This window comes from Mesoplodon bidens, assembly GCF_964165515.1.
Source record: "Mesoplodon bidens genome assembly, contig: HAP1_SCAFFOLD_158, whole genome shotgun sequence".
Lineage (NCBI taxonomy): Eukaryota > Metazoa > Chordata > Mammalia > Artiodactyla > Ziphiidae > Mesoplodon > Mesoplodon bidens.
This window is the reverse complement of record NW_027671699.1, coordinates 874,460-1,018,638: the sequence shown is the minus strand read 5'-3', so window position 1 is coordinate 1,018,638 and position 144,179 is coordinate 874,460. Positions and strand designations below refer to the sequence as shown.

The following is a 144,179-nucleotide window of genomic DNA, read 5'->3' as shown; positions in this document are numbered from 1 at the left end:
GCTCCAATCCCTTGTCATCACAATGTTCCATTACCTTTGTCATCACAATCCTCCATTACTCTTGGCATCACAATGCTCCATGCCATTGTCATCACAATGGACCATGACATATATCATCACAATGCTCCATGACAACTGTCTTAACAAAACTCCATGCACTTCTCATCACAATGCTCCAGGACCTTGTCGTCACAATGCTCCATGCCCTTGTCATAACAATGTTCCATGACCTTATTTATGAAAATTCTCCGTGACTCCAGTTATCACAATGCTTCATGACATTTGTCATCACAATTGTCCATGTCCTCGTCATCACAAGACTCTGTGACTTATGTCACCACAATGCTCCTTGAAATTCTCATCACAATGCTCTCTGACCCTTGTCATCACAATGCTCCATGATCCTTTTCATCATTGTTGTCTTTGCACTTGTCAGCACAATGCTCCATGGCCCATGTAATCACCATATGCCATGCTTTTGTCATCATAATGCTTCACAACATTGTCATCCCTATGCTCCATGCACTTTTCATCAAAATGCTCTCTCACCACTGATATCACAGTGTTCCATAACTAGTCATCACTGTACTCCCTCACCCCTGTCATCACAATGTTCCATGACCCCTGTCATCGCAATGCTACATGACCTTATCTTCAAAATGCTCCATGACCCCCGACATCACAATGTTCCATAACCCCTGTCATCAAAATGCTCCATGACCCCTTTCATCTCAATGCTCCATGAACTCTGTCATCACAATGCAAAATGCCCATCATCATAATGCTTCATGCTATTTTCATCACAATGAAATCAGAATGCTCCATGACCTCTGTCATCAAAATGCTCCAAACCCTTGTGATCACAATGTTCCATAACCCTTGTCTTCACAACGCCCCATGACACTCGTCATAACAATTATCCATGTTCTTCTCATCACAATGCTTCATGAACTTTGTCATCACAATATTCAATATACTTGTCATCACAATGCTCCCCGACACTTTTCCTCAGTATGCTCCTTGAACCCGTTCATGATAAGGCTCTATGTATTTTTCATCACAGTGATCAATACCGTTTTCTTCAAATTGCTCCATGACACCTGTAATCACAATGCTCCATGACCCGTTTCATCAGAATGCTCCATGAGACTTGTCATCACAAGGCTCCAAGGTCTTCTCATCACAATTCTCCAGGAACTTTTCATCACAATCTCCATTGACTTGTCATAAAAAAAGCTCCATGACCATGTCATCAAAATACTCCATGAACATTTTGAGCCCAATGCTCCATGACCTTCTCATCACAATGCTCCATGACACCTGTCATCACAATGCTCCATGACGCCTGTCATCAAAATGCTCCATGACCCTTGCCATCACAATAATCCATTCCCTTGTCATCTCATTGCTCCATGACCACTGTAATCACAATGCTCCATGACGCTTGTCATCACAGTGCTCCATGACACTTGTCATCCAAATGCTCCAAGCCTTCATCAGCAAAATGCTACATGACCTTGTCATCACGATGCTCCATGCGATTGTCATCACAATACTCCATTCCCATTGTGACCACAATCCTCCATGAAACTTGGGATCACATTGCTTTCTACCATTGTCATCACAATGCTCCATGCTCCTTGAAATCAAAATGATCCATGACTTCTGTCATCACAATGCTCCACACACTTGTGATCACATTGTTCCATAAAACTGGTCATCATAGCACTCCATCATGCCTGTCATCACAATATCTCATGCCCTTGTCATCACAATGCTCCATGACATTTGTCATCAAAATTCTCAATACACTTGTCATCACAATGCTCGCTGACAATTGTCAGAAGTCTCCTTGAAGTCAGTCATGAAATAGCTCCATGCCTTTTTCATCACAATTCTCCATGCCATTGTCATCACAATGCTCCATGCCCCTTGTCATAACAATGCTCCATGATGCCTGTCATCACAATATCCCATGCCCTTCTCATCACAATGCTCTATGGCATGTGTCATCACAATGCTCAAAACACTTGTCATCCAAATGCTCCCTGTCACTTGTCAGAAGACTCCTTGTAATCTGTCATGAAATAGCTCCATGCCTTTTTCATCACAATGCTCCATTCCCTTATCATCACAATGCTCCATGCCCTTGCCATCACAATGCTCCAAGCCCTTGTCATCACAATGGACCATGATACATGTCATCACAATGCTCACTGATAACTCTCTAATCAATACTTCATGACCTTATCTTCACAGTTCTCCATGTCCTAGTCATCACAATGTGTCATTCCCACTGTCCTCACAATATTCCATGAAACTTCTCAGTCTAATGCTACATTCCCCTGTCATCACAATGTTCTATGCCTTTGACATCACAATGCTCCAAGACCTTGTCATCACAATGCTCCATTATCTTTGTCATCACAATCCTCCATGTCACCTGGCATCACAATGGATCATGATATATGTCTTCACAATGCTCCCTGACACCTCTCTACACAATATTCCTTAACCTTGTCATCACAGTGCACCATGCCCTTGTCATCACCATGTGCCACCCACACTCTCATCACAATAATCCATGAAAATTGTCAGACCAATGCTCCATGCCCGTGTCATCACAATACTCCATTCCCTTGTCATCACAATGCTCCATGATCTCTTTTATGAAAATTCTCTTTGTCTCCTGTCATCACAATGCTTCATGACATTTGTCATCACAATTGTCCATGCCCTCGTCATCACAAGGCTCTGTGACTTTTGTCACCAACATGCTCCATGAACTTCTCATCTCAATGCTCCCTGATCATTGTCATAACAATGCTCCATGACTTTGTCAGCACAATAATCCATGACACTTTTCGTCACAATTGTCTATGCACTTGTCATCACAATGCTCCATGAACCATGTCATCAAAACGTGCCATGCGTCTGTCATCATAATGCTGAACAACCCTGTCATCACAATGTTCCTTAAAACTTGTCATCACAATGCTCCCTGCCATTCTCATCACAATGTACCATGCCCTTGTCATCAAAATGCTCCAACATTTGTCATCACAAAGCTCCATGACACTTGGCATCACTATGCTCGATGTCATTGTCATCGCAATGCTCCATGGAACGTCTCATCCCATTGTTCTATGCCCTTGTCATCACAAAGCTCCATGACGCTTGTCATCACAATCCTGGATGCCCTTGTCTTCACACTGATCGATGCACTTTTAATTACAATCCTCCATGACCCACGTATCACAGTGTTCCGTGCCTTTTTCATTACAATACTCGAGGCCTACTCTCTTTATAATAATCCATTAAAATTTTCAGACCAGTGTTGCATACCCAGGTCATCACAATGCTCCAAGACATTGTCATCACAATGCTCCATTAACTTTTCATCACAATCCTCCATGACACTTGGCATCACAATGCTCCATGCCACTGTCATCACAATTGACCATGACATATGGCATCACAATGCTCCCTGATACCTTCTTTCACAATACTCCAAGACCTTGTGATCACAATGCTCCAAAATCTTGTGATCACAATGTTCCGTAACACTTGTCATCACAACGCCCCATGACGCTCATCGTCACAATTATCCATGGTCTTCTACTCACAATGTTCCATTAATTTTGTCATCACAATACTCCCTGATACTTGTCATCTTTAAGCTCCTTGAAACCAGTCATGACAAGGCTCCATGCCTTTTTCATCACAATGATCCATGCCCTTGTCATCACAAAGCTCCATGACGCATATCATCAGAGTGATTCATGGCATTCTCAACACAATGCTCCATGCCCTTGTCATCACAATGCTCCAACCCCTGTAATCACAATGCTCCATGCCCCTTTTCATCAAAGAGCTCCATGAGACATCTCATCACAAGGCTCAACGGTCCTCTCATCACGATGCTCCAGGACATTGTCATCACAATGCTTAATTCCATTTTCATCACAATGCTCCATGACAATTGTCATCACAATGTTACAGGCTCTTGTCATCACAATTATCCATGCACTTCTCATCGCAATGCTCGATGACCCCTGTCATAGCAAGCTCCAAGCACTTTGTCATCACAATGCTTCACGACGTTGTCATTAAAATGTTCATTGGCCCTTGTCATCACAATGCTCCATGCACTTGCAATCAAAATGCTCCATGAACCTTGTCATCACAATGCTCCAAGCCCTTCTCAACACAATGCTCCATTACCTTTGTCATCACAATCCCTCATGACACTTGGTATCACAATTATCCATGCCTTTGTCATCACAATGGACCATGACTTATGTCATCACAATGCTCCCTGACACCTGTCTTCACAGTAGTCCATCACCCTCTCATCACCATGAACCATGTCGACTGTCATCACAATAATCCATGAAACATGTCAGACCAATGCTCCATGACCCTGTCATTACAATGCTCCATGCGTTTGTCATCACACTCCTCCAAGCCATTTTCATCACAATGCTCCATTACCTTTGCCATCACAATCCTCCATGACTCTTGGCCTCACAATGCTCCATGACATTGTCATCACAATGGGCCATGTTATGTCATCACGGTGCTCCCTGACACCTCTCTACACAATACTCCATGACCTTGTCATCACAGTGCTCAATTCCCTTGAAATCAGAATGTGCCATGCGCACTGTCATCACAATAATCCATGAAACTTGTCAGACCAATGCTCCATGACTCTGTAATCACAATGCTCTATGCCGTTGTCAGCACAATGCTCCAAGCCCTTGTCATCACAATGCTCCATTACCTTTGTCATCATAATTCTTCATGACCCTTGGCATCACAATGCTCCATGCCATTGTCATCACAATGGACGGACATATGTCATCACAATGCTTCATGACACATGACATCAGAATGCTCCAGGGGATTCTCAACAAAATGTTCCATGCCATTGTCATTACAATGCTCCATGACCCTGGTCATCACAACGCTCCATGATGCCTTTCATTACAATATTCCATGTCCTTGTCATCACAATGTTCCATGACCATTGTCATCACAATGCTCAAGACACTTGTCATCACAATGATCCATGACTCTTATCGTCAAAATGCTCCTTGAACCGTGTCATGAAAAGGATCCATGCCTTTTTCATCACAATGCTCCATGCCCTTTTTATCACAATGCTCCATGCCATTGTCATCACAATACTCGACAAGCTTGTCATCAGAATGCTCCATGACACTTGTCATCACAATTCTCCATGACCCCTGTCATCACCATGGTCCATGACCCCTGTCCTCACAATGCTCAATGCCCCTTGTCATTACAGTGCTCCATGACGCTCATCATCACAATTATCCATGGTCTGCTCATCACCATTCTCCACTGTCTTGCCATCACAATGCTCCATGCCCTGGTCATCACAATGCTCCAAGCCATTGTCATTACAATCCTCCATGACACCTGGCATCACAATGCTCCATGCAATTGTCATCACAATGGACCATGAAACATGTCATCACAATGCTAACTGACACATGTCTTCACAGTACTCCATGCCCTTGTAATCCCAAAGTGCCATGCCCACTGTCATCACAATAATCCATGAAACATGTCAGACCAATGCAACATGGCCCTGTCATCACAATGCTCCATGCCCTTCACATCAAAAAGCTCCATGACACCTCTCATCACAATGCTCCCTGACTCCAGTCATTACAATGCTTCATGACCTTTGTCATCACAATGGTCCATGCTTTTGTCATCAGAAGGCTCTGTGACATTTGTCACCACAATGTTCCATGAACTTTTCATCACAATGCTCCGTGACCCCTGTCAACACAATGCTCCATGACTCCAGTCTTCACAATGCTTCCTGAATTTTGTCATCACAATGGTCCATGCCCCCGTCATCACAAGGCTTTGTGAACTTTGTCACCACAATGCTCCATGAACTTTTCATCAGAATGCTCCATGACCCCAGTCATCACAATGCTCCATGCCTTTGTCAGCACAATGCTCCATGCGATACTCATCACAATACTCCATTACCATTGTCATCACAATAGTCCATTACCATTGTCATCACAATCCTCCATGAACCTCCGAATCACATTGCTTCATGCCCTTGTCATCACAATGCTCCATGCTCCTTGAAATCAAAATGATCCTTTACCTCTGTCATCACAATGCTCCATAAACCTTGTCATCACAATGCACCATGCACTTCTCTTCAAAATGCTCTCTCACCTCTGATATCACAATGTTCCATCAGTAGTCATCACAATACTTCCTCCCCACTGTCATCACAATGTTCCATGATCCCAGTCATCTCAATGCTACATGCACTTATCATCACAATGCACCATGACCCATGACATCACAATATTCCATAACCGTCATCAAAATACTCCATGACCCTTTTCATCACAATTCTGCATGACCACTGACATCAAAAATGTTCCATAACCACTGTCATCAAAATGTTCCATGACCCTTTTCATCAACTTTCTCCATGACCCTGTGACCAAAATACTCCCTGCCCTACTCGTCACATGCACCATGCCCCTGTCATCAAAATGCTCCATGACATTTGTCATCACAAAGCTCCATGACCTTTGGCATCACAATGATCCATGCCAGTGTCATAAGAGTGTTCCATGAATCCTCTCATCACATTGCTCCATGCCCTTGTCATCACAAGGCTTCATAGTCTTGTCATAACAATGTTCCATTCCCTTGGCTTCACAATGCTCCATGACAACTGTCATCACAATACTCAATGAACAGTTTCAGCCCAATGCTCCATGACCTTCTCATCATAATGCTCCATGACACATGTCGTGACAATGCTCCATAACCACTGTCATCACAACGCCCCATGACCCCTGACAACACAATGATCCGGACTCTTTTCATCAAAATGCTCCATGACCATTGTCATCACAATTATCCTTGCACTTGTCAGTCCAATGCTCCATGAGCCCTGTAATCACAAAGCTCCGTGATGCTTTTCATCACAGTGCTCCGTGACCATTGTCATCACACTTCTCCATGAATTTGTCATCAAAATGCTACATGACCTTGTCATCACAATGCTCCATGTGCTTCTCCTCACAATGCTCCAAGCCTTTGTCATCACAATACTCCATGACCCATGGCATCACAATGCTCCATGCAATTGTCATCATAGTGCACCTTGACATATATCATCACAATGCTAACTGACACCTGTCTTCACCATACTCCATGACCTTGTCATCACAATGATCCATGCCCTTGTCATCAAAATGAGCCATGCCCAATGCCATCAAATAATCCATGAAACTTGTCAGACCAATGTTCCATATCCCAGTCATCACAATGCTCCATACACTTGTCATCACAATGCTTCATGTCCTTTGTCATCACAATGCTCAATACAGTTCTCAACACAGTGCTCCATGACACTTGTCGTCAGAATGCTCCTTGAACCCTATCATGAAAAGGCTCCATGCCTTTTTCTTCAAAATGCTCCATACAATTTTCATCACAATTCTCCATGCCATTGTCATCACAATACTCCACAAGCTTGTCATCAGAATGCTCCATGACCTTTGTCATCACAATGCTACATGACACCAGTCTTGACAATTCTACATGACCACTGTCATCACAACGCTTCATGACCCCTGACAACAGAATGATCTGGGACTCTGGTCATCAAAATGCTCCATGACCCTTGTCATCACAATGATCCATGCCCTTGTCAACCCAATGCTCCATGACACCTGTAATCACAATGAACCGTGATGCCTCTCGTCACAGTGTTCCATGACACTTGTCATCACGATGCTCCATGCGATTTTCATCACAATGCTCCATTATCATTGTCATCAAAATATTCCATTACCATTGTCATCACAATCCTTCATGAAACTTGGGATCACATTGCTTCATGCCCTTATCATCACAGTACTCCATGCTCCTTGAAACCAAAATCATCCATGACCTCTGTCATCACAATGCTCCAAACCATTGATTGCAATGTTCCATAACTCTTGTCATCACAATGCTCAATGATGCCTGTCATCACAATACTCCATGCACTTGTCATCAAAATGCTCCATGACTTTGTCATCACAATGCTCAATACACCTGTCAGCAGAATGCTCCCAGACACTTGTCCTCAGAATGCTCCTTGAAACCTGTCATGAAATGCTTCCATGCTTTTTTCATCACAATGCTCCATGCCGTTATCATCACAATGCTCCATGCCATTGTCATACAATCCTCCATCAACCTTGGGATCACATTGCTTCATGCCCTTGTCTTCACAATGCTCCATGCTCCTTGAAGTCTAAACGATCCATGACCTCTGTCTTCACAATGCTCCAAACCATTGATCACAATGTTCCATAACACTTGTCATCACAATGCTCAATGATGCCTGTCATCACAATACTCCATGCTCTTTTCCTCACAATGATCCATGACCTTAGTCATCACAATGCTCAATACACTTGTCATCACAATGCTCCCTGACACTTGCCGTCAAAATGCTCCATGAACCCTGTCATGAAAAGGCTCCATGCCTTTTTCATCACAATGCTCCATGCCATTGTCATCACAATACTCCACAAGCTTGTCATCAGAATATTCCATGAACCTTGTCATCACAATGCTCCATTACCCCTGTCATCACAGTGCTCCATGACACCTGTCATCACAATGCTCCATGTCCTTGTCATTACAGTTCTCCATGAGGCTCGTCATCACAATCATCCATTGTTTTTCATCACCATGCTCCACGGTATTGCCATCACAGTGCTTCATGCCCTGGTCATCACAATGCTCCAAGTCCCTTGTCATCACAATGTTCCATAACCACTGTTATCAAAATGTTCCATGGCCCTTTTCATCAAATTACTCCGTGACACTGTCATCACAATGATCCCTGCATTTCTCATCACATTGCACAATGCCCTTGTCATCAAAATGCTCCATTATTTTCTCATCACAAAACTCCATGACCGTTTGCATCACAATACTCCATGCCATTTTCATCACAATGCTCCATGAAACCTGCCATCATATTGCTCCATGCCTTTGTCATCACAATGCTCCATTCCCTTGTCATCAAAATGCTCCATGAACACTGTCATAACAATACACCATGAATATTTTCAAACCAATGCTCCATGACCTTCTCATCATAATGCACCATGAACCTTGTTGTCACAATGCTCCATAACAACAGTCATCTCATTGCTCCATGACCCCTGACAACACATTGATCAGGGACTCTTGTCATCAAAATGCTCCATGACACTTGTCATCACAATGATCTGGCCCTTCTCAGCCCAATGCTCCATCACCCATATAATCACAATGCTCCGTGATGCTTGTCATCACAGTGATCCATGATATTTTTCATCACAATGCTCCATGCCTTTGTCAGCAAAATGCTACATGACCTTTCCATCACAATATTCCATGCGCTTGTCATCACGATCCTCCATTACCATTGTCATCACAATCCTCCTTGAACCTTGGGATCACATTGCTTCATGCCCTTGTCATCACAATGCTCCATGCTCCTTGAAATCAAAATGATCCATGACCTCTGTCATCACCATGCTCCAAACCATTGTGATCACAATGTTCCATACACTTGTCATCATGAGGCTCCATAATGCCTGTCATCACAATACTCCATGAACTTTTCTTCACAATGCTCCATGACATTTATCATTACAATGCTCAATACACTTGTCATCACAATGCTCCTTGACACATTTCATCAGAATGCTCCATAAACCCTGTCAAGAAAAGGCTCCATGCCATTTTCTTCACAATGCTCCATGCACTGTTCATCACAATGCTCCATGCCATTGTCATCACAATAGTCCACAAGCTTCTCATTACAATGCTCCATGCCACCTGTCATCACAATGCTCCTTTCCCCTTGTCATTACAGGGCTCCATAATGCTCGTCAAAACAATTATCCATGATCATCTCATCAACATGCTCCACGGTCATGCCATCACAATGCTTCATGCCCTGGTCATCACAAAGCTCCAAGCCCTTGTCATCACAGTCCTATCTGCCACTTGGCATCACAATGCTCCATGCAATTGTCATCACAATGGACCATGAAATATGTCATCACAATGCTAACTGAAACCTGTCTTCACAGTACTCCATGCCCTTGTAATCCCAATGTGCCATGCCCACTGTCATCACAATAATCCATGAAACTTGTTAGAACAATGCTCCATGCCCCTGTCATCACAATGCTCCATGCGATTGTCATCACAATCCTCCATTACCATTGTCATCACAATTCTCCATGAACCTTGGGATTACATTGCTTCATGCCCTTGTCATCACAATGCTCCATGCTCCTTGAAATCAAAATGATCCTTTACCTCTGTCATCACAATGCTCCATAAAACTTGTCACCACAATGCTCCATGCACTTCTCATCAAAATGCTCTCTCACCACTGATATCACAATATTCCATCACTAGTCATCACAATACTCCCTCATCACTGTCATCACAATATTCCATGACCCCAGTCATCACAATGCTACATGCACTTATCATCACAATACTCCATGACCCATGACATCAAAATGTTCCATTATCCTGTCATCAAAATGTTCCATGACCCTTTGCATCACAATTCTGCATGACCCCTGACATCACAATGTTCCATAACCACTGTCATCAAAATGTTCCATGACACTTTTCATCAAATTGCTCCATGACACTGTGACCACAATACTCCCTGCCCTACTCATCACAATGCACCACGCCCCTGTCATCAAAATGCTCCATGACCTTTTTCATCACAAAGCTCCATGACTCCTGTCAACAAAATGCTCCGTGACTCCAGTCATCAAACGCTTCATGAACTTTGTCATCACAGTGGTCCATGCCCCCGTCATCACAAGGTTTTGTGATCTTTGTCACCACAATGCTCCATGAAATTTTCATCACAATGCTCCATGACCACTGTCATCACAAAGCTCCATGCCTTTGTCAGCAAAATGCTCCATGAGCTTGTCATCACAACACTCCATTACCATTGCCATCACAATCCTACATTACCATTGTCATCACAATCCTCCATGAGCCTTGGAATCACATTGTTTCATGCCCTTGTCATCACAATGCTCCATGCTCCTTGTAATCAAAATGATCCACAACCTCTATCATCACAATGCTCCAAACCCTTGTCATCACAATGTTCCATAACACTTGTCATCACAAAGCTCCATGATGCCTGTCATCACAATACTCCATGACCTCGTCATCAAAATGTTCCATGACACTTATCATCACAATGCTCAATACACTTGTCATCACAAGGCTCCTTGACACTTGTCGTCAGTATGCTCCATGAACCCTGTCATGAAAGACTCCATGCCTTTTCCAATACAAGGCTGCATGCACTTTTCATCACAATGCTCCTTGCCACCTGTCATCACAATGCTCCTTTCCCCTTGTCATTACAGTGCTCCATGATGCTCGTCATCACAATTTTCCATGGTATACTCATCAACATGCTCCACGGTTTGGCCATCACAATGTTCCATGCCATGGTCATCACAATGCTCCAAGCCCTTCTCATCACAATCCTCCATGACCCCTGACATCACAATGCTCCATGCAATTGTCATCGCAATGGACCATGAAATATGTCATCACAATGCTTAATGACACATGTCTTCACAGTACTCCATGCCCTGGTAATCCCAATGTGCCATGTCCACTGTCATCACAATAATCCATGAAACTTGTCAGACCAATGCTCCATGCCCCACTCATCACAATGCTCGATGCCCTTGTCAACAAAATGCTCCATGACCCTTGTCATCACAATGCTCCCTGACTCCAGTCATCACAATGCTTCATGACCTTTGTCATCACAAGGGTCCCTGCCTTCGTCATCACAAGGCTCTGTGACCTGTGTCACCACAATGCTCCATGAAATTTTCATCACATGCTCCATGACCCCTGTCATCACAATGATCCGTGACTCCAGTCATCACAATGCTTCATGACACTTGCCATCACAATGCTCCATGCCATTGTCAGCACAATCCTCCATGACCCTAGTCATCACAAAGCTCCATGAGCTTGTCAGCACAATGCTCCATGACATATGTCATCACAATGCACCATGTGGTTGTCATCACCATGCTCCACAAACTTGTCATCACAATGTTCCATGAACCTTTTCATCACAATGCTGCATGCACTTCTCATCAAAATGCTCTCTCACCACAGATCTCACGATGTTCCATGACTCGTCATCACAATACTCCCTCATCCCTGTCATTACAATGTTCTATGACCACTGTCATCACAATGCTACATGGCCTTATCATCACAATGCTCCATGTCCCCTGACATCACAATGTTCCATAACCCCTGTCATCAAAATGTTCCATGACCTATTTCATCTCAATTCTCCATGTCCCCTGACATCACAATGTTCCATAACCACTGTCATCAAAATATTCCATGACCCTTTTTATCAAATTGCTCCATGGCCCTGTCACAATGCTCCCTGTCCTTCTCATAACAATGCACCATGCCCTTGTCATCAAAATGCTCCATGACCTTTGTCATCACAAAGCTCCCTAGCCTTTGGCATCACAATGCTCCAGGCCATTGTCATCTCAATGCTCCATGAACACTCTAATCACATTGTTCCATGCCCTTGTCATCACAAAGCTTCATGGTCTTCTCACCACAATTCTCCAGGCCCTTGTCATCAACATGTTCCATTCCATTGTATTCACAATGCTCCATGACACCTGTCATCACAATACTGCATGAATATTTTCAGCTCAATGTTCCATGACCTTCTCATCATAAATCTTCATGACCCCTGTCGTGACAATGATCCATAACTACTGTCATCACAACGCTCCATGGCCCTTGACAACACAATGATCCGAGACTCTTTTTATCAGAAAGTTCCATGACCCTTGTCATCACAATTATCCTTGCCCTAGTCAGCCCAATGCGCCATGAGCCCTGTAATCACAAAGCTCCGTGACGCTTGTCATCAGAGTGCACCGTGACCCTTGTAATCACCATTCTTCATTCTTTTGTCAGCAAAATGCTACATGAACATGTCATCACAATGCTCCCTGTGCTTGTCATCACAATGCTCCAAGCCTTTGTCATCACAATACTCCATGACACCTGTCATCACAATGCTTCATGCAATTGTCATCACAATGGACCATTACATATGTCATCACAATGCTAAATGACACCTGTCTTCACAATAGTCCATGACCTTGTCATCACAATGCTCCATGCCCTTGTCATCAAAATGAGCCATGCCCACTGTCATCACAATAATCCATGAAACTTGTCAGAACAATGCTCCATGTCCCAGTCATCACAATGTTCCATGCATTTGTCATCACAATGCTTCCTGACTTTTATCATCACAAGGCTCAATACAGTTGTCATCACAATGCTCCCTGACTCTTGTCATCACAATGATCCTTGAACACTGTCCCGAAAAGGTTCCACGCATTTTTCTTCACAATGCTCTATACAGTTTCCATCACAATGCTCCTTTCCATTGCCATCACAATACTCCACAAGCTTGTCATCAGGATGCTCCATGACCCTTGTCATCACAATGCTACATGACCCCAGGCTTCACAATTCTACATGACCACAGTCATCACAATGCTTCATGACCCCTGACAACACAATGATTCAGGACTCCTGTCATCAAATGATCCATGCCCTTGTCATCCCAATGCTCCATGACACCTGTAATCACAATGTTCCGTGATGCATGTCATCACAGTGTTCCATGACACATGTCATCACGATGTTCCATGCTTTTTTCAGCAAAATGCTACATGACCTTGTCATCACAATGCTCCATTACCATTGTCATCACAATCCTCCATGAAACTTGGTATCACATTGCTTCATCCCCTTGTCATCACAATGCTCCATGCACCTGAAATCGAAATGATCCATGACCTCTGTCATCACAATGCTCCAAAGCCTTGATCACAGTGTTCCATAACACTTGTCATCACAATGTTCCATGATGTCTGTCATCACAATACTCCATGCCCTTGTCATCAAAGTGCTCCATGACTTTGTCATCACAATGCTCAATACACTGCCATCACAATGCTCCCTGACACTTGTCTTCAGAATGCTCCTTGAATCTTGTCATGAAAAGGCTCCATGCCTTTTTCATCACAATACTCCATGCCCTTTTCATCACAATGCTCCATGCCATTGTCAAACAATCCCCCATGAACCTTGGGATCACATTGCTTTATACCCTTGTCATCACAATTCTCATTGTGATTGTCATCTCAATGCTCCATTATCATTGTCATTAAAATACTCCATTACCATTGTCATCACAATCCTCCATGAAACTTGGGATCACATTGCTTCATGCCCTTGTCATCACAATGCTCCATGTTCCTTGAACTCAAAATCATCCATGACCTCTCTCATCCAATGATCCAAACCGTTGATCACAATGTTCCTTAACACTTGTCATCACAACACTCCATGATGCCTGTCATCACAATACTCCATGCCCTGGTCATCAAAATGCTCCATGACTTTTTCATCACAATGATCCCTGACATTTGTCGTCAGAGTGCTCCTTGCATCCTCTCATGAAAAGCCTTCATGCCTTTTTCATTACAATGCTCCATGCTCTTTTCATCACAATGCTCCATATCCTTGACATCACAATACTCCAAAAGCTTGACATCAGAAAGCTACATGACTCCTGTCATCACAATTCTCCATGACACATGTCATCACAATGTTCCATGCCCTTGTCAGTACAGTGCTCCATGAGTCTAATCATCACCATCATCCATGGTTTCTCATCACCATGTTCCACAGTATTGCCATCACAGTGCTCCATGCCCTGGTCATCACAATGCTCCAAGTCCTTTGTCATCACAAATCTCCAGGTCCTTGTCATCACAATGCTCCATGACACTTACTATCACAACGTTACATGCTTTTGTCATAACTATTCTCCATGCTCTTGTCATCGCAATACTCCATGACACTTCTCATAGCAAACTCCATACGACTGACATCACAATGCTTCACGACCTTGTCATCAAATTCTCAATGTCCCTTATGGTCACAATGCTCCATGCCATTGTCATCACAATGCTCCAAGCACTTGTCATCACAATCCTCCACGACACCTGGCATCACAATGTTTCATGCAATTGTCATCACAATGGACCATGACATATGTCAAAACAATGCTAACTAACACCTGTCTTCAGAATACTCCATGAACTTGTCATCACAATGCTCCATGAACCCTCTCATCACATTGCTCCATGCCCTTCTCATCACAATGCTCCATTCCCTTGTCATCACAATGCTCCAAGAAACCTGTTATCACAATACTCCATGAATATTTTCAGCCCAATGCTCCATCACCTTCTCATCATAATGCTCGTGACTCTTGTCGTCACAATGTTCCATAACCAATGTCATCACATCGCTCCATGACCCCTGACAACACAATGATCCAGGACGATTTTCATCAAAATGTTCCAGGACCCTTGTCATCACCATGATCTTGCCCTTTTCAGCCCCATGATCCATGACCCATGTATTCACAATGCCCCGTGTCGCTTGTCATCACAGTGCTCCGTGACCCTTGTCATCACAATTCTCCATTCCTTTGTCAGGAAAATGCTACATGACCTTGTCATCACAATTCTCCATGTGCTTTTCATCATAATGCTCTATGTTCCTTGGAATCAATATGATTCATGACCTCTGTCATCACAATGCTCCAAACCCTTGTGATCACAATGTTCAATAACACTTGTCATCACAATGCTGCATGAGGCCTGTCATCACCATACTCCATGACCTTATCATCACAATGCTTCATGACCTTTTTCATCTCAATGCTCAGTACACTTGTCATCACAATTCTCACTGACACTTGTCGTCAGAATGCTCCTTGAAAACTTTCACGAAAAGTCTCCATGCCAGTTTCTTCACAATGCTCCATTCCCTCTTCTTCACAATGCTCCATGTCATTGTCATAACAATACTCCACAAGCTTGACATCAGAATGCTCCATTACCTTTGTCATCACAATGCTCCATGCTCCTTGAAATCAAAATGATCCATGACCTCTGTCATCACAATGCTCCAAACCCTTGTGATCACAATGTTCCATAACACTTGTCATCACAATGCTCCATGATGCTTGTCATCACAATACAGCATTAGTATTGTCATCACAAACCTCCATTACCATTGTTATCACAATCCTCCATGAATCTTGGGATCACATTTCTTCATGCACTTGTCATCACAATGCTCTCTGAACTTTGTCATCACAATGCACAATACACTTGTCATCACAATGTTCCATGACACTTTTTGTCCGAATGCTCCTTGAGCCCTGTCATGACAAGGCACCATGCCTGTTTCATCACATTGATCAATGCCCTTGTCATCAAAATGCTCCATGCCATTCTCATAACAATGCTCCATGACCACTCTCATCACATTGTTCCATGCCATTGTCATCACAAAGCTCCATGACTCTTATCACCACAATGCTCAATGCCCTCATCACAATGCTCCATGACCTGTCATTACAATGTTCCATGAACCATGTGTCAAAATGTTCCGTGCCATTCTCATCACAATGCTCCATGACCCTTTTCATCAAAATGCTCCAAGAACACTGTAATCACGATGCTCCATGTCCATCATCATAATGCTTCATGTCATTGTCATCACAATGTTCATTGCCCCTTATCATCAAAATGGTCCTCCACACCACTGTATTCACAATGTTCCAGGACACTTGTCATCACAGTTTTCCACGCCCATGTCATCACAAGGCTCCATAATCTTTGTCATCACAGTGCTCAAAGAACCCTGTATTTACAATGCTCCAATCCCTTGTCATCACAAAGCTCCATGACACATGTCATCAGAATGATCCATGGCATTCTCAACACAATGCTCCATGTCCTTGTCATCGCAATGCTCCAAGACACCTGTAATCACAATGCTCCATGCCCTTGTCATCACAAAGCTCCTTGACGCATGTCATCAGAATGATCCATCGCCTTCTCATCACAATGCTGCATGCAATTGTCATCACAATGGACCATGAAATATGTCATCAAAATGCTAACTGACACCTGTATTCACAGTACTGCATGCCCTTGTAATCCCAATGTGCCATGCCCACTGTCATCACAATAATCCATGAAACTTTTCAGAACAATGCTCCATGCCCCTGACATCACAATGCTCCATGCCCTTGTCCTCAAAATGCTCCATGACCACTGTCATCACAATGCTCCGTGACTTCAGGCATCACAATGCTTCATGACCATTGTCATCACAATGGTCCATGCCTTCGTCATCACAAGGCACTGACATTTGTCACCAAAATGCTCCATGAACTTTTCATCACAATGCTCCATGACCCTAGTCTTCACAATGCTCCATGCCTTTGTCAGCACAATGCTCGTTGCACTTCTCATCACAATACTCCATTACCATTGTCATCACAATCCTCCATTACCATTGTCATAACAATGCTCCATGCTCCTTGAAATCAAAATCATCCATGACTTCTGTCATCACAATGCTGCAAACCCTGGTGATCACAGTGTTCCATCACACTTGTCATCACAATGCTCCATGATGCTTGTTATCACAATACCCCATGCCCTTGTCATCACAATGCTCCTTAACCTTTATCATCACAATGCTCAATGCACTTGTCATCACAATACTCTTTAACCCTTGTAATCAGAATGCTCCATGAACCCTGTTATGAAAAGGCTCTGTGACTTTTTCATCACAATGCTCCATGCACTTTTCATCACACTGATCCATGCCATTATCATCACAATACTCCACAAGCTTGTAATCAGAATACTCCATGAACCTTATCATCACAATGCTCTATGACTCCTGTCATCACAAGACTCCATGACACCTGTCATCACAATGCTCCTTGCCCCTTGTCATTACAGTGCTCCATAACGCTTGTTATCACAATTTTCCATGGTATTCTCATCACCATGCTCCACGGCCTTGCCATGACAATGCTCCATGCCCTGGTCATCACAATGCTCCAAGCCCTTGTCATCACAGTCCTCCATGACACCTGACATCACAATGCTCCATGCAATTGTCATGACAATGGACCATGAAATATGTCATCACAATGGTAACTGACACCTGTCTTCACAGTAATCCATGCCCTTGTAATCCCAATGTGCCATACCCACTGTCATCACAATAATCCATGAAACTTGTCAGACCAATGCTCCCTGTACCTGTCATCACGATGTTCCATGCCCTTGTCATCACAATGCTTCCTGACCTTTGTCATCACAATGTTCAATACAGTTGTCATCACAATGCTCCATGACACTTGTCATCAGAATGCTCCTAGAAACCTGGCATGAAAAGGCTCCATGCCTTTTTCATCACAATGCTCTATGCTCTTTTCATCAAAATGCTCCATGCCATTGTCATCACAACACTCCACAAGCTAGTCATCAGAATTTTCATGACCCTTGTCATCACAATGCTACATGACACCTGTCTTCACAATGCTACATGACCACTGTAATCACAACGCTTTGTGACCCCTGACAACACAATGATATGGGAATCTAGTCATCAAAATGCTCCATCACCCTTTTCATCACAATGATCCATGACCTTGTCATCCCAATGCACCATGACATCTGTAATCACAATGTTCCGTGACACCTGTCATCACAGTGCGGCATGACATTTGTCATCACGATGCTCCATGCCTTTTTCAACAAAACGCTACATGACCTTGTCATCACAATGCTCCCTGCAATTGTCATCACATTGCTCCATTATCATTGTCATCAAAATACTCCATTACCAATGTCATCACTATCTTCCATGAAACTTGGGATCACATTGCTTCATGACCCTCTCATCACAATGCTCCATGCTCCTTGAAATCAAAATCATCCATGACCTCTGTCATCACAATGCTCCAAACCGTTGATCAAAATGTTTGATAACACTTGCCATCACAATGCTCCATGATGCCTGTCATCACAATAATCCACGCAATTGTCATCAAAATGCTCCATGACTTTGTCATCACACTGCTCAATACACTTGTCATCACAATGCTCCCTGACACTTGTCGTCAGAATGCTCCTTGAATCCTGTAATGAATAGGCTCCATGCCTTTTTCATCACAATGCTCCATGCCGTTATCATCACAATGCTCCATGCCATTGTCATACAATCCTCCATGAAATTTAGGATCACATTGCTTCATGCCCTTGTCATAACAATGTTCCATGCTCCTTGAAATCAAAATCATCCATGACCTCTGTCATCACAATGCTTCAAACCCTTGTGATCACAATGTTCCATAACACTTGTCATCACAACGCTCCGTGATGCCTGTCATCACAGTAATCCATCCCCTTGTCATCACAATTCTCCATGACCATTGTAATCACAATGCTCAATACACTTGTCATCAGAATATTCCCTGACATTTGTCGTCAGAATGCTCCATGAAACCTGTCAGAAAAGGCTCCATGCTTTTTTCATTACAATGCTCCATGCTCTTTTCATCAAAATGCTCCATGCCATTTTCATCTCAATACTCCACAAGCTTTTCATCAGAATTCTCCATGTCCCTTGTCATCACAATGCTCCATGAACCCTGTCATCACAATGCTCCATGACACCTGTCATCACAAAGCTCCATGACCCTTGTCATAACAGCGCTCCATGATGTTCCTCATCACAATCATCCAGGGTTTCTCATCACCATGCTCCACGGTATTGCCATCACAATGCTCCATTCCCTGGTCATCACAATGCTCCAAGTCCCTTGTCATCACAATTCTCCAGGTCCTTCTCATCACAATTCTCCATGACACTTCTCAACACAATGTTACATGCTCTTGTCATCACAACCTTCATGCATTTGTCATTGCAATGCCCCATGACCCTTTTCATAGCAAGCTCCATGCGCTTGGCAACAAAATGCTTCACGAGCTTGTCATCAAAATTCTCAATGGCCCTTGTCATCACAATGCCCCATGCCCTTGTCATCAAAATGCTCCTAGCCCTTGTCATCACAATACACCATGACACCTGGCATCACAATGCTCCTTCCAATTGTCATCACAATGGACCATGACATATGTCAAAACAATGCTAAATGACACATGTCTTCACAATACTCCATGACCTTGTCATCACAATGCTCCATGCCATTGTCATCACAATGTGCCATGCCCACTCTCATCACAATAATCCATGAAACTTCTCAGACCAATGCTCCATGCCCTTAACATCAAAATGCTCCATGCCTTTGTCATCAAAATGTTCCATGTACCCGGTCATCACATTGCTCCGTGACTCCAGTCATCACAATGATTTATGTCCTTTGTCATCCCAATGGTCCATGCCCTCGTCATCACAAGACTCTGTGACAGTTGTCACCACAATGCTGCATGAACTTTTCGTCACAATTCTTCATGACCACTATCATCACAATGCTCTGTGACTCCAGTCAACACAATGCTTCATCACCTTTGTCATGACAATGGTCCATGCCCTCATCATCACAAAGCTCTGTGACCTTTGTCATCACAATGCTCCATAAACTTTTCATCACAATGCTCTCTGACCCAAGTCATCACAATGCTCCATGAACCGTGTCATCACAATACTCCATGAATATTTACCGCCCAATGCTCCTTGACCTTCTCATCATGATGCTCCATGACTCCTGTCATCACAATGCTCCGTAAACAATATCACCGCATCACTCCATGACCCCTGACAACACAATGATCCGGGACGCTTCTCATCAAAATGCTCCAGGACCATTGTCAGCACAATGATCTTGCCCTTGTCAGCCCAATGCTCCATGTTCCCTGTAATCACAATGTTCCGTGTCGCTTGTCATCACAGTGTTCCGTGACACTTGTCATCCCAATGCTCCATGCCTTTGTCAGGAAAATGCTACATGACCTTGTCATCACAATGTTCTAGGCACTTGTCATCACAATACTCCATTACCATTGTCAGCACAATCCTCCATGAACCTTGGGATCACATTGTTTCATGCCCTTGTCATCACAATGCTCCATGGTCCTTGAAATCAAAATGATCCATGACCTCTGTCATCACAATGCTCCAAACCCTTGTGATCACAATGTTCAATAACACTGTCATCACAACGCTGCATGATGCCTGTCATCACCATACTCCATGACCTTGTCATCACAATCCTTCAGGACCTTTGTCATTACAATTCTCAATACACTTGTCACCACATTGCTCACAGACACTTGTCATCCGAATGCTCCTTGAACCCTCTCATGAAATGTCTCCATGCCTTTTTCTTCACAATGCTCCATTCCCTTTTCATCACAATGCTCCATGCCATTGTCATAACAATACTCCCCCAGCTAGTCATCAGAATGCTCGATTAAGGTTGTCATCACAATGATCCATGACCCCTGTCATCACAATGCTCCATGACACCTGTCATCACAATGCTCCATACCCTTTGTCATTACAGTGCTCCATGACTCTCGTCATCACAATTATTCGTGGTCTCTCATCACAATGTTCCACGGTCTTGCCATCACAATGCTCCATGTCCCTTGACATCAAAATTCTCTATATCCTTGTCATCACAATGTTTCATGACACTTTTCATCACAATGTTACATGCATTTGTCATCGCAATTCTCCATTCATTTGTAATTGCAATGCTCCATGACACCTGTCATAGCAAGCTCCATGCAATTGTCATCACAATGCTTCACGACATTGTCATCAAAATTCTCAATGGACCTTGTCATCACAATGCTCCATGCCCTTGTCATCACAATGCTCCCAGCCCTTGTCATCACAATGTTCCATTACCTTTGTCATCAAAATCCTTTATGACACTTGGCATCACAATGCTCCATGTCATTGCCATCACAATGGACCTTGACAAATGTCATCACAATGCTCCCTGACATCTGTCTTCACAATAAACCATGACATTGTCATCACAATCCTCCATGGCCTTGTCATCACAATGATCCAAGACCCCTGTCATCGCAATGCTCTGTGACACCAGTCATCACAATGCTTCATGACCTTTGACATCACAATGGTCCATTCCCTCGTCATCACAAGGCTCTGTGATCTTTGTCACCACAATGCTCCATGAACATTTCGTCACAAAGCTCTGTGACCCTTGTCATCACAATGCTCCATGCCTTTGTCAACACAATGCTCCATGACCCTTGTCCTCACAATGCTCCATGCGCTTGTCAGCACAATGCTCCATGACACATGTAATCACAATGTGCCATGCGATTCTCATCACAATCTCCACAAATTTGCCATCACAATGCTCCATAAATTTTGTCATCACAATCTCCATGCACTTCTCATCAAAATGCTCTATCACCACTGATATCACAATGTTCCATCAATAGTCATCACAATACTCCCTCACCCCTGACATCACAATGATCCATAACCACTGTCATCAAAATGTTCCATGACTCTTTGCATCAAATTGCTCCAAGACCCTGTCATCACAATGCTCCTTGCCATTCTCATCACAATGCGCCACACACTTGTCATGTAAATGCTCCATTACTTTTGTCATCAAAACCCTCCATGTCCCTTGGCAGCAAAATGTTCCATGCCATTGTCATCACAATGCTCCATGTAAACTCTCATCACATTACTCCATGCCCTTGTCATAACAAAGCTCCATGACGCTTGTCATCGCAATGATCGATGCCCTTCTGATTAAAATGCTCCATGCCCTTGTCATTGCAATCGTCCATAACCCTTGTATCACAGTGTTCCTTGCCCTAGTCATCACAATGCTCCATGCACACTCTCATCTCAGTAATCCATGATATATTTCCAAACAATGCTCCATGTCCTTGTCATCACAATGCTCCATTATCCCTGTCATAAAAATGCTCCATGACCCCAGCCATCACAATATTCCACGGCCTTGTCATCAAAAGGCTCCATGACACTTCTCATCACAATGTTCCAAGACACTTGTAATCACAATGCTCCATGCCCCATTTCATCTCAATGCTCCATGAACCCTGTCATCACAATGCATAATGACCATTATAAAAATGCTTTATGCTATTGTCATACAATGAAATCAAAATGCTCCATGACCTCTGTCATCACAATGCTCCAAACCCTTGTGATCACAATGTTCCATAACCCTTGTCATCACAACGCTCTATGATGCTCGTCCTCACAATTATCCATGGTCTTCTTATCACAATGCTCCATAAACTTTGTCATCACAAAGCTCAATACACTTGTCGTCACAATGCTCCCTCACACTTGTCATCAGTATGCTCCTTGAACCCTGTCATGACAAGGTTCCATGCAGTTTTCGTCACAATCATCCATGCCCTTTTCATCACAATGCTCCAATACACCTCTAATCACAATGCTCCATGCCCATGTCATCACAGAGCTCCATGATGCATGTCGTCTGAATGCTCCATGGCATTTTCATCCAAATGCTCCATGCCCTTGTCATCACAATGCTCCAAGACCCCTGTAATCACAATGCTTCATGCCCCTTTTCATCAGATTTCTCCATGAGACTTGTCATCACAAGGCTCCATGGTATTCTCATCACAATGCTCCAGGACCTTGTCATCACATTGCCCCTTTCCCTTGTCATCACAGTGCTCCATGACCACAGTCATCAAAATACTCCGTGAACATTTTCAGCTCAATGATCCATGACCTTCTCATCACAATGCTCCATGACCCCTGTCATCAGAATGCTCCATGACCACTGTTTTCACAACGCTCCATGACCCCTGAAAACACAATGATCCGGGACTATTGTCATCAAAAGGCTTCATGACAATTGTCATCCCAATGATCCACTCCCTTGTCATCCCAATGTTCCATGACACCTGTAATCACAATGCTACATAAAGCATGTCATCACAGTGCTCCATGACCCTTGTCATCACAATGCTCCATGCCTTTGTCAACAAAATGCTCCATTCACTTGTCATCACAATCCTCCATGAAACTTCTGATCACATCGCTTCATGCTCTTGTGATCAAAATGTTCAATGCTCCTTGATATCAAAATACTCCATGACCTCTGTCATCACAATGCTCCAAAGCCTTGTGATCACAGTGTTCCATAACACTTGTCATGACAACGCTCCATGATGCCTGTCATCACAATACTCCATGCCTTTTTCATCACAATGCTCCATGCGCTTTTCTTCACAATGTTCCATGCCATTGTCATCACAGTGTTCCATGACCCCGGTCATCACAATGTTCCATGACACCTGTCATCACAATGCTCCATGCCCCTTGTCATTACAGTGCTCCATGACGCTCGTCATCACAATACTCCATGAATATTTTCAGCCCAATGATCCATGACCTTCGTATCACAATGTTCCATGACCCCTATCATCACAATGCTCCATGACCCCTGTCATCACAACGCTCCATGAACCCTGAAAACAAAATGATCTTTGACTCTTGTAATTAAAATGCTCCATGACACTTCTCATCACAATGATCCATGCATTTGTAATCCCAATGTTCCATGACCCCTGTAATCACAATGCTCTGTGATGCTTGTCATCACAGTGCTCCATGACATTTGTCATCACAATGCTCCATGCCTTTGTCAGCAAAATTCTACATGACCTTGTCATTACAATGCTCCATGCACTGGTCATCACAATTCTCCATTACCATTGTCATCACATTCCACCATGAACCTTGGGATCACATTTCTTCATGCCCTTGTCATTACAATGTTCCATGCTCCTTGAAGTCAAAATGATACATGACTTCTGTCATCATAATGCTCCTAAACTTTGTAATCACAGCCTTCCATAACACGTGTCATCGCAACGCTCCATGTTGACTCTCTTCACAATGCTCCATGAGCTTTGTCATAACAATGTTAAATACACTTGTCATCACAAAGCTCCGTGACGCTTGTCATCAGAATACTCCTTGAAACCTTTCATGAAAATGCTCCATGCCTTTTTCATCACAATGATCGTTGCCCTTTTCATCACAATGCTCCAAGCCATTGTCATCACAATACTCCACAAACTTGTCATCAGAATGCTCCATGACCCTTGTCATCACAATGCTCCATGACCCCTGTCATCACAATGCTCCTTGACACCTGTCCTCACAATGCTCAATGCCCCTTTTCATTACAGTGGTCCATGACGCTCGTCATCACAATTATCCATGGTCTTCTCATCACAATGCTCCACGGTCTTGCCATCGCAATGATCCATGCCCTAGTCATCCCAATGCTGCATGTCCCTTGTCATCACATTGTTCCATGACACTTCTAATCACAATTTACATCCTCTTGTCATCACATTTCTCCATGCACTTGTCATCGCAATGCTCCTTGACAACTGTCGTAGCAAGCTCCATGTGCTTGTCATCACAATGCTTCACGAACCTGTCATTAAAATTCTCAATGGCCCTTGTCATCATAATGCTCCATGACCCTTGTCATCACAATGCTCCAAGCCCTTGTCACGACAATGGTCCATTACCTTTGTGTTTTGTGTTTTGTGCCCTTGTCATAGTGTTTTGTGCCCTTGTCATCACAATGCTCCATGCCCACTCGCATCTCAATAATCCATGAAATTTTTCAGACCAATGCTCCATGTCCATGTCATTACAATGCTCCATTACCACTGTCATAACAATGCTCCATGACCCCTACCATCACAATATTCCACGGCCTTGTCATCACAAGGCTCAATGACCCTTGTCATCACAATGCTCCCAGACCCATGTAATCATAATGCTACATGCCCTTGTCATCATAATCCTGTAAAACCCCTGTAATCACAATACTCCATGCCCCTTTTCTTCTCAATGCTACATGGATCCTGTCGTCACAATGCACCATGCCCATCATTATAACGCTTCATGCTATTGTCATCACAAGGAAATCAAAATGATCCATGACCACTGTCAACACAATCCTCTAAACCCTTGAGATCACAATGTTCCATAACCCTTGTCATCACAACGTCCCTTGACAATAATCATCACAATTTTCCATGGTCTTCTCATCACAATGCTCCATGACGTTTGTCATTACAATGCTCAATGCACTTGTTATCACAATGCTCCCTGACACTTGTAATCAGTATGCTCCTTGAACCCAGTCATGACAAGGCTCCATGCCTTTTTCATCACAATGATCCATGCACTTTTCATCACAATTCTCCAAGATCCCTGTAATCACAATGCTCCATGCCTTTGTCATCACAAAACTTCATGACACATGTCATTAGAATGCTCCGTGGCCTTCTCATCACAATGCTCATTGCCCTCGTCTTCACAGTGCTCCAAGACTCCTGTAATCACAATGATCCATTCCCCTTTTCACCTCAATGCTCCATGAGAATTGTCATCACAAGGCTCCATGGTATCCTCATCACAATGCCCCAGGACCTTGTCATCACAATGCTCCATTCCCATGTCATAACGATGCTCCATGACCCCTCTCATCACAATACTCCATGAACATTTTCTGCCCAATGCTCCCTGACCTTTCAGTCACAATGCTCCATGACACCTATAATCGCAATGCTCCATGACCACTGTCAACACAGTGCTCCATACCCCATAACAACACAATGATCAGGAACCCTCGTCATCAAAATGTTCCATGACCCCTATCATCACAATGATCCATGCCCTTGTCATTCCAATGCTCCATGACTTTTATCATCACAGTGCTCCATGACAATTGTTATTACCATTCTCTAAGCCTTTGTCAGCAAAATGCTACATGACCTTGTGATCACAATGCTCCATACGCTTGTCCTCACAATACTCCAATACCATTATCATCACAATCCTCCATGAACATCAGGATCACACTGCTTCATGTCCTTGTCATCATAATGCTCCATGTTCCTTGAAGTCAAAATGATCCATGACCTCTGTCATCACAATGTTCCAAAATCTTGTGATCACAATGTCCCATAAGACTTTTCATCACAATGCCCAAAGACGCTCGTCATCACAATTATCCATGGTCTTATCATCAAATTGTTCCATGACCTTTGTCATCACAATGCTCAATAAACTTGTCATCACAATGCTCCGTGACACTTGTCATCAGAATGCTCCTTGAACCCTGTCATGAAAAGGACCCATGCCTTTTTCATCAGAAATCTCCTTGCCTTTTTCATCACAATGCTCCATGCCATTGTCATCACAGTACTCCACAAGTTGTCATGAGAATGCTCCATCACCCTTGTCATCACAATGCTCCATGACCCCTGCCCTCACAATGCTACATGCCCCTTGTCATTACAGTGCTCCATGACGCATGTCATCACAATTATCCATGGTTTTCTCTTCACAATGCTCCATGGTCTTGCCATCACAACGGTCCATGCCCTGTTCATCAAAATGATCCATGTCAATTGTCATCACAATTCTCCACGTCCTTGTCATCACAATGCTCCTGGAAACTTCTCATCACACTGTTACATGATATTGTCATCACAATTGTCCATGCACTTGTCATCACATTGCTCCATGACTGCTGTCATAGAAAGCTCCATGCGCTTGACATCACAATGCTCCATTACCCCTGTCATAACAACGCTCCATAACACCTGCCATCACAATTTTCCACGGCCTTGTCATCACAAGGCTCCATGACCCTTGTCATAACAATGCTCCAAGCACCCTGTAATCACAATGCTCCATGCCCTTGTCATCACAAAGTTCCATGATGCATGTCATGAGAATGCTCCATGGCCTTCTCATCACAATGCCCCATGCCCTTGTCAACACAATGCTCCAAAACCCATGTAATCACAATGTTCCATGCCCCTTTTCAGCTCAATGCTCCATGAAGCCTGTCATCAAAATGCACCATGACCATCATCATAATGCTTCATACTATTGTCACCACAATGAAATCAAAATCCTCCATGACTTCTGTCATCACAATGCTCCAAACCCTTGTGATCACAATGTTCCATAACACTTGTCATCACAATGCCCAATGACGCTCGTCATCAGAATTATCCATGGTCTTATCATCACAATGCTCCATGACTTTTGTCATCCAATGCTCAATACAGCTGTCATCCGAATGCTCCATGACACTTGTCGTCACTATGCTCCTTGAACCCTGTCATGACACGGCTCCATGCCTTTTTCATCACAATGATCCATGCCCTTTCCATCACAATGCTCCAAGAACCCTGTAATCGCAATGCTCCATGCCCTTGTCATCACAAAGCTCCATGACGCATGTCATCAGAATGCTCCATGGACTTCTCATCACAATGCTCCATGCCTTTGTCATTACGATGCTCCAAGACCCCTGTAATCACAATGCTCCATGCCCGGTTTCATCAGAATGCTCCATGGCACTTGTCATCACAAGGCTCCGTGGACTTCTCAACACAATGCTCCAGGAACTAGTCATCACAATGCTCTATTCACTTGTCATCACAATGTTCCATTACCCCTCTCATCACAATACTCCATGAATATATTAAGCCCAATGCTCCATGACCTTCCTATTACAATGCTCCATGACACCTGTCATCACAATGCTCCAGGACCATGGTCATCACAACGCTCGATGAACCCTAACAACACAATGATCCGGGACTCTTGTCATCAAAATGCTCCATGACACTTGGCATCACAATGATCCATGCCCTTGTCATCCCACTACTCCATGACCCCTATAATCACAATGCTTTGTGACGCTTGTCATCACAGTGCTCCATGCTTTTTTTATCACAATGTTCCACACACTTATGATCACAATTTTCCATAACTCTTGTCATCACAACGCTCCATGATGCATGTCATCACAATACTCCATGCCATTGTCATCACAATGCTCCATGACACTTATCACCACAATGCTCCAAGCCCTTGTCATCACAATGCTCCATTATCTTTGTCATCACAATCCTCCATGACACTTGGCATCACAATGCTCCATGCCATTTTCATCACAATAAACCATGACATATGTCATCACAATTATCCCTGACAACTCTCTTCACAATAATCCATGACATTTCATCACAATGCTCAATGCCCTTTTCATCACAATGCTCCTTCACCCATGTCATCACAATGCGCCATGTGCTTGTCCTCACAATGCTCCACAAGCTTGTCATCACAATGCTCCATAAACTTTGTCATCACAATGCTCCATGCACTTCCCATCAAAATACACTCTCACCACTGATATCACAATGTTCCATCACTAGTCATCACAACATTCCCTCACCCCTGTCATCAAAATGTTCCATGACCCCTGCCATCACAATGCTACATGCCCTTATCATCACAATGCTACATGACCCCTGACATCACAATGTTCCATAAACCCTGTAATCAAAATGCTCCGTAACCCATTTCATCACAATGCTCCATGATGCTTGACCTCACAATGTTCCATTAAAACTGTCATCAAATGATCCATGACAATTTTCATCAAATTGCTCCATGACCCTCTCATCACAATGCTCCATGACACTTCTCATCACACTGTTACATGCTCTTGTCATCACAATTCTCCATGCACTTGTTATCGCAATGCTCCATGACACCTGTCATAGCAAACTCCATCCGCTTTTCATCACAATGCTTCACGACATTCTCATCAAAATTCTCAATGGCCCTCGTCATCACAATGTTCCATGCTCTTGTCATCACAATGCTACATTACCATTGTCATCAAAATCCTCCATGACAATTGGCATCACAGTGATCCATGCCATTGTCATCCCAATGAACCATGATATGTGTCATCAAAATGCTCCTTGACCAATGTGTTCACAATAATCCATGAGCTTGTCATCACAATGTTCCATGCCCTTGTCATAACAATGTGCCATGCCCATGTCATCACAATAATCCATGAAACATGTCAGACCAATGCTCCATGCAGCTGTCATCGCAATGCTACATAACATTGTCATCACAATGCTCCATGACCTCTGTCATAACAATGCTCCGTGACTCCAGTCATCACAATGTTTCATGACCTTTGTCATCACAGTGGTCCATGCCCTCGTCATCACAAGACTCTGTGACTCTTGTCACCACAATTCTCCATGTAATTTCCATCACAAAGCTCTGTGAACCTGCTCATCACAATGCTCCATGCTTTTGTCAACACAATGCCCCATGACCCTTGTAATCAAAATGCTCCATGCGCTTGTCAGCACAATGTTCCATGATCCATTTCACAACAATGCTCCATGCGCTTGTCTTCACAATGTTCCACAAATTTGTCATCACAATGCTCCATAAAACTCGTCATCACAGTGCTCCATGCACACCTCATCAAAATGCTCTCTCACCACTGATATCACAATGTTTCATTACTAGTCATCACAATACACCCCCACCCCTGTCATCAAAATTTTCCATGACCCCTGTCATCACAATGCTACATACACTTATCATCACAATGCTCCATGACGCTTGACATCACAATGTCCCATAACCCCTCTCATCAAAATGCTCCATGACTCTTTTCATCACAATGCTCCATGACACCTGACATCACAATTTTCCATAAACCCTTTCATCAAAATGTTCCATGACGTTTTTCATCAAATTGCTCCATGAAACTGTCATTGCAATGCTCCCTGCCCTTCTCATCACAAAGCAGCACGTCCTTGTCAACAAAATGCTCCATGACCTTTGTTATCACAATGCACCATGCCATTGTCATCCCAATGCTCCATGAAAACTCTCATCACATTGCTCCATGCCCTTGTCATCAAAAAGATCCATGACACTTGTCATCACAATGCTCAATGCCCTTCTCATCACAATGCTCCATGACCTTGTGATTACAATCCTACATGACCCATGTATCACAGTGTACCGTGTACTTGTCATCACAATGCTCCATGCCCACTCTCATCCCAATAATCCATGAAACTTTTCACACCAGTGCTCCATGCCCTTGTCATCACAATGTTCCATGATACCTGTCATTACAGTGCTCCATGACGCTCATCATCACAATTATTCATGGGCTTCTCATCACAATGCTCCATGACCCATGTCATCACAATTCTCCATTACCCCTGTTATCGCAACGCTCCATGATGCCTGTTATCACAATAATCCATGCCCTTGTCATCAGAATGCTCCAAGACACCTGTAATCACAATGGTCCATGCCACTTTTCATCAGAATGCTCCATGAAACTTGTCATCAAAAGGCTCCCTGGTCTTCTCTTCTAAATGTTCCAGGACATTGTCATCACTATGCTCCATTTCCTTCTCATCACAATGCTCCATGACCACTGTCATTACAATACTCCATGAACATGTTCAGCCCTATGATTCATGACCTTCTCATCAAAATGCTCCATGAGGCTGTCATCACAATGATCCATGACCACTGTCATCACAACGCTCCATGACCCCTGACAACAAAATGATCCTGGACTCTTCTCATCAAAATGCTCCATGACACTTTTCATCAAAATGATCCATGCGCTTGTCATCCCAATGTTCCATGACCTCTGTAATCACAATGCTCCTTGATGCTTGTCATCACAGTGCACCATGACCCTTGTCATCACAATGCTCCATGCCTTTGTCAGCAAAATGCTCCATGACTATGTCAACAAAATCCTCCATGAGCTTATCATCACAATCCTCCATGACCTCTGTAATCACAAAGCTCCTTGATGCTTGTCATCACAGTGCACCATGACCCTTGTCATCACAATGCTCCATGCCTTTGTCAGCAAAATGCTCCATGACTATGTCAACAAAATGCTCCATGAGCTTTTCATCACAATCCTCCATGAAACTTGGGATCACATTGCTTCATGCCCTTTTCATCACAATGCTCCATCCTACTTGAAATCAAAATGCTCCATGCCCTCTTTCATCACAATGCTCCAAACCCTTGAGATCACAATGTTCCATAACAGTTGTCATCACAATGCCCCATGACGGTTGTCATCACAATTAAACATGGTCTTCTCATCACAATGCTCCATGACCTTTTTCATCACAATGTTCAATACACTTGTCATCACAATGCTCCCTGACACTTTTCGTCAGTATGCTCCTTGAACACTTGCATGACAAAGCTCCATGCCTTTTTCATCACAATGATACATGCCCTTTTCATCACAATGCTCCAAGCCCCCTGTAATCAAAATGCTCCATGCCCTTGTCATCACCAAGCTCCATGACACATGTCATCAGGATGCTCCATGGCCTTATCATCACAATGTTCCATGCCCTTGTAATCAAAATGCTCCAAGAACCCTGTAATCACAATGATCCATGCCCCTTTTCATCAGAATGCTCCATGAGACTTGTCATCACAAGGCTCCATGGTCTTCTCATCAAAATGCTCCAAGACCTTGTCAACACAATGTTCCATGACCCCTGTCATCACAATACTCCATGAACATGTTCAGCCCAATGATCCATGAAATTCTCATCACAATGCTCCATTACACTTGTCATCACAATGCTCCATGACCCCTGACAACACAATCATCCCAGACTCTTGGCATCAAAAACCTCCATGTCCCTTGTCATCCAAATGATCCATGCCCTTTTCATCCCAATGCTCCGTGACCTCTGTAATCACAATGCTCCGTGAGCTTGTCATCACAGTGCTCCATGACGCTTGTCATCAAAATGCTCCATGCGTTTTTCAGAAAAATGCTACATGACCGTGTCATCACAATACTCCATGTGCTTGTCATCACAATACTCCATTACCATTGTCTTCAAAATCCTCCATGACCCTTGGGATCAAAATGCTCCATGCCCTTTTCATCAAAATGCTCCATGATCCTTGAAATCAAAATGATCCACGAAATCTGTCATCACCATGCTCCAAACCCTTGTGATCACAATGTTCCATAACACTTGATATCACAATACTCCAGGATGCCTGCCATCACAATGCTCCATGACCTTTGTCATCACAATGCTCAATACACTTGTCATCTCAATGCTCCCTGACACTTGTCGTCACAAAGCTCCTTGAACCCTGTCATGAAAAGGCTCCATGCCTTTTTCATGACAATGCTCCATGCCCTTTTCATCACAATGCTCCATGCCATTGTCATCACAAAACTCCACAAGCTTGTCATCAGAATGCTCCAAGACCCTTGTCATCACAATTCTCCATGACACTTGTCATCACTATGTTCCAAGACAACTGTCATCACAATGCTCCATTCCCCTTGTCATTACAGTGCTCCATGAGGTTTGTCATCACAATTATCCATGGTCTTCTTATCACAATACTCCACGGTCTTGCGATCACAATGCTCCATGCAATGGTCATCACAATGCTCCATGTCCCTTGTCCTCACAATTCTCCCCGTCCTTGTCATCACAATGCTCCATGACACTTTTCATAACAATGTTACATGCTCTTGACATCACAATTCTCCATGCACTTGTCATCACAATTCTCCATCACCACTGTCATAGAAAATTCCATGCGCTGGTCATCACAATGCTTCATGACATTGTCATCAAAATTCTCAAAAGCCTTTGTCATCAGAATGCTCCATGCACTTGTCATCACAATGCTCCAAGCCCTTGTCATCACAATACCCCATTACCTTTGTCATCATAATCCTTCGTGAAACTTGGCATCACAATGCTCCATGCCATTGCCATCACAAAGGACCATGACATATCTCCTCTCAATGTTCCATGCCCTTTTCATCACAATGCACCATGCCCCTTGTCATCCCAATAATCCATGAAACTTGTCAGACCAATGTTCCATGCCCCTGTCATCAAAATTCTCCATGCCCTTGTCATCACAATGCTCCTTGACTCCAGTCATCACCATGCTTCATGACATTTGTCATCACACTGCTCCATGCCCTTGTCATCACAAGGCTCTGTGACCTTTGTCACCACAATGCTCCATGAACTTTTCATCACAATGCCCTGTGACCATTGTAATCACAATGCTCCGTGCCTTTGTCAGCACTATGCTCCGAGTTCCTTGTCATCACAATACTCCATGCGATGATCACCACATTGATCCATGACCTTGTCATCACAATGCGCCATGTGCTTGTCATCACAGGGCTCCACTACCTTTTCAACACCATGCTCAATAAACCTTGTCTTCTCAATGCTCCAAGCACTTCTTATCAAAATGCTCTCTCACCACTGATATCACAATGTTCCATCACTAGTCATCACAATACTCCCTCACCTCTGTCATCACTATGTTCCATGACCCCGGTCATCACAATGCTACATGCCTTATCATCACAATGCTCCATGACCCCTGACATCACAATGTTCCATAACAACTCTCATCAAAATGTTCCATGACACTTTTCATCAAATTGCTCCATGACCCTGCCGTCACAATGCTCCCTGCCCTTCTCCTTACAATGCACCACACCCTTCTCATCAAAATGCTCCATGACACTCTCATCACAAAGCTCCATGACCCTTGGCATCACAGTGCTCCATGCCATTGTCCTCACAATGCTCCATGAAAACTCTCATCACATTGCTCCATGCCCTTGTCATTCCGAAGTTCCAGGACACTTGTCATCACAATGTTCAATGCACTTCTCATCACATTGCTCCATGCCCTTGTCATTACAATCCTCCATAAACCATGCATCAGTGTTCCTTTCCCTTGTGATCACAATGCTCCATGCCCACCCTCATCACAATAATCCATGAACTTGTTCAGACCAATGCTCCATGCCCTTGTCATAACAATGCTCCTTTACCCCTGTCATAACAATGCTCCATGACCCCTGATATCACAATGTTCTAAGGCCTTATCATCACAAAACTCCATGACGCATGTCATCAGAATGCTCCATGGACTTCTCATCACAATGCTCCATGCCCTTTTCATCACAATGCTCCAAGACCACTGTAAGAACAATGTTCCATGCCACTTTTCATCTCAATGCTGCATGAACCCTGTCATCACAATGCACCATGCCCATCATCATAATGCTTCATGCTATGTCATCACAATGAAATTAGAATGCTCCATGACTTCTGTCATCACAATGCTCCAAACCTTTCTGATCAAAATGTTCCATAACACTTTTCATCACAACGTCCCATGATGCTCGTCATCACAATTATCCATGGCCTTCTCATCACAATGCTCCATGTCCTTTGTTATCACAATGCTCAATACACTTGTCATCACAATGCTCCCTGACAATTGTCATCAGTATGCTCCTTGAACCCTGTCACGACAAGGCTCCATGCCTTTTTCATCACAATGATACGAGCCCTTTTCATCACAATGCTCCAAGACCACTGAAATCACAATGCTCCATTCACTTGTCATCACAAAGCTCCAAGACGCATGTCATCAGAATGCTCCATGGTCTTCTCATCAAAATGTTCGAGGCCCTTGTCATCACAATGCTCCAAGACCCCTGTAATCACAATGGTCCATGCCGCTTTTCATCAGAATTCTCCATGAGACTTGTCATCTCAAGGCTCCATGGTCTTCTCATCAAAATGGTACAGGACCTTGTCATCACAATGCTCCATTTTGTTGTCATCACTATACTCCATGATAGCTGTCATCACAATAGTCCATGAACATGTTCAGCACTATGTTCCGTGACCTTCTCATCACAATGCTCCATTACCCCTCTCATCACAATGCTCCATGACCAGAGTCATAACAATGCTCCATGACCCCTGACAGCACAATGATCCGGGACTCGTCTCATCAAAATGCTCCATGACACTTGTCATCACAATGACCCATGCACTTGTCATCCCAATGCTCCATGACCCCTGTAATCACAATTCTCCGTAACGCTAGCCATCACAGTGCTCCATGTCCCTTGTCATCAAAATACTCCATGCCTTTGTCAGCAAAATGCTACATGACCTCGTCATCACAATGCTCCATGTGCTTGTCATCACAATCCTCCATTACCCTTGTCATCACAATCCTCAATGAACCTTGGGATTCCATTGCTTCATGCCAATGTCATCACATTTATCCATGCTCCTTGAAATCAAAATGCTCCATGCACTCTATCATCACAATGCTCCAAACCCTTGTGATCACAATGTTCCATAAGACTTCTCATCACAATGCTTCATGAAGCCTGTCATCGCAATACTCAATGCCCTAGTCATCACAATGCTCCATGAACTTTTTCATCACAATGCTCAAAACACTTGTCATCACAATGCTCCCTGACACTTGTCATCAAAATGCTCCTTGACATTGTCATGGAAAGGCTCCATGCCTTTTTTTTATCATAATGCTCCATGTACTTTTCATCACAATGCTCCATGCCATTGTCAGCACAATACTCCACAAGCTTGTCATCAGAATGCTCCATGACCCTTGGCATCACAAAGCTCCATGACCTCTGTCATCACAATGCTCCATGACACCTGTCATCAAAATGCTCCATGCCCCTTGTCATTACAGTGCTCCATGACGCTCCTCATCACAATTATCCATGATCTTCTCATCACAATGCTCCACTGTCTTGCCATCACCATGTTCCATGCCCTGGTCATCACAATGCTCCATGTCCCTTGTCATCTTAGTTCTCCAGGTCCTGGTCATCACAATGCTCCATGACACTTCTCATCACAACGTTACATGCTCTTGTCATCATATTTCTTCATTCACTTGTCATCGCAGTGCTCCAGGACCACTGTCAAAGGAACCTCCATGCGCTTGTCATGACAATGCTTCACGACCTTGTCATCCAAATTCTCAATGGCCCTTTTCATCACAATTCACCATGCCCTTGTCATCTCAATGCTCTATGACCCTTGTCATCACAATGCTCCAAGCACTTGTCATCACAATTATCCATTACTTTTTTAATCACAATACTCCATGACATTTGGCATCACAATGCTCCACGTCACTGTCATCAAAATGGACCATGATATATGTCATCACAATGCTCCCTGACACTTGTCTTTACAAACTCCAAGACCTTGTCATCACAATGCCCCATGACCTTGACATCACAATGTGCCATGCCCATTGTCATCCCAATAATCCATGAAACTTGTCAGAACTATGCTCCATGCCCCTGTGATCACAATGCTCCTGTCCCTTGTCATCACAATGCTCCATGACCCCTGTCATCACAATGCTCCGTGACTCCAGTCATCACAATGCTTCGTGATATTTGTCACCACGAAATCCATGAACTTTAATCACAATGCTCTTTGACCCTTGTCATCACAATGCTCCATGCACTTGTTAGCACAATGCTCCATGACCCATGTCATCACAATGTGCCATGATCTTGTCATCACAATGCTCCACAACTTTGTCATCACAATGCTCCATAAACCTTGTCATCACAATGCTCCATGCACTTCTCATCAAAATGCTCTCTCACCAATGATATCAAAATGTTCCATCACTAGTCTTCACAATTCTCCCTCACCCCTGTCATCACTATGTTCCATGACCCCTCTCATCACGATGTTACCTACCCTTATCATCACAATGCTCCATGACCCCTGACATCACAATGTTCCATAACCCCTGTCTTCAATATGTTCCTTGACCCTTTTCTTCAAATTGCTCCATGACCCTGTCATCACAATGCCCCCTGCCTTGCTCATCACAATGCACCATGCCCTTCTCATCAAAATGCTCCATAACATTTGTCATCACTTAGCCACATGACCCTTGGTATCACAATGCTCCATGCTTTTGTCATCACAATGCTCCATGAACCCTATCATCACATTGCTCCATGCCATTGTCTTCACATAGTTCCATGACGCTTGTCATCACAATGCTCGATGCCCTTCTCATCACAACATTCCATGACCTTGTCATTACAATCCTCCATGACACATGTATGAGAGTGTTCCGTACCCTTTTCCTCACATGGCTCCATGACCCTTGTCATAACAATGCTCCAAGACCCACAGTGACAGTAATCAATGAGAAAGTTCCCATGTGTTAGTTCTCATAATGATAGTTCTTGTAAGAGTGCTCATGTTGGCAGTGCTAGTGGTGACAGTGTTCTTGGTGACAGTGCTCATGGTGGCAGTGCCCATGGTGGGACTACCAATGGTGACACTCTCCATGGTGACAGTGCACATGGTCATGGTGCATCTGGTGGTAATGCAATATAGTGACAGTCCTCATTGTGAGATTGCTCATGGTGATAGTGCCCATGGTGTGTTCCCATGGTTACAGTGCTCATGGTGACAGTGCCCATGGTGACAGTGAACACTGTGTTACTGCCCTTTGTGGTTAGGCCCTTGGTGATACTTCTTATCATGATAGTGCTCAAGGTACCGGTTTCATGTTAATAGTGCTCATGGTAGCATTGCCCACAATGAGAGTGCCAAGGGTGTGAATACAGACTTTGACAGTGCCCATGGTGACTTTTTACTCTGTGACAGTGCCCTTGGGAAAGTGAGCACGGTGAGATTTCTCAAGGTGATAGTGCCCATTGTATCAGTTTTCATAGTGACAAGATCCATGGCGTCAGTGTCCATCATGGCATTGCTCACAGTAATAGTTTTCACGGTGAGAGTGTCCATGGTGATATTACCCACGGTTACAGTAATCAGTGATAAAATGCTCATGGTGACAGTGCCCATGGCGATAGTGCCCATGGTGAGAGTCTGCACATTGATAGTGCCCATGGTGGCAGTTCCTATTGTGAAAGTGCTCATGATGACATTGTCCATGTTGGTAGTTACCATGGTGACAGTGCTCATGGTGATAGTAACCATGGTCACAGTGCACATGGTGGACGTGCCCATGGTGACAGTGCCCATGATGACAGTACTCATGGTGATAGTTCTCATGTTGAAAGTGCCCATGGTGACATTTCACATGGTGGCAGTGAAAAATGGTAACAGTGCCCATGTTGACTCTTCTCATTGTGAAAGTGCTCATGGTGAAATCCCATGCAGACAGTACTAACGGTGACAGTTCTCATGGGTGCAGTGCCCATGGTGACAGTGCTCACAGTGATAATGCCCATGGTCGCAGTGCCCATGGTGACACTGCCCATGATGACAGTTCCTATGGGGACAGTGCCCATGGCATCATTGCTTATGGTGACAGTGCTCATGGTAACAGTGCCCATGGTGTCAGTGACCACGGTGAGAGTGCTCACAGTGAAAGTGCCCATGGTGAGAGAGCTCATGGTGCCAGTCCGCATTGTGCCAGTACCCATGGCGACAGTGCTCATGGAGACAGTGAGCACCGTGAGAGTGCTCACGGTGATAGAGCTCATGGTAATAATGCAAATGGTGATAGTGCAAATGTTGACAATACCCATGGTGACAGTACTAATGTTGAAAATACCCATGGTGGCAGTTCTCATAGCGACAGTTCTCATGGTGACAGTGCTCATAATAGCAGTGCCTAAGGTGGTGACAGTGCTAATGGTGACACTGCTCTTGGTGGCAGTTCCCATGGGGACAGTACTGATGGTGACACTGTGCATAATTACACTGCCCATGGTAACCGTGCTCACGTTGATAGTGCACATCGTGACAGTGCTCATGGTGGTAGTTCACCTGGTGACAGTGCTAAATAGTGACAGTGCACATGCTGACAGTGTTCATGGTGATAATGCCCATGGTGACAGTGCACAGGGTGATAATGGGCACTATTACAGTGTCCATGGTGACAGTGCTCACAATGACATTGCCCATGCTGACAGTGCCGACAGTAACAGTGCCCATGGTGACACTTCTCACGGTGACAGTGCCCATGGGGACAGTTAGCATGGTGAGACTTCTCACGGTGATAGTGCCTGTTGTGACAGTGCTAACAGTGACAATGCCCATTGTGCCAGTGCCCATAGAGACATTCCGCACGGTCATATTTTGCATGGTGATAGTGCCTATGGTGATATTACCCATGGTGACACTGCACATGGTTGCAGTGCAAAATGATGACAGTGCCCATGGTGACATTGCTCATGGTGACTTTGCTTACTGTGATAATCCTTACGCTGAAAGTGCCCATGATGACACTGCACATAGTGTCATTGTTCATGGTAACAGTGTTCACGGTGATAGTTCCAATGGTGAGAGTGGCCATGGTGACAGTGCCCATAGTCACAATTCTCATGGTGTAGTGCTCATAGTGACACTGCCCATGGTGAAGTTATGCAGGGTGACAGTAATCATGGTGACAGTGCTCATGGTGATAGTGCCCATGGTGACAGTGCCAATGTTCCCAATTCTCACAGTGATAATGGCTATGGTGAGAGTGCCTAGGGTGACAATGCCCATGGTGACAGTGCCCAAGGGGCCATGCCCATGGTGACAGTGCTCATCGTGACAGTGCTCACGTTGGCAGTGCCACTAATAAACGTGCTCATTGTGGCAGTGCTCATGGTGACAATGCTCATGGTGACAGTGCCCATGTTTTCAGTGTTTATTGTGATAGATGTCACGGTGTCAGTACCCACAAGGACAATGCCCATGCTGACAAAGCCCATGGTGATACTTCCCATTGTAAAAGTGCCCATGGTGACAGCGCCCATTGAGACAAGTCCCATGGTGACACTGCTCATGGTGACAGTGCCATTGGTGAGAGTGCCAAGAGTGACAGTGCTCATGGTGAAACTGCCCATGGACACATTGTCTATGGTGATAGTGCTCATGGTGACAACCACACGGTGACAGTGCCAATGGTGATAATCCCAGTGGTGACAGTTCTTATGTTGAATGTGACCATGGTGAGATTTCTCATGGTGACAGTGCCTATGGTGAAAATTCTCATAGTGACAGTGCTCATGGTAACAGTGCTCATGGTGATATTACCCATGGTGACAGTACTCATGGTAAAAGTGCCCATGGTGACACTGCACATTGTGGCCATGCAAAATGGTGACAGTGCCCATGGTGATATTGATCATGATGACATTGCGTACGGGGAGAGTCCTTACGGTGATAGTGTGTATGGTGAAACTGCACACAGTTACAGTGCTCATGGTGACAGTGTTCATAGTGAGAGTGCCGATGGTGAATGTGTCCATGGTGACAGTGTCCATAGTCACAATTCTCATGGTGTAGTGCTCACGGTGACAGTGCCCATGGGGAAAAAACAGAGTGTGACAGTATTCATGGGGACATTGCTCATGGTGATAGTGCCCATAGTGAAAGTGACCATGTTCACAGCTCTCACGGTGATAGTGCCCATGGTGACAATACCCAGGGTGACAGAGCACATGGTAAAAGTGTTCACGTTGACAGTGCCCATGGTGACATTACCTAAGGTGAAAATTCCCATGCTAAGAGTGCTCATGGTAACAGTGCCCATTGTGACAAAACCCAGGGTGTCCTGCCTATGTTGACAGTGATCATGGTGACATTGCTCATATGGACAGTGCTATAAGTGACAGTGCTCATGGTGGCAGTGCTCATGGTGACTGTGCTCATGGTGACTGTGCCCATGGTTACAGTGTTTATGGTGATTGATGTCACGGTGGCTGTGCCGATGGGGACAGTGCCCACAATGACAAAGCCCATTTTGATACTTCCCATTGTGACAGTGCCCACGGTGACAGAGCAAATGGCGACAGTGCCCGAGATAAGAGTGCCCATGGTGAGAGTGATAACAGTGACTGTGCCCATGGTGACAGCAACCAGTGTGACAACTCCCATTGTTACAGTGCTCATGGTGGCCATGCCGATGCTGACAGTGCCGATGGTGATAGTGCCAATAGTGAGACTGCTCATGGTGAAACTGCCAATGGAGATACTGCCCATGGTGATAGTGCTCATCGTGACAACCCCTCGGAGGCAGTGCCAATGGTGAGAGTTCTCGTGGTGACATTTCGCACTGTGAAAGTGACCCTGTTGAAATTGCTCATGGTGACATTATGCATGGTGACAGTGCTCAAGGTGATACTCTCCATTTTGACAGTGCCCATGGTGACTGTTCTCATGGTGGCAGAGCCTATGTTGATAATGCTCTTAGTGACAGTGCTCACGGTGACAGTGCCCATGGTAGACAGTGACCACGGTGACTGTTCTCACTGTGATAGTGCCCATGGTGACAGTGTTCACGGTGACACTCTGCATTGAGGTTGTGTCCGTGGTGACAGTGTTCAGGGTGATAATGCTCACAGTGATATTGCTCACGTTGACAGTGCCCAAGGTCACAATACTGATGGTGACAGTAATCATGGTGAAAGTGCCCATGGTGGCAGCTCTCATAGTGACAGTTCTTGTGACAGTGCTCTTGTTGGCAGTGACTATGGTGAGACTACCGATGGTGACACTGCCCATGGTGACAGTGCACATGGTCATGCTGCATCTGGTGGCAGTGCAAAATAGTGACAGTGCCCATGGTGATATTGCTTATGGTGATAGTGCCCATGGTGAGAGTGCCCATGTTTACAGTGCTCATGGTGACAGTGCCCATCCTGACAGTGCCCCTGGTGACAGTGCAGACCGTGAGAGTGCTCATGGTGGCCGTGCCCATGGTGACAGTTCTTATCATGATAATGCTCACGGTAGCAGTGTTCATGGTAATAGTGCTCACGGTGGCAGAGCCCACAATGAGAGTGCCAAACGGGAGAATACTGACTGTGACAGTCCACATGGTGACATTTCTCTCTGTGACAGTGCCCTTGGGGACAGTTAGCATGGTGAGCTTTCTCATGATAAGATCTGTCACCATGGGCACGTCCACCAAGCGCACTCTCACGGTGTGCACTGTCACCAGGGGCACTGTCACTATGGGCACTGTCACCATGAGCATTGTAACCATGGGCCCTTTACCATGGGCATTATAACTATGAGCAATATCACCATGGGCACTGTCACTATTTTGCACTGCCACCAGATGCACCATGACTATGTGCACTGTCACCATGGGCAGTGTCACCATCGGTAGTCTCACCATGGACACTACCACCATGAGCACTGTCAGCCACAGCACTGTCACCACGAGCACTGCCACCATGAGCACTTTCACCATGATTACTGTCACTTTGGGCACTGTCAACTTGAGTACTATCACCGTGAACACTATCACCCTGAGCACTGTCACCACGGGCACAGTCTCAATGAGGACTGTCAACATGAAGAGTCACAATGGACACTATCACGGTGAGAACAGTCAACGTGGTTACTGGCACCAAGGGCACTGTCACTGTGAGCACTGTCAATAAGAGCATTATCACCATAGGCACTGTCACCGTGAGAACAGTCACCATGTGCAGTGTTAACATGGAGACTATCACCTTGAACACTGTCACTATGAGCAGTGTCACCATGAGCAATTACAACAGGGTCACTTTCACCGTGAGAACTGTCATCACCGGTACTGTCACTATTGGCACTGCCTCGGAAGGGTTGTCACGATGAGCACTATCACCATGGGCAGTGTCTCCATGGGCAGTTTCACCATGAGCACCCTCACTATTGGCACTATCACCATTGGAACTGTCAACATCGGCACGGTCACTGTGAGCACTCTCACAATGGGTGCTGTCACACTGGTCGCTGTCACCATAGGCACAGTCACCATTGGCAGTTTCACCATGGACACCGTGATCTTGGGCAATGTCACCATGGGCTCTGTCACCGGGGCACTCTCACAATGGGAAATATCATTATGGGCTATGTCAGCCTGGGCACTGTCACCGTGGGCCATGCAACCCTGACATCTATCACCATAAGCTCTGTAAACATGGGCACTAACACCATGGGCACTGTCACCATGAGCACTACACCATGAGAATTGTGACTATGGGCACTGTCACCATGGGCACATTCACCATCGGCACTCTAGCCGTGAACACCGTCACCATGAGCACTGTCACTGTCTGCAGTTTCACCATACACACGATCACTGTAAGTACTATCACCATAAGCAATGTCAACATGAGCAATATCACCATGGACACTGTCACCATTTTGCACTGCAACCATGTGCAGTGTCACCATGGGCACTTTTACCATGAGTACTGTCACCATGGGTAATATCACCATGGGCACAGTCATTGTGAGCACTGTTACTATGATAATTTTCACCATAGGCACTGTCACCGTGAGAACAGTCACCATGGGCACTGTCAACATGGAGACCATCACCTTGAGCAAAGTCACCATGAGCACTGTCACCATGAGAAATGTCACCATGGTTTCATTCAACATAAGAACTGTCACCACGGGGACTATTACCATTGGCACTGTCTCCATGGGGTTGTCACCATGAACACTATCACCATGGGCAATGTCACAGAGGTGTTGTCACCATGAGCACTATCACCATGCGAAACGCCTCCATGGACAGTTTCACCATGAACACTGTCACCGTGAACACTGTCACCATGGGCCTTGTCACACTGTGTGCTGTCACCATGGGCACTGTCACCGTGGGCACTGTCACAAAGGGAAGTATCACAATGGGCTTTGTCAGCGTGGGCACTGTCCCCGTGGACAACTGACACCTTGACATATATCACAATAAACACTGTAAACATGGTCACTGTCACCATGAGCACAGTCACCATGAGCACTGCCACAATGAGCAATGTTATTTATGGCACTGTCAACATGAGCACTGTTACCATGGGCATGACACCATGGGCTCTGTCACCATGGGCATTGTCACCCTATGTACTCTCACCATAGGCATTAGCACTGTGAGAATTGTGAACATGGGCACTGTTCCCATAGGCATTATCACAATGAGCACAGTCACCATGAGTAGTGTCACCCTGGGTATTCACACCATGGGAACTGTCACTGTGAGCACTACACCATGAGAATTGTGACTATGGGCACTGTCACCATGGACACTCTCACCATGGGAACTACCACCGTGAACACTGTAACCATGAACAATGTCACTCTGTGCAGTGTCAACATGCGCACTGTCACCGTAAGGACTATCATGGTAAGCAAATTCACCATGAGGAATGTCACCATGGGCAATGTCACCATTTTGCACTCCAACCATGTGCATTGTCACCATGGGTAATATCACAATAGACACTTTCACCGTGAAATATGTGATCATGCAGAATGTTTCTATGGACACTGGCACCATGGGCATTGTCACTGTGAGAACTGTCACAATGGGCACTATAACCATGACAAATTTCACCATGCTAAATATCCCTATGGGCATTCTCACTGTGAGAAGGGTCACCATGGGCACTGTTACTGTCGGCACTGTCACCATGGGCACTGTCATTGTGGGCACTGTCACCATGTCTACTGCCACCTTGGGCTCTGTCAACATGAACACTCTAACAATGCCCATTATCACCATGTGCACTGTCACCATGGGCACTATCACCATGAGCACTGTCAGCATGTGCATTGTTACTATTTAACACTGTCACCAGGTGAACTACCACCATGGGCACTGTCACAATGTGCACTATCACCGTGAGCACAGTTACCATGGGCACTGTAACAATGCAAAGTGTCATCATCGGTACTGTCCCCATGGGAACTGCCACCAAGAGCACTGTCACCATTAGCACTGTCACCATGTGCACTCCAACTTTGGGCACTGCTAATATGAGCACTGTCACCATGAGTACTGTCGCTATGAGAACTGCCATCATGTGTATTTTCACCATGAGTACTGTCATCATGTGTATTGTCACCATTTGCACTATCACCATGAGCACTATTACCTTGAACACTATGACGGTGAGCACTCTCACTGTGGTCACTGTCACCATGGGTACTGGCACAATGCGGACTGGCACCATGAGCCCTGTCACCATGGGCACTATCACTGTTAGCACTCTAACCGTGGTCACTGTCACCATGGGCACTGTTACCATGAGCACTGTCACCATAGGCAATTGCACCATGGGAACTGGCAACATGGGCACTCTCATCATGGGCATTGTCACCATGGTCATTGTTACCATGGGCACTAGCATCAATGGTGCTATCACTGTGAGCACTGTCACCATGGGTGCTGCAACCATGAAAAGTGTCTCTATGAGTACTTTCTGCATGGGTTGTCACCATGTGCACTGTCACCATGACAACTGTCAACATGGGCAGGGTCTCCATTTTTCACTGACACCATGTGCAATGTCACCATGGGCACTATCACTGTGAGAACTGTCACCGTGAGTACTGTCACCATGGGAACTACCAAAATGGGCAATGTCATCATGAGCACTTTCACAATGGGAACTGCCACCATGGGTACTGTAAACGTGCGGACTCTCACCATGGTCACTATCACCATGGGCACTGTCACTGTGAGCACTGTTACCGTCGGCACTATCAGTATGAGCACTATTACTGTGAGCACTACCAGCGTGAGCACTCTCACCGTGTTAACTGTCACCATGGACACTCTCACTGTGAGCACTGTCACCTTGAGCAATGGCACAATGTAGACTGTCACCATGAGCATTGTCATCATGTGAACTATCACTGTTAGAACTGTCACTGTGGTCACTTTCACCATGTGAACTGTCACCATGGGCAGTGTCACCATTGGTAGTCTCACCATGGTCACTGCCACAAAGAGCACTGTCACCAAGAGCCCTATCACCACGAGCACTGCCACCATGAGCACTGTCAGAAGAACTGTCACTATGAGAACTGGCACCATGGGCACTTTCACCATGATTACTGTCACCGTGTGTATCATCACCTTGGGCACTGTCAACGTGAGTGCTATCACCGTGAGCACTATCACCCTGAGCACTGTCACCATAGGCACAGCCTCAATGAAGACGGTCACAATGAACACTGTCTCCATGGGCACTATTACGGAGAAAACAGTCACCGTGTTCACTGTAACCATGGGCACTCTCACCGTGCACACTGTAACTAAGGGTATTATCACCATAGGCACTGTCTCCGTGAGAACAGTCACCATGGGCACTGTCAACATGGAGAAGACTATCACCTTGAGCACTGTCATCTTGAGCACTGTCACCATGGGCACTATTAACATGGGTAATGTTTTCATGGGCAAATACCAGGTGAGCACTTTCAACATGGGCACTGTCATCATGGGCACTGTCACGAAGAGCACTGCCACAATGAGCAGTGTCACCATGTGCACTCTCACCATGTGCACTATCACCGACTGTAAGTTTACCATTGGCCCTATCACAAAGTGCAGTGTCACCATCGGTTCTGTTCCCATGGAAACTCTCACCAAGTGCACTGCCACCATGAGCACTGTCAAAATGAGCACTGTCACTTTGGTCCCTGCTATAATGAGCACTGTCACCCTGAGAACTATCACTATGAAAAATGCCGCCATGGGTATTTTCACCATGAGAACTGTCACCATGGGTATTGTCACCAGTTGCACTGTCACCATGAGGACTATTACCGCGAGCACACTCACTGTGAACACTGTCACCATGGGCACTTCTACAATGTGGACATTCACCATGAGCCCTGTCACCATGGGCACTGTCACCATGAGCACTGTCACCGTGAGCACTGTCACCGTGGGCATTGTCACCATGGGCCCTGTCATCATTGGCACTGCCACCATGGGAACTGTCACTGTGAGCACTGTCACCATGGATACTGCAATGATGAGCACTGTCACCGTGAGCACTGTCACCATGAGCACTGTCACTGTGTGCAGTGTCCCCATACACACTATCACAATAAGGACTATCACCGTAAGCAATATCACCATGAGCAATGTAACCATGGGCCCTGTCACCATGTGCACTATCAGCATGGGCAGTGCCACCATGGGCCCGTTATCATTGAGGACTGTCAACATGGGTAATATCACCATGGGAACTGTCACCGTGAGAACTATCACCGTGAGCAATGTCATAATGGGCCCTGTCGCCTTGGGTCTTGTCACTATGAGCACTGTCAGAATTGGTATTATCACAGTGAGCACTCTCACCATGGTAACTGTCCCCATGGGCACTGTCACCATGATAACTGTCATCATGGGCACTGTGACTGTGGACACTGCCACCGTGAGCATTATTACCATGAACACTGCAACCGTTAGAACTATCCTCATAAGTACTGTCAACATGGGCACTGTCACGATTGGCATGGCCAACATGGGCACTCTCAAGGAGTGCACTCTTACCCAGGGCACTGCCACCATGGGCACTGTCACAGTGAGCACTGTCACCGTGAGCAATGCCACAATGAGCACTGTCACTTCTGGCACTGCTTACATGAGCAGTGTCACCATGGGCATGACACCCTGGAAAAAGGTACCATGGGCACTGTCACCATGCGCACTCTCAGCTTGGGCATTACACCCTAGGTACTGGGACCATGGGAACATTCACCATGAGCATTGTTATCATGAGCTCTGTCTCCTTGGGTATTGTCACCATGGGCACTATCAATGTGAGAATTATGATCATTGACACTGTCAACATAGGCACTATCACCATGAGCACTGTCACCATGAGTAATGTCACCCTGGGTATTGTCACCATGGGCTCTGTCACCGTGAACACTACACCATTGGAATTGTGACTATGGGCACTGTCACCATGTGCACTATCACTGTGAGCAAGTTTACCATGGGCAATATCACAATGTGCAGAGTCACCTTCGGTAATGTCCCCAGGGGATCTGCCACCAGGTGTACTGTCACCACTAGCAATGGCACCACGGGCACTGCCACCATGGGCACTGCCACCATGAGCATTATTACGATTAACACTGCTACTGTGAGCAGTATCATCATAAATACTGTCACCATTGACACTGTCACATTTGGCATGACCACCAATTGCATACTCATGGTGTGTACTGTCACCAGTGGCACTGCCACCATATGCAGTGTCATCATGAGCACTGTAACCATGGGCACTCTCACCATGGGCACTGACATCATGAGCAGTGTCACCGTGGGCAATGTCAGCAGGGGCCTGGTCACATGGGTGCTGTCACCATGGGCATTCTCACCTTTAGCACTTTCACTATGGGTACTGTCAGCAGGGGTACTACCACCATGGGTAATGTTATCAGGGACACTTTCCAGGTGAGCACTTTCAACATGGGCACTGTCAACATGGGCACTGTCATCATGGGTGCTGTCACCATGGCCATTGTCTTCGTGAGCACTGTCAACAGTTTCACTGTCACCGTAAGCTCTCTCACCATTGCACTGCGATGGTGGGCACTGTCACCATACTTCTATCATCATGGGCATTGCCAGCATGAGCAGTGTCACTGAGGGCACTGCCTCCATGAGCACTATCACCATGAGCACAGCCACTGTGAACTCTATCACCATAAGCACTGTCATCATTCTGCACTCTCCCCATGTGAACTGCCACAATGAGCAGTGTCACCATGGGCACTTCCACCATGAGCACTGTCACCATGAGCACTGTCACAGTGAGCCGTGTCTCCATGATCAATGTCAACCTGTGTACTCTCACCAAGTGCACTATCCTCGATAGCAAGCTTACCATTGGCTCTGTCACAAAGAGCTGTGTCACCATCAGTACTGTTCCCATGGCAACTGTCACCAAGTTCACTGTCACTATGAGCATTGTCATCACGAGCACTGCCACCTTGTACCCTGCCATTATGAGCACTGTCACCCTGTGAACTATCGCTATAAAAACTGCCACAATGGGTATTTTCACCATGAGTACTGTCACCATGGGTATTGTCACCATTTGTACTGTCACCATGTGCACTATCACAGCAAGGACTATCACCTTAAGCAATATCACCATGCACAATATCACCATAGACACTGTCACCATTTTGCACTGCCACCGTTTGCACTATCACCATAGGCAGTGTCACCATAGGCACTTTATTATTGAGTACTCTCTCCATGGTTAATATCACCAAGGGCATTGTCACCGTGACAACTATCACCGTGAGCAATATCATGATTGGCCCTGACGTCATGGGACTTGTCACTATGAGCACTGTCTCAATGGGCACTATCACCATGAGCAGTCTCAGTGTGGTATCTGTCAACATGGGCACTGTCACCATGGGCACGGTCATTTTCGACACTGTGCCATGGGCACTGTCACTGTGGGCACTGCCACTGTGAGCAGTATTATGATGAACACTGCTACTGTGAGCAGTATCATCATAAATACTGTCCCCATGGACACTGTCACAATTAGCACGGCCACCATGGGCATACTCATGGTGTGCACTCTCACCAAGGGCACTGACATCATGGGCAGTGTCACCGTGGGCACTGTCACCAGGGGCCTTGTCACATGGGTGCTGTCACCATGGGTATTCCCACCATTAGCACTTTCACTATGGATACTGTCACCAGGGGCACTACCGCCATGGATAATGTTATCACGGGCACTTTACAGGTGAGCACTTTCACCATGCGCACTGTCATCATGGGCACTGTCAAAATGGGCACTGTCACCATGAGCACTCTAACCATGGCCATTGTCTTAGTGGGCACTGTCAACAGTTTCACTGTCACCGTAAGCTCTCTCACCATTGCACTGTGATGGTGGGCACTGTCACCATGCGTCTATAAACGTGGGCATTGGCAGCATGAGCAGTGTCACTGAGGACACTGCCTCCATGAGCACAGCCACTGTGAACTCTATCACCATAAGCACTGTCATCATCGGCATTGTCCCCATGAGCACTGCCACAATGAGCAGCGTCACGATGGGCACTTCCACCATGAGCACTGTCACCATGAGCACTGTCACAGTGAGCCGTGTCTCCACGGTCAATGTCAACCTGTGCACTCTCACCAAGTGCACTATCCCTAGAGCAAGCTTACTATTGGCTCTGTCACAAAGTGCAGTATCACCATCGGTACTGTTCCCATGGGAACTGTCACCAAGTGCACTGTCACTATGAGCATTCTCATCACGAGCACTGCCACCTTGTACCCAGCTATTATGAGCACTGTCACCCTGAGAACTGTCGCTATAAAAACTGCCACAATGGGTATTTTCACCATGAGTACTGTCACCATGTGTATTGTCACCATTTGTACTGACACCATGTGCACTATCACCGCATGGACTATCACCTTAAGCAATATCACCATGCACAATATCACCAGGGACTCTGTCACCATTTTGCACTGCCACCATGTGCAGTCTCACCATAGGCAGTGTCACCATAGGCCCTTTATTATTGAGTCCTCTCACCATGGGTAATATCACCATGGGCATTGTCACCGTGACAACTATCACCGTGAGCAATATCATGATTGGCCCTGACGCCATGGGACTTGTCACTATGAGCACTTTCACAATGGGCACTATCACCGTGAGCAGTCTCACTGTGGTATCTGTTACCATGGGCACTGTCACCATAGGCACTGTCACTTTCGGCACTGTGCCATGGGCACTGCCACTATGAGCATTATTACGATGAACACTGCTACTGTGAGGAGTATCATCATAAATACTGTCACCATGGGCACTGTCCCAATTGGCATGGCCACCATGTGCATACTCATGGTGAGCAGTGTCATCAGGGCCACTGCCACCATGGGAGTGTCACCATGAGCACTGTAACCATGGGCACTGTCACCATGGGCACTATCACCATGGGTAATGTTATCATGGGCACTTTCCAAGTGAGCACTTTCACCATGGGCAATGTGATCATGGGCAACGTCAACACAGGCCCTGTCACAGTGAGAACTGTCACCATGGGCACTGTCACTTTCAGCACTGTCCATGGGCACTGTCACTGTGGGCACTGCCACCATGAGCATTATTATGATGAACATTGCTACTGTGAGCAATATCATCATAAGTACTGTCACCATGGGCACTGTCCCAGTTAGCACGGCCACCATGTGCATACTGATGGTGTGCACTGTCACCAGGGCCACTGCCACCATGGGCAGTGTCACCATGAGCACGGTAACCATGGGCACTGTCCAAATGGGCACTATCACCATAGGTAATGTTTTCATGGGCAATTTCCAGGTGAACACTTTCAACATGGGCCCTGTCATCATGGGCAGTGTCACGAAGAGCACTGCCACAATGAACAGTGTCACCATGTGCACTCTAACCATGTGCACGATCACCAAGTGCCAATTTACCATCGGCCCTGTCACAAAGTGCAGTGTCACCATCGGTTCTGTTCCCATGGAAACTCTCACCAAGTGCACTGTCACCATGAGCACTGCACAATGAGCACTGTCACTTTAGACCCTGCTATTATGAGCACTGTCACCCTGAGAACTGTCACTATGAAAACTGCTGCCATGGGTATTTTCACCATGAGTACTGTCACCATGGGTATTGTCACCAGTGGCACTGTCACCATGAGCACTATTACCGCGAGCACTATCACTGTGAACGCTGTCACCATGGGCACATGTACAATGTGGACTTTCACCATGAGCCCTGTCACCATGGGCACTGTCACTGTGAGCACTGTCACCATGAACACTGTCACCGTGGGCATTGTCACCATGGGACCTGTCATCATTGACACTGCTACCATGGGAACAGTCACTGTGAACACTGTCACCATGGGTACTGCAATGATGAGCACTGTCACCGTGAGCACTGTCACCATGAGCACTGTCACTGTGTGCAGTGTCCCCATACACACTATCACAATAAGGACTATCACCGTAAGCAATATCACCGTGAACATTGTCTCCATCGACACTGTCACCATGTGCACTATCACCATGGGCAGGGCCACCATGGGCCCGTTATCATTGAGGACTGTCAACATGGGTAATATCACCATGGGAACTGTCACCGTGAGAACTATCACCGTGAGCAATGTCATTAGGGGCCCTGTCGCCATGGGCCTTGTCACTATGAGCACTGTCAGAATTGGTATTATCACAGTGAGCAGTCTAACCATGCTAACTGTCACCATGGGCACTGTCACCGTGATAACTGTCACCATGGTCACTGTGACTGTGGGCACTGCCACCGTGAGCATTATTACCATGATCACTGCAACCGTTAGAACTATCCTCATAAGTACTGTCAACATGGGCACTGTCACGATTGGCATGGCCATCATTGGCACTCTCAAGGTGTGCACTGTTATCCAGGGCACTGCCACCATGGGCACTGTCACAGTGAGCACTGTCACCGTGAGCAATGCCACAATGAGCACTGTCACTTCTGGCACTGCTTACATGAGCAGTGTCACCATGGGCATGACACCCTGCTTCTTGTCACCATGGGCACTGTCACCATGCGCACTCTCAGCATGGGCATTACACCCTAGGTAGGTACTGGGACCATGGGAACATTCACCGTGAGCATTGTGACCATGAGCTCTGTCACCCTGGGTATTGTCACCATGGGCACTATCACCGTGAGAATTATGAACATGGACACGGTCACCAAAGGCACTATCACCATGAGCACTGTCGCCATGAGTAATGTCACCCTGGGTATTGTCACCATGGGCTCTGTCACTGTGAGGACTACACCATGGGAATTGTGACTATGGGCACTGTCACCAGGTGCAATACCACCATGGGCACTGTCACCATGTGCACTATCACTGTGAGCAAGTTTACCATGGGCAATATCACAATGTGCAGAGTCACCTTTGGTAATGTCCCTAGGGGATCCGCCACCAGGTGTACTGTCACCACTAGCAATGGCACCACGGGCACTGACACCTTGGGCACTGCTATTAGGATCACTGTCACCATGAGAACTCTCGCTATGAGAACTGTCACCATGGGTATTTTCACCATGAGTACTCTCACCATAGGTATTGTCACCATTTGCACTCTCAGCATGAGCACTATTATGGTGAGCACTATCACCATTAGCAATTTTACCATGGGCACTGGCACAATTCGGACTCTCACCAAGAGCCCTGTCACCAAGGGCACTATCAACCTGAGTACTGACACCATAGGCAATGTCAGCGTGGGGACTTTCACCGCAGGCACTGTCATCATGGGCAGTGTCACCGTGGGGAAGTGTCACAAGGGTCAATGTCACTATGGGCACTGCCACCATAGGCACTGCCACTGTGAGCACTATTACCATGGGTAATGCAACCATGAGCACTGTCACCATGAGCAATGTCAGCTTGGGTTGTCACCATGTGCACTTTCACCTAGAGCACTGTCATGGTGGGAAGTGTTACCATGCCCTCTATCACAGCAAGTACTATCACGTTAAGCAATATCGCCATGAGCAATGTCACCATTGGTACTGTCACCATGTTGCACTGCCATCATGTGCACTATCACCATAGGCACTGTCACCATGGGCACTTTATCATTGAGTATTCTCACCATGGGTAATATCACCATGGGCATTGTTACCATGACAACTATCACTGTGAGCAATATCATGATTGGCCCTGGCGCCATGGACCTTGTCACTATGAGCACTGTCTCAATGGGCACTATCACCGTGAGCAGTCTCATTGTGATATCTGTCACCATGGACACTGTCTCCCTTATAACTGTCACCATGTGCACTGTCACTTTTGGCACTGTGCCAAGGGCACTGTCATTGTGGGCATTGCCACCATGAGCATTATTACGATGAACACTGCTACTGTGAGCAGTATCATCATAAATACTGTCACCATGGACACTGTCACAATTGACATGGCCACCATGTGCATACTCATGGTGTACACTGTCACCAGGGTCACTGCCACCATGGGCACTCTCACCATGGGCACTGACATCATGGGCAGTGTCACCGTGGGCACTGCCACCAGGGGTCTTGTCACATGGGTGCTGTCACCATGGGCATTCTCACCATTAGCACTTTCACTATGGGTACTGTCACCAGAGGCACTAACACCATGGGTAATATTATCAGGGACAATTTCCAGGTGAGCACTTTCAACATGGGCACTGTCATCATGGGTACTGTCAACATGGGCCATTTTCTTCGTGGGCACTGTCAACAGTTCCACTGTCACCGTAAGCTCTCTCACCATTGCACTGTTATGGTGGGCACTGTCACCATGCATCTATAAACGTGGGCATTGCCAGCATGAGCAGTGTCACTGAGGGCACTGCCTCCATGAGCACTATCACCATGAGCACAGCCAATGTGAACTCTATCACCATAAGCACTGTCATCATCAGCATTGTCCCCATGAGCACTGCCACAATGAGCAGCGTCATGATGGACACTTCCACCATGAGCACTGTCACCATGAGCACTGTCACAGTGAGCCATGTCTCCCTGGTCAATGTCAACCTGTGCACTCTCACCAAGTGCACTATCCCTAGAGCAAGCTTACCATTGGCTCTGTCACAAAGTGCAGAATCACCATCAGTACTGTTCCCATGGGAACTGTCACCAACTGCACTGTCACTATAAGCATTCTCATCACGAGCACTACCACCTTGTACCCTGCTATTATGAGCACTGTCACCCTGAGAACTGTCGCTATAAAAACTGCCACAATGGGTATTTTCACCATGAGTACTGTCACCATGGGTATTGTCACCATTTGTACTGTCACCATGTGCACTATCACCGCAAGGACTATCACCTTAAGCAATATCAGCATGCACAATATCACCAGGGACACTGTCATCATTTTGCACTGCCACCATGTGCACTATCACCATAGGCAGTGTCACCATAGGCACTTTATTATTGAGTCCTCTCACCATGGGTAATATCACCATGGGCATTGTCACCATGACAACTATCACCGTGAGCAATATCATGATTGGCCCTGACGCCATGGGACTTGTCACTATGAGCACTGTCACAATGGGCACTATCACCGTGATCAGTCTCACTGTGGTATCTGTCACCATGGGCACTGTCACCATGGGCACTGTCACTTTCGGCACTGTGCCTAGGGCACTGTCACTGTGGGCACTGCCACGGTGAGCATTATTACGATGAACACTGTTACTGTGAGCAGTATCATCATAAATACTGTCACCATGGGCACTGTCACAGTTGGCATGGCCACCACGTGCATACTCATGGTGTGCAGTGTCATCAGGGCCACTGCCACCATGGGCAGTGTCACCATGAGCACTGTAACCATGGGCACTGTCACCATGGGCACTATCACCATGGGTAATGTTATCATGGGCACTTTCCAAGTGAGCACTTTCACCATGGGCACTGTCATCATGGGCAATGTCAACACAGGCCCTGTCACAGTGAGAACTGTCACCATGGGCACTGTCACTTTCAGCACTGTCCATGGGCACTGTCACTGTGGGCACTGCCACCATGAGCATTATTATGATGAACATTGCTACTGTTAGCAATATCATCATAAATACTGTCACCATGGGCACTGTCCCAATTGGCACGGCCACCATGTGCATACTCATGGTGTGCACTGTCACCAGGGGCACTGCCACTATGGGCAGTGTCACCATTAGCACTGTAACCATGGGCACTGTCACCATGGGCACTATCACCATAGGTAATGTTTTCATGGACAATTTCCAGGTGAGCACTTTCAACATGGGCACTGTCATCATGGGCACTGTAACGAAGAGCACTGCCACAATGAGCAGTGTCACCATGTGAACTCTCACCATGTGCACGATCACCGAGTGCAAGTTTACCATTGGCCCTGTCACAAAGTGCAGTGTCACCTTCGGTTCTGTTCCCATGGAAACTGTCACCAAGTGCACTGTCACCATGAGCACTGTCACAATGAGCACTGTCACTTTGGTCCCTGCTATTATGAGCACAGTCACCCTGAGAACTGCCACTATGAAAACTGCTGCCATGGGTATTTTCACCATGAGTACTGTCACCATGGGTATTGTCACCAGTGGCACTGTCACCATGTGCACTATCACCATGGGCAGGGCCACCATGGGCCCGTTATCATTGAGGACTGTCAACATGGTTAATATCACCATGGGAACTGTCACCGTGAGAACTATCACTTGAGCAATGTCATAATGGGCCCTGTCGCCATAGGCCTTGTCACTATGAGCACTGTCAGAATTGGTCTTATCACAGTGAGCAGTGTCACCATGGTAACTGTCACCATGGGCACTGTCACCGTGATAACTGTCACCATGGGCACTGTGACTGTGGGCACTGCCACCATGAGCATTATTACCATGATCAGTGCAACCGTTAGAACTCTCCTTATAAGTACTGTCACCATGGGCACTGTCACGATTGGCATGGCCATCATGGGCACTCTCAAGGTGTGCACTGTTACCCAGGGCACTGCCACCATGGGCACTGTCACAGTGAGCACTGTCACCATGAGCAATGCCACAATGAGCACTGTCACTTCTGGCACTGCTTACACGAGCAGTGTCACCATGGTCATGACACCATGGTTATTGTCACCATGGGCACTGTCACCATGAGCAATCTCAGCATGGGCATTACACCCTAAGTGCTGTGACCATGGGAACATTCACCGTGAGCATTGTGACCATGAGCTCTTTCACCCTGGGTATTGTCACCATGGGCACTATCACCGTGAGAATTATGATCATGGACACTGTCACCATAGGCACTATCACCATGAACACTGTCACCATGAGTAATGTCACCCTGGGTATTCTCACCATGGGCTCTGTCACCGTGAGCACTGTCACCATGAGGAATGTCACCTTGGGTATTGTCACCATGAGCTCTGTCACTGTGAGGACTACACCATGGGAATTGTGACTATGGGCACTGTCACCAGGTGCAATACCACCGTGGGCCCTCTCACCATGTGCACTATCACTGTGAGCAAAGTTACCATGGGCAATGTCACAATGTGCAGAGTCACCTTCGGTAATGTCCCCAGGGGATCCGCCACCAGGTGTACTCCCACCACTAGCAATGGCACCACGGGCACTGCCACCTTGGGCACTGCTATTAGGAGCACTGTCACCTTGAGAACTGTCGCTATGAGAACTCTCACCATGGGTATTTTCACCATGAGTACCCTCACCATAGGTATTGTCACCGTTTACAGTGTCAGCATGAGCATTATTATGGTGAGCACTATCACCGTAAGCACTTTCACCATGGGCACTGGCACAATTCGGACTCTCACCAAGAGCCCTGTCACCATGGGCACTATCACCATGAGCACTAACACCATAGGCAACGTCAGCGTGGGCACTTTCACGGTGGGCACTGTCATCATGTGCAGTGTCACTGTCGGGAAGTGTCACAATGGGCAATGTCACCATGGGCACTGCCACCATAGGCACTGTCACCATGAGCACTGTCAGTATGGTTTGTCACCGTGTGCACTTTCACCAAGAGCACTGTCATGGTGGGGAGTGTTACCATGCGCTCTATCACCGCAAGTACTATCACGTTAAGCAATGTCACCATGAGCAATGTCACCATTGGTACTGTCACCATGTTGCACTGCCATCATGTGCACTATCACCATAGGCACTGTCACCATGGGCACTTTATCATTGAGTACTCTCACCATGGGTAATATGACCATGTGCATTGTCACCATGACAACTATCACTGTGAGCAATATCATGATTGACCCTGGCGCCATGGACCTTGTCACTATGAGCACTGTCACAATGGGCACTATCACCGTGAGCAGTCTCACTGTGGTACCTGTCACCATGGACACTGTCTCCCTTAGAACTGTCACCATGGGCACTGTCACTTTTGGCACTGTCCACGGGCACTGTTACTGTGGGCACTGCCACCGTGAGCATTATTATGATGAACATTGCTACGGTGAGCAGTATCATCATAAATACTGTCACCATGGACACTGTCACAATTGGCACGGTCACCATGTGCATACTCATGGTGTGCACTGTCACCAGGGGCACTGCCACCATGGGCAATGTCACCATGAGCACTGTAACCATGGGCACTCTCACCATCGGCACTGATATCATGGGCAGTGTCACCATGGGCACTGTCACCAGCGGCCTTTTCACATGGGTGCTGTCACCATGCGCATTCTCACCTTTAGCTCTTTCACTATGGATACTGTACCAGGGGCACTACCACCATGGGTATTGACATCATGGGCCCTTTCCAATTGAGCACTTGCACCATGGACACTGTCATCATGGGCACTGTCTCCTTGAGCACTGCCACCATGGCCATTGTCCTCGTGGGTAATGTCAGCATTTACACTGTCACCGTGAGCTCTCTCACCATTGCACTGTGATTGTAGACACTGTCACCATGCGTCTATCACCTGGGCATTGCCATTTTGAGCTTTGTCGCTAAGGGCACTGCCTCCATGAGCACTATCACCATGAGCACAGCCACTGTGAACTCTGTCACCTTAAGCACTGTCATCATCGGCACTGTCCTCATGTGCACTGCCACAATGACCTGTGTCACCATGGGCACTTCCACCATGAGCACTGTCACCATAATCCCTGTCACAGTGAGCCATGTCTCCATGGGCAATGTCACATTGGGCACTTTCACCATGTGCACTATCACTGCGAGCAAGGTTACCGTTGGCTCTGTCACAAATTGCGGTGTCACCATCAGTACTGTTCCTATGGAAACTTTCACCAAGGGCACTGTCACCATGAGCACTGTCACCACTTCCACTGCCACCTTGTTCCATGCTATTATGAGCACAGTCACCCTGAGAACTGGCGCTATGAGAACTGCCATGATGCGTATTTTCACCATGAGTACTGTCGCCATGGGTACTGTCACCATTTGCACTGTCACCATGTGCACTATCACCGCAAGGATTATCACCTTAAGCAATGTCACCATGTGCAATGTCACCATGGACACTGTAACCATTTTGAACTGCCACCATGTGGACTATCACCTTGGGCACTGTCACCATGGGCCCTTTATCATTGAGTACTGTCACCATGGGTAATATCTCCATGGGCCCTGTCTCCATGAGAACTATCACCGTGTGCAATATTACCAAGAGCACTGTCACCATGAGCACTGCCACCTTGCACACTTCTATTATGAGCACTGTCCCCATGAGAATGGTAACTATGAGAAATGCCACAATGGGTATTTTCACCAGGAGTACTGTCACCATGGGTATTGTCACCATTTGTAATGTCACCATGAACACTGTCACCATGGGCACTGTCACTGTCAGCACTTTCACCTTAGGCACTGCTACCATGCACAATGTCACCATGGGCATTATCACTGTGAGCACTGTCAACATGAGAACGTCACCAAGCGCACTGTCAACATGGGTACTCTCTCCAAGGGCAATTTCACCATTAGCACTGTGTCACCACGGGCAGTATCACCACGAGCATTATCACTGTGGACACTGTCACCAGGGACACTGTCAGTTTCAGTACTGTCACCATGGATACTGCAACCATGAGCACTGTCACCATGAGCATTGTCACCATTGGCATTATCACCCTGTGCACTCTCACCATGGGCAGTATCACCATGAGAACTGTCAGAATGGGCACTTTATCATTGAGTACTCTCACCATGGGTAATATCACCGTGGGCACTGTCACCATGACAACTATCACCGTGAGCAATAACATGATTGGCCCTGGCGCCATGGGCCTTGTCACTCTGAGCACTGTCACAATGGGCACTATCACCATGAGCAGTCTCCCTGTGGTATGTGTCACCATGGGCCCTGTCACTTTTGGCAATGTCCATGGCCACTGTCATTGTGGGCACTGCCACCATGAGCATTATTACAATGAACACTGCTACTGTGAGCAGTATCATCATAAATACTGTCACCACGGGCACTATCACAATTAGCATGGCCATCATATGCATACTCATGGTGTGCACTGTCACCAGGGGCACTGCCACCATGACCAGTGTCACCATGAACATTGTAACCATGGGCACTGTCGCCATGGGCACTGACATCATGTGCAGTTTCATTGTAGGCACTGTCACCAGGGGCCTTGTCACATGGGTGCTGTCACCATGGGCATTCTCACAATTAGCACTGTCACTATGGGCACTGTCACCAGGGTCCCTACCACCATCGGTATTGTTATCATGGACCCTTTCCAGGTAAGCACTTTCACCATGGGCACTGTCATCATGGGCATTGTCACCATGGGCACTGTCACTGTGGGCACTGCCACCATGAGCATTATAATGATGAACACTGCTACCGTGAGCAGCAACATCATAAATACTGTCACCAGGGGCACTGCCACCATGGGCAAGGTCACCATGAGCACTGTAACCATAGACACTGTCACCGTGGGCACTGTCACCATGGGCCTTGGCACATGGGTGCTGTCATCATGGCCATTGTCTTCTTGGACACTGTCACCAGTTTCAATGTCACCGTAAGCTCTCTCACCATTGCACTGCGATGGTGGGCACTGTCACCGTACGTCTATCATCATGGGCCTTGCCAGCATGAGCAGTATCACTGAGGGCACTGCCTCCGTGAGCACTATCACCATGACCACAGCCACTGTGAACTCTATCACCACAAGTACTGTCATCATCCGCACTGTCACCATTAGCACTGCCACAATGAGCAGTGTCACCATGGTCACTTCCACCATGAGCACTGTCACCATGAGCATTGTCACACTGAGCTTTGTCTCCATGGGCAATGTCACCATGGGCACGCTCACCATGTGCAATATCCCCGAGACCAAGGTTACCATTGGCCCTGTCACAAAGTGCATTTTCACCATCAGTTCTGTTCCCATGGGGACTGTCACCAAGTGCACTGTCACCATGGGCACTGTCACCACGACCACTGCCACCTTGGGCCCTGCTATTATGAGCACTGTCCCCCTGAGAATTGTCACTATGAGAACTGCCACCATGGTTATTTTCACCATGAGTACTGTCGCCATGGGTATTGTCACCTTTTGCACTGTCACCATGTGCACTATCACCGCAAGGACTATCACCTTAAGCAATGTCACCATGCACAATATCACGATGGACACTGTCACCATGAGAACTCTCACCGTGAACAATGTTACCAAGAGCACTGTCACTATGAGCACTGCCACCTTGGGCCCTGCTATTATGAGCACTGTTACCATGAGAACTGTCGCCATGGGAACTGCCACCATGGGTATTTTCACTATGAGTACTGTCACCATGGGTATTGACACCATTTGTTGTGTCACCATGAGCTCTGTCACTGTGACAAATGTCACTATTAGAATTGCCACATGGGAACTTTTACGATGAATACTCTCACCATGGGCATTTTCAACATGGGCACTGTCACAGTGAGCATAGTTACCATGGGCACTGTCACAATGTGCAGTGTCACAATCGGTACTGTCCCCATGGGAACTGACACAAAGAACACTGTCACCTCGAACACTGCCACCTTGGGTAGTCTCAATATGAGTACTGCCACCATGGGTATTGGCACCATTTGCACTGTCACCATTAGCACTATTACCGCAAGCACTATCACCATGAGCACTGTCACCATGGGCACTGGTACAATGCGGACTTTCACCATGAGCCCAATCACCATGGGCTCTATCGCTGTGAGCACTCTCACCGTGTTCACTGTCACCATGGGCACTGTCACCATGAGCACTGTCACCATAGGCAATGTCACCGTGGGCATTATCACCATGGGCCCTGTCATCATTGGCACTGCCACCATGGGAACTGTCACTGTGAGCACTGTCATCATGGGTACTGCAACCATGAGCACTGTCACCATGAACACTGTCACTGTGTGCAGTGTCCCCCATGTGCACTATCACCCTAAGGACTATCACCGTAAGCAATGTCACCATGAGTAATGTCACCATGGGCATTGTCACCATTTGGCCCTGCCACCATGTGCACTATCACCATGGGCACTGTCACCATGGGCCCTTTATCATTGAGTACTGTCACCATGGATAATATCACCATGGGAACTGTCACCATGAGAACTATCACCGTGAGCAATGTCATAATGGGCACTGGCGCCATGGGCCTTGGCACTATGAGCACTGTCAGAATTGGTATTATCACAGTGAGCAGTCTCACCATGTTAACTGTCACCACGGGCTCTGTAACCATGATAACTGTCACCATGGACACTGTCACTGTCGGCACTCTCCATGGGCACTGTCACTGTGGGCACTGCCACTGTGAGCATTATTACCATGAACACTGTAACCGTTAGAAATATCAACATAAGTACTTTCACCATGGGCACTCTCACCATTGGCATGGCCACCAGGGGCACTCTCATGATGAGTACTATCACCATGGGTATTTTCACCATGGGCACTGTCACCGTTAGCAGTGTTACCATGAGCACTTTCTTTATGAGCACTGTCTCCATGGGCACTGGCACAATGTGGAGGCTCACCGTGAGCCATGTCACCATGGGAACTATCACCGTGAGCATTTTTCCCGTGGTCACTGTCACCATGGGCAATCTCACCGTGAACATTGTCACCATAGACAATGTCACAATGGTAACTGTCACCTTGGGCACTGTCATCAAAGGCATGGTCACTGTGGACACTGTCACCATGGGCACTGTCAGTTTGAGCACTGTCACTATGGGTACTGCAACCATGGGCAATATCACCATGAGCACTGTCACCATTGGCAGTATTACCATGTGCACTTGACGGAGTCCAGCTCCATTGAGTCCAGGGATTCCCGAGGGATGGATAGTGTCGGCAAAGGAAATAATTCTATTAAAATTCTTAAAGTATCAGCATTGCATGTTTCTCTTTTTCACGTCTTTATTCTTTATTCTTCTTCTATTGTTTACAATCACAGGTTTATATATTGTTGTTTATTCCATTACCAGGTACGTGGCTAAACAGTCTTAGCACAATCAAACCTCAAAATGTTCTATAAAGATTGTTTTTAAAAAAATATCCCCTAGTTTCTAGATGTCCTACTAAGATATTTCCCCAAGTTCCAATTAATCACAGGTTATTTCTTAGTAACTAAGCCAAGCAGTTATATGATAATTTTAATTGTAAAAGTTGGAGCTATTTGTTCCTATTTCTCTTCCTGCATGGGCAGCCTTTTACATGAGTTCCATGAAAACATTTACAATATACCCGGCATGCCCTTTCTTGTTGTTTCCTCCAACTGAGACAGTGTTTTCTCCCTATCCTAACAACCAATTCTGCTCTAGTCATTTGCTTTTCTATAATTAATGTTCCTTTATAATAGAACCATACATTTCCTATGTTATCAGGAACTCTGGCCCATGGCCATAACTCCATACTAGAGGGTGTTTTTCATAAAGACATCGCTTTAGTGCCAGGCTCTTAATTATTTACCCATTTCCCCTGGGCTTTAGTGGGTACTTCCCATTCTGTTGTAGTTTCAGGAGGGGGAGTCCTAGAGGAATTTTTCTTTCACGTGGAGCAATATCCCCCAAAATTGCCCCTATATGTAAATTTATTTCCATAAAACATAACAACAGAACTGTAGTCCACCTTCCTGGCATGGCACTGCCATGCAGTTTCGCCTTCCAGTGCTCCATGACTTTGTCATGGTGCAGTGGCTCGAGGATGGCTTCCAACATCTCCCCCCTTTTCATTTTTTTTAAAAGTGCAGTATGTAGCTCCCCGAAAAGTTGTTTGATGTTTTTAATAATTATTCTGACAATGACTGGAAGTACAAATATCAGAGTTAGTACAACTCCTGCAATGATTCCTCCATTAATGAGCATTGAGAATAAGGTTTTATGTGACACAAATGACTTAATGCTTTCAAAAAAAATCTGAGCAGACTATCCTGGAGATAAATCTAAGTTTGTATTTCCTATGTCATGAATCTCTTGATGTAATTTAGTAAGGTCTAAACTAACATCTGTTTGGTTCCAAACTTCCATAATATGAGTACGAATTTGTTCCCAAGAATATAATGATGCATTCACTTTTAAAGGAGTAACACAAATCCATCTATATTTTTTATGACACGTCAAAGTTAATCTTATTTTGAGTGCTGTTACTTCTTGCCCTATGTGTAAAATTGCTTCTTCTAAGGCATCCACCTTTGCTTCTAACTTTCTGTCTATAACTTCCTGAGTAGCCAGAGCTAAAGATACATTTTTTGAAAGCTCATTTACATGTTGAGCTGCATGTACTTGTTGAGCTACGGAACTTATTGAAAGAGAAAATGATGCTATTACAGCTATCAATGTAGATATTCCTAGAATTAATGCTGAAACAAATCTTTTTGAACGTAATAAAACTTCAGTTTCATGCAAAACTTGTAAGCCATAATCATCATACCAGGCAGAGGACAATTTTACAGGCAACATAATATATGGTGGTCGTTCAAGAATCATTAAAACTTGTTCATTCATAGAGGAATTTATACGAGTTGTCAAAATACAATCAAAGCAATGTGTCCAAAATGTAGAATCAGAAGCATTATGATAAATATTTAGATCCACATATTTTGGGGCTACCAAGAATACATAAGGTGCTGACACACAAGCCTGCATAGAATAAATGCCCATATTTTTAAGTCTTTGAAGAATAACTGGCGTTGGTGCAACAATAGCTTTCCAAAGCTGGGTCTGTGCATAATACATATTATCTTGAGCCATAGTTAGGATAGGAGGCACCCATCCTCCAGTGTGCCATCTATTAACAAGCATAGAAGCAGGAAGGAATGAATTATTCCAATCATAACGTGCAAGATGTTGTAAATAAGATCTATAATCCTTACATGGATCAGGATTACTCCAATCATGCACATTTTTTGTGGTATCCTCTATGGGAATATCAATTCGTGAACAATATATACAATAATTCCATGTAGGAAATCCTGTATTGGTACCTACAGCATCCCAGTTACTATCCAATTGGTCTTCCGGAGATTGTAATATAAATGATTGTATTCCTGTACGAATACTTTAAGGAGGATTACAAGGAGGAAATTTAAAGAATGAGAGGAAGGTTGATTCTAAGTTTGATCTTCTCCGGGTGCTAGATAAATCAAAGACCAAAGAAGTCTCTTATTAGATTGACTCGAAGGAGAAGCAGTAAGCTGTCCTTTAGGAAAAACCAGTATACAACCATCCTTACGAGAGGCTACAGAATTATTAATTGATGGAAATATAAAACATATAGGATGGAACTCTGATTTTCCTTGAAAAATAAAATTATTCTTTGTTTAAATTTATTATATGGATAGGAGCTTATGGCTCCTCCCATTAACCTGGGCATAGTAGTAGACACTAGTATACCCTCATTATCCCAGGCTACAGTTTGTAAAATCAGTGGATCAGGGAGATAAGTCCAATAAGAATTACCCAAAACATTTCCCCTAGTTACCTGGCAAGCCAATATAGCAAGCATAGCAACAAAAAGATTTCCAGGTGTTAAGGTAGCTCCCTGGTCTATTACCACTTTCTCGTCGTCATCAGCAAGTCATTTAATCTGACCCCAAATTGGTGGGTTTGAAGTTCTCGTAGAGATGGCTTGTCTCTTGTGAGGTCTTGGGCACGGACGTGGCAGACAAAGAATTGATCTCTCTCCGGTGGTGAGGTTTTGTATCTGCTGCAGCAATGGTTTCTATATGAGGAATGGTGACAGTGAACACGGTGACAACCCATGCTGACAGTGCTCATGGTAGCAGTACCCGTGGTTTCAGTGCTCACAGTGATAGTGTCCATGGTGGCAGTGCCCATGGTGACACAGCCCATGGTGACAATGCCCATGATGACGGTGCCCTTGGTGACAGTACCCATGGTGCCATTGCTTATGGTGACATTGCTCACAGTGACAGTACCCATAGTAACAGTGATCACAGTGAGAGTGCTCATGGTGACAGTGTCCATGGTGACTGGGCTCATTGTGACAGTGCATTGTGCCAGTAACCCTAGTGACAGTGCTCACACTGACAGTGCCCATGGTGACAGTGTCCACGGTGAGAGTGCTCACGGTGGTAGTGCTCACAATAATAGTGCTCATGGTGACAGTGCTGATGGTGTCAGTGCTCACGGTGACAGTGCCCATGGTTATATTGCCCATGGTGAGAGTCCGCACGTTAATAGTGCCCATGGTAGCAGTTCCAATTGTGAAAGTGCACAGGATGACATTGCTCATGTTGGTAGTTCCCATGGTGAGAGTGCTCATGGTGATAGTGACCATGGTAACAGTGCACATGGTTGCTGTTCCCTTGGTGACAGTGCCCATGAGGACAGTACTCATGGTGACAGTTCTCATGGTGATAGTGCCAATGGTGACATTGCACATGGTGGCAGTGAAAAATGGTGACAGTGCCCATGTTGACAGTTCTCATGGTGACAGTGCACATGGTGACAACCCATGCAGACAATACACACTGTGCCAGTTCTCATGGTTGCAGTACGCATGGTGACAGTGATCAAAGTGATAGTGCCGATGGTGGCAGTGCCCATGTTGACAGTGCCCATGGCGCCATTGCCTATGGTGGCAGTGCCCATGGTGACAGTTACCATAGTGAGAGTGCTCACAGTGATAGTGCCCATGGTGAAAGGGCTCATGGTGCCAGTCCACATTGTGCCAGTACCCATGGAGACAGTGCTCATGGTGACAGTTACCACAGTGAGAGTGCTCATGGTGATAGTGCTCATGGTGACAGTTCAAATGGTGACAATACCCATGGTGAGAGTACTCATGGTGAAAATACCTATGGTGGCAGTTCTCATAGTGACAGTTCTCATGGTGACAGTGCTCATAATAGCAGTGCCCAAGGTGGCAATGCTCGTGGTGACAGTGCTAATGGTGACAGTGCTCTTGGTGGCATTTCCGATGGGGAAAATACCGATGGTGACACTGTGCATCGTTACAGTGCCCATGGTAACCATGCTCATGGTGATAGTGCACATTGTGACAGTGCCCATGGTGGTAGTTCACCTGGTGACAGTGTTAAATAGTGACAGTGCACATGCTGACAGTGCTCATGGTGATAGTGCCCATGGTGACAGTGCACAGGGTGATAATGGGCATTGTTACAGTGTTCATGGTAACAGAGCCCAAGGTAGCAGAGGCCATGGTGAGAGTGCCCACAATGACAGTGTCCTTAGTGCCAGTGCCTTCAGTGACAATGCCCATGGTGACACTTCTCACGGTGACAGTGCCCATGGGGACAGTTCGCATGGTGAGATTTCTCATGGTGATACTGCCCGTTGTGACAGTGCTCACAGTGACAATTCCCATGGTGCCAGTGCCCATAGAGACATTCCGCATGGTCACATTTCTCATGGTGAAAGTGCCTATGTTGATATTGTCCATGGTGACACTGCACATGGTGGCAGTGCAAAATGGTGACAGTGCCAATGGTGACATTGCTCACGGTGACTCTCCTTACAGTGATATTCCTTACAGTGACCGTGCGCATGGTGACACTGCACCCAGTAACAGTGTTCATGGTGACAGTGTTCACAGTGATAGTTCCCATGTTGAGAGTGTCCATGGTGACAGTGCCCATAGTCACAATTCTTATGGTGTATTGCTCACAGTGACAGTGCCCATGGTGAAATTACCCAGGGTGACATTACTCATGGTGACAGTGCTCAGGGTGATAGTGCCCATGGTCACAATTTTCACAGTGATAATACCTATGCTGAGAGTAACTAGGGTGACAATGCCCATGGTGGCATGCCCATGGTGACAGTGCTCATGGTGAAAGTGTTCATGGTGACAGTGCCCAGGTTTACAGTGTTTATGGTGATAGATGTCACGGTGTCTGTGCCCACGGGGACAGTGTCCAGGCTGACAAAGCCCATGGTGATACTTCCATTGTGATAGTGCCCACGGTGACAGTGCCCATGGTGACAGCGCTCAGTGTGACAAGGCCCATGGTGACAGTGCTCACGGTGACCGTGCTCATGGTGACAGTGCCCATGGTGAAAGTGCTCACCTGGTAAGTGTCCCTGATAACATTACCCATGGTGCTAGTGCCCCTGGTGACCGTACCCATAGTGAAAGTGCTAATGGTGAGAATGCCCATGGTGACAGTGCCCAGTGTGACAAGGCCCATGGTGACAGTGCTCACGGTGACCATGCCCATGGTGACAGTGCCGATGGTGAGAGTGCCAATAGTGAGAGTGCTCATGGTGAAACTGCCCATGGTAACATTGACCATGGTGATAGTTCTCCTGGTGTCAACCCCACAGTGACAGTGCCAATGGTGATAGTGCCCGTGGTGAGAGTTCTTACATTGAGTGCGACCATAATGACCATTTTCACGGTGACAGTGCCCATGATGATATTACCCATGGTGACAGTACTCTTGGTAAAAGTGCCCATGGTGACACTGCACATGGTGGCAGTGCAAAATGGTGACAGTGCCCATGGTGATGTTGATCATGGTGACATTGCTTACGGTGATAGTCCTTATAGTGATAGTGTGTATGGTGAAACTGCAACAGTGACAGTGCTCATGGTGACAGTGTTCACGGCGATAGTGCTGATGGTGAATGTGCCGTTGGTGATAGTGCCCATAGTCACAATTCTCACAGTGTAGTGCTCACGGTGACAGTGCCCATAGTGAGAATACACAAGGAGACAGTATTCATGGTGACATTGCTCATGGTGAGAGTGCCCATGTTCACAACTCTCAAGGTGATAGTGCCCATGGTGACAATACCCAGGGTGACAGAGCTCATGGTAAAAGTGCTCACGGTGACAGTGCCCGTGGTGAGAGTAACTAAGGTGATATCTCAAATGGTGAGTGTGCTCATGGTGACAGTGCCCATGGTGACAATACCCAGGGTGTCCTGCCCATGGTGACAGTGATCATGGTGACACTGCTCTTGTGGACAGTGCCATAAGTGACATTGTTCATTGTGGCAGTGCTCATGGTGACAGTGCCCATGGTTACAGTGCTTATGGTGATAGATGTCACGGTGGCCGTGCCACAGTGAAAGTGCCCACGCTGACAAAGCCTATGGTGATACTTCCCATTTTGACAGGGCTCACGGTGACAGAGCCCATGGTGACAGTGCCCAAGATCACAGTTCCCATGGTGAGAGTGCTAATGGTGACTGTGCCCATGGTGACAGTGCCCAGTGTGACCACATCCATTGTGACAGTGCTCACGGTGACCGTGTCGATGCTGACAGTACCGATCGTGATAGTGCCAATAGTGAGAGTGCTCACGGTGATACTGCTCACAGTAATAGTGCTCATGGTTACAGTGCAAATGGTGACAATACCCATGATGACACTACTCATGTTGAAAATACCCATGTGTCAGTTCTCATAGTGACCGTTCTCATGATGACAGTGCAAATGGTGACAATACCCATGGTGAGAGTACTCATGTTGAAAATACCCATGGTGGCAGTTCTCATAGTGACCATTCTCATGGTGACAGTGCTCATAATAGCAGTGCCCAAGGTGGCAGTGCTCGTGGTGACAGTGCTAATGCTGACAGTACTCTTGGTGGCAGTTCCCATGGGGACAGTACTGATGGTGACACTGGGAATTGTTACAGTGCCTATGGTAACTGTGCTCACAGTGATAGTGCACATCGTGACAGTGCCCATGGTGGTAGGTCACCTGGTGACAGTGCTAAATAGTGACAGCGCACTTGCTGATAGTGCTCATGGTGATAGTGCCATGGTGACAGTGCACATGGTGATAATAGGCATTGTTACCGAGTTCATGGTGACAGAACTCTAGGTGGCAGTGGCCATGGTGACAGTGCCCACAATGACAGTGCCCGTGGTGAGAGTGCCGACAGTGACAATGTGCATGGTGACACTTCGCATGGTGACAGTGCCCATGGGGACACTTAGCATGGTGAGATTTCTCATGGTGATAGTGCCTGTTGGGACAGTGCTCACAGTGACAATGCCCATGGTTCCAGTGCCCATAGAGACATTCCTCACGGTCACATTTTTCACGGTGAAACTGCTTATGGTGATATTACCCATGGTGACACTGCACATGGTGGCAGTGCAAAAGGGTGATAGTGCCCATGGTGACATTGCTCATGGTGATTTTGCTTATGGTGATAGTCATTACGCTGAAAGTGCACATGATGACACTGCACGCAGTGTCAGTGTTCATGGTGACAGTGTTTATGGTGATAGCTCACATTGTGTGTACATGGTGACAGTGCCCATAGTCCCAAATCTCATGGTGTAGTGCTCATAGTGACAGTGCCCATGGTGAAAATACCCAGGGTGACAGTACTCATGTTGACAGTGCTCAGGGTTATAGTGCCCATGGTGACAGTGCCCATGTTCACAATTCTCACAGTGATAATGCCTATGGTTTGAGTACCTAGTGTGGCAATGCCCATGGAGACAGTGCCCAAGGTGTCATGCCCATGGGGACAGTGCTCATGGTGACAGTGCTCACGTTTGCAGTGCCATAAATAACAGTGCTCATTGGGGCAGTGCTCATGGTGACCGTGCTCATGGTGACAATGCCCATGTTTAGAGTGTTTATGGTGATAGATGTCACGGTGTCAGTGCCCACGGGGACAGTGCCCATGCTGACAAAGCCCATGTGATACTTCCCATTGTGAAAGTGCCCATGGTGACATCGCCCAGTGTGACAAGTCCCATGGTGACACTGCTCATGGTGACAGTGCCGATGGTGAGAGTGCCAATAGTGACAGTGCTCATGGTGCAACTGCCCATGGATACATTGCCCATGGTGATACTGCTCTTGGTAACAACCCCACAGTGACAGGGCCAATGGTGATAGTCCCCGTGGTGACAGTTCTTACATTGAATGTGACCATGGTGACAGTTCTCACGGTGAGAGAGCCTATGGTGAAAATTCTAATAGTGACCATGCTCACGGTAACAGTTCCCATGGTGATTTTACCCAGGGTGACAGAGCTCATGGTAAAAGTGCTCACAGTGGCAGTGCCCATGGTGACAGTACTTAAGGTGGCAATTCCCATGCTAGGAGTGCTCATGGTAACAGTGCCCATGGTGACAATACCAAGGGTGTCCTGCCCATGGTGACAGTGATCATGGTGACCCTGCTCATGTGGACAGAGCCATAAGTGACTGTGCTCATTGTGTCAATGCTCATGGTGACCTTGCTCATGCTGAACAGTGCCCAAGGTTACAGTGCTTATGGTGATCAATGTCACGGTGGCTGTGCCCACGGTGACAGTGTCCACGATAACAAAGCCTATGGTGATACTTCCCATTGTGACAGTGCCCACGGTGACAGTGCACAAGATAACGGTACCCAAGGTGAGAGTAATAACTGTGACTGTGCCCATGTTGACAGCACCCAGTGTGACAACACCCATTGTGAAAGTGCTCACAGCGACTGTGTCGATGCTGACAGTGCCGATGGTGATAGTGTCAATTGAGAGAGTACTCACGGTGACACTGCCCATGGAGACACTGCCCATAGTGATAGTGCTCATCGTGACAACCCCTCGGAGGCAGTGCTAATGGTGAGAGTCCTCGTGGTGACAGTTCTCACGGTGAAAATGACCCTGTTGAAATTGCTCATGGTGACAGTGCTCATGGTGACAGTACTCAAGGTGATAGTCTCCATGTTGACAGTGCCCATGGTGACTCTTCTCATGGTGACAGTGCCTATGGTGATAATGCTCTTAGTGACAGTGCTCACGGGGACAGTGCCCATGGTGACAGTGACCACGGTGACTGTTCTCACCATGATAGTGCACATGGTGACAGTGTTCGTGGTGACAGTCCGCATTGAGGCTGTGCCCATGGTGACAGTGCTCAGGGTTATAGTGCCCAGAGTTATAGTACTCACGTTGACAGTGTCCAAGGTGACAATACCGACGGTGACAGTAATCATGGTGAAAGTGCCCATGGTGGCAGTTCTCATAGTGACAGTTCTTGTGACAGTGCTCATGGTGGCACTGCCCATGGTGAGACTACCAATGGTGAAAACTGACCATGGTGACAGTGCACATGGTCATGGTGCATCTGGTGGCAGTGCGCATAGTGACAGTGCCCATGGTGATATTGCTCATGGTGATTGTGCCCATGGTGAGCGTGCCCATGGTTACAGTGCTCATGGAGACAGTGCCCATGGTGACAGTGCCCCTTGTGACGGTGCACACCGTGAGAGTGCCCATGGTGGCTGTGCCCATGGTGACAGTTCTTATCATCATAGTGCTCACGGTAGCATTGTTTATGGTAAGAGTGCTCATGGTGGCAGTGCTCACAATGAGAGTGCCAAAGGGGAGAATACTGACTGTGACAGTGCCCATGGGGACTTTTCTCTGTGTGACAGTGCCCTTGGGGAGAGTTAGCAGGGTGAGATTTTTCACAATAAGATCTGTCACCATGGGCACAGACACCATGGGCACTCTAATGGTGTGCACTGTCCCCAGGGGCACTGACACTATGGGTACTGTCACCATGAGCACTGTAACCATAGGCACTCTCACCATGGGCACTATCAATATGAGCAATATCACTATGGACACTGTCACCATTTTGTACTGCCACCATGTGCAGTGTCACCATGGGCATTTTCACTATGAGTACTGTCACCATGGGTAATATCACCATGGTCACTGTCACCATGAGCACTCTCACTATGAGAATTTTCTCCATTGGCCCTATCACCATGAGAATTGTCAGCATGGGCACTGTCAACATGGAGACTCTCATCTTGAGCACTATCACCATGAACACTGTCACCATGAGCAATTTCAACAGGGCCACTTTCACCATGAGAACGGTCATCACCGGGGCTCTCACCATTGGCACTGCCTCCGAGAGGTTGTCACGATGAGCACTATCACCATGGGCAGTGTCTCCATGGGCAGTTTCACCATGAGCACCCTCACTATTGGCACTATCACCATTGGCACTGTCAACGACAGCACGGTCACCGTGAGCACTGTCACAATGGGTGTTGTCACACTGGGTGCTGTCACAATGGGCACAGTCACCATTAGCAGTCTCACCATGGGCACTGTGACCATGGGCACTGTCACCATAAGCACGGTCACCATGAGCACTGCAACAATGAGCACTGTCACTTATGTCACTGTCCTCATGAGAAGTGTCATCATGATCACTCTCACCATGGGCAGGACACCCTGGGTATTGCCACCATGGGCACTGTCACCATGAGCACTCTCACCATGGGAATTGTCACCTTAGGTACTGTCACCATGGGCACTGGCACCGTGAACACTTTTACCATGAGCTTTGTCACCCTGGGTATTGTCACTATGGGCACTATCACCATGAGAGTTCTAAACATGGGCACTCTCACCATGGGCACTATCACCATGAGCAATGTCACCATGAATACTGTCACAATGTGTATTGTCACCATGGGCACTGTCACTGTTAGCACTCTCACCATGGGCACTGTGATCTTGGGCACTGTCACCATGGGATCTGCCCCCGTTGGCACTGTCACAATGGGAAGTATCACCATAGGCTTTGTCAGCGTGGGCAATGTCACCGTGGGCAAGGCCACCATGACATCTATCATCATAGGCACTGTAACCATGGGCACTGGCACCATGAGCATGGTCACCATGAGCACTGCCACAATGAGCAATGTCACTTATGGAACTGTCCTCATGAAAAGTGTCCCCATGGTCACTGTCACCATGGGCAGGACACCCTGGGTATTGTCACCATGGGCACTGTCTCTATGAGCATTCTCACCATGGAAATTTTCACCGTAGGTACTGTCACCATGGACACTGTCTCCGTGAACACTTTTATCATGAGCTCTGTCACCCTGGGTATTGTCACCATGGGCACTATCACCGTGAGAGTTGTGAACATGGGCACTCTCACCATGGGCACTATCACCTTGAGAAATGTCACCATGAATACTGTCACCCTGTGTATTTTCAGCATGGTCACTGTCACCGTAAGCAATACACCGTGAGAATTGTGAATATGGGCACAGTCACCATTGGCACATTCACCATTGGCACTATCGCCGTGAACACGGTCACCATGAGCACTATCACTGTGTGCAGTTTCACCATACACACTCTCACTGTAAGGATTAGCACCGTAAGCAATGTCACCATGATCAATATCCTCATGGGCACTTTCACCATTTTGTACTGCCACCATGTGCAGTGTCACCATGGGCATTTTCACTATGAGTACTGTCACCATGGGTAATATCACCATGGTCACTGTCACCATGAGCACTCTCACTATTAGAATTTTCACCATTGGCCCTGTCACCATGAGATTTGTCACCATGGGCACTGCCAACATGGAGACTATCACCTTGAGCACTGTCACCATGGTCACATTTAATGTAAGACCTGTCACCTCGGGGACTACCAACATTGGTACTGTCACCATGGGGTTGTCACCATGAGCACTATCACCATGGGCGATGTCTCCTTGGGCAGTTTTACCATGAGCACTGTCACTATTGGCAATCTCACCACCGGCACTGTCACCATGGGCACCATCACCGTGAGCACTGTCACCATGGGCCTTGTGACACTGGGTGCTGTCACCATGGGCACTGTCACCGTAGGCACTGTCACAATGGGAAGTATCACCATGGTCTTTGTCAGCCTTGGCACTGTCCCCATGGGCACTGACACCGTGACATCTATCACCATAAACACTGTAAACACGGGCAATGTCACCATGAGCACTGGCACAATGAGCACTGTTATTTATGGCACTGCCACCATGAGCATTGTGACCCTGAGCACTGTCACCATGGGCATGACCCCATGGGCACTGTCACCATGGGCATTGTCACCCTAGGTACTCTCACCATAGGCATTATCACTGTGAGAATTGTGAACATGGGCAATGCCAATATGAACACTGTCACCATGAGTACAGTCTTCCTGTTTATTGTCACCCTGGGCACTGTACCGTGAGTACTACACCGTGAAAATTGTGACTCTGGGCACTGTCACCATCGGCTCATTCACCATCAGCACTATCGCCGTTAACACTGCCACCATGAGCACTGTCACTGTGTGCAGTTTCACCATACACACTATCACCGTAAGCAATGTCACCATGAGCAATATCTCCATAGGCACTGCCACTATTTTACACTGCCACCATGTGCAGTGTCACCATGGGCACATTTACCATGAGTACTGTCACCATGGGTAATATCACCATGGACACTTCACCGTGAGCACTGTCACTATGAGAATTTTCACCATAGGCACTGTCACCATGAGAAGTGTCACCATGGGCACTGTCAACATGGAGACCATCACCTTGAGCACTGTCACCATGAGCACTGTCACCATGAGCAATATCACCATGGTCACATTCAATGTAAGAACTGTCAGCACGGGGACTATCACCATTGGCACTGTCACTGAGGGGTTGTCACAATGAGCACTATCACCATGGGCATTGCCTCAATGGGCAGTTTCACCCTGAACACTGTCACTATTTGCACTCTCACTGTTGGCACTATCACCACAGGCACGGTCACTGTGGGCCCTGTCACCATTGGCCTTCTCACACTGGGCAATGTCATCATGGGCACTGTCACAATGGGCACTGTCACAATGGGAAGTATCACCATGGGCTTTGTCAGTGTGGGCACTGTCTCCGTGGGCACTGACACCATGACATCTATCACCATAAACACTGTAAACATGGACACTGTCACCATGAGCACGGCCACCATGAGCACTGCCACAATGAGCACTGTTATTTATGGCACTGCAATCATGAGCACTGTCACCATGAGCACTGTCACCATGGGCATGACACCATGGGCACTGTCACCATGGGCATTTTCACCCTAGGTTCTCTCACCATAGGCATTATCACTGTGAGAATTGTGAACATGGGCACTGTAACCATGGACACTATCACCATGAACACTCTCACCGTGATCTCTGTTACCATGGGTACTGTCACTGTGAGCACTATCACCATAGGCAATGGCAGCGTGGGCACTGTCACCACGGGCACTGTCATCATGGGTATTGTCACCGTGGGCAGTGTCACCATGGGCAAGGCCACCATGGGCAATACCACTGTGAGCACTGTCACCACTGGTACTACTATCATGTGCACTGTCACTGTGAGCAATGTCAGTATGGGTTGTCACCGTTTGCACTGTCACCATGAGAACTGTCAACATGAGCACTGTCACCATTTTCCACTGCCACAATGTGCACTACCACCATGTGCACTGTCACCATGGGCACTATCACCATGAGCACTGGCACCATGAGTACTGTCATCATGGGCACTCTCACCAAGGGCACGGCCACCCTGTGCACTGTTACCATGGTCACTATCACCGTGAGCACTGTCACCATGGGAACTACCAACATGGGCACTGTCATCATGAGCACTTTCACAAAGGGCACTGCCACCATGGCACTATTCACGTGAGCACACTCACCATGGGCACTATCACCATAGGCACTGTCAGTTTCAGCACTATCACCATGGGTACTGCAACCCTGACCAATGTCACCAGTAACACTGTCACCATTCTCAGTATCACCATGTGCACTGTCACCATGGGCACTATCACCACGAGAACTGTCAGTCTGAGCACTGTCACCATGGGTATTGTGACTTTGGGCACTGTCACCGTGAGCTCTGTCACCATGGTCACTTTGCCATGAGCACTGCCACTCTGACCACTCTCAGTATAAGAACTGTCACCATGGGCACTTTCACGATGGGCACTTCCAACATTGGCACTATCACCATGAGCACTGTCAACAAAAGCACCGTCACTGTGGGCAGTGTCAGCATGCACAATGTCACTGCAAGGACTATCACATTAAGAAATGTCATGATGGGCACTGTCAACATTTTGCACTGCCACCATGTGCACTATCAACTTAGGCACTGTCACCATGAGGACTTTATCACTGAGTACTCTCACCATGGGTAATATCACCATGGGCACTCTCACCATGAGAACTATCACCATGAGCAATGTCATGATGGGCACTGGCGCAATGGGTCTTGTCACTATGAGCACTGAAACAATGGGCACTATCACCGTGAGAAATCTCACCATGCTAACTCTCCCCAAGGGCACTGTCACAGAGAGAAAAGTCATCATGAGAACTGTCCCAGTCAGTATTCTCACCATGGGTACTCTCTTTGTGGGTAATGCCTCCGTAAGCACTATTACCATGAATACTGCTACCGTGAGCACTAGCATGATAAGAACTGTCACCATGGGCACGGCCACCATGGGCACTCTCAGGGTGTGCACTGTCACCAGGGGCACTGTCACCATGAGCAATGTAACCATGGGCACTCTCACCATGAGCAATATCACCATGGGCACTGTCACTCTTTGCACTGCCACCAGATGCACCATGACCATGTACACTGTCACCATGGGCAGTGTCACCATTGGTAGTCTCACTATGGGCACTGCCACCATGAGCACTGTCACCAAGAGCACTGTCACCATGAGCACAGCCACCATGAGCACCGTCACAAGAACTGTCACTATGAGAACTGTCACCATGGGCACTTTCATATGATTACGGTCACCGTGGTTATTGTCACCTTTGGCACTGTCAACGTGAGTACTATCACCGTGAGCACAATCACCCTGAGCACTGTCACCATGGGCACAGCCTCAATGCGGACTGTCACCGTGAACACTGTCACCATGGGCACTACCATGGTGAGAACAGTCACCATGGTCACTGTCACCATGGGCACTGTCCCCGTGAGCACCGTCACTAAGGGCATAATCACCATATGCACTGTCACCGTGAGAACAGTCACCATGGGCACTGTCAACATGGAAACTATCACCATGATCAATGTCACCATGAGCAATTACAACAGGATCACTTTCACCGTTAGAACTGTCACCGCGGGGACTCTCACTATTGGCACTGCCTCCGAGGGTTTGTCATGATGAGCACTATCACCATGGGCAGTGTCTCCATGGGCAGTGTCACCGTGAACACTCTCAATATTGGCACTATCAACATCAGCACTGTCAGCATAGGCACGGTCACCATGAGCACTGTCATAAAGGGCATTGTCACACTGTTTGTTGTCACCATGGGAACAGTCACCATTAGCACTCTCACCATGGGCACTGTGATCTTGGGCACTGTCACCATGGACTCTGCCCCCGTTGGCACTGTCACAATGGGAAGTATCACCATGGGCTTTGTCAGCGTGAGCAATGTCACCGTGGGCAAGGTCACCATGACATCTATCACCATAGGCACTGTAACCATGGGCACTGGCACCATGAGCACAGTCACCATGAGAACTGCCACAATGAGCAATGTCACTTATGGCACTGTCCTCATGAGAAGTGAAACCATGATCACTGTCACCATGGGCAGGACAGCCTGGGTATTGTCACCATGGGCACTGTCACCATGAGGACTCTCACCATGGGAATTGTCACCTTAGGTACTGTCACCATGGGCACTGTCACCATGATCCCTTTTCCATGAGCTCTGTCACCCTGGGTATTGTCACCATGGGCACTATCACTATGAGAGTTGTGAACATGGGCACTTTCACCATGGGCACTATCACCATGAACAATGTCACCATGAATACTGTTACCCTCTGTATTGTCACCATGGGCACTGTCACCGTAAGCACTACACCATCAGAATTGTGATAATGGGCACAGTCACCATGGGCACATTCACCACTGGAACTATCGCCGTGAACACTGTCACCATGAGCACTGTCTCTGTGTGCAGTTTCACCATACACACTATCACTGTAAGGACTATCATCGTAAGCAATGTCACCATGAGCAATATCCCCATGGGCACTTGCACCATTTTGCACTGCCACCATGTGCAGTGTCACCATGGACACTTTCACTATGAGTACTGTCACCATGGGTAATATCACCATGGTCACTCTCACCATGAGCACTGTCATTATGAGAATTTTCACCATAGGCCCTGTCACCATGAGAACTGTCACCATCCTCACTGTCAACATGGAGACCATCACCTTGAGCACTGTCACCATGAGCGATGTCACCATGGTCACATTCAACGTAAGAACTGTCACCACAGGGACTATCAACATTGGCACTGTCACCATGGGGTTGTCATCATGAGCACTATCACCATTAGCAATGTCTCCATGGGCAGTTTCACCATGAGCACTTTCACTATTGACACACTCACCATTGGCACTGTCACAATAGGCACTGTCACCGTGAGTACTGTCACCATGGGCCTTGTCACTCTGGGCGTTAACATCATTGGTACTGTCACCGTGGACACTGTCCCAATGGGAATTTTCACCATGGGCTTTGTCAACATAGGCAGTGTCCCCGTGGGCACTGACACCGTGACATCTATCACCATAAACCCTGTACACATGGGCACTTTCACCATGAGCACGGTCACCATGAGCACTGCCACAATGAGCACTGTTATTTATGGCACTCCCAACATGAGCACTGTCACTGTGGGCATGACACCATGGGCACTGTCACCATGGGCATTGTCACCCATGGTACTCTCACCACAGGCATTATCACTGTGAGAATTGTGAACATGGGCACTGTCTCCATGGGCATTATCACCATGAACACTGTCACGATGAGCACTGTCACCCTGGGTATTTTCACCATGGGCACTGTCACTGTGAGCACTACACCGTGAGAATTGTGACTATGGGCACTGTCACCATGAACACTCTCACCATGGGAACACTGTCACCATGAACACTGTCACTGTGTGCAGTGTCACCATGCGCACTGTCACCATTTTGCACTGCCACCATGTGCAGTGTCACCATGGGTAATATCACCATAGGCACATTCACCATGAGAAATGTGACCATGCGGAATGTCTCTATGGGCCCTGGCACCCTGGGCATTGTCACTGTGAGTACTGTCACAACGAGCACTATAACCGTGACAAATCTCACCATGCTAACTGTCCCCATGGGCACTCTCACTCTTAGAAGTGTCAGCATGGGCACTGTCACTGTCGTCACTGTCACCATGGCCACTGCCACCTTGGGCTCTGTCACCATGAACACTGTAACAATGCTCATTATCACCGTGTGCACTGTCACTATGGGCACTATCACGATGAGCACTGTCAGCATGTACACTATCACTATTTAGCACTGTCACCAGGTGAACTACCACCATGGGCACTGTCACGATGTGCACTATCACCGTAAGCACAGTTACCATGGGCACTGTAACAATGTGCAGTGTCACCATCAGTACTGTCCCCATGGGAACTGCCACGAAGAGCACTGTCACCATTAGCACTGTCACCATCTTGGGCACTGCTTTTATGAGCACTGTCACCATGGGTCTGTCGCTATGAGAACTGCCACCATGGGTATTTTCAACATGAGTACTGTCACCATGGGTATTGTCACCATTTGCACTATCACCATGAGCACTATTACCGTGAGATCTCTCACTGTGATCACTGTCACCATGAGCACTGTCGCCACGGGTACTGGCACAATGCGGACTGGCACCATGAGCCCTGTCACCATGGGCACTATCACTGTGAGCACTCTCACCGTGGTCACTGTCACCATGGGCACTGTTACCATGAACACTGTCACCATGGTCACATTCAACGTAAGAGCTGTCACCATGGGGACTATCACCATTGGCACTGTCACTGTGGGGTTATCACCATGAGCACTATCACCATGGACGATGTCTCCATGGGCAGTTTCCCCATGAGCACTGTCACCATCGGCACTGTCACCATCGGCACGATCACCGTGAGAACTGTCACCATGGGCCTTGTCACACTGGGTTCTGTCACCATGGGCACTGTCACCCTGGGCATTGTCACAATGGGAAGTATCACCATGGGCTTTGTCAACCTAGGCAGTGTCCCCGTTGTCACTGACACCGTGACATCTATCACCATAAACATTGTAAACATTGGCACGGTCACCATGAGCCCTGGCACAATGAGCATTGTTATTTATGGCACTGCCACCATGAAAACTGTGACCCTGAGCACTGTCACCATGGGCATGACAAAATGGGCACTGTCACCATGGGCATTGTCACCCTAGGTACTCTCACCATAGACATTATCACTGTGAGAATTGTGAACATGGGCACTGTCACCATGCGCACTGTCACTGTAAGGACTATCCCGGTAAGCAATGTCACCATGAGCAATGTCACAGTAGGCACTGTCACCATTTTGCACTGCCACCATGTGCGGTGTCACCATGGGCACTTTTACCATGAGTACTCTCACCATGGGTAATATCACCATGGACACTGTCACCGTGAGCACTGTCACTATGAGAATTTTCACCATAGCCACTGTCACAATGAGAACTGTCACCATGGTCACATTCAATGTAATAACTTTCACCTCGGGGACTATGACCATTGGCACTGTCACCGTGGTGTTGTCACCATGAGCACTATCTCCATGGGCAATGTCTCCATGGGCAGTATTACCATGAGCACTGTCACCATGGGAATTGTCACTTTAGGCTCTGTCAGCATGGGACTGTCACCGTGAGCACTTTTTCGATGAGCTCTGTCACCCTGGGTATTGTCACCATGGGCACTATCACCGTGAGAGTTGTGAACATGGGCAATCTCACTGTGGACACTATCACCATGAGCAATGTCACCATGAATACTGTCACCCTGTGTATTGACACCATGGGCACTGTCACCATGAGCACTATACCGTGAGAATTGTGAGAATGAGCACTGTCACCATTGGCACATTCATCATCGGCACTATCGCCATGAACACTGTCACCATGAGTACTGTTACTGTGTGCAGTTTCACCATACACACTATCACCGTAAGAACTATCACCGTAAGCAATGTCACCATGAGCAATATCACCATGGGAACTGTCACCATTTTGCACTGCCACTATGTGCAGTGTCACCATGGGTAATATCACCATAGGCACTATCACCGTGAGAAATGTGACCATGCAGAATGTCTCTATGGGCACTGGTACCATGGGCATTGGCACTGTGAGCACTGTAACATCGGGCACTCTCACCGTGAGAAATCTCACCATGCTAACTGTCCCCATGGGAACTGTCACCGTGAGAAGTGTCACCATGGGCACTGTCACTGTCGGCACTTTCACCATGGGCACTGTCATTGTGGGCACTCTCACCATGGCCATTGCCACCTTGGAGTCTATCACCATGAACACTGTAACAATGCCCATTATCACCGTGTGCAGTGTCACCATGGGCACTATCACCATGAGTACTGTCACCTTGAGTAATATCACCATGGGCACTGTCACCGTGAGCACTGTCACTATGAGAATTTTGACCATAGGCACTGTCACCATGAGAAATGTCACCATGGGCACCGTCAACATGGAGACCATCACCTTGAGCACTGTCACCATGAGCACTGTCACCATGAGCAATGTCACCATGGTCACATTCAATGTAAGAACTGTCACCACGGGGACTATCACCATTGGCACTGTCACCGTGGTGTTGTCACCATGAGCACTATCACCATGGGCAATGTCTCCATGGGCAGTTTCACCATGAGCACTGTCACTATTGGCCATCTCACTATCGCCCCTGTCACCATGGTCATGGTCACCATGAGCACTGTCACCATGGGCCTTGTCACACTGGGTGCTGTCACCATGGGAGCTGTCACCGTGGGCACTATCACAATGGGAAAAATCAGCAAGGGCTTTGTCACCAAGGGCACTGTCCCCATGGGCACTGACACCGTGACCTCTCTCACCTTAAACACTGTAAACATTTGCACTGTCACCATGAGCACGGTCACCATGAGAACTGCCACAATGAGCACTGTTATTTATGGCACTGCCAACATGAGCACTGTCACAATGAGCACTGTCTCCATGGTCATGACACCATGGACACTGTCACCAGGGGCATTGTAACCCTATGTACTCTCACCATTGGCTTTAACACTCTGAGAATTGTGAACATGGGCACTGTCCCATGGGCATTATCACCATGAGCACTGTCACCATGAGTACTCTCACCCTGGGTATTTTCACCATGTGCACTGTCACTGTGAGCCCTACACCATGAGAATTGTGACTCTGGGTACTGTTACTATGGACACTCTCACCATGGGAACTATCACCATGAACATTGTCACAATGAACACTGTCACTGTGTGCACTGTCACTATGTGCACTGTCACCATAAGGACTATCACTGTAAGTAAAGTCACCATGAGCAATATCACCATGGGCACTGTCACCTTCTTGCACTGCCACCACGTGCACTGTCACCATGGGTAATATCACCAAAGGCACTTTCACCATGAGAAATATGACCGTGCGGAATGTCTCTATGGGCACTGTCATCATGGGCCTTCTCACGGAGCACACTGTCACAACGGGCAATATCACCGTGAGAAATCTCACCATGCTAACTATCCCCATGGGCACTATGACCGTGAGAAGGGTCACCATGGGCACTGTCACTGTCGGCACTTTCACTTTGGGCACTGTCATTGTGGGCACTGTCACCATGGCCACTGCCACCTTGGGCTCTGTCACCATGAACACTGTAACAATGTCCATTATCACCGTGTGCACTGTCACCATGGGCACTATCACCATGAGCACTGTCAGCATGTGCACTGTCACTATTTAGCACTGTCACCAGGTGAACTACCACCAGGGGCACTGTCACGATGTGCACTATCACCGTGAGCACGGTTACCATGGGCACTGTAACAATGCACAGTGTCACCATTGGTACTGTCCCCATGGGAACTGCCACCAAGTGCACTGTCACCACGAGCACTGCCACTTTGGGAACTGCTATTATGAGCACTGTCACCATGAGAACTGTCGCTATGAGAACTGCCACCATGGGTATTTTCAACATGAGTACCGTCACCCTGGGTATTGTCACCATTTGCACTGTCACCATAAGCACTATTACCGTCAGAACTATCACCGTGAGCACTCTCACTGTCGTCACTGTCACCATGAGCACTGTTGCCCTGGGTACTGACACAATTCGGACTGTCACCATGAGCCCTGTCACCATGGGCAATATCACTGTGAGCACTCTCACCTTACTCACTGTCTCATGGGCACTGTTACCATGAGCACTGTCAACATAGACAATAGTGCTGTGGGCAGTGTCACCATGGGCACTGCCACCATGTGCACTATCACTGTGAGCACTGTCACCATGGGTACTGCAACCATGAGAAATATCACCGTGAGTACTGTCTGAATGGGTTGTCACCATGTGCACTGTCACCATGAGAACTGTCAACATGGGCACTCACACCATTTCTCGTTGCCACCATGTGCAATGTCACCATGGGCACTATCACCATGAGAATTGTCAGCAAGAGTACTGTCATCATGGGTACTGTCACCAAGGGCACTGCCACCACGTGCACTGTTATCATGGTCACCAGCATCGTGAGCACTTTCACAATGGGAACTACCACCATGGGCATTATCAACGTAAGGACTCTCACCATGGGCACTATCACCATGGGCACTCTCACCATCGGCACTATTGCCATGAACACTGTCACCATGAACACTGTCACCGTGTGCAGTTTCACCATACACACTATCACTGTAAGGACTATCACCGTAAGCAATGTCACCATGAGCAATATCACAATGGGCACTGTCACCATTTTGCACTGCAACCATGTGCAGTGTCAGCATGGACACTTTTACCATGAGTACTGTCACCATGGGTAATATCACCATGGACACTCTCACCATAAGCACTGTCACTATGAGAATTTTCACCAAAGGCACTGTCACCGTGAGAACTGTCACTATGGTCACATTCAATGTAAGAACTGTCACCACGGGGACTATTACCATTGGCACTGTCACTGTGGACTTGTCACCATGAACACTATCAACATGGGGAATATCTCCATGGGCTGTTTCCCCATGAGCACTGTCACTATTGACACTCTCACAATCGGCACTGTCACCATGGGCACAGTCACCATGAGCAGTGTCACCATGGGCCTTGTCACACTGGGCACTGTCACCATGGGCACTTTCACAATGGGAATTATCACCACGGGCTTTGTCAGCGTGGGCACTGTCCCCATTGGCACTGACACCGTGACATCTATCAGCATAAGCACTTTAAACGTGGGCACTGTCACCATGAGCACGGTCACCATGAGCACTGTCACCATGGACCTTGTCACATTGGGCGCTGTCACCATGGGCACTGTCACCATGAGCATGCTCACCTTAAGCACTGCCACAATGAGCACTGTTATTTATGGCTCTCCCAACATGAGCACTGTTACCATGAGCACTGTCACCATGGGCATGACACCATGAGCACTGTCACCATGGGCATTGTCACCCTAGGTACTCTCACCATAGGCATTATCACCATGAGAATTGTGAACATGGACACTGTCACCATGGGCACTATCACATTGAGCACTGTCACCATGAGTACTGTCACCCTGGGTATTTTCACCATGGGCAGTGTCACTGTGAGCACTACACCATGAGAGTTGTGACTATGGGCACTGTCACCATGGACACTCTCACCATGGGAACAACCACCATGAACACTGTCATCATGAACACTGTCACCATGTGCACTGTCACCATGAGAACTGTCAGTATGGGCACTGTCACCATTATTCACTGCAACCGTGTGCACTACCACCATGGGCACTGTCACCATGGGCCCTATCACGGTGAGCACTGTCACCATGAGTACTATCATCATGGGCACTGTCACCAAGGTCACGGCCACCATGTGCACAGTTACCATCGTCACTATCAACGTGAGCACTGTCACCATGGGAACTACCAACATGGGCACTGTCATCATGAGCACTTTCACAATGGGAACTGCCACCATGGGCACTATTAATGTAAGCACTCTCACCATGGGCACTATCACCAAGGGCACTGTCAGTTTCAGCACTATCACCATGGGTACTGCCACCATGACCACTGTCACCACAAACACTGTCACCATTCTCAGTATCACCATGTGCACTGTCACCATGGGCACTATCACCATGAGAACTGTGAGCCTGAGCACTGTCACCATGTGTATTGTGACTTTGGGCACTCTCACCATGAGCACTGTCACCTTGGGCACTGGCACAATGTGAACTTTCACCATGAACATTGTCATCATGTGCACAATCACTGTTAGAACTGTCACGGTCGTCACTGTCAAAATGGGAACTGTAACCGTGAGCACTTTCACCATGAGGGCTGTGACCATGGACACTGTCACCATGGGCAAGGTTCCCATGGACAATTTCACTGTTAGTACTGTCACCATGGACACTATAACTATTGGCACTGTCACCGTGAGCTCTGTTACCATGGGCACTTTCACCATGAGCAGTGACACTCTGACCACTCTCACCATAAGAGAGGTCACCATGGGCACTTTCACGATGGGCACTTCCACCATTGGCACTATCACTGTGAGCACTGTCAACAAGAGCACTGTCACGGTGGGCAGTGTCACCATGTGCACTATCCCCACAAGAACTATCACATTAAGCAATGTCACAATGGGCACTGTCACCATTTGCACTGCCACCATGTGCACTATCACCTTAGGCACTGTCACCATGAGCATTTTACACTGAGTACTGTCACCATGGGTAATATCACCATGGGCACTGTCACTGTGAGAACTGTCACCATGAGCAATGCCATGATGGGCACTGGAGCCATGGGTCTTGTCACTATGAGCACTGAAACAATGGGCACTATCACCGTGAGAAATCTCACCATGCTAACTCTCCCCAAGGGCACTATCACAGAGAGAAAAGTCACCAGCGGAACTGTCACAGTCAGTATTCTCATCTTTGGCATTCTCATTGTGGGCACTGCCTCCGTGGGCACTATTATCATGAACACTGGTACCGTGAGCTCTATCATGATAAGAACTTTGACCATGGGCACGGCCACCATGGGCATTCTCACGGTGTGCACTGTCACCAGGGGCATTGTCACCATGGACACTGTCACAATGAGCATGATAACCATGGGCACTCTCACCATGGGCACTATCACCATGAGCAATATCACCATGGGCACTGTCACTATTTTGCACTGCCACCAGAGGCACCATGACTATGTGCACTGTCACCATGTGCAGTGTCACCATTGGTATTCTCACCATGGGCACTGCCACCATGAGCACTGTCACCACGAGCACGGCCACCATGAGCACTGTCACAAGAACTGTCCCTATGAGAACTGCCACCATGGGCACTTTCACCATGATTACTGACACCGTGAGTATTGTCTCCTTGGGCAATGTCATCGTGAGTACTATCACCATGAGCACTATCACCCTGAGAACTGTCACCACGGGCACAGCCTCAATGCGGGCTGTCATCATGAACACTGTCACCATGGGCACTATCACGGTGAGAACAGTCACTGTGGTCACTGTCACCATGGGCACTGTCACTGTGAGCACTGTCACTAAGAGCATTATCACCATAGGCACTGTCACCATGAGAACAGTCACCATGGGCACTGTCAACATGGAGACTATCACCTTGAGCACTGTCACCATGAGCAATTTCAACAGGGTCACTTCCACCGTGAGAACTGTGACCATGCGTACTCTCACTATTGGCACTGCCTCTTAGGGGTTGTCACGATGAGCACTATCACCATTGTCAGTGGTCTCCATGGGCCGTGTCACCCTGTGCACTCTCAGTATTGGCACTATTACCATCGGCACTGTCATCATCGGCATGGTCACCGTGAACACTGTCACAATGGGTGTTGTCACAATGGGCGCTGTCATCATGGGCACAGTCACCATTAGCACTCTCACCATGAGCACTGTGATATTGGGCACTGTCACCATGGGCTCTGTCACAGTGGGCACTGTCAGAATGGGAAGTATCACCATGGGCTTTGTCAGCATGGGCACTGTCACCATAGGCATGGCCACCGTGACATCTATCACCATAAGCACTGTAACCAGGGGCACTGTCACCATAAGCGTGGTCACCATGAACACTGCCACAATGAGCACTATCACCATGGGCAATGTCTCCATGGGCAGTTTCACCATGAGCACTGTCACTATTGGCACTCTCACCATCAGCACTGTCACCATTGGCACGGTCACCGTTAGCTTTGTCACCATGGGCCTTGTCACACTGGGTGCTGTCACCATGGGCACTGTTAGGGTGGGTTCTGTCACAATAGGAAGTATCACCATGGGCTTTGTCAGCGTGGGCACTGTCCCCGTGGACACTGACACCGTGACATCTATCACCATAAACACTGTATACAAGGGCAATGTCACCATGAGCACGGTTACCATGAGCACTGCCACAATGAGCACTGTTATTTATGGCACTGCCAACATGGCACAGTCACCATGAGTGCTCTCTACCATGGGCATGACCCCATGGGCACTGTCACCATGGGCATTGTCACCCTAGGTACTCTCACCATAAGCATTATCACTGTGAGAATTGTGAACATGGGCAATGTCACCAAGGGCACTGTCACCATGGGCACTCTCACCATGAGTACTGTCACCCTGGGCATTTTCACTTTGGGCACTGTCACTGTGAGCACTACAGCATGAGATTTGTGACTATGGTCACTGTCACCATGGACACTCTCACAATGGGATCTATCACCATGAACACTGTCACCATGAACACTGTCACTCTGTGCAGTGTCACCATGCACACTGTGACCATAAGGATTATCAGTGTAAGCCAAGTCACCATGAGCAATGTCACCATGGGCACTGTCACCATTTTGCACTGCCACCATGTGCAGTGTCAAGATGGGTAATATCATTATAGGCACATGCACTCTGAGAAATGTGACCATGTGGAATGTCTCTATGGGACCTGGCACCATGGGCATTGTCACTGTGAGCACTGTCACAATGGGCACTATCACTGTGACAAATCTCACCATGCTAACTGTCTCAATGGGTACTGCCACCGTTAGAAGTGTCAGCATGGGCACTGTCAGTGTTGGCACTGTCACCAAGGGCACTGTCATTGTGGGCACTGTCACCATGGCCACTGCCACCTTGGGCTCTGTCACCATGAACACTGTAACAATATCCATTATCACCGTGTGCACTGTCACCATGGGCACTATCACCATGAGCACTGTCAGCATGTGCACTGTCACTATTTAGCACTGTCACCAGGTGAACTACCACCAGGGGCACTGTCACGATGTGCACTATCACCGTGAGAACGGTTACCATGGGCACTGTAACAATGCACAGTGTCACCATCGGTACTGTCCCCATGGGAACTGCCACCAAGTGCACTGTCACCAGTAGCACTGTCACCACGAGCACTGCCACCTTGGGAACTGCTATTATGAGCACTGTCACCATGAGAACTGTCACTATGAGAACTGCCACCATGGGTATTTTCAACATGAGTACTCTCACCATGTGTATTGTCACCATTTGCACTGTCACCATAAGCACTATTACCGTCAGCACTATCACCGTGAGCACTCTCACTGTCGTCACTGTCCCCACGAGCACTTTTGCCCTGGGTACTGACACAATTCGGACTGTCACCATGAGCCCTGTCACCATGGGCAATATCACTGTAAGCACTCTCACCTTACTCACTGTCTCATGGGCACTGTTACCATGAGCACTGTCAACATAGACAATAGTGCTGTGGGCAGTGTCACCATGGGCAGTGTCACCATGGGCACTGCCACCATGTGCACTATCACTGTGAGCACTGTCACCATGGGTACTGCAACCATGAGAAATATCACCGTGAGTACTGTCTGAATGGGTTGTCACATGTGCACTGTCACCATGAGAACTGTCAACATGGGCACTCTCACCATTTTTCAGTGCCACCATGTGCAATGTCACCATGGGCACTATCACCGTGAGAATTGTCACCATGAGTACTGTCATCATGGGCACTGTCACCAAGGGCACTGCCACCACGTGCACTGTTATCATGGTCACCAGCATCGTGAGCACTTTCACAATGGGAACTACCACCATGGGCATTATCAACGTAAGGACTCTCACCATGGGCACTCTCACCATGAGCACTGTCACTAATTGCATTATCACCATAGGCACTGTCACCATGTGAACAGTCACCATGGGCACTGTCATCATGGAGACTATCACCTTGAGCATTGTCACCATGAACAAAGTCAATAGGGTCACTTTCACCATGAGAGCTGTCACCACGGGGACTCTCACCATTGGCACTGCCTCCGAGGGGATGTCACGATGAGCACTATCACCATGGGCAGTGTCTCCATGGGCAGTTTCACTGTGAGCACTCTCACTATTGGCACTATCACCATCGGCACTGTCAGCATCAGTACGGTCACCGTGAGCAGAGTCACAATGGGCATTGTCACAGTGGGCACTGTCACAAAGGGCACAGTCTACATTAGCATTCTCACTATGGGCACTGTGATCTTGGGCACTGTCAACGTGGGCTCTTTCACTGTGGGCACTGTCACAATGGGAGGTATCACCATGGGCTTTGTCAGCGTGGGCACTGTCACCGTGGGCACGGCCACCGTGACATCTATCACCATAAGCACTGTAACAATGGGCACCGTCCCTCTGAGCACAGTCACCATGAGCACTGCCACAATGAGAACTGTCATTTATGGCACTGTCCACATGAGCAGTTTCACCATGATCACTGTCACCATGGGCAGGACACCCTGTGTATTGTCACCATGAGCACTCTCACCATGATCACTCTCACTATGGGAATTGTCACCTTAGGTACTGTCACCATGGGCACTGTCACCATGAGCACTTTTACCATGAGCTCTGTCACCCTGCTATTGTCACCATGAGCACTATACCTTGAGAATTGTGACTATGGGCACTGTCAGCATGGGCACTTTCACCATCGGCACTATCGCCGTGAACACTGTCACCATGAGCACTGTCACTGTGTCAAGTTTCACCATACACACTATCACCATAAGAACTATCACCATAAGCAGTGTCACCATGAGCAATATCACCATGGGCACTGTCACCATTTTGCACTGCCACCATGTGCAGTGTAACCATGGGCACTTTTACCATGAGTACTCTCACCATGGGTAATAACACCATGGGCACTCTCACCGTGAGCATTGTCACTATGAGAATTTTCACCATAGGCACTGTCACCATGAGAACTGTCACCTAGGTCACATTCAACATAAGAACTGTCACCACGGGGACCATCAAAATTGGCACTGTCACCGTGGGGTTGTCAGCATGAGTACTATCACCATGGCTAATGTCTCCATGGGCAATTTTCCCATGAGCACTGTCAATATTGGTTCTCTCACTATCGGCCCTGTCACCATGGGCATGGTCACCATGAGCACTGTCACCATGGGCCTTGTCACACTGGATGCTGTCACCATGGGCCATGTCACCATGGCCAGTCACAATGGGAAGTATCACCATGTGCTTTGTCATCCTGGACAGTGTCCCCTTGGGCACTGACACTGTGATATCTATCATCATAAACACTGTAAACATGGGCACTGTCACCATGAGCATGGTCACCATGAGCACTGCCACAATGAACACTGTTATTTATGGCACTGCCAACATGAGCCCTGTTACCATGAGCACAGTCACCATGGGCATGAAACCATGGGCACTGTCACCATGGGCATTGTCACCCTAGGTACTCTCACCATAGGCATTATCACTGTGGAAATTGTGAACATGGGCGCTGTCACCATGGGCACTATCACCATGAGCACTCTCACCATGAGTACTGTCACCCTGGGTATTTTCACCATGGGCACTGTCACTGTGAGCACTACACCATGAGAATTGTGACTGTGGGCACTGCCACCATGGGCACTATCACTATGATCACTGTCACCATGTGTACTGCAACCCTAAGAACTGTCAGCGTGAGTACTGTCTGCTTTGGTTGTCACCGTGTGCACTGTTATCATGAGAACTGTCAACATGGGCACTGTCACCGTTTTTCACTGCCACCATGTTCAATGTCACCATTGGCACTATCACCGTGAGAACTGTCACCATGAGTACTGTCATCATGGGCACTGTCACCAAGGCCACAGCCACCATGTACACTGTTACCATGGTCACTATCACCATGAGCACTGTCACCATGGGAACTACCAACATGGGAAATGTCATCATGAGCACTTTCACAATGGGAACTGCCACCATGGGCACTATCAATGGGCGGACTCTCACCATGGGCACTATCACCATGGGCACTGTCACTGTGAGCACTGTCACCATCGGCACTCTCACCATGAGCACTATTACTGTGAGCACTACCACCGCGAGCGCTGTCACCATGGTCACTGTCACCATGTGCACTGTCACCATGAGCACTGTCACTATGGGTACTGGCACAATGCGGACTGTCACAATGAGACCTCTCACCATGGACATTATCAACATGAGCACTCTCTCCGTGGTCACTGTTACCATGGGTACTGTCACTGTGAGCACTGTTACCATAGGCAATGGCACCGTGGGCACTGTCTCCATGTGCACTGTCATCATGGGCATTGTCACCGTGGGCAGTGTCACCGTGGGCACCGCCACCATTGGCACTATCACTGTGAGCTTCTTTACAAAAACAAGTTTGGGCACGTTCTTTACCTTATTATGTCGGTCATGTAAGGTCACATTCTAACTTGCCTGGAATCATATGTGAAGGTAATCGCCAAGCTGACCTTTTGACACGAATTGTCGCTTTCCCTTGTATTGAGGAGGCACAAGCTTCACATAATTTGCATCATCAAAATTCCGTAGCTCTGTGATATCAATTTCAACTGCCCCGGGAGACAGCCAGATCTATAATTAAAAATTGTCCACATTGTCCAACTTATTCATCCAGTTTGCCCATGGGGATCAACCCTAGAGGATTATTACCTAATATGTTATGGCAAATGGATGTAACTCATGTGCCAACTTTTGGAAAACTATCTTATGTACATGGTTCTGTGGATACCTATTCTCATGTAATTCTTGCCTCAGCAAGAACCGGGAAAGATTTAAGGATGTTATGCAACACGTATTTTTCTGTTTTGCCTTTCTAGGCATTCCAAAAGCTCTAAAAACTGATAACGCTCCTGCCTACATTTCTAAGGCTTTTAAAGACTTTTGTGAAAAATTTAATATTTCCCATTCTATGGGAATCCCCTATAATCCTCAGGGTCATGCAATAGTGGAAAGAGCCCAACATACTTTAAAAGTTCAAATTACAAATTTACAGCAAGGGGAATTCAAATACACTTCTCCACATCACATCTTCAACACACACTATTTGTATTAAATAATTTGAATACTGATTCACAAGGTAATACTGCCATGATGAGGCATTGGAATCCCGATATTAATAAACCTAAACATAGGGTGAAATGGAAGGATCTGCTCACTCGTCAATGGAAAGGACCTGATATTTTCTAACCAGCGGCTGAGGGTATGCTTGTGTATTTCCACAGGACGCTGACTCGCTGTTGTGGGTGCCTGACCGTTTCATCAGACATGTCGGGCCCTCCGACCGTGCCTTACCACTTCCCAGTCAGGCACAAGGCACCACAGCCGGAGACGTCAGCTAATGAATCACCATCAGCTAAAGAACCGCTGCTGCAGCAGATACAAAAGCTCACCATTGGAGAGAGACCAATTCTTTGTCTTCCGCGTCCGCACCCAAGACCTCGCAAGACACAAGCCATCTCTACAAGAACTTCGAATCCACCAACGTGGGGTCATATTAAACGCTTGCTGATGACGCCGATAAAGTGGTAACAGACCAGGGAGCTACCTTAACACCTGGAAATCTTTTTGTTGCTATGCTTGCTATATTAGCCTGCCAGGTAACTAGGGGAAATGCTTTGGATAAATCTTATTGGACATATCTCCCTGATCCACCGATTTTACAAACTGTAGCCTGGGATAATGAGGGTATACCAGTGTCCACTACTATGCCCAGGTTAATGGGAGGAGCCATAAGCTCCTATCCATATAATAAATTTAAAACAAATAATAATTTTACATTTCATGGAAAATCAGGGTTCCATACTATATGTTTTATATTTCCATCAATTAATAACTCTGTAGCCTCTCGTAAGGATGGATGTATACCGGTTTTTCTTAAAGGACAGCTTACTGCTTCTCCTTTGAGTCAATCTAATAAGAGACTTCTTTGGTCTTTGATTTACCTAGCACCTGGAGAAGATCCAACTTATAATCAACCTTCCTCTCATCTCTAAAATTTCTTCCTTGTAATCCTCCTTATGGTATCCATACAGGAGTACAATCATCTATATTACAATCTCCGGAAGACCAATTGGATAGTAACTGGGACGCTGTAGATACCAATACCAGATTTCCTACATGGAATTATTGTATATATTCTTCAAGAATTGATATTCCCATAGAGGATACCACAAAAAATGTGCATGATTGGAGTAATCCTGATCCATGTAAGGATTATAGATCTTATTTACAACATCATGCACATTATGATTGGAATAATACACTCATTCCTGCTTCTATGCTTGTTAATAGATGGCACACTGGAGGATGTGTGCCTCCTATACTAACTATGGCTCAAGAGAGTATGTATTATGCACAGACCCAGCTTTGGAAAGCTATTGCTGCACCACCACCAGTTATTCTTCATAGACCTAAAAATATGGGCATTTATTCTATGCAGGCTTGTGTGTCAGCACCTTATGTATTCTTGGTAGCCCCAAAATATGTGGATCTAAATATTTATTATAATGCTTCTGATTCTACATTTTGGACACATTGCTTTGATTGTATTTCGACAAGTTGTATAAATCCCTCTATGAATGTACAAGTTTTAATGATTCTTAAACGACCGCCATACATTATGTTGCCTGTAAAATTATCCTCTGCCTCGTATGATGATTATGGCTTACAAGTTTTGCATGAAACTGAACTTTTATTACATTCAAAGAGACTTGTTGCAGCTTTAATTCTAGCAATATCTACATTTATAGATGTAATAGCATCACTTTCTCTTTCAATAAGTTCCTTACCTCAACATGTACATACAGCTCAACATGTAAATGAGCTTTCAAAAAATGTATCTTTAGCTCTGGCTACTCAGGAAGTTATAGACAGAAAGTTAGAAGCAAAGGTGGATGCCTTAGAAGAAGCAATTTTACACATAGGGGATGAATTAACAGCGCTCAAAGTAAGATTAGCTTTGAGGTGTCATAAAAAATATAGATGGATTTGTGTTACTCCTCTAAAAGTGAATGAATCATATTTTTGGGAATAAATTCGTACTCATATTATGGGAGTTTGGAACCAAACAGATGCTAGTTTAGACCCTACTAAATTACATCAAGAGATTCATGACATAGGAAATACAGACTTAGGTTTATCTCCGGCACAGTCTGCTCAGAAATTTTTTGAAAGTATTAAGTCATTGGTGTCACATAAAACCTTATTCTCAATGCTCATTAATGGAGGAATCATGGCAGTTGTTGTACTAATTCTGATATTTTTACTTCCAGTCATCATTAGAATAATTATTAAAAGCATCAAACAACTTTCCGTGGAGCTCCATACTGCACTTTTAAAAAATAAAAAAGGGGGAGATGTCGGAAGCCATCCTGGAGGCATTGCACCATGACAAAGTCATGAGCAACGGAAGGCACTGCAAGGCAGTGCCGTGTCAGTAAGGTGGACTACAGCTCCGTTGTTATGTTTTATGATAATAACTTTACATACAGGGGCAATTTTGGGGGATGTTGCTCCAGGTGAAAAAAAATTCCTCTAGGACTCCCCCTCCTGAAACTATCATAGGATGGGAAGTACCCACTAAGGCCCTGTGTAAATGGTAAAGAATTAAGAGCCTGGAGCTAAGGGGATGTTTTTGTGAAAAACACCCTCTAGTATGGAGTTACGGCCATGGGCTGGAGTTCCTGATGATGACATAGGAAATTTATGGTTCTATTATAAAGGAAAATTAATTATAGAAAAACAAATGACTAGAGCAGAATTCGTTGCCCGGATAGGGAGAAAACGCTGTCTCAGTTGAAGGAAACAACGAGAAAGAGCATGCAGGTACATTGTAAATATTTTCCTGGAACCATTGTAAAAGGATGCACATGCAAGAAAAATAGGAACAAGTAGCTCCAAATTTTACAATTGAAATAATCATAGAACTGCTTGGCTTGGTTACTAAGAAACAACCTGTGATTAATGGGAACTTGGGGAAATATTTTAATAGGACATCTAGAAACTAGGGGATGTTTGTTTTAAAAAATCTTTATAGAATATTTTCAGGTTTGATTGTGCTAAGATTGTTTGGCCACGTACCTGGTAATGTAATCAACTACGACATATAAACCTGTTATTGTAAACAATAGAGGAAGAATGAAGAATAAAGACATGAGAAAGAGAAATATGCAATGCTGATACTTTAAGAAGTGTAATAGAATTATTTCCTTTGCTGACGCTATCCATCCCTCGGGTATCCCGAGACTCACTAGAGCTGGACTCTGGCAATATATGGCCTTTATTATGTTGTGGAATCTTCCTTCGATGTCTACTATGTGGAGGGTTTTTATCATAACCTGGTGTTGAATTTTTTCTAAAGCTTTCTCTGCTTCTATTGAGATGATCACATGTGTTTTCTCTTTCAATTTTTTAATATTGTGTATCACATTGATTGATTTGCATATATTGAAGAATCCTTTTATTCCTGCAATAAACCCCACTTGATCATGGTGTATTTTCCTTTTAATGTGCTGTTGGCTTCTGTTTGCTACTATTTTGTTGAGGATTTTTGCATCTATATTCATCAGTGATATTGACCTGCAGTTTTCTTTTTTTGTGATATCTTTGTCTGGTTGTGGTATCAGTGATGGTGTCTCCATAGAATTAGTTTCGGACTTTTCCTCCCTCTGCCATATTTTGGAAGAGTTTGAGAAAGACAGATGTTAAACTCTTTAAGCCAGAAAGGACTGGCAGGACATCTTAAGTGATGAAGGAGAAAAACCTGCAACTAAGATTATTTTTTTTTTGAAATATGTGAGATCACACCATGTTTGTTTTTATATGCCTGACTTACTTCTTAAGTACTTCTCACTTCGTCGTAATTCTGCTCAACATCTCTTACTATTAGAGATGTTGACTTAACATAGTGCCCTCAAGGTGCACCCATTTTGTTACAAAAGGCAGCATTTTCCTTCTACTATGCCTGAATATATTTTTATTGTGACACATTTTTTTCCTGCCACACAAAATACTTTTCTGTGCCACATTTTCTTTTTCCATCTATTCCGCCTAAGTGTGTTGTTTTCCTGTTATGGCATTTGAGAATGATGGTGCAGTGTACATGGGATGCAGGTATCTTTATGACTCGGTGATTTTTCTTCCTCTATAAAAATATCCAAAGATTTTTTCTGGATGATTTAGTAGTTCTACATTTTTAGCTTTTTGAGGAATCTTCAAACTGTTTTCTAGAGCAGCTACACCAATCAGCTTTCCCAACAAGAATGTAGGAGGGTTCCCTTTTGTCATGCCTGCTATCTTCTCTTTTTTTTATAATAGACAATCTAATAGATATGAGGTGATATTCCACTACAGAGGTTTGGCACTTTCCTAATGTATGTTTGTTATTAGCTGCTTATCTCATATGTGTTTCTAATATTTTCTGCAATTCTGTAGATTGCCTGTTAATTCTGTTGATTCTTTCCTTTATTATATAGGAATGTTTCAGTTCAATTTCACTTCACTTAACTTTTGATTTTGTTGCCTGCTCTACTGCTGTCATAGCCAAGGAATTATTGCCAAGGCCAATCTTGAGAATTTGTTCCTTATCTTTTCTCAATGGATTTGAAACATTTTGGTCTTATCTTTAAAGCAATTTCCCCAACATTTCTGAGATACAATTGACATATAACATTGGCAGTTTTAAGGTACACAGCATGATGGTTAGATTTACATCTATGCTGTGAAATAATGTGATAATAATGTTATTTAATACTTCTATCAACTCACATGGTTACCAAATTTGTGTGTGTGCTGTAAGAACATTTAAGATCTACTTTCCGAGTAACTTTTAAACATGCAATAACGTATTGGTAACTAACTCACTATCCTGTAATTTAGATCCCAAGAAGTTACACATTTTATAACATGAAATTTATGCTCTTTGACTATCATCTCCCTATTTCTCCGAACCTCACACCTATTAAATACGTATACACTCTTTTTTTTGAAGACCTCAGCCATTTAGATTTCATAAATAAGTGGGATCACACAGTTTGTCTTTATGTCTCTGATTGTTTCACTAAGAATAATGCCTGCAAGTTGATTATATGTGGTCACAAATTGCAGGAATTTCATTATATGACTGTATAATATCCACTGTCGTAATATATACATTTCTTAATCCATTTAATCATTGATAAACGGTTAGTGACTATGCCTGGCATATTTTAGATAAATATTTACACAGTGAACATGGGAGTGCAAATATCTCTGTAAGTTAACTGATTTCATTTCTTTCAATTATGTATATTCAGAAATGGAATTGCTAGGTTATATGGTGGTATTATTTTTAGAATTTTGAGGAACATCCATATTATTTTCCATAGTGGTTGTACTAAGTTACATTACCACCAAAAGTCTGTAAGTGTTCCCTGTTTTCTACATGCTTGACTACACTTTTATGTCTTTTCTTTTTCATAATAACCACTATGAAATGCGTGAGTTGCTATCTCATTGTGGTTTTATTTTGCATTTCTCTTACTATTAAAGAGGTTGAGCAAATGTTCATGTGTCAGTTGGTCATTTGTACGTGTCGTATGGGGGGAATATATCTGCTAAGATCTTCAGCCCACCTTTTAATTAGATTATTCAACTTTTGTAAAAAAAACTAAGTCTTTTTTATGTTTCAACATTAGTCCTGTAGCTGGCATGTTGTTGGCAAATATTTTCTCCCATTCCGTAGGAGAATTCCTATACCTCCTGTTCCATTGCCTCTTCACTCTATTCAAGATTCTTTTCTTGCAGAGGCTTTTAAATTTGATGTTTTCACACATGTTGAATTTTCTTTTTGTTCCTTCTACTTTTGGTATCATATCCAAACGAATCATTGCTGACACAAATGCCTTGGAGATTTTTTTCTGTTTAATTCTAAGGATTTTGTGATTTCTGTTCACGTTGTGTTAATTTTTGAGTCATCTAAGATGGGTGTTCAATTTTATTCTTTTCCATGTGGATATCCAGCTTTTCCAACACTACTTAGTGTAAAGTCTATTTTTACTCCATTGTTTATTCTTGTCTTCTTTGTCATGTGTTAGTTGACTGGACATGGCTGAGTTTATTTCTGGGCTCTCAGTCCTATTCTATTGGTATTTTGTCTGTTTTTATTCTAATTTCACATTATTTTGGTTACCATAACTTTGTATAATAGTTTGAAACCAGGAAGTGAGTTGCACCCAGCTTTGATTATCTTGCTGAAAATTGTCTTGTCTATTTTCAGTGTCCTTTGTTGTTTCGTACAATTTTTAGGATTATTATTCTATTTCTGGGAATATTGCCATTGAAATGTTGATTGGGATTCCATTGAAACTATAGATAGCTTGAGGTAGCGTGAACATTTTAACAGTAATCATTCTTTCAATTTAGAAATATGGGATACTTTTCTATTTACATATATCTTCTTCAGTTTTTGTAAATGTTATATTTTTAGGTGTACAGATGATTTTGTCTCCTTGCTGAAATGTATTCCTAACATTTTATTGTTTTAGGTGCTGCGGTAAATGGAAGTGTTTTTTTTTTTTTTTTCTGTCAGGTATTTTCTTGTTAGTGTATAGAAATGCAACTAATTTTGTATTCTTATTTCAAATCCAACAAAATTACTGATTTCATGTATTAGTTCTAACAGTTTCATGGGGTTTTGGTGGAGTCTTTAGGATTTCCTGCATACAGAATATGTCATCTTCAAACAGAGACATTTTAAATTCTTCCTTTCCACTTTGGATCCCTTTCATTTCTTTTCCGTGCCTAATGATTCTGGCTAGGGATTCTACTATTATGATGAAGAGAAGTGGTGATAGTGAGCATTTTTTATTTGTTCCTGTCTTAGAGGAAAAGTTTTCCGCTTTTCATCATGAATATGATGTTAGCTGTGGGCTTGATAATATATGATCTTTATTACATTTAAAATGTTTCTTCTCTCCCCAGGTAGTTGAAAGCTTTAATCAAGAAAATTTAGAAAATTCTTTCAAACATTTCTTCTGCATGCTATTCGTGTCGTAAATTAAAATTTTTGATTTAAAAATGTTAACTGCCCTTGCATCACCAGGAATTATTTCACCTTAGCATGTTGAACATTTTAGTGTGTTTTTGAATTTGGTTTGCTAGAATTTTGTTGAGAATTTTTGCATCTATATGTACAAGGATATTGGCTTGTAAGTTCTGTGCTTTTTGTTTTGTTTTGTTTTGTTTTGTGTTCCCTTCTATTTCCTTATGTGGCTTTGTTAATCAAGAAAATCCTGGTTTTATAAAATGAGTTTGGAAATGTTTCCTCTTTTGTAGTTATTTGGGAGAGTTTGGGAAGGACTGGCAATAAATCTTCATTAAATGTCCAGTAGAATTCACCAGTGAAACTAACTGATCCTGGGCTTCTCTTTGTTGGGAGAGTTTTGAATAGTGCTTCAATTTCCTAAGTCATTATTTGTATGATCAAGATATTTTTTGTTTGCTTGTTTTTTGCTTCTTCATGATTGTCTTGCTATGTTTTATATAGGAGTTTTTGGAGATTTATCCATTTTTGTAACCCAGTTTTTTAGCATTCTTTATAACTATTTGTATGCTATGGTGTCAGCTGCAATTTCTCCTCTTTCAGTTAAAGTTTTATTTATTAAGCTCTTTTTTTCTCTTCGTTAGTCTTGCTAAATCTTGTCAATTTTATGATCCTTTCCAAATTCCAACACTTGGATTCATTTTTTCCTAATTATCTGATATTTGTTTTATTCATTTCCATTTGAATCTTTCTTATTTTTTTCCTTTTATTCCTGGTGCTTAATTTGTTCATTTTCCCTAGTCCTTCATGTATATGCACAAGTGGTTTATTTTAGATTATTCTTTTCTCTTTTAGAAGAATCTATGATTGCTAAAATTAATTCATCCATTGACTGATTTTTCTATATTCCAAACGTTTTGGTATGTTGTCATTTTCGTTTATCAGAAGGTAGTTTCAGATTTCCTTTTTGACTTCTTCCTTGACCCATATATATTTCCAGTGTGCGTTGTATAAGTTTACATATAAGGGATTTTTCTTTTTCTCTTGTTATTGATTTCTAGCTTCATAACATTATGATCAAAAAAGATGCTTAATGTGACTCTGATCTTCTTAAATTTGTTAATGCTTGCTTTATGTTTCAAGACAGTGTCCATTCTGGGAAATGCTCCTTCAGCACTTAAGCAGAATATGAATTTTGGTATTGTTGAATGGAAGTATTCTATAAGTTTATTAGGTACATTCTGTTTCTTTATTAATTTTCTAATGTAGAAAGTGGGATAATACAGTCACTTACTATTATTTGTTTTATTGTTGATTTATCCTCTGAGATCTTTTTTTTTTTTTTTTTTTTTTTTGTGGGGTGGGGTGTATACGGGTCTCTCACTGTTGTGGCATCTCCCGCTGCAGAGCACAGGCTCCAGACGTGCAGGCTCAGCGGCCATGTCTCACGGGCCCAGCCGCTCCACGGCATGTGGGTTCTTCCCAGACCGGGGCATGAAGGCATGCCCCCTGCACGGCAGGTGGACTCTCAAGCACTGCGCCACCAGGGAAGCCCTCTATCAGATCTCTTAATGGTTGATTTAAATATATGTTTAATCCCGCAACGTTCAGTACATATATATTTACAATTATTATTTTCTCTAGATAAATTGATCCATTATCATTGTATACTGACCTTATTTATCACTTGTGACCTACTTTGACTGAAAGTCTGTATTACCTGAGATTGGGAGATCAAGTCTTGCACTTGTTTGGAAACTGTTTGGACTATCAATTTCTATTCCCTCACCTTCAGCTTATGTGTGTCCTTAATGATAAAATGGTTCTTTTAAACAGCATATTGTTTTTTTTATCATTTATATGGCAATATAATTGTTTTACACTGTTGTGTTAGTTTCTGCTGTATAGTAAAGTGAATCAGCTATAGGTATATTTCCATATCCACTCCCTCTTGCATCTCCCTCCCACCCTCCCTATCCCACCAAGCTAGGTGGTCACAAAGCACTGAACGTATCTCCCTGTGCTATGCAGCTGCTTTCCACTAGCTATCTATTTTACATTTCGTAGTGTATATATGTACAGACGACTCTCTAACTTCATGCCAGCTTACCCTTTCCACTCACTATATTCTCAAATCAATTCTCTATATCAACATCTTTATTGCTGTCCTACACCTACATTCATCAGAATGTTTTTTTAATTCCATATATATATATATATATTAGCAAAAAGTTTGTCTTTTGTTTCTTTCTGACTCATTTCACACAGTATGACAGACTCTAAGTCTATCCACCTAACTGCAAATAGCTCAATTTTTATTTCTATTTATGGCTCAGTGATATTCCATTGTATATATATGACACACCTTCTTTATCCATTCTTCTGTCAATTGATACTTAGGTGTTTACCTGTCCTGGCTATTGTAATTACACCTGTAATGAACTTTGTGGTCCATGACCCTTTTGGAATTATGCTTTTCTCGGGGTATATACAAAGAAGCGGGATTGTGGGGTCATATATTAGTTCAGGTTTTAGGTTCTTAATGACCTCCATATTGTTCACCATAGTGGCTGTAACAATTTACATTCCCACTAACAGTGCAAGAGGGTACTGTTTTCCATACACCACTTCAGAATTTAGAGTTTGTAGAATTTTGAATTTGATGGCTATTCTGACTAGTGTGAGGTGACACCTCATTGTAGTTTGATTTATATTTCTTTAATGATTCATGATATTGAGCCAACTTCTATGTGTTTTATTGCAATCTGTGTATCATCTTTGGAGAAATGTCTATTTAGGTCTTCTGCCCACTTTTGGATTGTTGTTTGTATTTTTTGGTTTAGAGCTGCATGAGCTTCTGGTAAATTTTGAAGATTAATCGTTTGTCAGTTGCTTCATTTGCAAATATTTTCTGATTCTGAGGGTTGTCATTTGGTCTTGTTTGTGGTTCCCTTTGTTGTGAAAAATGTTTTAAGTTTCATTAGTTCCCATTTGTTTAATTTTGTTTTTATTTCCATTTCTTTAGGAAGTGGGTCAAAAAGAATCTTGCCGTGATTTATGTCATAGAGTGTTCTGCCTATGTGTTCCTCTAAGTGTATGATAGTGTGGAAACTTACTTTTAGGACTCTAATCCATTTGTGTTTATTTTTGTGTATGGTGTTAGGGAGTGTTCTGATTTCATTCTTGTACATGTAGCTGTTCAGTTTTCCTAGCACATCTTGTTGAATAGGATGTATTATCTCCATTGTATATTCTTGCAAGCTTTATCAAAAAGTAGGTGACCATATGTGCATGGGTTTACCTCTGGGCTTTCTATCCTGTTCCGTTGATCTATATTTCGGTTTTTGTGCCAGTATCATACTATCTTGATTATTGTAGATTTGTAGTATAGTCTGAAGTCCTGGAGCCTGATTCATCCAGCTGCGTTTTTCTTTCTCAAGAGTTCTTTTGGTATTTAGTGTCTTTTTTTGTTTCCATACACACTGTGTAATTTTTCTCCTAGTTCCCTGGAATATGCCATTGGTAATTTGATAATGATTGCATTGACTCTGTAGATTGCGTTAGGTCATATAGTCATTTTCACTATGTTGATTCCTACAACCCAAGAACATAATATATCTCTCCATCTCTTTGTATCCTCTTTCATTTCTTTCATCAGCGTCTTATAGGTTTCTGCATACAGGTCTTCTGTCTACCTTGGTATATTCGTTCCTATTCTATTTGTTGCAATGGTAAATGAGAGTGTTTCCTTAATTTCTCTTTCAGATTTTTCATCATTAGCCTATAGGAATCCCAGAGATTTCTGTGCATTAAATTTGTATCCTGCTACTTTCCCAAAATCATTGATTAGCGCTAGGCATTTTCTGGTAACATCTTTAGGATTCTCTCTGTGTAGTATCAGGTCATCTGCAAAGAGTGACAACTTTAGAGTACCTCCCAGAACTTCTACTGGCAGTGTCCTTGTCCCTATGGTGAGCCACAACAGCCCCCCGCCTCTGCAGGAGACCCTCCAACATTCGCAGGGAACTGTGGCCACGGCTGCCTTACCGGAGAGCGGGTCTTCCCTTGCCTTGCGAGCCCTGGGGTGGGGCTCACTTTACGCCTGGTGTGGGGTTGGTGTGATCAGCTTCGCAGTCTGGAAGGCTTTAGGAGTTCACAGTATAAAAGACTTTCGAAGTAAAATGCAATCAATATTTCCAGCAATTCCCAAGAACTCTGAATCGGCTGTTGAATGGGAGGAAGCATTGAAATCCAAATGAGATGAGCATGGTGGGTGAAGTCCAGAACGATTGATACGGGAAAAGCTGACTTTGGAGATGTCACAACAGCAAAGGGACTCGATGGATTTCTCCTCAGGAACACATGCAGATTGTTGAGTGAACCTGTGGGATGGATGGCATTCAGTGTCCTCATAGGAGGCCGACAGTCATTTCTGTGTGCTGTACTTTATTACAACTGATTTGGTTATGTTCATGTGGGGGGGGGTGTTGGAGGGAGGGCAACGTTTTCCCAAAGTTAGGAAGACTATTTAAAAATATATGGGTACCTTCTCGATGTGGAGGAAATCCCAGGGGAAATACTTTTATGCCTGTAACAGTTGGAACCAAGTTTTTTACTTGAAAAAAAATTATAACGTATGATTAAAAATCTTTATATACAGACTCCTAACAGCAGTAGTACCTCTAAGTCTAATTAAATAAGTTTCAGCAGCCTTTCTTGTCCGTATGTGGCTGTCAGAACTCGGAGGACTTGCTCCTGTTAGGCAGACTCCAAAGTGACGGGTTAATGGGTGAATCCTGTCCATCAGGCACTGGGTGTGGCTCTCTTGTCCTGAACACAGTCTTTGATTTGTATATGCCAGTCATTTACCTGACAGCCTCACCTTAGGCCTGTAAATTCTTAGACAAGAAGCCAGTAACAGATTATGATAACTTGAAAGGATAATCATGTGAAAATGATGATATTATGGGTATAAAATGTACTTTTTTGACAAGTTGGTTCTGGGTCCCTAAACACTGACTGACAGTATATAGCTTTATTTCAGTTGTCAATATAAAAATAGTCCAATTATCACCTATCTTATCAAATATTTTTAACCAAAAAGATACCTGAGAACTCAGTCTCAGGTAAATTAAATTTTAAGAAAAGTACTTTAACATGTCAGTATGACCAGAAAATTAACCTCTGGTTGAATATCATTGTGTATTTTCTTTATAATTGCTTAGGCTTTAATTAACAATCAGTTTTAAAAAGTACATTGAAATTTATCTGTTAAAATGAAACCTTTTAGTTTTAAGAAAAAAATTTATATGAGATGTCAAGTGCCTAATGTAACATTTTTCTCTGGACTGTTACCCTATTAAAGCTGCTGTATAGTTAATTAAAAAAAAAAGAGTGACAACTTTAATTCTTCTTTTCCAATTTGGATTCCTTTTATTTCCTTGTCTTCTCGGATTGCTGTGGCTGAGACATCCAAAGCTATGTTGAATAAGAGTTGAGAGGGTGGGCAAACTTGCCTTGTTCCTGATCTTAGTGAAAATACTTTCAGTTGTTCACCATTGAGGACGATGTTTGCTGTGGGTTTGTCATATAAGTCCTTTATTATGTTCAGGAATCTTCCCTCTATGCCTACTATGTGGAGGGTTTTTATCATAAACTGGTGTTGATTTTTTTCGAAAGCTTTCTCTGCATCTATTGAGATGATCATATGTGTTTTCTACTTCAATTTGTTAATATGGTGTATGACATTGGTTGCTTTGCATATATTGGAGAATCCTTGTATTCCTGGAATAAATCCCACTTGATCATGGTGTATTTTCCTTTTAATGTGCTGTTGGATTCTGTTTGCTACTATTTTGTTGAGAATTTTTGTATCTATATTCATCAGTAATATTGGCCTTCAGTTTTATTTATTCATTTATTTTTTTGATATTTTGTCTGCTTTTGGTATTAGTGATGGTGTCTCCATAGAATTAGTTTTTGATTTTTCCTCCCTCTGCTACATTTTGGAAGAGTTTTAGAAGGACAGGTGTTAAACACTCCAAGCCAGGAAGGACTGGCAGGACATCTTAAGTGATGAAGGAGAAAAACCTGCAACGAAGATATTTTTTTTTAAATATGTGAGATCACACTATGTTTGTTTTTATATGTCTGACTTACTTCTTAAGTGCTTCTTTCTTCGTCATACTTCTTCTCAAAATCTCTTACTATTAGAGATGTTGATTTAACATAGTGCTCTCAAGGTGCAGCCATTTTGTTACAAAAGGCAGCATTTTCCTTCTTCTATGCCTGAGTATATTTTTATTGTGACACATTTTTTTCCTGCCACACAAAATACTTTTCTGTGCCACATTTTCTTTACCCATCTATTTAGCCCAAGTTTGTTGTTTCCTGTTATGGCATTTGAGAATGATGGTGCAGTGTACATGGGATGCAGGTGTCTTTATGATTTTGTGTGTTTCTTTTCTTTATAACAATACCCAAAGAGTTTTTTTTCTGGATGATTTAGTAGTTCTAATTTTTAGCTTTTTGAGGAATCTTCAAACTGGTTTCTAGAGCGGCTATACCATTCAGCATTCCTAACAATAATGTAGGAGGGTTCCCTTTTGTCATGCCTGCTATCTTCTCTTCTTTGATAATAGACAATCTAATAGATATGAGGTGATAATCCACTACAGAGGTTTAGCACTTTCCTAATATATGTTCGTCATTAACCACTTATCAGGTATTTGTTTCTAATATTGTATGCTATTCTGTAGATTGCCTCTTAATTCTATTGATTGTTTCCTTTATTATATAGGAATGTTTCAGTTCAATTTCAATTCACTTAACTTTGGTTTTGTTGCCTGCTCTACTGCTGTCATAGCCAAGGAATTATTGCCAAGGCCAATCTCGAGAAGTTTGTTCCTTATCTTTTCTCAATGGATTTGAAACTTTTTGGTCTTATCTTTAAAGCAATTTCCCCAACACTTTTGAGATATAATTGACATATAACGTTGGTAGTTTTATGGTACACAGCATGATGATGAGATTTACATCTATGTTGAGAAATAATATGATAATAATGTTAGTTAATACTTCTATCACCTCACATGGTTACCAATTGTGTGTGTGTTCTGTAAGAAAACTGAAGATATACATTCCCAGTAACTTTTAAACATGCAATAAAGTATTGGTAACTAAGTCACTATCCTTTAATTTGGATCCCAAGAATTTACACATTTTATAACAGGAAATTTGTGCTCTTTGACAATCATCTCCCTGTTTCTCCCCACCTCACACCTATTAAATATGTATAAACTCTCTTTGTGATGAACTCACCATTTAGATTTCATAAATAAGTGGGATCACACAGTTTGTCTTAATGTCTGATTGTTTCACTAAGCATAATGCCTGCAAGTTGATTTCATGTGGTCACAAATTGCGGGAATTTCTTTATATGACTGTATAATACCCATTGTGGTAACATACATTTCTTAAGCCTTTTTATCATTGATAAACAGTTAGTGACAATGCCTTACACATTTTAGATAAATATTTATACAGTGAACATGGGAGTGCAAATATCTCTGTAAGTTAACTGATTTCATTTCCTTCAAATATGTGTATTCAGAAATGGAATTGCTAGGTTATATGGTGGTATTATTTTTAGTATTTTGAGGAACATCCGTATCATTTTCCATAGTGGTTGTACTAAGTTACATTCCCACCAAAAGTCTGTAAGTGTTCCCTGTGTTTTACATGTTTGACTACACTTTTCTCTCTTTTCCTTTTCATAAAAACCACCAGGAAATGTGTGAGTTGATATCCCATTGTGGTTTTATTTTGCATTTCTCTTACTATTACAGATATTGAGCCAATATTCATGTGTTGCTTGGTCATTTGTATGTCTCCTGTGGGGGGAATATATCTGCTAACATCTTCAGTCCACGTTTTAATTAGATTTTTCGCTTTTTTTTAACTGAGAGTGTTTATGTTTCTACATTCTCCTGTAGCTTGCATGCTGTTGGCAAATATTTTCTCCCATTTCACAGGACAATTCCTATGTCTCCTGTTCAGTGCCTCTTCACTCTGTTCAAATTTCTTTTAGTGCAGAGGCTTTTAAATTTAATGTTGTCACACATGTTGAATTTTCTTTTAGTTCCTTCTACTTTTGGTATCATATCCAAAAGAATCATTGCTGAGACAAATGTCTTGGAGATTTTTTTTTTTTTAATTCTCGGGATTTTGTGATTTCTGCTCATGTTGTGTTAATTCTTGAATTGTCTAAGATGCATGTTCAATTTTATTGTTTTCCATGTGGATATCCAGTTTTTCCAACACCATTCACTGTAAAGCCTATTTTTACTCCATTATTTATTCTTGTCATCCTTGTCAAATGTTAGTTGACTGGACATGGCTGAGTTTATTTCTGTGCTCTCAGTCCTATTCTATTGGTCTATTGTCTGTTTTTATGCTAGTCTCACACTATTTTGATTTCTGTAACTTTGTATTATGCTTTGAAACCACGAAGTGAGTTTCATCCAGCTTTGTTTATCTTGCTGAAAATTGCTTTGTCTATTTTCAGGGTCCTTTCTTGTTTTGTACAATTTTTAGGACTGTTATTCTATTCTAGGAAAATTGCCATTGAAAAGTTGATTGGGATTCCATTGAAACTATAGACAGCTTGAGGTAGCATGAACATTTTAACATTATACATTCTTTCAATTCAGAAACATGGGATAAGTTTCTATTCACTTGTTTCTTCTTCAGTTTTTGTGAATATCATATTTTTAGGTGTACACATGTTTTTGTCTTCTTGCTTAAATGTATTCCTAAGATTTTATTGTTTTTGGTGCTGCTGTAAATGGAAGTGTTTTCTTTATTTTTCTGTCAGCTATTTTCTAGTTAGTGTATAGAAATGCAGCTAATTTTGTATTTTTATTTCATATCCAACAACATTACTGAATTCATTTATTAGTTCTAACAGTTTCACGGGGTTTTTGGTGGAGTCTTTAGGATTTCCTGCATACGTAATATGTCATCTTCAAACAGAGACATTTCTAATTCTTCCATTCCACTTTTGATCCCTTTTATTTCTTTTGCTTGCCTAAAGGTTCTGACTAGTGTTTCTAGTATTATGTTGAATAGGGGTGGTGATAGTGGGCATTTTTTATTTGTTCCTGTCTTAGAGGAAAGGTTTTCAGCTTTACACCATGAATATGATGTTAGCTGTGGGCTTGATAATATATGACCTTTATTACATTTAAAATGTTTCTTCTCTCCCCAGGTAGTTGAAAGCTTTAATCAAGAAAATTTAGAAAATTCTTTCAAACATATATTCTGCATGCTATTCGTGTCATAAATTAAATTTATTGATTTTAAAACATTAACTGCCCTTGCATCCCCAGGAATTATCCCACCTTATCACGTTGAACATTTTATTGTGCTATTGAATTATGTTTGCTAGAATTTTGTTGAGAATTTTTGCATCTATATATAAAAGGATATTAGCCTGTATGTTCTGTGGTTTTTGCTTGTTTGTTTGTATGTTTGTTTTGTTTTCTTTTGTTTTGTGTTTCCCTTGTTATTTCCTTATCTGGCTTTGTTATTCAGGAAAATGTTGGTTATATAAAATGAGTTTGGAAATGTTTCCTCTTTTGTAGTGATTTGGGAGAGTTTGGGTAGGACTGGCAATAAATCTTCATTAAATGTTCAGTAGAATTCACCAGTGAAACTAACTGATCCTGTGCTTCTCTTTGTTGGGAGAGTTTTGAATACTGCTTCAATTTCCTAAGTCATTATTTGTATGATCAAGATATTTTTTGTTTGTTTGTTTTTTTTTGCTTCTTCATGATTGTCTTGCTTCATTTTATATAGGAGTTGTTGGAGATTTATCCATTTGTGTGACCCGGTTTTTTATCATCCTTTATAATGATTTGTGTGCTATGATGTCAGTTGCAATTTCTCCTCTTTCAGTTAAAGTTTTATTTATTAAGCTCTTTTTTGCTCTTTGTTAGTCTAGCTAAAGCTTGTCAATTTTATTATCCTTTCCAAATGCCATCACTTGGATTCATTTTCTCCTAATTATCTGATATTCATTTTATTCATTTCCATTTGAATCTTTCTTACTTTCTCCTTTTATTCCTCGTGCTTAATTTGTTCATTTTTCCTATCCTTCAGGCATAAGTTTAAGTTGTTTATTTAAATCATTCCTTTCTCTTAATATAAGAATTTATGATTGCTAAAAATAATTCATTCTTTAGACTGATTTTTCTACATTCCCTAAGTTTGGGTATATTGTAATTTTTGTTTATCTGAAGGTAGTTTCAAGTTTCCCTTTTGAGTTCTTTCCTGACCCATAGGTTTTTCCAGTGTGTGCTGTATAATTCTACATATTAGTTTTTTTTCACTTTTTCTATTGTTATTGATTTCTATCTTCATAACATTATGATCAAAAGTGTTGCTTAATGTGCTTTTGATCTTCTTAAATTTGTTAACGCTTGCTTTATATTCCACGACAGCATCTATCCTAGGGAATGCTCTATCTGAACTTAAGAATAATGTGGAATCTGATTCTGTTGGATGGAACTTCTATATAATTTTATTGGGTACATTCAGTGTCTTTATCAATATCCTAAGGTATAAAGTGAGAGAATATAGTCCCTTACCATTATTAGTTTTACTGTTGATTTCTCCTATCAGATCTGTTGATGGGTAATTTATATATATGTTTAATCCTGCAACGTTCAGTACATATATATTTACAATTATTATAATCTCTTGATAAATTGATCTATTATCATTGTATACTGACCTTCTTTATCAATTGTGAACTATTTTGACTGAAAGTCTGTATTACCTGAGATTGGGGGAGTCAGTCCTGCTCTTGTTTGGAAACTGTTTGGACTATCAGTTTCTATTCCCTCATCTTCAGCTTATGTGTGTCCTTAAAGTTAAAATTGCTCTTGTAGACAACATATTGGGTTTTTTTATCATTTATATGGTAATTTAATTGTTTTACAATGTTGTGTTAGTTTCTGTTGTATAACAAAATGAATCAGCTCTAGGTATACATATATTCCAAATCCACTCCCTCTTGCATCTCCCTCCCACCCTCCCTATACCACCAAGCTAGGTGGTCACAAAGCACTGAACATATCTCCCTGTGCTATGCAGCTGCTTTCCACTAGCTATCTATTTTACATTTCGTAGTGTATATATGTACATACCACTCTCTCACTTCGTGCCAGCTTACCCTTTCCACTCCCCATGTTCTCAAGTCGATTCTCTACATCTGCATCTTTTATCCTGTGCTGCTCCTACCTTCATCAGAAACTTTTTTTTAGATTCCATATATATGTGTTAGCAAAGTGTTTTTTCTTTTTCTCTTTCTGACTTCACACATTATGACAGACTCTAAGTCTATCCACCTAACTGCAAATAGCTCAATTTAATTTCTCTTTATCTCTGAGTAATATTCCATTGTATATATATGCCACACATTCTTTATTCATTCATGTGTCGATTGACACTTAGCTTTTTCCCTGTCCTGGCTATTGTAATTACACCTGTAATGAACTGTGTGGTCCATGACTCTTTTTGAATTATAGTTTTCTTAGGGTATATGCACAGTTGTGGGATTATGCGGTCATATATTAGTTCTAGTTTTAGTTTCTTAATGACCACCATACTGTTCTCTATAGTGACTGTAACAATTTACATTCCCATTAACAGTGCTGGAGGGTTTCCTATTCCCTACACTCTCTCAAGAATGTATAGTATATTGATTTTTTGATGACGGCTCCTCTGACTAGGGTGAGGTGATACCTCATTGTAGATTTGATTTATATTTCTATAATGATTCATGCTCAACATGAAAGGTTGAGCCAACTTTCATGTGTTTTATTGCAATCTGGGTATCATCTTTGGAGAAATGTCTATTTAGGTCTTCTGCCCATTTTTGGATGGTTTGTGTTTTTTGGTTTACAGCTGCATGAGCTGTTGGTAAATTTTGGAGATTAATCCTATTTCAGTTGCTTCATTTGCAAATATTTTCTCCCATTCTGAGGGTTGTCGTTTCGTGTTGTTTATAGTTTCCTTTCCTGTGAAAAATTTTTGTTTCACTATGTCCCATTACTTTAATTTTGTTTTTATTTCCATTTTTCTAGGAAGTGGGTCAAAAAGAATCTTGCTGTTATTTATGTCATAGAGTGTTCTGCCTATGTTTTCCTCTAAGTGTTTGATAGTGTCTCACCTTACATTTAGTCCGTTAATCGATTTGTGTTTATTTTTGTGTATGGCGTTAGGGAGTGTTCTAATTTCATTCTTGTACATGTAGCCATTCAGTTTTCCCAGCACCACTTGTTGAAGAGGATGTCTTATCTCCATTGTATATTCTTCCCTCCTTTATCAAAAATAAGGTGACCATATATCTGTGGGTTTACCCCTGGGCTTTCTACTGTACTCCATTGATCTATATTTCTGTTTTTGTGCCAGTACCATACTGTCTTGATTACTGTAGCTTTTAGTATAGTCTGAAGTCCAGGAGCCCGATTCATCCAGCTCTGTTTTTCTTTCTCAAGATTGTTTTGGCTATTCGGCATGTTTTTTTTTTTTTTTCCATACACACTGTGAATTTTTTTCTTCTAGTTCCCTCGAAAATGCCATTGGTATTTTGATAGGGATTGCATTGACTCTGTAGATTGCGTTATGTCATACAGTCATTTTCACTATGTTGATTCTTCAAACCCAAGAACATGGTATATATCTCCATCTCTTTGTATCCTCCTTCATTTCTTTCATCAGCATCTTATAGGTTTCTGCATACAGGTCTTTTGTCTACCTCGGTATGTTTCTTTCTATTCTATTTGTTGCAATGGTGAATGAGAGTGTTTCCTTAATTTCTCTTTCAGATTTTCCATCATTAGCCTATTGGAATCCCAGAGATTTCTGTGCATTAATTTTTTATTGTGCTACTTTACCAAATTTATCGGTTAGCTCTATTCATCTTCTGGTAGCATCCTTAGGATACTCTATGTGTAGTATCAAGTCATCTGCAAAGAGTGACAGCTTTACTTCTTCTTTTCTGATTTGGATTCCTTTTATTTCCTTTTCTTCTCTGATTGCTGTGTCTGAAACGCCCATATCTATGTGGAGAAAGAGCTGTGAGGGTGGACATCCTTGTCTTGTTCCTGATCTTAATGAAAATACTTTCGGTTTTTCACCATTGAGGATGATGTTTGCTGTGGGTTTGTTATATATGGCCTTTATTATGTTGAGGAAACTCCCCTCTATGCTTACTATGTGGAGGGTTTTTATCACATATTGGGTTTGAATTTTTTTGAAAGTTTCCCTGCATCCATTGAGATGATCATATTGTTTTTCTCCTTCAATTTGTTAATATGAAGTATCACGTTGATTGATTTGCATATATTGAAGAATCCTTGTATTCCTGGAATAAACTCCAATTGATCATGGTGTATTATCCTTTTAATGTGCTGTTGGCTTCTGTTTGCTACCATTTTGTTGAGGATTTTTGCATCTATATTCATCAGTGATATTGGCCTCTAGTTTTCTTTTTTTTATTATATCTTTGCCTGGTTTTGGTATCAGGGTGATTGTGGCACCATATAATTAGTTTTGGAGTCTTCCTCCCTCTGCTATATTTTGGAAGAGATTGTGAAGGACAGTTGTTAAACTCTCCAAGCCAGAATGGACTGGCAGGATATATTTAAAGTGATGAAGGAGAAAAACCTTCCACGAAGATTATTATTTTTTCCTATAAGTGAGATTACACCATTTTTGTTTTTATTTGTCTGATTTACTTCTTAAGTACTTCTTACTTCTTATTTCATCATACTTCTTCTCAACATCTCTTACTATTAGAGATGTTGACTTAACATAGTGCCATTATGGTGCACCCATTTTGTTACAAAAAGGCACCATTTTATTTCTAGTATGCCTGAATATATTTTTATTGTGCCACTTTTTTTTCCTGCCACACAAAATAACTTGCTGGGGCACATTTCCTTTATCCATCTATTCAGGCTAAGTGTGTAGTTATCCTGGTATGACATTTGAGAATGATGGTACAGTGTACATGGTATTCAGGTGTTTTTTAGAGTCGGCATTTTTCCTTCCATTTTATAAATAACCAAAGATTTTCTTCTGGATGATTTGGTAGTTCTAATTTTTGGTTTTATGAGGAACCTCCAAACTCTTTTCTAGAGTGGCTACACCAAACAGCATTCCCAACAAGAGTGTAAGGTGGTTCCCTTTTGTCATGCCTGCTGTCTTCTCTTTTTTGATAATAGCCAATCTAACAGATATGAGGTGATATCCCACTACTGAGGTTTTGCACTTTTCTTATGTATGTTGGATATTAGCCACTTCTAAGGTACGTGTTTGTAAATATTTTATACTATTCTATAGATGGCCTGTTAATTCTGTTGATTGTTTCCTTTATTATGTAGGAATGTTTCAGGTCAATTTCACTTCACTTAACTATTGATTTTGTTGCCTTCTCTACTGCTGTCATAGTCAAGAAATTATTGCCAAGGCCAATCTTGAGAAGTTTGTTCCTTATCTTTACTCAAAGGCTTTGAAACATTTAGGTCTTATCTTTAATACATTTTCCCCAACATTATTGAGATATAATTGACATATAACCTTGGTAATTATAAGGTACACAGCATGATGATTAGACTTACATCTATGTTGTGAAATAATGTGATAATAATGTTAGTTAATACTTCTATCACCTCACATAGTTACCATTTTTGTGTGTGTGCTGTAAGAACATTTAAGATCTCCTTTCCTTGTAACCTTGAAATATGCAATAATGTGTTGGTAACTAAGTCACTATGCTGTAACTTAGATCCCAAGAATCTACATATTTTATACCAGGACATTTGTACTCTTTGACTCTCATCTCCTTATTTTTCCCAAACCCACACCTATTAAATACATATCAACTCTCTGTTTTGATGACCTCTGCTGTTTAGATTTAATAAATAAGTGGGACCACACAGTTTGTCTTTATGTCTCTGATTGTTTCACTAAGCATAATGCCCACAAGTTGATTTCATGTGGTCACAAATTGCAGGATTTTCTTTATATGGCTGTGTAATATCCATTGTGGTAATATATACAGTTCTTAATCCGTTTATTCATTGATAAACAGTTAGTGTCTATGCCTTGCATATTTTGGTAAATATTAATACAGTGAACATGGGAGTTCAAATATCTCAGTAAAGTAACTGATTTCATTTCCTTCAAATATGTATATTCAGAAAAGGAATTGCTAGGTTATACGGTGGTATTATTTTTAGTACTTTGAGGAACATCCTAATTATTTTATGTAGTGGTTGTACTAAGGTATATTCCCGCCAACAGTCTGTAATTTTTCCCAGTTTTCTACATGCTTGACTACACTTTTCTGTCTTTTCTTTTTCATAATAACCACTAGGAAATGTGTGAGTTGACATCTCTTTGTGGTTTTATTTTGCATTTCTCTTACTATTACAGATGTTGAGCAAATGTTCATGTGTCTCTTGGTCATTTGTAGGTCTCCTATGAAGGTAGTATATCTGCTAAGGTGTTCAGCCCACGTTTTAATTAGATTATTCAGCTTTTTTTTTAATTGAATCCTTTTATGTTTGGACATTAGTCTCGTAGCAGGCATGTTGTTGGCAAATCTTTTCTCCCATTCCATAGGAGAATTCTTATGCCTCCTGTTCAATGCCTCTTCACTCTGTTCAAGTTTCTTTTTGTGCAGAGGCTTTTAAATTTGATGTTGTCACACATGTTGAATTTTCCTTTTGTTCCTTCTACTTTTGGTATCATACCCAAAAGAATCATTGCTGAGACAAATGCCTTGGAGATTTTTTTTCTGTTTAATTCTAGGCATGTTTTGATTTCTGTTCATGTTGTGTTAATTTTTGAACCGTCTAAGATGGGTGTTCAATTTAATTCTTTTCTGTGTGGATATCCCGTTTTTCCAACACCACTCAGTGTAAAGTCTATTTTTACTCCATTGTTTATTCTTGTCGTCCTTGTCAAATGTTAGTTGACTGGACATGACTGAGTTTATTTCTGGGCTGTCAGTCCTATTCTATTGGTCTATTGTCTTTTTTATGCTAATTTCACACTATTTTGATTACCATAACTTTGTATAATAGTTTGAAACCCGAAAGTGAGTTGCAACCAGCTTTGTTTATCTTGCTGAAAATTGTTTTGGCTATTATCAGGTTCCTTTGTTGTTTTGTACAATTTTTAGGATTTTTATTCTATTTCTAGGAAAATTGCCATTGAAAATTTATTGGGTTTCAAATGAAACTATAGATGGCTTTAGGTAGCGTGAACATTTGTACAGTATTCATTCTTTCAATTCAGAAACATGGGATAAGTTTCTATTCACTTGTGTCTTCTTCAGTTTTTGTAAATGTCATATTTTTAGGTGTACAGATATTTTTGTCTCCTTGCTTAAATGTAGTCCTAACATTTTATTGTTTTTGGTACTGCCGTAAATGGAAGTGTTTTATTTATTTTTGTGTCAGCTATTTTCTTGTTAGTGTATACACATGCAACTAATTTGGTATTTTTGTTTCACAGCCAACAACATTACTGAATTTGTTTATTAGTTCTAACAATTTCATGCGGTTTTTGGTGGAGACTTTAGGATTTCCTTCATACAGCATATTTTATCTTCCAACAGAGGCATTTTTACTTCTTCCTTTCCACTTATGATCCCTTTCTTTTCTTTTTCTTGCCTAATGCTTCTGGCTAGGTATTCTAATATTATGTTGAATAGGAGTGGTGATAGTGGGCATTTTTTATTTGTTCCTGTCTGAGAGGAAAAGTTTTCAACTCTTCACCATGAATATGATGTTAGCTGTGGGCTTGTTAATATATGACCTTTATTACATTTAAAATGTTTCTTCGCTACACAGTTAGTTGAGAGCTTTAATCAAGAAAGTCTAAAAAATACTTTCAAACATTTCTTCTGCATGCTGTTCCTGTGGTTAATTAAAAGTATTGATTTTAATATGTTAACTACCCTTACATCCTTAGGAGTTATCCCACCTAATCATGTTGATCCTTTTAGTGTGCTATTGAACTTGGTTTGCTAGAATTTTCTTGAGAATTTTTCGACCAATATGTACAAGTATAATGGCCTGTAAGTTCTGCGTTTTTTGTTTGTTTTGTTTTGTGATTCCCTTGTTATATCTTTATCTGGTTTGTTAATCAGATAAATGCTGGTTTTATAAAATGAGTTTGGAAATGTTTCCTCTTTTTTAGTTATTTGGTAGGGTTGGGAAGGCCTGGCAATAAATCTTCATTAAATGTTCAGTAGAATTCATCCATGAAATGATCTGATCCTCGACTTCTCTTTGTTTGGAGAGTGTTGAATACTGAATCAATTTTCTAATTCATCATTTGTATGATCAAGACATACTTTTTTTTTTGTCTTCTTCATGATGGTCTTGCAACATGGTACATTAGAGTTAGTGGAGATTTATGCATTTGTGTGACCGTGTTTTTTAGCTTTCTTTATTATGATTTGTATGCTATGGTGTCAGTCTCAATTTCTCCTCTTTCAATTAAAGTTTTATTTATTAAGTTCTTTTTTTCTCTTCATTAGTCTAGCTAAAGCTTTGTCAATTTTATTATGCTTTACAAATACCAGCTCTTGGATTCAGTTTTTAAATAATTATATGATTATCATTTTATTGATTTCCATTTGAAAATTTCATATTTCTTCCTTTTATTCTTGGAAATTAATTTGTTCCTTTTTCCTAGGCCTTCATGTATAAGGATAAGTCGTTTATTTAAGATCATTCTTTTCTCTTAATAAAAGAAGTTATGAATGCTAAAACTTCACTCCTTAGATTGATTATGATACATCCCCAAAGTTTTGGTATGTTGTCATTTTTGTTTATGTGAAGATAGTTTCAGATTTCCCTTTTGACTTCTTCCTTGACCCATAGATTTTTCCAGTGTGTGCTGTATAATTTTACATATTAGGAATTTTTCACTTTTTCTCTTGTTACTGATTTCTAGCTTCATAACGTTATGATAAAACAGGATGCTCAATGTGGTTTTGATCTTCTTAAATTTGTTAAGGCTTGCTTTATGTACCAAGGCAGTGACTATCAGGGGGAATGTTCCACCAGCACTTAGGAAACATGTGGATTCTGGTTCTGATGAATGGAAGTTCTCTATAAGTTTATTAGGTACCTTCTGTGTCTTTATTAATTTTCTAAGGTAGAAAGTGGGATAATATAGTTCCTTAGTATTATTATTTTTACTGTTGTTTTCTCCTATCAGATCTCTTAATGGTTGATTTAAATATTTGTTTAATCATGCAACATTCAGTACATATATATTTACAATTATTATAACCTCTTGATAAATTGATCCATTATTATTTTATACTGACCTTATTTACTGTGACTGAAAGTCTGTATTACATGAGATTGGGAGAGCCAGTCCTGCTCTTGTTTGGAAAGTGTTTGCACTATCAGTTTGTATTCCCACACCTTTAGCTTATGTGTGTCCTTAAAGTTAAAATGGCTCTTATAGACAGCATATTCCTTTTTTTTTAACACCTATATCGGAGTATAATTGCTTTACAATATTGCATTAGGTTCTGCTGTATATCAAAGTGAATCAGCTATAGATATACATATATTACCTTATCCACTCCCTATTGCATTTTCCTCACACCATCCCTATCTCACCCAGCTAGGTGGTCACAAAGCACTGAACTTATCTCCCTGTGTTATGCAGCTGCTTTCCACTAGCTATCCATTTTACATTTGGTAGTGTACGTACGTCTATATGACTATCTCACTTCGTGCCAGCTTATCCTTGCCCCTGCAAGTGTTATCAAGTCGATTCTCTACATCTGCATCTTTATTCCTCTCCTGCCCCTACGTTCATCAGAACCTTTTTATTTTCTGATTTCGTACATAAGTCTTAGCAAACAGTTTTTTCTTTTTTCTTTCTGATTTACTTCACGAAATATGGCAGACTCTAAGTCCATCCAACTAACCACAAAGAGCTCAAATTCATTTCTATTTATGTCTGAGTAATATTCCATTTTATATATATATATGCCACACATTCTTTATCCATTCTTCTGTCCATGGACACTTAAGTTGCTTCCATGTCCTGGCTATTGTAAATAGACCTGTAATGAACTTTGTGTTCCATGACTCCTTTTGAATTATGGTTTTCTAAGGGTATAAGCACAGTAGTGGGATTGCTGGGTCATATGCTATTTCTAGTAGTAGTTTCTTATGACCTCCATACTTTTCTCCGTAGTGACTGTAACAATTTACATTCCAAACAACAGTGCCAGAAGTTTCCCTTTTCTTCACACCCTCTACAGAATTTATTGTTTGTACCGTTTTTGTTGATGGTCATTCTGACTAATGTGAGGTGATACCTCAGTGTAGATTTGATTTACATTTCTTTAATGATTCATGATATTGGGCAACCTTTCATGTGTTTTATGGCAATCTGTATATCATCCTTGGAGAACTGTATAGTTAGATCTTCTGCTCATTTTTGGATTGTTGTTTGTGTTTTTGGTTTGGAGCTGCATGACCTGTTGGTAAAATTTGGAGATTAATCATTTTTCAGTTGCTTCATTTGCAAATATGTTCTCCTATTCTCAGGGTTGTCTTTTGTTCTTGTTTATGGTTTCCTTTGCTGTGCAGAAGCTTTTAAATTTCACTAGGTCTCATTTGTTTATTTTTGTTTTTACTTCCATTTCTCTAGGAGGTGGGTCAAAAAGAATCTTGCTGTGATTTATGTCATAGAGTGTTCTGCCTAAGTTTTCCTCTAATTGTTTGGTCATGTCTGACTTTACATTTAGGACTTTAATCCATTTGTGTTTATTTTTGTGTATGGTGTTAGTGAGTGTTTTAATTTCATTCTTGGACATGTATCCGTCCAGTTTTCCAAGCACCACTTGTTGAAGAGTATGTCTTGTCTCCATTGTATATGCTTGCCTGTTTTGTCAAAAATAAGATGACTATATGTGAGTGGGTTTATCTCTGGGCTTTCTATACTGTTACATTGATGTATATTTCGGTTTTTCTGTCAGTACCATACTGTGTTGAGGACTGTAACTTTGTAGTATAGTCTGAAGTGCAGGAGCTTGATTCATCCAGATCCGTTTTTCTTTCTCAAGTTTGTTTTCGTTATTCGGTGTCTTTTTATTTCCATACACATTGTGCAATATTTTCTTCTGATTCCCTGGAAAATGTGATTGCTAGTTTGATAGGCATTGCATTGAATCTGTAGATTGATTTGGGTAATATAGTCATTTTTACAATGTTGATTCTTCCAACCCAAGGACATGGCATATCTCTCCATCTGTATCACCTTTCATTTCTTTCATCAGCATCTTATAGTGTTCTGCATACAACTCTTTTCTCTCCCCGGGTATGTTTATTCCTATTCCTTTTGTTGCAATGGTAAATAAGAGTGTTTCATGAGTCAAGAGGAGTTCAAGTTGTCTAAAAGCCTACATGTCATTTGTAGAAAGGATCTAAACTTCAGGTATACCCTGAGGTATGTCTTTGCATCTATGGCCCATGGTGCCATTTAGGGGATGTCTATTCTGGAGGGGACCTATAGAGGTGGTGTTTAGGGACTGAGGGGAGGGATTTGGATGTCTCTTTGGGAGCATATCATTTTGCGCCAGGGCTTAGGAATATTTGGCAGATGGTCATTGGTGGCCATGTTTCGATAGCACATGGTATTTGCAACGTTCTCCAAAGGGAGGTGGATATGGGTAAAATTGGAGATTTCTAATCAAGGCAGGATTTGAGGAATATTGTTTAAGTAAGGGTCCTAGTACAAGTGTTGGGATCTTGCCAGAATGACTTTTGTGACCCAAGTTCCATTATAGGGTCCTCCAAGCATTTGGAGATCTGTGTCAATAAGATTCGATTCATCGGAAATCACTTTTCTCGTAAAGATAGTCTTCAAATCAGGCTAAGAAAGGATACTGGAGATAGTCAACTGGGATCTGGAGAGAAACAGGGTACCATTAGGACTTCATTTTCTATAGTTTTACTACCATTCATGAACATATGGCGCCCTTCTTGTCAGGAATGGAGAAAGAACAGTTGTGCTGCTGGGACACAGAAATTATCATGCAAAATTACATGCATTGGTTATTCATGAGGGAAAGTATAGTCCCAATTTAGAGAGGCTCTATTTAGGACAGATGTACATCTATCATGAAGAGTATGGCCTTTGCTCATTCATGTACATAAACTATGTATAATTTTCCCTAGCGGGTTATAGAGTTGTGAGCCTTGTGTCTAGCGAAGAAGTACATACTTCTGTATATGAGGAAGGGAAAGCCTTCTGGTCCAGTATGTCAGTTACCTGCAAAGTTTCTAAATGAAAAATCCAGCATTGTTCTCTCCCAGCTGTGTGATCACAGGCAATTTCTTTTCAGCATCCATTGGTGGTATGAAGGTGATGATAAGAAGAACAGCAAATACTTACATGATCTTTACAGTGTGGTGAATGTAAGTCTTTATCAGGTGTCATAATACACCAGGTAATTTAATAGTATTCCAGCTACTAATGTTAATTAGGTAGGATGTACTGTGTGTCACACTCTTTTTTATGCCCTTTATTCATATTTAGTCCTTTAAACTCTACCAATGGGGAAAGTTACAATCATTATCCTCATTTTATAGATGGCCCAGAGAAGTGAGGTCCCTGTCTTCAGGTCACACAGCTGATAATCATGGAAAGAATTACTGTAAGGGTCCAACACTTCTCTTGTGCCAACTGCGGGCTGGAACACGAAAGGATCATTGTTTCTTCCTCAGAAAGGACAGCTAATGAGTTATGTCAGAAGATGATAGTGTAAGGCCCTCCAAAAATTCTTTACATTACAAACCTACAAAGTTGTCAGACTCAACTTTTTCAGAACTCTGGAAATTGACAAAGTTTCACAGGAACTAGGGAAGTATTTACGTGTTTAAAAATGACTGAATCTTGGTAAGATCAGCAAGCTCTAGAGACTTAAAATGGTCACAATCCCATCCTCCTTTTTTCCAGCTTAATAATAGTACATATTGAAAGAGTATGCATTCCTTTTGCATCCGAGTAGCCACCAGAAGGAGAAGAACAAAGTGAGAATTCTTTCAGAACCTCATCTCCAAAGATTTATCATTATCTGATGTGACTGAGATGTTCCTTGGAATTCTGCGTTTTCAAGACTGTCTATATTTGACATAATTTGGAGGTCACCCAGTGCAAATGTACTTTAACCTGGGGAGTTGTCAAAATAATTATGGGGGCAGAAAGAAAGTTTTAAGAATTAATGCCAAGAAAGATCCCAAATTTGATGCAAAACATCATTATACAGATTCGCCCAGCTAAACAAACTCAAAGCAGGTTAAACTCAAAGAGATCCATAGCAACACATATCATAAACTACTGAAAGCCAAAAACCAAGAGGGAATTGTGAAAGCACTGTGTAGCAACCCATGACATGTAAGAGATTCTCAATTAAGCCAAAAAAAAAAAAAAACAAGACTACTCATCAGACAACATGCAGGGCAGAAAACACTTCGATACATTCATAGTGCTAAAAGAAAAAAAAAACAAAAACTGTCAACCAAGATTTTTATATGCAGCAAGACCATCTTTTGAAACTGAGGACAGGATTAGGACAATTCCAGATAAGCACAAAACGGAGAAGATTTATTGCTAACTATCTGCCCTACAAGATGAGATAATTCTTGGAGAGTGTCCAAACTAAAATGAAAGACACTTTGATGATAACTCAAATCCAGAGAAAGAAAGAACATCAGTAAAAGTAATTATATAGGTAAATATAGAGGATAATTTAAACGATTTTTTGTGTGTATGATTGTAGTCTGAATAATAGTCCCCCAATATGCCCACATTTTAATCCCCAGGACATGTATGTTATTTTATGCAGAAAACTTTGCATATATGATTATATTAGAGTCTTCAGATGGGAAATTTTCTTGGGTTACCTTGGGTGGATCTAATCAAAATATTTCTTATAAGAGGAATGAAGGAGATGTCGGTGACAGAGGACAAGTTAATGTGATGACAGAAGTAGATAATGAACTGATGTATTTGAAGGTAGTAGAAGGGGTTACTAGACTAGGAATACTAGCAACCACTAAGCAAAAAAAAAAAAAAAAAGGGCAAGAAATACATTCTCCCAGCAGAGCCTCCAGATGGACCCAATCCTGCCAACATATTGACTTTAGCCCAGTAAAATGGATTTGGGACTTGTAACATGTAGTATTTTATGAGAACAATTTGTAAAGTTTTAAACAATTGAATTCCTGAAAATGTGTTAAAGCAACAATAGTAAACAAATGCAGTTACTTTTTTCTCTTACCTGATTTAAAGCATTACTCCACAGGAAAAAAAAATTAATTGGTGCTGATGTAAAAAGTGTATAAAGATGTAATTTATGATAAGAACAACACAAGAAAAAGGATAAACTAGATAAAAGAAAAAATTCATATATTGAAATTAAGTTGGTATTAATGTGAACTAGGTTGTTAGAAACTGTCAGTTTACTTTATAACAACCTAACTCCAGAGCAACAACTAATAAAATGGCTCTAAAATGTATATAGTAAAAGAAATAACAAATAACCATAAAAGTGGTACACTAGAAGATGTCCAATTAAAAAGCAGATTGTCAGTATGGATTTTTTAAAAACATGACCACGTATATGTTGTTAAAGAGACAAATCTTAGTGTGAAACAAATAGATTTTAAGTAAAATGTTGCAAAGATAAGTCTCATGCCAAGAAAACTCGAAAGAGAGTTATAGTGACTATACTAACAACAGACAAAACAGATTTTAAATAAAAAAATGAGACAATGGACAGTATATATTACTGTATTATTATATTAGATTAATAATATATTATTGATAAAAGGGTAAATCTGTTGAAATACACAAGAATTATAAACAAATGCTCACCTAACAAAAAAGTTCCAGATACCTGAATCAAAAACTTACAAAATTTGAGAGAGAGATAAATAGGTTCAACAGCATATCCAAATGAATGACAAAACATATGATCACCAAGGGAAGAGAAGACCTAAACAAAACTATGATATAAACCGAGTGCACTTAACAGACATGTACACAACATTCCTCCCAAGAACAGAAGAATACAATTTCCTTTCACTTGAACTAGGAATGTTCTCCAGGATAGACTTCACGTTAGGCCATAAAACAAGTGTCAATAATTTAAATCACACCAAATTGTTCTCTGACCACAAAGGAAAGAATAATGGGCATCAGTAATAGGAGTAACTTGTGAAAACTTGTAAATATGTGGAAATTAAACAATGCATTCCTAAGTAATAAAAGAGTCAAACAGTGTCCAAGAGATATTAGAAAATACTCTGAAGTGAATGAAAATGTAAACACAACATACCAAAACATGGGATTCGGCAAAAACAGAGCACAGAGGAATATATATATATATATATATATATATATATATATATATATATATGTATGTATGTATGTATGTATGTATGTATGTATGTATGTATGTATGTATATATATATATATATATATATATATATATATATATATATATATATATATATATATAATACATTATATACATTTGTATAGTTTTCTCCATGTCTCTTTTGCAGTTTATTAAATATTTATTAAATATGGGTTTATAGTTTTATGAAATTGGGAAAATTTCTGCCCACATGTTTTTTGAAACTATTACTTTCGGAGCTCACTCCCATATCATTATCTCTTTCCAGAACTCCAATTACATGAGTATTAAGGCACTTGACTTTTTGACTTTCCCCCCACACACACACCTTTTGTATTTTGCATAGTTTCTTCTACTTTGTTAAACTTCCTAATTTTTTCTTGTGTGTTAATTTGTTAATCACATCTGTTATGTAAAATCACAGGTTAAGAACATTAAAACATCTATTATAAATATATTTCACATGTCAAAGAAATTCCCAAGAAAGGGGTGGGCCAAAAGAGTTTTTGAAGAAATAATGGACAAAAAATTTACAAATTTAATGAAAACCAAAACCACAGATGTTGCTGGTAAGTTCCTGGTAAGTGTTGATGGAAGGAAGGTAATTGTGAATGTTAGCGTTTTGGAGTTGTGTTTTGTGTTCCTTTAATATTTTTGAGTCTGTTCTAGAGAAATTATGTAGTTGCCATCTGATCCTTTCAGGCCTTACTTCTTTTTCTCTAGAGTGGCATTTAGGCATAGAATACCTGTGTTGTCTGAAGAAATCAGCATTGTGTTTTCGTTTTTGATTTTGTTTTATGATGTACGATACATTATTTTTATTTCTTAATTGAAGTATAGTTGATTTAAAAATTAGTTACTTTTTGCTTTACAGCAAAGTAACTCAGTTATCTATATATACATTCTTTTTCATATTCTATTCCATGATGGTTTATCTCAGGATACTGAATAGATTTCTGTGTGCTCTACAGTAGGACCCTGTTGTTTACCCATTCTATATATAATAGCTTATATCTGTTAACTCCAAACTCCCACTGTATGGGGGAGGGTGTTAGGTGAGGAAGAAGGTGGGAGGTTTTCATATTCCTCTTTTGATAGTGCTGTTGATCTTGGGAGGGAATGAATTGACAGATAACCCTTCATTCTTTTCATCCCCCAGGTCCCTACACCTTTAGTATCTGTGATACCTCCAATTTCTCTGACTACATCTGTGGAGGCATTGTCAGTCAAGTCAAAGTAACTAAGAGGATAAGCTTTGTGACTATGAGCAGGAGGGTGTGTTGTAGGGTTCCAGGCATCTCCACGTTTTTTACTTTTTTGGTTCTGATATCTTGTTCTTCACAGAAAACCTTGCCTACCTGACAGGCAGAGCCGGACTTTGTGATAACAAATTTTATCAAGTATTCTGGCCCTCCTCAGCCACAAATTGGCTTCCGGGTCCTGCACCAGTTCCGTGCCCAGCATGGCCAGCTCTCTCGGCCTCACAATGAGGTAGATGGGTGGGCAAGCCAACCAGGCCCTTGAACCAAAGCTGCTCTATGCCTTTTCATCTATTTAATTTTTCTCCCTCTCCCTCTCCCCACAGTGGTGTGATTGTTCTTTTACTCCTTCCAGGAGGACGCAACAGAACTGGTGACCCTAGCACAGGCTTGAATTCTCAAGCTCTGCCAGCAGTGTAGCAAAACAGTCTGGATGAAGACCTCATCCAGAAGCCGGCTTATATGGCCCCTGGGGATCTGGCACCCATCAACTCCTTCACTGGTTTTGTGGCTGCCCAGGAGTATATGAAGGTCAGCGTGAGTGGAGACGGACAGTGCTGGGCGTGGGCCAGGTTCCTTTCCTGCCCTGCTGCTTGCTTTCCAGCTCTGATTAACCAGCGATCACATTCTCTTTCTAACCGACTCCTCAGGGCTGCTCTGGAAAGTTTATGCCTGTTATACAGTAGCTGTACTTTGATGCCATTGAGTGTCTCCCTGTGGAAAAAGAGGCCTTTACAGAGGACACGTGCCTTCCAGTATGTGATTTGGGCCCATGGAGAAGACATTATTGTGGATCTTTTTAACGTGGCTTTTCCCTAACCCTCTCTTCCCTTCACATGACTCAGTGCCAGAACCATTATGATGGGCAGGTGGCTGTATTTGGCTCTGACCTGCAAGAGAAGCTGGGTAAGCAGAGATACATCTTGGTGAGAGAACCTTGTGGTCAAAAGCTACCTTTAGGTCCCCTAGCCTCTGGCCACCTCTTCTGGAGTCTCCTCGTGGTGTACAAGGGATGGTGTTGGCTTGTACCCTCATCTCATCCCTCTTCCATTTTCTTCACACCAGGTCCTTTATATCCTGGTCTTGTGCCTCTTTCCTTAGAGGACCATGGATATTTATGGCACTGTGACTTAAATATGCAGTCATAGATCCTCTTACACTCTCTTGCCATCTGCAGGGGTAGTGAGGACTGAGGAGTGGTTTTGTTACCCAGTGACCCTAACCATCTTGTGTCTCTCTTCTTGGCCACCTCCCAGGTGGGTGCAGGGGCCGTTGGCTGTGAGCTACTCAAGACCTTTGCCATGACTGGGCTAGGCTGTGGGAGGGTGTGGCAATCACCATTACAGACATGGACACCATAGTAAAATCCAATCTGAATCGACAGTTTCTGTTCCGACCTTGTGATATCAAGGTGAGTGGAATGGATATGGTATGTGGTTCAGCTTTGTTTTTCACTTTTCTCCTGTCTTTTTCTGGTTATCTGTCTTATTGCCTTTGGACTTTTTTTTTTTTTTTTTTTTTTTTTTGGTACACGGGCCTCACACTGTTGTGGCCTCTGCCATTGTGGAGCGCAGGCTCGGGACCTTCAGGTCCAGCGGCCATGGATCATGGGCACAGACGCACCATGGAATGTGGGATCTTCCTGGACAAGGGCACGAACCCATGTCCCCGAAACGGCAGGTGGACTCTCAACCACTGCACCACCAGGGAAGCCCACCTTAGGACTTTTTGTTTGTCTCTTTCCTTCAGTTCTTACCTTATTTCTTTTCTCTACCACTCACTCTTTCTTCCAGGAGATATTTATTGAAAACTTATTACATCTTTCATTTGTGTGTTTAAACCTGTCCCCAGCCATCTTTTTTTTTTCTTTGGTTTTTGGTTACAGCTAATGTGGAACTCTGGAAGCTAGATTATAGAGGGATCTATCTGGGGCGTCTCTGTAAAGTTCAGTGTTATTTTGCCTGCCCAGTGTTTATCTTTCCTTTCATTTTATCATGCAAATACTAGGTACTACTTAAGTAGTTAGAATATATAAGATAGCAAATGAAAGGTTTCTGCTTTTGTCTAGTGAGAAGACATAGTAAATGAGAGATTCTCTAATGCAGTGGAGGTTGGCAGCACTCTTTCCTCAAGTCCAAAAGATCACAACTCTTTTAAGAATACTAAGACATTATGTCCTTTTTATCCTCATTTTATCAGGTGAAAGGGTAATTTTCCACTCTGTTCTAGGAGGCTGTCCATAACCCCAAAACACAGTATTTTCCAAATGACCAGACCAATTCATGATGATACAGAACTGTGCATTAACTAAAGAGCCATTCAAAATACAGAGAAAGACAGTGGGTATTGATGTGGATCAGTATTTTACCTTTCAACTAAACTTTAAAGAAATATCGCTTGTCAAGTTTTGATATATATATAATTTTAAATATCAACAGTCATCTGAAAATGTTATTGATTTTTTTTCTGTGAGGCTGGATATCCCTGACATCTTTCAAGCAAAACATGTAATACATTAAAGTCAGTAAATAACGAAAATTCAGCTATCTTCTAAGACATTATATAAGTAAAATTTGTAAAACTGTAAATACAGATTGACTCCTGTCATTAACGCTTTGTATTGGAGTTTCTTTCATAGTGTTTGTAGTATATAATGGAATTATTCCATATTTATTAATTAATTAATTAATTAATTTTTGGCTGTGTTGGGGCTTCCTTTCTATGTGAGGTCTTTCTCTAGTTGTGATAAGCGGGGACCATGCTTCATCGCAGTGTGCAGGCCTCTCACTAGTGCAGCCTGTCTTTTTGTGGAGCACAGGTTCCAGACGTGCAGGCTCAGTAGTTGTGGCTCTGGCCTAGTTGCTCCGTTGCATGTGGGATCTTCCAAGACCAGAGCTCAAAAACATTTCCTCTGCATTAGCTGGGAGATTCTAAACCACTGTGCCACCAGGGAAGCCCCTCCAATTTTAAATGGAGTAATAATATTTTAAAATGTTCTCAGATTAAATATCAAACGTAGGAAATCCTGATAGCTGTGCATCAGATAAAAAAGAAACCACAAACTTTGTTTTAACTTCATTTTGGACAACTGCTAGAGCAAATAATAAATACAATAACACTGTATGTGGTTAGAACATAACAAGTTGAAACATACTGTGTAGGGGCAAGAATGAAAATCAAGATATAGAACTGGAAGTGCCATGAGAGGGTGGTTTGCAGTGTGGTAAAGGAAATCCACATTGGAAAGGTGGTATAACCGCAGAGAATTAAAGATGGTATACGAGAACAGGAAGAAATCTCAGGGAAGAGTATGCCAGGTGAAGTTAACAGTGTGAGCAAAACCCTGAGTTTTGAATATGGCTGCTATGTTTAAGGAGTAGAGACAGAGATAGATCATGGTAAGAGAGAAGGTTGTCAAAGGAATAGGGACCAGCTCATTTCACCCTTAGTGAAAGTGGGAATCAATAGAGGGCTTTGAGGAGAGGAATGTGATCTGACTTGGACTTTCAGAGGATCCTTTTTGTTTTTGTAAGTTCAGAGGACCTTGGTTTTCTTTGCGTGAATGCACTCCAACTCGGTGTGCTAGTAACGAAAAACAGTGGATGTTCGGTAGACAAAAGAACAGATACTCAACCCATTGTCTCCTATTGTATCACTGTTTTCCTTTTTTAATCACACCATTCCTCATTTGTCCCAGCCCAATCTGTGTGGCATTTGTCATAGACCACAGAGCCTCCTGACCTCAGAGCCTAGGTCTTGTGCATCATTACTTAAATCAGTTTTCAGAACAGCTCTGTAAAGTTTTGTTGGGTGATTATGTGAATGACAGTTCTGTTTCTCCATCACTACCCAGAAATTGAAGTCTGATACAGATGCTGCAGCTGTGAACCAGATAAACGCACACATCCGTGTGATGAGCCATCAGAACTGTGTGGGCCCTCACACAGAGCATGTGTATGATTGATAAATTCCTCCAAAACCTGGATGGTGTGGACAATGCCTCGGACAATGTGGATGCCCGTGAGTTTTGGGGATGGGTGAGGACGAGGCGAGAGTAATGTGTGTGTTTTAGGGAGTGTGTGTCACCGTGTCCTATCCTGATGTTATTTTCCCCACCCTCACCTGCTGCAACTTTCTCACAGGCACGTATATGGACTGCTGCTGTGTGTTGTACCGAAAGCCTCTTCTGGAGTCAGGCACACTGGGTACCAAGGGTAATGTGTAAGGGTTTATCCCCTTCCTGACAGAGTCATACAGCTCCAGCCAGGACCCTCCTGACAAGTCCAATCCCAGGTGCACACTGAAGAACTTCCCGAATGTCATCGAGCACACTTTGCAGGTGATCAGCCTTGCAGGGAGAAAGAGGTGGAACAGATATGTACTGGGACAGTGTCTCAGTTGCCAAACTTGTTATTCCGATGATGAAGACTCAGTGTATGTAATATCTGCCCTCTCTTTAACTCTCCTTCACTCACTTTAAACCTAGGAGCCTAATGCTTTTCATAATTATTTTTTAACTTGAAATTTTTATTTTGCAAACATACAGGGAAGTATTATTTATACCATGTGTAATACTTTATGTGAGAAGTGTATATCTAAACGGTGAGGATATGTTTCTTTGTGTACAGGATACTATTTTGTTGTTGAACAAAATTAACTTAATATCATCTCTGCTAGTTATTTAGATATCTCTAATATTACGTCCATATTTAGGAATAATTTTCTAATTGTTTCCCAAAATATGTTTAGTAGTTTGTCAGCATAGTTGTGTTTATATAGTACACATACATACAAAAGAGCATAACTCTCATGTACATTGACAAAGTAAAAGCACCCCATTAACTGGTCCTCAGAACTTGGCCCTAATTACAGTCCCCTTTCAAACCACAAATAACCATCCTTTTATCAAAATGATTCTTAACCCAGTCTTTGAGGCTATGTTTAGGAAGTATGGGAACAGGAAGAAAATGAGCAGTAACAGTTCAGTCTGTCACTTTTCCTTCCAGAAGGGATGAGTTTATACTTGTGGAGTCAGTTCAGTATGTGTCTTTCTCCCTTTCCATGCATCCCATGTTGGTGTGTGTGTGTGTGTGTGTGTGTGTGTGTGTAGATACAGAGAGACGGAGAAAGAGATGTGTTTGGGTGTGTGTGTTCATTTCTATACATATAAATCCTCTCCTAGGTTATGGTTCTATTATTGTGTTTCTCTCTACCCAGTATGCAGAAAGGCCAATAAAAAGGATTTTAAAACTAATATACTATGTGCCCTTGGACTTAACCACTTCATGCTTCAGATTCCTTATCTGTAAAATTGGAATGACAGTAGTAACTCTCACAGGAATTCAGAAAATCATGTATACTTAATATGCCCTTGTGACTTTCAAACTAAGCTTTAAATGTGTACATGTTTGCTTATTTCTTATTAACTCCATGAGGTGTAGTTTTACTGTTACAGTGTTTGTCTTTAAAATGAGGAAACACAAGTAAAGATATGCCTGATTGTCACAAGACTGTGGCACAGCTGGCCTTTGAACCTGGATTTCGAGCATCAAGGTGCTCCAGATCACTTCACCAGTGACTATTTATCGACCTCCGAATTCACAGGGGTCAAACCTCTATCTTACTTTCTTCCCAGTCCCCAGAACCTGCATAGAGATCGTTCATGTTTTATTCTTGGTGTGAACTTTTTCTTGAATTGATGCATGACATACCTAGGGTAATGTGTACATCTTAATAAATTCTGCATGAATGTACACTTGTGTGTAAACCTCTTCCCAGATTAAGATCATAGGTTTTTACATTGAAGTGGTGAGGGCTTGACAAGTTTGACGAGACAGATTGGGAGGGTTTTCTTCCTCTGTTCTCCCATAACAGCCATGCTCTTCCTATTTGCTGTATTTCCTGATGGTGGTCCTAAGGCCTACAGAAACTTATTTGTTTCCCGTAACCCACATAGTGTTGATTTGCTCTGTCTGCCATGGATGAGTTTGAAGGTCTCTTCAAGCAACCAGCAGAAAACGTCAACCAGTACGTAATGTGAGTAATTCTGTCCAAATCCTCGCTCACCGTGTCTGCTGCCTGTCAGTCAAAGCATTCTGTAACCAGTGTAACACTAAGGACATGGTCTACTTTTCAAATAATCTAATGATTCCTTGGGCCTTATACATTTGGGAGTCAGCACTGACTTTTCATGCTGTTAAGCTCCCTCTGGGATCACTGTGTAACTCTGAGTTTTTGTCCTCTCTAATTCTTGATAGGGATTCAAAGTTTGTGGAGCAAACACTGCACCTGGCAGGCATCCAAACCCTAGAGGTGCTGCAGGCTGTGCAGCTCAGCCTGGTGCTTCAGCGGCCACATACATGGGCTGACTGTGTGACGTGGGCTTACTAGCACTGGCACAACCAGTGCTCCAACAACATCAGACAGCTGCTGCGCAGCTTTCCTCCGAACCAGGTATTACACTCTTCTGGGCTCCATTTGTCAGAATAGGCTTACTGGAAGCAGTTTGTTACACGCTTTTGACATGGTTCATTGCAGTTCATCCATTTGTGGCAAGACCACCAAGTCCCAGAGATCTCATTAAATGATTAAGTGAGTGATTTTTGAAGTCAAAGACCTGTTCCTCCCAACCTCTCTCCTCTACCTGCCCAGCCCTGTTCTCTCAAGCAACATACTTGGTACCTATTTCCCTTAGATATGACATGAGTCATTCCAGATTCCCTGTCAGGGCTATAGAGATTGTAGAAGAGAAATTTTGGTGTTAAGAGCACGGGACCTAGGTGGCTTCAAATCTCAACTGCATTTGATATTGGGACTAATCATGTATTTTCTCTCTGTGCCTTAGTAGCCTCATGTAGGAAGTTGGAATAATGGTGACCTAATTTCATGAGAGTTCTATGAGGGTTGATTTCTATTTACTAAGTTAATAAATTAAATATGTTACTACACGACTGGCAATCCATAAAAGTTTCATAAATAGCTCTGTGTCTGGCACAAAGGGGGTGCCCAGCGATATACTAATTTGGGACTTCCGGGCTTGAAAATGAGGAGTCACAATTATGAGAAAGACCTCTCCTCTCAGGTCCCACTCTCCCACATCTTTCTGTTTTCCTAGCTTACAAGCTCAGGAGCCCCTTTCTGGTCTGTGCACAGACGCTCATCTTTGATGTCAGCAATGAAGTCTCCTCCCTCAGGTCTCCTACAGTCGGGTCAAATGTGGGTACGTGGATGGGAAGGAGGCTGCAGCTCCTTAGGTGAGTACTGATATGCTTACCCCTCCATACCTTGCCTTCTTTTAGCCCCTGCATCTGGACTAGGTGATAGCTGCTGCCAACCTGTTTGCCCAGGCCTATGGGCTGAGGGGCTCTCAGGACCGAGCTTCTGTAATCATACTCATTCAGTCTGTGCAGGTCCTTGAGTTCACCCCGAAGTCTGGTGTCAAGATCCATGTTTCTGACCAGGAGCTGCAGACCACTTCGTGTGTTGGTGAGGATGTTTACCTAGTTGGCCTAGAGCTAGCATCCTACTTATCACCTACCTATGCAAGCCTCCCCTGTACTTGTGTTTTGCCACTGGCTCTGCTCTGAGATCACAGGCCTGAGATTAATCCACACTGTCCTTTGGTCCTTGCTTCTTCCAATTTAAAATAAGGTTGGTTGGTTGAGGCAAGTTCTCTGATGCCCTACTACTTTGTTCTTCCCACTGTTTCTCCCTCAGGTGCACCAGTTGTCCAGCTCTTTTCTGTGTGTATGTTTGCTTTGTTTTGTTCTTTCTCTGTTTCTTTTTGTGTCCATATGCAGGGACAAATGGATATGATCTTTACCAGTATGCTCTCTGCCTTGATTTCTTCCTTGATTCATTTCATTATAGATCTCCTCATCCACCTCCCCCCTTCTTTGGTATGCCTGTTTACCCTATTGTTATTTATTTATTTACTGATTTATTTATTTATATAGGCTGTGTTGGGTCTTCATTTCTGTGTGAGGGCTTTCACTTCTTGTGGCTCACGGGCCTACTTGCTCTGTCGCATGTGGGATCTTCCCAGACCAGGGCTCGAACCCGTGTCCCCTGCCCTGGCAGGCATATTTTCAACCACTGGGCCACCAGGGAAGGCCTAACCTATTTTTAACCTCCATATATCTTTCCTCATCTCCCTCTCTAGATAGCCCTCCTCATCTCTCCATCTCTAACTACCCCCCGACTCAAATTTCCCCCCCTCTACCGTATTCTGTCTCATGCTCTGTAAGTCTTCCTCTACATTTCATCTTCTTTATATATATCCTTCAATTTCTTCATCTGTATATCTCTCCCCTCCTGATGTATCCCCCGCATTTCCCTTCCGAAATAACTACTCTCTCATGCTCCTCTTTGTATATTTTCTTTCTTTATCTCCCTACGTGTCTCCCTTTCAGGTGTTTTGAACTTTCCCATTCTCTGAACGTTCTCATAATCTTCACATTTATCCTCCTTGGTCTCCCTCTTCAGATTTTTTTCACGTCTCTCCCATTTCATATTACTCTCTTCTTTGCTGTCTGTACACTTTCCCCCTATGTTCCTTTCTGTATCTCTTATCCCTCTGTCTCTTGTTTTCCCTCGTATCTTCCTTCATGTCTCCCCATCTCTCTCTATGTCTTTCTCTTGAAGTATGTTCTCATTGACTCCCTTTTTTTTTTTTTAATTGTGGTAAGAAACACAAAGGATTTACCATCTTTAAATATAGTAGACTTCCAGTTTGGAAGGCTTACTATTTAATGGAATGGATTTTAAGGCTTAATATTTCATTGGATGGATAGATCACATTTTTCTGTCCACTCATTCAGCAGTGAACAACTTCTGTGCTTTCACCTCTTATCTGTCATGATTAATGCTGCTGTCTATATCCTTTCTTAGTGGCTTTACCTGTTGCCCTCAGTGTCTCTACATATCTCCATGTCCCACACACCTGTCTACCTTTTTCTTTTCTGACATGTTTTCTGCCCTATCTTTCCCCCTTCTTTTCTCTTTCCCATGATGTCTCTCCTTTTCAAATCCTTTATCTGCCTGAACATCTCTGCCCCACCCTGGACTCCTGCTGGCACCTCAGACCGTGAACAGGGATTTAACATGTATCTAAGGACTAACGTGTACTTCCTCCCTTTCCGCAGTGGATAATCACCTGCAGGAGCTCGAGCCATGCTGACCAACCAGAGAGCCTCCCTGGGTTCAAGATCTACCCCATCAACTTTGAGAAGGTGCTGTGATGGGGACCTCAACCGTGTATGAGAAATGGCTGAGCCACCCTAAGCATTTTTGGGGATTACAGGCCTGACTGTAATTATGTAAATTTTTTTTTTTTTTTTTTGGTACGTGGCTTTCTCTCTCTTGTGGGCTCTCCCATTACTGAGCACAGGCGCAGGATGTGAAGGCTCAGCAAACATGGCTCCTGTGCCCAGCCGCTCCCTGGCATGTGGGATCTTCCCCGACTGGTGCACGGACCCGTTTCTCCTGCATTGGATGACCCAAGTATCTTTTGTGGTCTGGGCTAGTATTTGGCTGGTCTGGCAGGTAATTGAGGTGAATATACCTCAGTTCCCAGTATCCAGGAAAACTTTTTCTCTTTAACTCTGTCTCTCCTGTTCTTCCTCTGTCCCCACTCACAACAGGATGATGACAGCAACTTTCATATGCATTTCATTGTGGCTGTATTGAGTCTCCGGGCAGAGAGCTATAACATTCCCCCTGCTGACCGGCATAAGATTACAATACTCTATACCTAACCTTGCATCCTTTTCCAAGTTTAACTCTGCCACATTTGAAGTCTTCTGTAGACCTTGAACGTCTCTAACAACTATGTCTTCTCATCACCTTCTGTATTACAGATCAAGCTGATTGCAGGGAAGATCATTCCAGCCATAGCAGCTATAGTTGGCCTTGCAGGTCTGGAGCTGTACAAGGTAGTTCAGGGACACCAACAGCTTGAGTCCTATAAGAACAGCTTCATCAACTTGGCCCTTCCTTTTTTTTCCGTTTCTCTGAGCCTCTTGCCCCACACCATCACCAGGTAAGGGCTTGCTTTTATAGAAACCTTTGGTGTTGCCCATCAGTGATTGATGCTATGTGTGTGTGTGTGCATGCGTAGAAGTTGTGTGTATCTTATTTCGGTAGAACAGGCTCTAGTTTTCATCATACCTGGTGAGAGGCTTTTTTAATTTTGTGTATCCTTTGTTCATTGTTTGAACCTGTGCAAAGTAGGAATGGAACTGGCATGTTTGTGAAATGAAGAGGAGCGTATGATTAGGGCTTGCTCCCATTTTACTCTTTGTGCTTTACTCTGTGCTTTGTCCCATAATACTACAACCAGCAGTGGTCACTGTGGGATTGCTTTGAGGTACAGTGGCTGCAGCCTAATGGTGAAGAGATGCCCCTCAAGCAGTTCCTTGACTATTTTAAGGTAAGACCCTTTCACTCACTGCACCTGTGGTGGTGGTTGCCCAGGTTACTGGTACTGTCCATCCCAGTGACCCTGTTGCCCCTCCTCGTTTCCACCCTCTTCAGACAGAGTACAAGTTAGAGATCATCATGCTGTTCCAGGGTGTATCTATGTTCTACTCCTTTATCAAGACAGCAAGTAAGATCAAAGATCAACTCAGGCTTGAGTTGGGTCAGTGTGCAAACAGAAACAGGTCCTGCCTGGGGTGGGAAACATCAGCTAGCTATGCAACTCATCTTCACTGTTCTCTTAAATTTGTCTCTGTAAGTCTTTCCTCTCTGTTTACTTCACAGACTCTCTTTCTCCTCACCCCAGGATGTCAGCAATAGTGAAACGAGTATCAAAGCAAAAGCTGGGACACCACATTCAAGCACTGTTTCTTGAGCTGTGCTGCAACTAGAGCGGCAATGATTTGGATGTCCCCTATGTACGATACACCATTCGCTATTCCCTCTACACCCATCTACCTCATTCTCAGTCAAATCAATCTATTTCCATTTCTCTTATAGTTGTCGCAAATGCTGAGCCTTAAGTTCTTCTGAGGACTTTTTGTTGTTGCTGCTGCTTTCTACTGTTTGGAGTTGGAATTCTTAATAAAGAGTTATTAATCCAAGTGTGTCATATCATTCTTTTGTCAAAGGCCTGTACCCTGTTGTCTGTGGGAAAGACCAGCCTTTCTTTAGCTCTGTAGGTTCAGGTGATAGTATGAAAGGCTCAGCCCCTCCCACCAGCATGGAATTTGCCTCACATCCAAGCTTATGAGAAAAGATTAAATCCACCTGTTCTGGTAAACCATTGGTTTGCTATTTTTTCCTTTGTCCTCTCTGTTTAAAAAGCAATAGAGGGGGAGTTCAGGAAGATGGCAGAAGAGTAAGTCACGGAGATCACCTTCCTCCCCACAGATACATCAGAAATACATCTACACGTGGAGCAACTCCTACAGAATACCTAATGAACACTGGCAGAAGGCCTCAGGCCTCTCAAAAGGGCAGAAACTCCCCACGTACCTGTGTAGGGCAAAAGAAAAAAAGAAAAAACAGAGACAAAAGAATAGGGATGGGACCTGCACCAGTGGGAGGGAGCTGTGAAGGAGGAAAGGCTTCCATACACTAGGAGCCCCTTTGTGGGCGGAGACTGCTGGTGGTTGAGGGGTGTAGCTTTGCAACCACATAGGAGAGCACAGCAACGGGTGTGGAGGGCAAAGCAGAGAGGTTCCCACACAGAGTATCGGTGATGACTGGGACTCACCAGCCCAAGAGGCTGGTCTGCTCAATGGCCGGGGCATGCAGGAGCTGGGAGCTTTGACTCGGGCTTGGGTCAGAGCGCAAGGAGAGGACTGGAGTTGGCGATGTGAACACAGCTTGAATGGGTTAGTGCAGCACGGCTAGCCGGGAGGGAGTCCGGAAAGAAGTCTGGAGCTTCCAGAGAGGCAAGAGACATTTTCTTCCCTCTTTGATTCCTGGTGCGCGAGGAGAGCGCTACTTAAAGGAGCTCCAGAGAAGGGTGAGAGTTGTGGCTATCAGCGTGACCCCAGAGATGGGCATGAGATGCTAAGGCTGCTGCTGCCACCACCTAGAATCCTGTGTAGAAGCACAGGTCCCTCCTCATGCCTCCGTGAACAGGAAGCAGAGCAGCCCGCCAGTGTCAGGGTCCCGAGATCCAGGGACAACTTCCCCAGGAGAATTCATTGTGCACCTCAGGCTGCTGCAAAGTCACGCCAGATTTGGACACCACAGGCCAGACCTGCATCCATATGCCTCCATCCCCACGGCCTGAGAGAGGCAGAGCCACTGAATCAGTGGCTCCTTTAACCATGTCCTGTCTGAGCGAAGAACAGACACCCTCAGGCAAGCTACATGCAGAGGCAGGGCCAAATTCATAGCGGAAACACAGGAGCTGTGCGGGCAAAGAAGAGAAAGGGGGGCTTCTCTGGTGGCACAATCATTGAGAATCCGCCTGCTAATGCAGGTAACACGGGTTCGAGCCCTGGTCTGGGAAGATCCCACATGCCACGTGGAGCAACTAGGCCCGTAAGCCACAACTACTGACCCTGCACGTCTGGAGCCTAAGCTCCACAACAAGAGAGGCCACGACAGTGAGAGGCCTGCACACTGTAATGAAGAGTGGCCACTGCTTGCCAAAACTAGATAAAGCCCTCACACAGAAATGAAAACCAAGTACAGTTAAAAATAAATAAATAAATGAAAGTACACTTAATTAAAAAATATATTTTTAAAAGATATTTCACACCAGGGTCAAAAACTAAAACAAACAACAAAACACAGACAACAAAAACAAAAAAGATAAAGGGAGATCTCTCCCAGCAGCCTCAGGAGCAGCAGACTAATTCTCCACAATCAACTTCATGTACCCTGCATCAGTGGAATACCTGAATAGACAATGGTTCATCCCATATTGACGGGTGGACTTTGTGAGCAAGATATATTATTTATTCCTCTTTTCCTCTTTTTGTGAGTGTGTATGTGTATGCTTCTGTGTGAGATTTTGTTTGTATAGCTTTGCTTTCACAATTTGTCCTATGGTTCTGTCTGTCAATTTTTTTTTTACTTATAAAATATTTCTTTCCTTAATAATTATTTTTTATTTTTGTTTTAATAACTTTTTAAATTTTATCTATCTTTTCTTTTTTCTTGCTTTCCTTCCTTCCTTCTTTCTTTCCTTCTTTCTACTTTTTCTCCCTTTTATTCTGAGCCATGTGGATGAAAGGCTCTTGGTGCTCCAGCCAGGAGTCAGTGCTGTGCCTCTGAGGTGGGGAAGCCAAATTCAGGACACTGGCCCACAAGAGACCTCCCAGCTGCACATAATATCAAATGGTGAAAATCTCCCAGAGATCTCCGTCTCAATGTCAAGACCCAGCTTCACTCAACAACCAACAAGCTATGGTGCTGGACACCATATGCCAAACAACTAGCAAGACAGGAACACAACACCACCCATTAGCAGAGAGGCTGCCTGAAATCATAATAAGGCCACAGACACCCTAGAACACAACACTAGACCTGGAAATTTTCACCAGAAAGACAAGATCCAACTGCATCCACCAGAACACAGGCACCAGAGTCCCCTCCACCAGGAAGCCTACACAACCCATTGAATGAACTTTAGCCACTGCAGACAGACACCAAAAACAATGGGAACTACGGACCTGCAGCCTGCAAAAAGGAGACCACAAACACAGAAAGATGAGCAAAATGAGAAGACAGAAAAACACACAGCAGATGACGGAGCAAGGTAAAAACCCACCAGACCTAGTAAATGAAGAGCAAATAGGCAGTCTACCTGAAAAAGAATTCAGAATAATGATAGTGAAGATGATCCAAAATCTGTGAAATAGAATAGAGAAAATGCAAGAAACATTTCACAAGACCTAGAACAAGTAAAGAAGAAACAAGTAATGATGAACAGCACAATAAATGAAACTAAAAATACTGTAGAATGGATCAGTAGCAGAATAACTGAGGCAGAAAAAATGGATAAGTGACCTGGAAGTAAAATAATGGAAATAAAACTGCAGAGCAGAATAAGGAGAAAAGAATGAAAAGAACTGCAGACAGTCTCACAGACCTCTTGGACAATATTAAATGCACCACATTCGAATCATATGTGTCCCAGAAGAAGAAGAGAAAACGAAAGGGACTGAGAAAATATTTGAAGAGATTATAGTTCAAAATATCCGTAATATGGGAAAGGAAAAATTTAATCAAATCCAGGAAGCACAGAGTCCCATGCAGGATAAATCCAAGGAGAAACACGCCAAGACACATATTAATCAAACTATCAAAAATTAAATACAAAGAAAACATATTAAAAGCAGCAGGGGAAAACAAACAAACAAACAAACAACACAAAAGAGATTCCCCATAAGGTTAACAGTGGATCTTTCAGCAGAAACCCTGCAAGCCAGAAGGGAGTGGCAGGACATATTTAAAGTGATGAAGGAGAAAAATCTACAACCCAGATTACACTACCTAACAAGGATCTCATTCACATTTGATGGGGAAATTAAAAACTTTAACGACAAGCAAAAGCTGAGAGACTTCAGCACCACCAAACTAACTTTACAGCAAATGCTAAAGGAATTTTTCTAGGCAAGAGACACAAGAGAAGAAAAAGATCTACAAAAACAAATACAAAATAATTAAGAAGTGGGAAGGGGAACATACATACTGATAATTACTTTAAAGGTAAATGGGTTAAATGCTCCGACCAAAAGACACAGACAAGCTGAATGGATACAAATCCAAGACCCATATATATGCTGTGTACAAGAGACCCACTTCAGACCGAGGGACACATACAGAATGAAAGTGAGGGGATGGAAAATGATATTCCATGCAAATGGAATTCAAAAGAAAGCTGGGGTAGCAATTCTCTTATCAGAAGAAAATAGAATTTAAAATAAAGACTATTACAAGAGACAAAGAAGGACACTACATAATGATCAAGGGATCGATCCAAGAGGAAGATATGACAATTGTAAATATTTATGCACCCAACATAGGGGCACCTCAGTACATAAAACAAATACTAACAGCCATAAAAGGGGAAATCGACAGTAACATATTCATAGTAGGGGACTTTAACACCCCACTTTCACCAATGGACAGATCATCCAAAATGAAAATAAATAAGGAAACACAAGCTTTATGTGATACATTAAAAAAGGTGGACCTAATTGATATTTATAGGGCATTCCATCCAAAAACAACAGAATACACATTTTTCTCAAATGCACATGGAACGTTCTCCAAGATAGATCATATCTTGGGTCACAAATCAAGCCTTGGTAAATTTAAGAAAATTGAAACTCTATCAAGTATCTTTTCCGACCACAATGCTATGAGACTAGATAGCAATTTCAGGAAAAGATCTGTAAAAAAATACAAACGCATGGAGGCTAAACAATACACTACTTAATAACGAAGTGATCACTGAAGAAATCAAAGAGGAAATCAAAAAATACCTAGCAACACATGACAATGGAGACATGATGACCAAAAACCTATGGGATGTAGCAAAAGCAGTTCTAAGAGGGAAGTTTATAGCAATACAATCCTACCTTAAGGAACAGGAAACATCTCAAATAAACAACCTAACCTTGCACCTAAAGCCATAAGAGAAAGAAGAACAAAAAACCCCCAAGGTTCGCAGAAGGAAAGAAATCAAAAACATCAGATGAGTAATAAATGAAAAAGAAATGAAGGAAACAACAGCAAATATCAAGAAAACCAAAAGCTGGTTCTTTGGGAAGATAAACAAAATTGATAAACCATTAGCCAGATTCATCAAGAAAAAAAGGGAGAAGACTCAAATCAATAGAATTAGAAATGACAAAGGAGAAGTAACAACTGACACTGCAGAAATACAAAAGATCATGAGAGATTGCTACAAGCAACTCTATGCCAATAAATTGGACAATCTGGAAGAAATGGAAAACTTCTTAGAAATGCACAACCTGCCAAGACTGAATCAGGAAGAAATAGAAAATATGAACAGACCAATCACAAGCACTGAAATCGAAACTGTGATTAAACATCTTCCAACAAACAAAGCCCAAGACGAGACGGCTTCACAGGCGAACTCTATCAAACAACTAGTGAAGAGCTAACACCTATTCTTTTCAAAGTCTTCCAAAATATAGCAGAGGGAGGAACACTCCCAAACACATTTTAGGAGGCCAACATCACCGTGATACCAAAACCAGACAAGGATGTCACAAAGAAAGAAAACTACAGGCCAATGTCACTGATGAACATAGATGCAAAAATCCTCCACCAAATACTAGCAAAGAGAATGCAACAGCACATTAAAAGGATTCATTTAACCATTGATAAACAATGACATAGTTAATGACTATGCCTTGCATATTTTAGGTAAATATTAGTACAGTGAACAAGGGAGTGCAAATATCTCAGTAATTAATTTCATTTCCTTCAAATATGTATATTCAGAAATGGAATTGCTAGGTTATATGGTGGTACTGTTTTTACTATTTTGAGGAACATCCGAATTATTTTCCATAGTGGTTGTACTAAGTTACATTCCCACCAACAGTCTGTAAGTGTTCTCTTTTTTTCTACATGCTTGACTACACTTTTATGTCTTGTCTTTTTCATAATGACCACTATAAAATGTGTGAGTCGATATCTTTTTGTGGTTTTATGTTGCATTTCTCTTACTAGTGCAGAACTTGAGCAAATTTTCATGTGTCTGTTGGTCATTCATAGGTCTCCTATGAGAGGAATATATCTGCTAAAGTGTTCAGCCCACTTTTTAATTAGATTATTCAGCTTTTGTTTTAATTGTGTCCTTTTATGTTTGGACATTAGTCCCTTAGCTGTCATGTAGTTGGCAAATCTTTTCTCCCATTCCATAGAATTCCTATGCTTCCTGTTCCATTGCCTCTTTACTCTGTTCAAATATACGCACACACACACACATATATACACGTATACAGAAAAAAAAAACTATAACCCCCACCTAGCCATAACATTGTGGACAGTTCCCAGCTACCGGGATCTATTTACATTTGGCGCTGAAACTCTGCCCCAGAGAGGTGGGTGTAACTCCAACATCGCTAGGACCACAGGATGTGTCTCTAGACCCCTAACTACCTTAGATTGCTAGGTAAGGAGTACTCCAATCAAGGCACTTATGTTACTAAGAATGGAACCCACAAAGTCTGGCTCCTGTGACCAAGGGGTTTACTGGTGGGATAAGGGGATTATGATGCAAAGGGCGGGGCTCCAATCAGTCCCCATCTGGCATGCAGTACTCCTGGCTTGCTTCCTGGGGAAGGGAGCATCTGACCG

At 43.6% G+C, this 144,179-nt stretch overlaps 1 pseudogene across 1 annotated transcript; it reads left to right on the top strand.

Annotated features, from left to right (window-relative positions):
• Window positions 1-80,018: 80,018 nt before the first annotated feature.
• LOC308611141 (ubiquitin-like modifier-activating enzyme 1) lies at window positions 80,019-138,220 on the top strand (annotated as a pseudogene). The gene is made up of 21 exons: window positions 80,019-80,162; window positions 94,361-94,541; window positions 121,983-122,117; window positions 126,779-126,876; window positions 126,964-127,110; window positions 127,234-127,409; window positions 127,529-127,633; window positions 127,724-127,804; window positions 128,135-128,289; window positions 130,732-130,898; window positions 131,021-131,217; window positions 132,850-132,914; window positions 133,136-133,331; window positions 133,993-134,054; window positions 134,177-134,363; window positions 136,022-136,108; window positions 136,520-136,612; window positions 136,736-136,917; window positions 137,206-137,307; window positions 137,412-137,484; window positions 138,183-138,220. The product of its transcript is annotated as a ubiquitin-like modifier-activating enzyme 1 (transcript).
• The last annotated feature ends 5,959 nt before the right edge of the window (window positions 138,221-144,179 follow it).